The sequence below is a fragment of the Choloepus didactylus genome, chromosome 20 (assembly GCF_015220235.1).
Source record: "Choloepus didactylus isolate mChoDid1 chromosome 20, mChoDid1.pri, whole genome shotgun sequence".
NCBI classification, from domain to species: domain Eukaryota; kingdom Metazoa; phylum Chordata; class Mammalia; order Pilosa; family Megalonychidae; genus Choloepus; species Choloepus didactylus.
Genome location: NC_051326.1, coordinates 15,806,754 through 15,949,317, shown reverse-complemented (window position 1 = coordinate 15,949,317; position 142,564 = coordinate 15,806,754). Strand labels below are relative to the sequence as shown.

The 142,564-nt window shown below is 42.7% G+C and overlaps 5 protein-coding genes and 2 pseudogenes across 14 annotated transcripts; 3 read left to right on the top strand and 4 right to left on the bottom strand.

Moving 5' to 3' along the window:
* Nucleotides 1–8,412: 8,412 nt before the first annotated feature.
* LOC119516414 lies at nt 8,413–9,099 on the top strand (annotated as a pseudogene).
* Nucleotides 9,100–33,209: 24,110 nt separating this feature from the next.
* Nucleotides 33,210–34,140, bottom strand: LOC119516821 (annotated as a pseudogene).
* Nucleotides 34,141–48,567: 14,427 nt separating this feature from the next.
* Nucleotides 48,568–64,344, bottom strand: GCKR (glucokinase regulator). The gene is given in 17 exon segments (XM_037812766.1): nt 48,568–48,596; nt 48,599–48,634; nt 48,637–48,736; nt 49,168–49,352; nt 52,181–52,364; nt 52,799–52,889; nt 53,135–53,235; nt 53,884–53,929; nt 53,931–54,020; nt 55,176–55,280; nt 59,156–59,291; nt 60,819–60,886; nt 61,251–61,315; nt 61,883–61,951; nt 62,127–62,338; nt 62,590–62,659; nt 63,733–64,344. Coding segments are annotated over 17 exon segments (2,199 nt in total).
* On the top strand, nt 64,104–66,977 carry FNDC4 (fibronectin type III domain containing 4). 2 transcript variants are annotated; one of them, XM_037813046.1, is made up of 7 exons: nt 64,107–64,260; nt 64,452–64,596; nt 64,681–64,796; nt 65,048–65,252; nt 65,693–65,782; nt 66,076–66,200; nt 66,375–66,977. In XM_037813046.1, the coding sequence occupies exons 2-7, from the start codon at nt 64,476–64,478 to the stop codon at nt 66,408–66,410; spliced, it is 693 nt and encodes a 230-aa protein (XP_037668974.1). In that variant the 5' UTR covers nt 64,107–64,260; nt 64,452–64,475; the 3' UTR covers nt 66,411–66,977. The 2 variants fall into 2 exon arrangements, with proteins under 2 accessions (XP_037668975.1, XP_037668974.1); XM_037813047.1 differs by lacking the exon at nt 66,076–66,200 and having other exon boundaries at nt 64,104–64,260.
* A 1,748-nt stretch (nt 66,978–68,725) lies between these two features.
* Nucleotides 68,726–107,358, top strand: IFT172 (intraflagellar transport 172). Of its 5 annotated transcripts, none has more exons than XM_037813038.1 (48): nt 68,726–68,905; nt 79,313–79,456; nt 79,907–80,019; nt 80,467–80,506; nt 80,810–80,875; nt 81,078–81,157; nt 81,380–81,467; nt 82,233–82,447; nt 82,599–82,722; nt 83,107–83,202; nt 84,064–84,225; nt 84,572–84,625; nt 84,866–84,969; nt 85,141–85,226; nt 88,454–88,566; nt 89,393–89,560; nt 92,708–92,844; nt 93,096–93,203; nt 94,568–94,637; nt 94,964–95,056; nt 95,615–95,692; nt 95,922–96,170; nt 96,357–96,435; nt 96,634–96,754; nt 96,941–97,085; nt 97,615–97,704; nt 98,274–98,371; nt 98,529–98,664; nt 98,747–98,863; nt 99,234–99,376; nt 100,158–100,251; nt 100,414–100,478; nt 100,670–100,850; nt 101,074–101,183; nt 101,291–101,420; nt 103,167–103,265; nt 103,462–103,571; nt 103,689–103,752; nt 103,872–103,958; nt 104,215–104,331; nt 104,854–104,964; nt 105,133–105,252; nt 105,765–105,860; nt 106,064–106,123; nt 106,210–106,308; nt 106,617–106,770; nt 106,916–107,007; nt 107,209–107,358. In XM_037813038.1, the coding sequence occupies exons 1-48, from the start codon at nt 68,867–68,869 to the stop codon at nt 107,296–107,298; spliced, it is 5,235 nt and encodes a 1,744-aa protein (XP_037668966.1). In that variant the 5' UTR covers nt 68,726–68,866; the 3' UTR covers nt 107,299–107,358. The 5 variants fall into 5 exon arrangements, 3 of the variants coding, with proteins under 3 accessions (XP_037668966.1, XP_037668965.1, XP_037668967.1); XM_037813037.1 differs by having other exon boundaries at nt 94,568–94,652; XM_037813039.1 differs by lacking the exon at nt 104,215–104,331 and having other exon boundaries at nt 94,568–94,652.
* Nucleotides 107,359–107,440: 82 nt separating this feature from the next.
* Nucleotides 107,441–109,027, bottom strand: KRTCAP3 (keratinocyte associated protein 3). Of its 2 annotated transcripts, none has more exons than XM_037813203.1 (7): nt 108,957–109,027; nt 108,622–108,806; nt 108,469–108,528; nt 108,132–108,338; nt 107,893–108,027; nt 107,653–107,765; nt 107,441–107,525 (listed from the first exon to the last, which is right to left on the bottom strand). In XM_037813203.1, the coding sequence occupies exons 1-6, from the start codon at nt 108,982–108,984 to the stop codon at nt 107,658–107,660; spliced, it is 723 nt and encodes a 240-aa protein (XP_037669131.1). In that variant the 5' UTR covers nt 108,985–109,027; the 3' UTR covers nt 107,441–107,525; nt 107,653–107,657. The 2 variants fall into 2 exon arrangements, with proteins under 2 accessions (XP_037669131.1, XP_037669132.1); XM_037813204.1 differs by having other exon boundaries at nt 107,455–107,528.
* A 94-nt stretch (nt 109,028–109,121) lies between these two features.
* On the bottom strand, nt 109,122–119,301 carry NRBP1 (nuclear receptor binding protein 1). 4 transcript variants are annotated; one of them, XM_037813201.1, is made up of 18 exons: nt 119,191–119,301; nt 116,312–116,541; nt 115,975–116,097; nt 115,687–115,788; nt 115,241–115,330; nt 115,052–115,092; nt 114,592–114,686; nt 112,984–113,067; nt 112,734–112,792; nt 112,482–112,580; nt 111,139–111,271; nt 110,846–110,951; nt 110,654–110,704; nt 110,419–110,554; nt 110,211–110,264; nt 110,065–110,128; nt 109,766–109,821; nt 109,578–109,682 (listed from the first exon to the last, which is right to left on the bottom strand). In XM_037813201.1, the coding sequence occupies exons 2-18, from the start codon at nt 116,519–116,521 to the stop codon at nt 109,578–109,580; spliced, it is 1,608 nt and encodes a 535-aa protein (XP_037669129.1). In that variant the 5' UTR covers nt 116,522–116,541; nt 119,191–119,301. The 4 variants fall into 4 exon arrangements, with proteins under 4 accessions (XP_037669127.1, XP_037669130.1, XP_037669129.1 ...); XM_037813200.1 differs by having other exon boundaries at nt 116,312–116,545; nt 119,191–119,300; XM_037813199.1 differs by lacking the exon at nt 119,191–119,301 and having other exon boundaries at nt 109,122–109,682; nt 116,312–116,521.
* Nucleotides 119,302–142,564: the final 23,263 nt, after the last annotated feature.

Here is a 142,564-nt window from a genome sequence, read left to right as displayed (position 1 = left end):
TTTAACACCTTGAAACAGTGGCTCTATTGCAAAAGTCACAGACTTCTCACCTTGCATTTTTGGCTCAAGGTTCAATTCTACAGATTTCACATCTTGTAGCTGTGGCCCTGGGGATACTACCATAGATTTGCTATTTCCAGTCTGTGGCTCTGGTGTTACCTGCATAGATCTCATACCTCCCAAACATTGCCCTGGAGTTAAGGCCACAGGTTCCATATCTTCCAACTGTGACTCAGGGGTCAAGTCCTCAGATTTTAAACCTTGAAGCTTTGAGACTGAGGTCCATTCCACAGGTTTTACATCTCGCACCTCTGGTTCTTGGACCAATTCATAAGATTTCATATATTGTAACTGTGGTCTTCCAGTCTTCTGAGAATGTTTTACACTTGGCAACTGTGGCCCAGGAGTCAACTCCATATATTTTGCATCTGGTATCTGTGGTTCTGATACTAATTTATTAAAAATTTCATCTTCAAACAGCTGCTCTGGAACTGAAGTCTCAGACTTAACCCCTTGCCTCTCTGGTCCAGGGATCAACGATATAGATCTTACTCCTTGCATTTTTGGTCCTGGGATCAACTCAAAAATGTTTACACATTGTAGCTGTGGACCTGTATCTAACTCTGAATATTTCACACCTTGATGTTGAGTTTCTGGGGTCAAATCAGAAAATTTGAAGTCTTGTAGCCATGGCGTTGGGTTAAAGCCCACTTGTTCCATACCTTGAAGCCCTGGAGACATCTTTGTTAATTTGGAATCTTGCAGCCCTAACTCTGGGGTCACCTCCACAGAATTCAAACTATGAAACATTGATTCTTGGATCTGGTCTCCAAATTTGACATCTTGAAGCTTTAGCCCTGGAGTAGACAAAACAAATTTCATATCCTCAACCTGTAGCCTTTGGTTTAACTGCAAAGATGAGTCTGATTCAAATCCTGGAGACTTTACATCTTGTAGCTGTGCACCTGGTATCAACTGCACATATTTGAAACCTTGATCATTTGGTTCTGGAGTTAAATCAGAAAATTTTACATCTTGCAAGCATGGCCCTGGACATAATTCCAGATATTTCACACCTTGAGGTTGTGGTTCTAGAGGCAACTGTACAGATTTAACACTTTGATGCTTTTGTCCTGTGATACAATCTGACAATTTGATTTCTTGCATTGGGGAACCTGGGATCAATTCAACAGGTTTCATACCATGATGTGGGGGACCTGAGATTAAATCTACAGATTTATCTCCTTGGGAAATTGTCCCTGGAGATAACTTTGAAAATCTCACACTTTTCAGCTGTGGCCCTAGGGTCAATCCAGAAGGTTTGACACTTGGCTGCCATGGGCCTAGAGTTAAATCCACGGATTTCTCACTTTGGAGCTGTGCCCTCTTAGTCAATTGTTTCCATATCATACCTTGTAGCACTGGCTCTGGTTTCAGCTTCTCAGAGTCTGCTGCTCTTGTAGTTGACTGTTTGGTTAAACTCATCACAGATTTCATAACTTCTGAATATGGCCCCAGATTTGGATGAACAAACTTCATTCCTTGGAGCTCTGGATCTTGAGTCAACACCTCTGATTTCATTCCTTGCATGTCTAATTTCATACCTTGCATCTCTGATCCAGGCATAAACCCCAGAGATTCGTTTATTGTATGTTGTGACACTGGAATCTCCCCCATGGCTTTTACAAATGGGAGCACAGACTCAGGGGTGCCTTGGAATGGTATTGAGCACATCTCCATAGATTCTGAAGCTTGGCTCCATGACCCTGGAGCAACTCCTAAAGATGACTGTGTCAATTGCATAGATTCTTCCAAATGTTGACTAGTGTCAGAGGTCAACTTTTCTTCTGTTCCTGGAGATCTTTGCCCCGAGATCATCCTAGAAGATTCTGAGGCTTGATGCCATGGGGTAAATCCTTCAGGTTCTGTGGCTTGATGATTTGGTTTTTGGCTCAGCTTTACAGCTTTTACTGCTTGAAGGTATGACCCTGGAATCAGCTCCCCATAGTTCACACTTTGCACCTGTGTCTCAGGAATTAACCTCCTATAATCTTCCAACTGAGGAGTTAAGTCCATAGTTTTCACATCTTCAAGTACTGGGGCTATCTTCTCAGGTCTGATATCTTGTAACCATGGCTTTGGGGCCAACTCCACAGATTTTATATCTTGAAGTAGTGGTCTCTGGGTCACAGTTTTTATACCTTGAAACTCTGGCAGTAGGGTCAAATTAACGTATTCCATATCTTGCAATTGTGAATTGGGAGTCAAATCTGTAGATGTCCTACTTTGCAACTGTGGTGTTGGGGCCAACTCAGCAGATTTTACACTTTGCAGTTGTGGTCCTGGGGTCAAATGGATAGATATCATACCTTGAAGCTGAGACCCTAGGTCTGACTGCACAGATTTACCACTTTGCAACTGTGGTCTGGTTGCCAACTCTTCAGCTTTCCTACTTTGCAGTTGAAGTTTTGGTGCCAATTTTATTGATTTCATAGTTGGGATCAGTTGTCCATGTTTTACCATTTGTGGGATTGAACCTACTGTTAGGTCTACAGATTTCACACTTTGAAACCTTGGTCCCAGGGTCAGGTTCTCAGAGTTTACATTTTGCAATCCTGGGAATAACTTCATAGAATCCATAACCTTGAGCTGTGGCATTTGCTTCACCCCCATATATTTCACATCTGGAAGCAATGATGTAGTAGTAATTACTGCAGATTTTGTGACTTGATGCACTGGCTTTGAACTCATTGCCATAGATTCTGTACTCTGACCTACCGATCCTGGGATTTTCCCTAAAGATTCCATTATTTGATGGTGTGACTGTGTCAGATCTGCAGGTTTCTTCATTTGTAGCCATGTGTCAGAGGTTAAGCCCATGGTTTTTATAACATGATGACTTTTCCTTGGGCTCATCTCTGAATATCCTTGATGAGGAGGTCCTGGGGTTAATATCGCAGATTCTGTACCTTGATGATATGGTCGTGGAATCATGCGCACAGATTCTAGCACTTGAATCCATGATTCAGGAGTCAATTTCAGAGATTCCTTAACTTGAGATATTGGCCTTGGAGTCAAACCCTGAGATTCTACAACTTGTGATTGTGGTGCTGTAATCTTTCTCATGGGTGATCCCAATGATGTTGGGGTCATCTTCGTTGACTGTATGAGTTGATGTGGTGGTCTTGGAATCATCCTTAATGATTCCATGACTTTAGGTGATGGCCTTTGAGATAAACATACAGATTCTACAACTCCAAATGGAGCAGTAGCAGTAGGGGAGCTATAGGAAGAAGTCAGATCATTCAGTTGAGGTGGCCTTGGGGAAGAATTTGCAATTTGAGACTGTGAACCTGGAGTCATATCCCCAGATTCTATAACATGCGGCTGTGCTGGTGGAATTAGCCCCATGAAATCCATGGCTTGTAACAGTGCCACCGGAGTTACTTTTATGTAGTCTATGACCTGGTGCAATGGCCTTGAGATCATTTCCAATGATTCTGTGTTATGATGTACTGGCCCTTGAGTAATCCTTATTGGTTCCATGATTTGACTTTGTGGCCTTGAGGTCATGCCCACTGATTCCATGACTTTATCCTGTGGTCTTGGGGTCATTTTAACAGTTTCCATGACTAAATGCTGTGGCCTTGGACTTGTTTTTTCTGATTTTATGACTTGGTCATCTAACAGTGTATTCATCTTCATAGACTCCATGGCTTGACATTGTGGCCTTGGGGTTATCCCCACTGATTCTATATGTGGATGTGATTTATTAATCACCCCCATGGAATCCATGACTTGAAGCAATGCTACAGGAGTTACTTTCATATCATCTGTGACTTGATTCAGTGGTCTTGAGATCATCCTCTTTGATTCTATAAGTTGATGCTGTGCTCTTGGGATTACCTCCATTGATTCAATGACTTGGTATGGTGGTTTTGAAATTGCACACACTGTTTCCATGGCTTTCATTGGTTCCACAACCTGATTTGGTGGCCGTGGGAACAAACCCACAGGTTCTTTCACTCCTGAATGTGATTCTGGGATCATCCCCATGGAATCCATGACCTGACGCAATGCCAGTGGAGTTACCTTTATACTTTCTGCAACTTGATATGGTAGTCTTGAGGTCAACTCCACATCAGTTACTTGGGTCTTCTGCTGCTGTATCATTTTCTTTGGAAGACTTATGACCCTCTCCTCTATATTAAGCTCTAGCACACGTTTGGGGTCCTTCTGCGGTATAGTGGTTTCCTCTTGAATTACATCAACTCCTAAGTTTCTTGGAGGTGGAGTGCCCATGGATTCACCTAAGGGCCTGGATCCAAGGATTTGGGAGCCATCCTCAGATTGTGTCTGCTCACCCAGGATAAGTGACTGTGAAATTTTTGGTTTTGTCCTATTCAATCCCGATTCTGCTCCAAAGTTCACATGAAGTTGGAATGATGGAAGGTCTGGGGATTTACTGGTAGTATTTTGCTCAGTGCTTTGATGAGTGGGCCTAGATAACTGGGTTTGGGGTTTCTCTGGTTCAGGGACCCTTCCTTGTATCTCAATTAAATAGTTCAACATTGCCCATGATTCCCTCACAGCCGGAGGCACTGTTTGTTCCCGCAAAGTACAAACCTTCCAAGCCATATGCCCCTCTAGCTCCCACCTAGCCAAAGGAGAAAGCTGGATTGGAGCCCACCCTGGGAGCTGTGGTCTCTCCTTGAAAACAGAATTTGGATTTGGCTCATGATCTGATGTCAAATGACTCTTGCTCCTTCTCTTACCCTTTGTTTTCTCCCATTCTTTACAGAAATCTGCATGTTCAGAAACAGAGCTGATAAAAGAGCTTTGGGGTTTTAAGGATGAAGTCGCTGCTAAATTCTGAAAAAGCTTTGACTTCTCAGGCTCTTTTTGCTGAAAAGAAGGCAGAGATGTGCCCTGGTTCTTGATCACAGAAGGTTGCTTTTTGGGGGAAACAGGTAAACTATGGCTCCGGAATTGCCAGGTTGTTCCTTCAGAAAAGACAGGAAAGTAAGACAGACTGGTGTTGTCACAAGGTGGTCCAGAAGACATGCTGTGGTCAGTAGAATTCTTTGCCTTCTTACAGCCACAACTGGGTAGAACAGGCTCCTGAGCCACCAAAACAGAGGAGTTGGAGGAAGAAATCATATCCCGTGGTTCAGGCAAAGACAGTTCCATAAGACTTGATCTAAGAAGTAAAGAGAAAAGGTTCCATTTGCTTTGAAGCAGGAAAAAGTGGAAGGGAAATAAAATGGCCATTTCAAATACAAAATATCTTTGGCCTAAGGGAGAGAGTAAAAACAAAAAACAAAAAAAAACTACAGTTTTTTCTCCTAACATTAATTACTGATGAAAAGAATTCCTCTTCCAGGATAAAGGGAGGCAATTGTTCCCATTCAATCAGCAATGATCCTAAGACCAGTGTTTCTTAAACTTCCTTTGAACTCAGAATTTTCCCCACTGCCCAGACTATTTTACTTTCTCACTCTTTCTCTCCCCATCTCTCTCCTTCCTCTCCCTTTCCCTCTTTCCTTCCCTTCCCTCCTTCCTTCTCTCCTTCACTCCCACCCTCACTCTTAAAATCTCTATCACCTCCAATTCTTGCCCAGAAGCTACTTTCCCCTGACCTCGCACTTTCCAGGTGCTGGAAGATCCGTTGAAGACTCCTGTCCATTGACCAGAGTGCATATTCCTGGGCCAAGCGCACAGAGAGTCCTGAAAATCTGGATACAACAGAGTATGTCAACGTAATTAAAGTGACCTTAAAGTACTAGGAAGGATGAGAGACTTGGAAAGGAGACAGCTATCATTGTGAGGGAAGTAAAGGGAATCTTGTTTATCTTAGTTCCAGCTTTCACAGTTTATCAGTAGGATGTGCAGAAGGGAGAAAGACTAGACACAGTGAAGACAGACTTTACTCACCTTATCATCCTGAGATTTTCTTCCCACTGTGGAGCTAGGATTAGGAGTGAAGAATCTATTAGCATCATTGATTATTGGCATCACCTAGTCCAACCCCCCTCATTTTGGAAATAAGAATATAAAGGTAAAGTCATGCCCAAGATCATAAAGATAATTAGTGGCAGAGCTCAGACTTAACCCAGGTCTCAAGTTTTTTTTTTTACTATACTATACCATGTTCATTATGCAGTGAATATAAACATTAGAAAGAACAGGAATAATCATGGTATTAGAAAGTTGGAGTGGGGGAAACAGAGGTCATGAATCATGAACCATATTTTTTTTCTCTAAAGGAGTGTTGCCAGTATCTTTGGTGAGGAAAAAAAAGGTACTGAAAATTTCCTTACCAAATTCTTGATAGTCTCCTTTTCCATTCCCAAACTTTACAGAGTTTCTTTCTCAATACTTTGGACTTTGTATGAAAGGAAATGAGGAGAGGAAGCATGGACAGTTTATGTCTTTGGAAGTGGAGATACTAGAAAGAATAGGCATATTTCTATTTACACCCTCTTTTTCAGCCTCCCTCCAGCTGCTAATATAAGGCTACAGTCTTAAAGCAGACCCACAGCAGATCTATCGGTAACCTTGGGGAGTTGAAGAATAAAGAATAGGATCTTTCTGACCTTTAATTTTCTGAATCTTTTTCAATTTATGCTGTTCTGAAGTCTAGAGAGACATAAAAAGAAAAAAAATCTGGTTATGTTATAAGCTGGAGACTAATAAAGCACATCTCATATTACAGATATTGATACAGTTGGCATCCATAACCATCTCATTCATTTATTCATGAAGCATGTTGTTCCAGTTTGCTAAAGCTGCTGAAATGCAAAACACCAGAAGTGGATAGGCTTTACAATGGGGGTTTATTAGTTCACAAGTTTATAGATCTAAGGCCATGAAAATGTCCAAATTAAGGCATAAAGAGGAAAGGCCAGTGGCATCCGGGGTTCCTCTGTCACATGGGAAGGCACATGGTGACAGCTGTTAGTCCTTTTTCTCCTGGGTTATGATTTCAAAATGTGTTTCTCCAAAATGTCTCTGGGCTTCTGTCTCTCTCAGCTTCTCTGAGTTTCTATCTTGGTGAGCTCTCTTAAGGACTACAGTAAACTAAGTAAGACTCACCTTGAATGGGCAGGGTCACATCTCCGTGGAAATAATCTAATCAAAAGGTCCCACCCACAATCAGTCTGCTCCCATAAAATTGGATTAAAAGAACATGGCTTTTGTGGGGGTACATAATAGATTCAAACTAGCACACATTGAGTAGGGTGCGGGGACTCAAACATAAATAGAATCCCTTAATTCTAGGAACTTACACTAGTAGGGAAGACAGATATCGAAACAGGTAAGTTACAATACAATGTGGTAAATGCTGTAAATACAATGTGGTAAATGCTGTAAGAGAATTATAAGTGTTAAGAGAATACAGAGTACAGAAAAGGGAAGAACTACTCAAGAAGTTGCCATTTGTACTGGAGTTTGAAGAATCAGCAGAAAAAAATTTTAAGTGAAGAAAGAGCATTCCAGGCAAGTGGGAACATCACTGAGATATCAGCATGTCATGATTGTCAGGTGCAGTTTTGCCAAGTAGTGGGAAATACAGTTGAAAAGGTACATAGAAGCCATCTTATGCCAAACCGTGAAATTTCCCAACTAGTAGTGAACTCCTGGGGTTTTCTCAAATAGGTTTCACATCCTTTAAAGGGAGTAATGACATTTGTTGCAATTACAAATAAATCATTATTTCTTCTCTTTGCAGCAAGACATCAGTCTCTGAGAGCATATCAAAAGAGCCTACACAACAATTGGTGGAAATAGTAGGAATATACTCATGACCCAGTCACTCAGTCAGTTTATCACTTGACTGGATACCCCTAGCTGCTGTAGTACTTTGGACCTTTAGACAGCTTTAAATTGATATTATGCTTAGTCAGATATTATTTGTATCCATATTGGACCATTAGTTAAAAATAAGAAGTAAAAGAAAAATGGATGCTGAAATATCGATTAAATAACCTTGAAAATGATCTTTCTATAAATTTATTTCAAAATGATACACACGTATTACAAACTTTAATAATCTGAAAACAATCCCACTACAAAACACCTGGAAATGCTGATTAAAATAAAACAAACATCTTTCAAATGCAAACTTTAGTGCCTCACAAGAGAATGAGCAAAATCTTCAGGAGCCAAAAATAAAGAGAAAACTGAAAAACAAAGAGTGGAAGGGAGAGTGCGCCCAGTGGTCCCAAGGATCTGTCAGTTGCTTCAACAATGTTCGAACGGAACAGACCCAGGGACTATCTCCCCACCTCTTCAGCCTTGACAACCCTCCAACTGCCTCTCCAATTGCAACATCCAGGACCAATTAACACCATTTATTTTTATTTGTGGATGTGTGTGTGTGTGTGTGTGTGGTTAACACCTCATTGTTGACCAACCGTGAACTCCCAGATCCATTAGAATTATTCCACCGAGGTGGAGGCCTCTGTTAACCTCCTGGTCAACTTGCGTCTGTGGGCCTCCTACACCTACCTCTCTCTGGGCTTCTATTTCAACCATGATAATGTGGCCCTGAAGGGCATGGACCTCTTCTTCTGCGAGTTGGTGAAGGAGAAGCACAAAGGCGCTGCGCATTTCTTGAAGATGCAAAATTAGCGGGACAGCCGTGCCCTCTTCCGGGACAAGCAGAAACCATCCCAAAATGAGTGCAGTAAAACCCTGGATGCCAAGGAACCGCCCTGGTCCTGGAGAAGACCCTGAACCAGGCCCTTTTGGATCTGCATACTTTGGGTTCTGACAACACAGACCCTCATCTCTGGACTTCCTGGAGAACCATTTCCTAGATGCGGAGGTGGAACTCATCAAGAAGGTGGGCGACCACTGAGTAACCTCTGCAGTCTGGCTGGCCTGCAGGCCGGGCTGGGCGAATATATCTGCATTCCCCTGGCATCCAGGCTTCTGCCTGAGCACTTCCCTCCAGCCAGGAGGCCCCTTTGCAGCGCTCTAACAAGCCATGAACCAGCTGTAAACAATAAAGCTTTTGGCAGCAAAGGGGGGGTGGGGAGGAGAGGGAGGGGGAGAAAGAGACAAGGCCCATGTGAGGTGGGTTTTTGGAATTGAAACCCTGGAAAAAAACAAACAGGATCCCCAAAGGGCTACACTAAGTGAAAATGTGGATAGGAAAAAAATTCACCCAACTGGATAAGGAAGCTTGAGCTCTGGGCAGGAAAGAATTTTTTTTTTTAATTATGGTAACATATATACAACAAAAAATTTCCCATTTTAACCAGTTTTAAGCATACAATTCAGTGGCATTACTTATATGCACAATGTTGTGGTAGTCTCACAACCATCCATTACCAAAATTTTCCGTTACTCTAAATAGAAGCTCTACACCCATTAAGCAATAACTCTCCATTACCCACCCCGGTCCCTGGTAACCTGTAATCTACTTTCTATCTTTATATTTTTGCATAATCGAGTTATTTCATATCAGCAAGATCATACAATATTTGTCATTTTGTGTCTGGCTTATTTCGCTCAACATGAGGTCTTCGAGGTTCATCCATGTTGTAACATGTATCAGAACTTCATTCCTTTTTATGGCTGAATAATATTCCATTATATGTATATACCATATATTATTTATCCACTCTTCTGTTGATAAACATTTAAGTTGCTTCCACCTTTTGGCCCTTTTAAATAATGCTGCTCTGAACATTGGAATGGAAATATCTGTTTGAGTCCCTGCTTTCAATGATTTGGGGTATATGCCTAGAAGTGGGATGGCTGGGTCATATGGTAATTCCATGTTTAGCTTTTTGAGGAACTGATGACCTGTTTTCCATAACTGTTGCACCATTTTACATTCCCACGAACAATGTAAGAGTGTTCCAATTCTCTAATTCTCTTCATGATCACCAACACTTGTTATTTCCCATTAAAAGTAACAATAATAATAGCCAGTCTGGTGGACATGAAGTGGTTTCTCATTTTGGTTTTGATTTGTATTTCCCTAATGGCCAATGATGTTGAATATCTTTTTTGTGTGCTTATTGGCCATTCGTATGTCTTCTTTGGAGAAATGTCTTGTCAAGTCCTTTGCCCGTTTTTTTTATTGGGTTGTGGTTGTTTTGTTGTTGAGTTGTAGGAGTTTTTATATGCACTGCATATTAAACCTGTATCGGATTTTCAAATATTTTCTCCCATTCTGTAGGTTGTCTTTTCATTTTCTTGATGATGAATGTCCTTTGATGCACAAAAGTTCTTAATTTTGATGGTCCCATTTATCTATTTTTTGTTCTTGTTTTTCATGTTTTTGGTATAAAGTCTGAGTACCCATTGTCTAATACAAAGTCCTGAAGATATTTCTGTGTTTTCATTTAAGTTTTATAGTTTTAGTTCTTATATTTAGGTCTTTGATCCATTTTGAATTAAGTTTTGTATATGGTGTGAAGTAGGGGACCAACTTCATTCTTTTTTTATCATATTTTTTATTGTAGAATATAACATATATACATAGAAGTGATAACTTTCCATGTGTAATTTAACAAATAAGGAGCAAATTTCAAAGAATGTTATGGGTTACAGTTCCACAGTTTCAGTTATTTCCTTATTGTGAAATATAACATACATACAAAAAGGTGATAACTTTCAAATTACAATTTAATAAGTAGCTATAGAACAAATTTCGAAGGATGCTATGTGTTACAGTTACATCATTTCAGTTCTTTCCTTCTGGATATTCTAATACCCTAGCAATTAAGAAAAAGAAAATTATGTAGAGATTCAGTAGTCATAATTCTTTGTGAAATTCCATCTTCTCTGTTGCTATCCAGTTTTCCCAAAACTGTTTATTGAAGAGTGTGCTGGTTTGAATCTGTTATGTACCCAGTAACAACTATGTTCTTTTAATCCACTCTTGTGGGGGGCGGACCTGTTGTGGGTGGGATCTTTTGATTAGGTTTTTTCCATGGAGATATGACCCACCCCATTTTGGGTGTGACCTTTTGATTACATTATTTCCATGAAGATGTTACCCCGCCCATTCAAGGTGGGTCTTAATTAGTTTACTTCAGTCCTTAAGAGAACTCAGGGAGAGAGAGAGCTCAGAGCCAACACAGACCCAGACACTTGGAGATGCAGACAGACAGACATTTGGAGATGCTAAGCTAAGGGATGAAGCTGAGAGTTTGCCCCAGGGAAGCTAAGTGCAAGCCCACAGATGCTTAAAGAGAAAGCCACTGGAATCAGAAACTGAAGTCAGTGCAACCCAGGAGCAAAGGACCAGCTGACAGAGGTGTTCTTGATGCCTTCAGCCTTTCTTCAGTGAAGCTTAGCAAAGAGAAGCTGAGAGACACATTTGGAGAGAAGCTAAGATATATAATTCAGGGTTTGTCCCAGGAGAAGCTAAGACAGAAAATCCCAGAGACATTTTGGAGAAAGCCATGGAAACCAGAAGCTAAACACAGGAGAGGACCAGCAGACTCTGGCCATGTGCCTTTCCATGTGACAGGAGCCCCAGATGCCATTGCTCTTTCCTCAGAGAAGTTATGTTACTCTTGATGCCTTAATTGGGAATAAACCCCTATTGTAAAAGTCAAACCATTTCTGGCAAATTTCATTTTGACAGCTTTAGCAAACCAGAACAAAGAGATTATTCTTTTCCCATTGAGTGGATTTAGCACCTTTGTCAAAAATCTATTGGCAGGACTCGGGCAAGATGGCAGCATAGAGAGGAGTGGAAGCTAAGTAGTCCCCCTGGAACAACTACAAAAAACCAGAAACAACTAGTAAATAATCCAGAATAACTGCGGGGGGACAAACGAGACCACCCACTCATCATACACCAACCTGAATTGGGAGGAATGCCCGAGAACACAGCATAAAATCTGTAAGTAAAACCTGCGGAACCAGGTCGGGAGACCCCCTCCCCCATAGCCCGAGCTGCAAAGCCTCGTGGTGCCAGAGAGAAGCTCTCTCCCAGCAAGTGAATACAGCTTAGCTGAGCTCCAACTGGGGTTTTAAGTAGCGAGTGTGAACTGCTCACTACAGGTACGCATCCCCAAAAAACAGACAGAGGCTTTGGGTGACGACTGACCTGGGAGAGCTGGAGGGTCACCTTGGACTGGGTCTGAAGGGGACTATCTGTTTGTTTTTTGGCTCAGTGGAGAAAGCCCCAGTCATTTTCAGTTTCCAGGGCTGTGACTCTGGGAAGGGTGGAGACAGCACAAGCAGAGAGCGAGACCATTGAAATGCTAATGACCTCCACCTGAGGGGTCTGTCTTCTCTAGGAGGAAAGGGGTGGGGCCCTTTCCATTCAGAACCAGACCCCAGAGCCTGGGGGAACATGGCCCTACCTCCTCACACCAGTCAAGAATTATAGGCTAACAGGCGTCACCTGCTGGGCAGAAAAGCACAGTGACCTGAGGCATCAAAGGGTGGAACAATTTTCTAAGACACACCCTCAGGGAAACCAGATACTGAATATTTCTTCCCTCTGGGACCTGAGCCTGTTCTGGTCTGGAAAACCTGATTTGGATAACCAAGGAAACCATGCCTAGCCAACAGAAAATTACAACCTACACTAAGAAAAACAAAGTTATGGCCCAGTCAAAGGAACAAACGTACACTTCAACTGAGATACAGGAATTTAAACAACTAATGCTAAATCAGTTCAAAAAGTTTAGAGAAGATATTGCAAAAGAGATAGAGGCTGTAAAGGAAGCACTTGGCATGTATACGGCAGAAATCAAAAGTTCAAAAAAAAAACTAGTAGAATCTATGGAAATGAAAGGCACAACACAAGAGATGAAAGACACAATGGAAACATACAACAGCAGATCTCAAGAGGCAGAAGAAAACACTCAGGAACTGGAGAACAAAACACCTGAAAGTCTACATGCAAAGGAGCAGATGGAGAAAAGAATGAAAAAATATGAGCAACGTCTCCGGGAACTCAAGGATGAAACAAAGTACAATAATGTACGTATCATTGGTGTCCCAGAAGGAGAAGAGAAGGGAAAGGGGGCAGAAGCAATAATAGAGGAAATAATTAATGAAAATTTCCCATCTCTTATGAAAGACATAAAATTACAGATCCAAGAAGTGCAGCGTACTCCAAACAGAAGAGATATGAATAGGCCTACGCCAAGACACTTAATCAGATTATCAAATGTCAAAGACAAAGAGAGAATCCTGAAAGCAGCAAGAGAAAACCGATCCGTTACATACAAAGGAAGCTGAATAAGACTATGTGCAGATCTCTCAGCAGAAACCATGGAGGCAAGAAGGAAGTGGTGTGATATATTTAAGATACTGAAAGAGAAAAACCACCAACCAAGAATCCTGTATCCAGCAAAGCTGTCCTTCAAATATGAGGGAGAGATCAAAATATTTTCTGACAAGCGGACAATGAGAAACTTTGTGAACAAGACACCTGTCCTACAGGAAATACTAAAGGGAGAACTACAGGGTGATAGAAGACAGGAGTGTGTGGTTTGGAACACAATTTTGGGAGATGGTAGCACAACAATGTAAGTACACTGAACAAAGGTAACTGTGAATACGGTTGAGAGAGGAAGGTGGGGAGCATGTGAGACACCACAAGAAAGGAGGAAAGATAAAGACTGGGACTGTGTAACTTGGTGAAATCTAGAGTATTCAACAATTGTGATAAAATGTACAAATATGTTCTTTTACGAGGGAGAACAAGCAAATGTCAACCTTGCAAGGTGTTAAAAATGGGGAGGCATTGGGGGAGGGATGCAATCAGCATAAACTAGAGACTGTAACTAATAGAATCATTGTATTATGCTTCCTTTAATGTAACAAAGGTGATATACCAAGGTGAATGCAGATAAGAGGGGGGGATAGGGGAGGCATGTTAGACACTTGACATTGGTGGTATTGTCTGATTCTTTATTCTACTTTGATTTAAGGTTATTTTTCCTTTTGCTGCTTCCTAGCTGTCATTTTTTTTCCTCTTTCTTTTGCCTCCCTACCTTCTTTGACTCTCCCTCCTGCCTTGTGGAAGAAATGTAGATGCTCTTATATAGATGGCGGTGAAGGTGGTGAACACATAAATGTATGACCATGCAGAAAACCATCGATTATTTACTTGGGATGGAATGTATGGTGAGTGAACAAAACCATATTAAAAAAAAATGGGTTGATGACAAAACCTGGAGGGCAATATACTGAGTGAAATAAGCCAGACACATTAGCACAATTATTGCAGGGTCTCACTGATAGGAACTAATTATAATATGTAAACTCATAGACATGAAATATAAGGTACCAAGATATAGGACGAGGCTTAAGAATGGCGAGTAGTTGCTTAGTATGAGCAGAATGTTCAATTAGGATGAACTTAAATGTTTGAAAATGAACAGGGGTGTTGGTAGCAAGATGTGAGAATAACTAACAGCGCCTAATGGTGTGTGAATGAGGTGGAAAGGGGAAGCTCAGAGTCATATGTCACCAGAAGGAAAGTTGGAAGTCAAAAGATGGGAATGTATAAAACTGAATCCTATGGTGGGCAATATCCATGATCAACTGTACAAATACTAGAAATCACTTCCATGAACCAGAACAAATGTAGGACAATACAATTAGAAGTTAATAATAGAGGGACATATAGGGAAGAACTATATACCTATTACAAAATATATACTACAGTTAGTAGTATTTCAACATTTTTTCATAAACAGTAACAAATATACTATATCAATACTACGAGTCAACAATTGAGGGGGGTTGGTTAGGGATAGGGGAGGATTAGAGTTTCCTTTTCTTTTTTTCTTTTTTCATCTTTCACTTTATTTCTTGTCTGGAGTAATGAAAAGTTTCTAAAAATTGAACAAAAATTAAGTGTGATGGATGCACAGATGTCTGAGGGTACCCAGGGGCAAGTGATTGTACACTTTGGATCTTTGGATAATTGTATGGTATCTGAACAATCTCAATAAAAATGAAAAAAAAATCTATTGGCATAGTTGTATGGGTTTATTTCTGAACAATTTTATTCTATTGGTCTATATATCTGTCCTTGTGTCAGCACCATGCTGCTTTTATTACTGTGGCTTTGTAATAAGTTTTAAAATTGGGAACTGTGAGTCCTCTCAACTTTATTCATCTTTTTTTTTAGATGGTTTGGCTATTTGTCTTTTCATATGCATTTGATGGTTTTTTCTATTTCTGTGAGACTGTTGGAATTTTGATTGGGATTGCATTGAACCTGTAAGTCACCTTGAGAAGTATTGACATCTTAATGTTAACTCTTCCAATCCATGAACATGGAATGTCTTCCCATTTATTTAGGTCTTCTTTAATTTCTTTCAGCAATGATCTGTAGTTTTCCATGTATAATCCTTTAGATCCTCAGTTAAATCTATTCCTAGATATTTGATTCTTTTAGTTGCTATTGTAAATGGAATTCTTTCCTTGATTTCCTTTTCAGATTGTTTATTTCTGGTGCAGAGAAACACCACTGATTTTTATTTGTTGATCTTGTGCACCCATCACTTTGTTGAATTCATTTATTAGCTCTAATAGCTTTCTTGTAGATTCTTCAGGATTTTCCATACATAGGATCATGTCATCTCTGAGTAGGAAACATTTACTTCTTCCTCTCCAATTTGGATGCCTTTTGTTTCTTTTTCTTGCTTAATTGCTCTGGCTTGAAACTTCCAGTACAATGTTGAATAGCAGTGATGAAAAAGTATTTGTTTTCTATTTAATCAATTTATTTGTTTTCTTCTACTCTTGGTGGGTTTAAAATGTTCTTTCTCTAGCTTTTTGAGACTGAAACTTAGATCATTGGTTTCCAGGCTTTTTTTTTTTTTTTTAAAGCATACACTAAGGTGATAATATTCCCTTAAGTATTGCCTTAAATGCATTTCACAGATTTTGACATGTTGTATTTTTGTCATTTAGTTAAATAATTTTCTAATTTACATTGTAACCTGTTTTCAATTGGTCTATTTTGTTAAGTATCCCATATGCACTTGACAAGAATGTATATTCTGCAGCTGGATGTGTAGTGTTCAGTATATGTCATTTAGGCCAACATGTAAGATTATATTGTTCAAGTCTTCTCTATCCTTTCTATGTTTTTCTTCCTTATTTTATTAGATAATGAGAGAAGTGTTAAAATCTCTAACTATATCTTTAGATCTGTCTATTTCTGCTTTGAGTTCTGTTTTGTTGTATTTTTTTTTTCTTTTTCTTTTGAAATCTTTCAAACTTACAGGACAGTTACAAAAATAATGCAAACCCCATACAGAGACTTCCAAAATACTAACCTCCAGATACCCACTAATTTTAACATTTTGCAACATTTGCCATATCTTTCTATCTGCTTACATCTATCTATATATATATCTATTTTTGAATCCATTTTCTGATATATGACTGTTGGTTGTATACATCATGCTCCTTGAACACTTATTACTGCCATATACATATTCCTAAGAATAAGTATTCTCTTATGTAATCACCCTTAACAGCAGTTATCAAGTTCAAGAAATTTAACATTGATATAAAGCTTATAATCTGTATTCCAATTTTTCATATATCCCAATAATGCCCTTTTGAGGCTTTCTCCTCCCTTGTTATATCCCTTTCAGGATCATGTATTGCTTTTAATTGTCATTCTCTCTCTCTCTCTCTCTCTCTTTTTTTTTTTTTTTTTTTTGGCTTTTATAAAGGGGGTTTATTTGGTTACAAAGTTACAGTCTTAAGGCCATAAAGTGTCCTTACCGGCATCAACAATAGGGTACTGTATTAGTTACAGTTCTCTAGGGAAACAGAATAAACAAGAGATATTGAAATAAAAGATTTTATAAAAGTATCTCATGCAACTGTGGGGATGCACGAGTCCAAATTCCATAGGGCAGGCAGCAAACTGGCAACTCCGATGAAGGTGTTCAAAGAACTCCTCAGGCAGTGAACTGGCAACTCTGATGAGAGTATTCGATGAACTCCTCAGGAAACGCTTCGCTGGCTAGCTGAAGAAGTGACGGTCCTCTATCTGTCTCGTTAAAAGTCTTCAACTGATTGCATTCTCTCATTGTGGAAGACACGACCTTCATCGATGTAATCAGTCACAGCTACAGCAAATTGACTGAAGATTTAATAAACCAGCCTTCTGATTTATTAGCCAGCCACAAATGTCCTTGCAGTAAAGGTCAGGCCAGTGCTTGCTTGACTAGGTACCATCACCAGGCCAAGTTGACACATGAACCTAACCATCACTGGTACCTTCACCGAAGGAAGGCCAATCGCGTCTGGAAAACCTCTGTTAGCTGGGAAGTCACGTGGCTGGCATCTGCTGATCCCGGATTGTGTTCCAGCTTCTCTCTCAGCTCCTGTGCATTCTTCAAAATGTTGCTCTTGGAGTGTTTTGTCTTCTCTTAGCTTCTCTGGAGCAAAAGTCTGCTTTCAACAGCCATCTTCAAAATGTGTAAGTTGCAGCTCTCTGTCATTGTCTCTTTAGTTGCTCTTTCTTCTTCTTTCATTGTGGGAACATATATACAACATAAACTTTTCCATCTCATCCCCTCCCAAGCATACTATCCAATGAGATTAATCACATTCACAATGTTGTAGAAACCTCACCACCTTTCATTACTAAAATGTGCTAATCTCCCTCCAAAAAATCCTATACCCATTATACATTAATTCCCACTTCCCCCTGTCCCCTGCCCCCAGCAATCTGTATTCTAATTCCTATCTTTAAGAGCTGGCATATTCTGATATTTTATTTGTAGTTACCATGGGACTGAAATATAACATCCTAAAGCTACAATAATCTCATTTGCTTTGTTACCAACTTAACTTCAATAGCATATGAAAACTATACTCCTATGCTCCTCCATTCCCCACCTTTATGTAGTTATTTACACAAATTACATACACTATGAGTCCAAAATCACTGATTTCTCATTATATTTTATGTGTTTGCATTTTAGATCCTTCAGGAAATAAAAAGTGGAGTTACAAAGCAAAAACATAATAGTACTGGTATTTTTTTTAATCCATATCATTACCCTCATGGGAGATGTTTATTTCTTCATACAGCTTTGATCTTTTGTCTATTTTCCTTCCTTTCAACCTGCAGAACTCTGTTTAGTATCTCTTGTAGGGTGAATCCAGTGGTGACAAATTCTCTCAGCTTTTATTTATCTGGGAATGTCTTTCTCCCTCATTTTTTAAAAATTCAGTTTTATTGAGATATATTCACATACCATGCAATCATCCACAATATATAATTGTGCATAGTACCATCATATAGTTGTGCATTCATCACCACAATCAATTTTTGAACATTTTCCTTACTCCAAAAAAAAAAAAGAATAAAAATAAAAGTAAAAAGAACACCTAAAGTGTTCCATCCCCCCCGTCCCACCCTATTTTTCATTTAATTTTTGTCCCCATTTTTCTATTCACTGTCCATAAACTGGATAAAGGGAGTGTGAGCCACAAGGTTTTCACAATCACACAGTCACATTGTGTAAGCTATATAGTTATACAGTCATCTTCAAGAATCAGCGCTACTGGGTTGCTGTTCGACAGTTTCAGGTATTTCCTTCTAGCTATTCCAAAACACTAAAAACTAAAAAGGTGTATCTATATAGCACATAAGAATGCCCTCCAGAGTGACTTCTCGATTCCATTTGAAAGCTCTCAGCTGCTGAAACTTTATTTTGTTTCTTTTCACATCCCCCTTTTTGTCAGGAAGATTTTCTCAATCCCACAATGCTGGATCCAGGCTCATTGCCAGGAGTCATGTCCTGCGTTGCCAGGGAGATTTAAACCCCTGGGAATCATGTCCCACATAGAGGGGAATGTAGTGAGTTTACCTGCTGAGTGGGCTTAGAGAGAGAGAGGCCACATCTGAGCAACAAAAGAGGTTCTCTGGGGGGTGACTCTTAGGCACGGTGATAAGTAGGCTTAGCCTCTCCTTTGCAGTAACAAGGTTCATAACAGCAAGACCCAAGATCGATTGAGGGTGCAGCCTACTAAATTGGTATTCCTCAATGTTTGTGAGAGTATCTGTAGTAACCCAGGTTTTCTCCCTCATTTTTTTTTTTTAATCATCATTTTATTGAGATATATTCACATACCACGCAGTCATACAAAACAAATTGTACTTTCGATTGTTTACAGTACCATTACATAGTTGTACATTCATCACCTAAATCAATCCCTGACACCTTCATTAGCACACACACAAAAATAACAAGAATAATAATTAGAGTGAAAAAGAGCAATTGAAGTAAAAAAGAACACTAGGTACCTTTGTCTGTTTGTTTGCTTCCCCTACTTTTCTACACATCCATCCATAAACTAGACAAAGTGGAGTTTGGTCCTTATGGCATTCCCAATCCCACTGTCACCCCTCATAAGCTACATTTTTATACAACTGTCTTCGAGATTCATGGGTTCTGGGTTGTAGTTTAATAGTTTCAGGTATCCACCACCAGCTACCCCAATTCTTTAGAACCTAAAAAAGGTTGTCTAAAGTGTGCGTAAGAGTGCCCACCAGAGTGATCTCTCGGCTCGTTTTGGAATCTCTCTGCCACTGAAGCTTATTTCATTTCCTTTCACATCCCCCTTTTGGTCAAGAAGATGTTCTCCATCCCACGATGCCGGGTCTACATTCCTCCCCGGAAGTCATATTCCACGTTGCCAGGGAGATTCACTTCCCTGGGTGTCTGATCCCACGTAGGGGGGAGGGCAGTGATTTCACCTTTCAAGTTGGCTTAGCCAGAGAGAGAGGGCCACATCTGAGCAACAAAGAGGCATTCAGGAGGAGACTCTTAGGCACAAATACAGGGAGGCCTAGCCTCTCCTTTGCAGCAACCGTCTTCCCAAGGGTAAAACTTATGGTAGAGGGCTCAACCCATCAAACCATCTCCCTCATTTTTGAAGACGGTCGTGCCAGACATAGAATTCCTGGCTGCAATTTTTGGCTTTCAGCACTTTAAATATATCACCTCACTGCCTTCTTGCTGCCAAAGTGTCTGATGAGAAATTGGCACTTAATCTTATTGAGATGCCCTTTTATTTAACACATTGCTTCCCTCTTATGGCTTTCGGAATTTTTTCTTTATCTTTGGCATTTGACAGTTTGATTATAATGTGGCACAATGTGGATCTATTTGGGTTTATCCTGTTTGGAGTTCATTGAGCATCTTGGATGTGTATGTTCATGTCTTTTATTAAATTTGGGACATTTTAAGCCATTATTTCTTTGAATATTTTCTCTGCTCCTTTCTTTCATTCTTCTCCTCCTGGGATTCCCACAATGCATATATTGATATGCTTGATGGTGTCCCATATGTTCCTTAGGCTCTGTTCACATTTCTTTATTCTTTCCCCTTTCTGCTCCTCAGACTGATTGATTTCAATTCTCTTATCTTCTAGTTCAAGGATTCTTTCTTCTGCCAGCTCCACTCTGCTATTGAACTCCTTCAAGGTATTTTTAATTTCTGTTACTGTGGTCTTCAGCTCTGTTTGGTTCCTTTTTCCATCTCTCTGTCGATATTCTCTTTGTGTTTATCTATTGTTTACCTGATTTCCTTTAGTTCTTTGTCCATGTTTTCCTTTAGCACTTTGAGCATATTTAGGATCATGTTTTAAAAGTCTTTCTGGTTTAGACAACCCTTTTTAGGTTCTAAAGAATTGGGGTAGCTGGTGGTGGATACCTGAAACTATCAAACTACAACCCAGAACCCATGAATCTCGAAGACAGTTGTATAAAAATGTGGCTTATGAGGGGTGACAATGGGATTGGGAAAGCCATAAGGACCGCACTCCACTTTGTCTAGTTTATGGATGGATGAGTAGAAAAATAGGGGAAGGAAACAAACAGACAAAGGTACCCAGTGTTCTTTTTTACTTCAATTGCTCTTTTTCACTCTAATTATTATTCTTGTTATTTTTGTGTGTGTGCTAATGAAGGTGCCAGGGATTGATTTGGGTGATGAATGTACCACTATGTAATGGTACTGTAAACAATCGAAAGTACGATTTGTTTTGTATGACTGCGTGGTATGTGAATATATCTCAATAAAATGAAGATAAAAAAAAAAAAAAAGTCTTTCTGGAATGACCAGGAGTGACCCTCCTCATTGATAGTTTCTAATGCTTCAATCTTCTCCTTTGCCTGGGCCATCCCTTTCTGTTCCTTTGTATGTTTTGTAACCTTTTGTTGAAACCTGGACATTTTGATATTTTAGTGTGTTATCACTGGAATTTAGACTCTAAGGGCTCTGTTCCTTATGATTGTATCCAGATACTGTTATGACAGAGTTTTTCTTGAGTACCAGGAGCCAACAGAAAAAAAAGAGGGTGAAAAAAAGAAAACATCATTCCTAGTCTCTGCAGATTGACCTGTGTAAGTGCTCTCCTTCAGGGCTTAACCATACAATGGATTGTATGAGAATAGCTCCATCCTTTCTGCATATGCAGCTTGTATTGGGCCTGTGCATGTGGTCCTAGGAATTTTGCCATTTACATGGAAACAAATGTGCCCACTTTTCTAGGAAACAGTTTTCTCATGGTTCTGGAATCCCTTGTCCCAGGCAGCACAGCTTGACTGCTCTCCGACAGTGTTCAATAGTAGAGCTCTGTGAGACACCTTCTACATGCAGGGCAAGTTCTGGGATGGCAAGTCCCTCAGGCCACCACAGACAGATTGGCCCAGACAAACATGCTCTCAGTATGTGCACAAGAGTTACTCTGCTCCTTCCAGTAATTTCAGTGGGACTAGGGATTTGCACTGAGAGTGCTGGTCAGTTCCATGCCAAGTTGGTGAAGGGTGGAGTAGGGGCCAGCCAGGGTGCCATGAAATGCTACTCCTTTTAAATAGTCTTTTTCTTGAAATCAGCACTTGTCCTGTAACTGCTTTCTGGAGCTTTGAGAAAGATATTTCTGCCAATTCCTGCTGGATGTTCAAAGCTTCTTGGGGGGCTAGTGGTTGTATGGAGCCCTGAAGCTTCTCACTCTGCCATCTTGATTGGGGTGAACTGTTTTTGCTTTATGTGTTTTGAGACTATGTTATTAGTTTCTTACTAATTTAGGATTGTTACATCCTCCTGTTGAATTGACCTTTTTCTTATTAGGAAATACCCCTGTTTATTTCTAGAGTTTGCATGCTATGTCCTTTTTACATCCTTCTACTTTCAATCTTTCTTTTCATAATATTAAATTGTGTCTCTTTTAGCAGTATATGGTTGAGTTACTTTTTAAAATCCAGTTTGAAAATATTTGCTTTTTGTTTAACATTATGTTTAATAAAATTACTGATATGTTTGAATTTGAATTTACTATCTTATGATTTTGTTCCTTTTTTTCTGCTTTCTTGTGTTCTTTTGGATAATTCAATTTTTTTTATCCTATTGTTATTTTCTTATTCCTCCTTGGTTAGCTTGTTGGTTATACATTCTTTTTTTCAATCATTACCCCAAAGATTGCAACAGTCTATCTTAAATTAGTACTTTTACCACCTCATTTTTTTCCTTTATCTCCATGCTTACATCTCAGATCATTTTACGTGGCTGGAATCTGCTGGTCCTTCCCTCCCGGGTCTTGTTAATTTCAACTTGTGGTTCCCGTGTCTCCACTCTCAGCTCCTCAGGGGGCTTGTCTCTCTAACCTCTCTCCAAACTTCTCTGGGTGTTTCTCTCTGAGCTCTCTCTGCTTTTTCTGTCCTTTATCCTCTCATAAAGTACTTCAGTAAAGGATTAAGACCCACCTTGAGTTGGGTGGGTCATATCTCAATTGGAACAACCTAATCAAAAGTTCCCACCTACAACAGGTCTGCACCCACAGAAGTGGATTAAAAGAACATGGCCTTTTCTGGGGTACATAACAGCTTCAAACCAGCACACCATCCATGAGGTTTTCATTTCAGTTGTATATTCTTAATTTCTAGAAGTATTATTTGTTCATATCTGCCAGATCACTTTTTATGGTTTTTTGTTCTTTACAAATATATTGAAGCTTGTTTTTTTATTTCTTTAAATATACATGGTTTTTTCTAGTCAAGAACAAATATCTGATATCTTTACAGGTTTGTTTCTGCTTTTTGTTTGTTTGTTTCTTCATGTGTACTTATTTTTTAATATTTAACATTTCTGAAGTTGAAATATGTCTTATACTTGATATTTCATAATTTAATTGGCATGTTTTATTTTTCCTTCTTAGTGGCATGTAAAATAACAGTACATTTTATAATCAATAACATCTTAGATTTGGTGGTATGCAAGATTTTTGGTTATTCTTTGAAGCCTAAGATGAAGTTCTTCCTCAGAGAGTATTTCATTTGCTTTTGACTATAGCTCCATCAAGCCAGGATCATGGCTTGAAGGTTTAGGGGGACCACCCAGAGGATGTGAATTTGAGCTGCAAATGACATATAAATCAGCCTGTAGTTGAACTTACAAGAGACTTCCTTCAGCCCCCTGAACTTTTCAGTGCTGAAGTGACTCCCTTACAGTTTTCTGAGACTAGAGGTGAGTGTCAGATTTGTCATTTTGAGGCTCCAACTGAGTGTGGAAGGGTCTTGTACTGGATTTTTCCCCTTAGGGTTTGTGGTTTTGAGGTTTTGTTTTAAGAAAAATTTCTAGTATTCGTGATGCACTTGGGTACTAAATATACAAGAGGCACTTAGTAGTCATGTGGTCTTAATTTGGCGACCCATTGGTGACAGCCATTCTGGCCCCATGTGTCTTCAGCTCAAGAAACACAAATCAAATCTGTGGCTATTCATCAGGTTTGTTGGCAAGAAGCAGCTGTGTCCAGGCATACATGTCCTTGCATCTCTCCATTAGTGCTTTAGGCCTTGTAACCATACAATTAGTGGGGAAGGCGAATGAATGCAGCAGAGAGAGACAGGATATATGAACATGTATACCTCAGGATTCGGGTAGTATGGATCTTCTATCCCACTTGTATCCTTATCCTAAGTGTGTTAAATTACCTCATCTTTTCCCCTTTACTTCTCACTGGGTATTTTAAAATATAATTAATAAACCACATGATTTGAGCATTTCAATTTGGTCTATGAGTCATTCTGTTCCATGACCTCTGGCATAGTTTGCCTGGTTTTGTATTTGGGTACTACCATTGCATCAAGGTAATTTCCTGCAAAGCATCATATTTAAACTGATAAAGAATATATTTTAAAAATCCATAGTAAACATCATACTTAAATAGTGAATTACTATGATCAGGTCTACTTAACATTGTAATAGAGATTCCACCCAGTGCAATAAGGAAAAAATATATAGTGATTGGAAAAGAAGAAATAAAACTGCCATTATTTTCAGGTGACATAATTGTGTTTGTAGAATATCCAAAATACTATAAAAACCATTATAAGTAAAAATAATTAGGAAAGTCTCTGGATAAAATGTCATTATAATAAAACAGTTATTTTTATGTAACAACAGCAAATAGATAATGAAAAAAATTTAAATGATATCTTTTACAAATATATAAAAAAACAAAATATCCAAGAATAAATCTAACAAAAAGAAGTCCAAGACCTTAACATCAAAAAATTCAAAATATTGAGAGAAATTAGAGAACATCTAAATAAATGGAGGACATATCAAGTTGATGGATTGGAAGACTCAATACTTCAAACATGTCATTTCTTCCCAAAATGATCTATAGATGCAATGTACTTCCAACCAAAATCCCAGCAATTTTTTGTGGCCATTAACAGCTGATTCTATGATTTATATAGTCAAAAAAGGGCCATGAAAAGTAAAGGCAATCATAGAAAAAAAAACAACAAAATTGGAGGACTTAAACTCCAGATTTATCAAGAATTGTTTATAAAAGTACAGTAGCTAAGATCATGTGGTACTGACCCATGGGTAGAAAAAGTACAGAAACTACCTCATGTATGTAGTCACTTGATTTATGACAGTAGTGACACATCAGTACAGTGGGGCGAGGAGATGGTACTGAGGATGATACTGACTGTATAAGGTATTCATATGGGGAAAAAAATCATATCTTGTCTTTGCACTGTTCACAAAAATCAATTCCTGGTAGACTATATATCTAAATGTGATAGGTTAAACAGTAGATATTTTAGAGGAAAATATAGAAGTAGATCATTGTAAACTGGGGGTAGGCCAAGATTTTTAGGACAAAACAAAAAAAGCATTAATCATAAAAGGAAAATGTTACAAATTGGGTCACAGTAAAATTAAGAGTTTCTAATCATCAAAAAAGACCATCAAGGAAGTGAAAAGGGAAGCCATATAGTGAAAGGAGAAGATATTTCAATATATATATTTATCAAAGGATCTGTATTCATAATATATAAAGAACCCCTACAAACCAATAAGAAAAAGGCAGGCAACTCAAAAGAAAATGAGTTCAAAAGACTTGAATAGGCGCTTCACAAAAGAAGCATCCAAATGGCTAATATACCTAAGAGAAAGTACTCGCCTTCATTAGTCATTAGGAAAATTCAAATTAAAACACAGTGCAATACTGCTATGCCCACCAGAAGACCTGGATAAACTGTAAAGTTTATACAGTACTAATGGAAATATAAATTGGTACAACCACTTTGGGAAATAGTGTGGCATATCTATAAAACTGTACATATGCTATGACACAGAAATTCCACTCTAATGTATATACCAAACAGAAATGCATACATATTGTATAAAAATATTCATAGTAGTGCTGTTCATAATAGCAAAAAGTAGAACACAAATTAAATATCCATTATCAGAAATACAGGTAAATAAATTGTAATGAGTTCATACAGTGACATACAGTGCTGTAGAGATAAGAACAAATTATTATCATATGCAATAAAATAGATGAATCTCACAACTATGTTATACATAATAACATGGAAGAATCTAAATATAATATGTTGAGTGAAAGAAGCCAGGCACAAAAGAGTTGATACTGTATGAATCCATTTATATCACTTCAAAACAGGCAAAACCATATCTGTGGTATTAGGATCGTCTTCACCCTTGTGTGTATGTTGGGGGGAGTAGGTGAATGGAAAGGGGTTTCTGAGGTGCTAAACTATTCTATTTCCTGATCTAGGTGCTGTCTACATGACTGTGTTCACTTTGCAAAAATTCATTGTTAAACACTTACAGTTTGTGCATCGTTCTGCATATATGTTGTGCTTCAGTTAAAAAGTTATGCTTAAAATAGTGGAAAAACACAAATGACCAAACATGAGAGGAGAATGGTTAAATAATCTATGGTACATCCATGCAATTTGAGTACTATATAGCTGTTAAAAAAAAAAAAAGCAGGAGGAGGAAGATTTCTATGAACTATTATGAAGTGATTTCCTGGTTAGTGAAAAGAGGAAAATGCAAAACAATATTTATAGGGCGGTGCTACCTTTTGCATAAAAAAGGAATGAAGAAGATATACAAGAATGTGCTTAGTTTTTGCAAAAGGAAACACAGGAAGAATAAACTAATGAGATCAGTGGGAAGAGGATGGAAAGGATGAAGGAATTTAGAGAAAAACAAACTAAAATGGAATAAAAACAGAACCAAATGAACCATACTATATTTCAATAAATAACACAGCCACACTGAAGGGACAGGAGGAAAACAACCAACCTAAGTAACTTTTAAACACAGTGTTTTTATTATATGCACTCAAACTAAAGACAACAAGAATTATAAACAGATATTGAGCCTTAGTTGTTTCTTGCAGTGGTATGGTTTAGTAATTCTGAAACTACTTATAATTTATTCTAGAATTAAGCAAGTAAGTAAATATATTGAGGATAATAGCAATCAGGTTTCTCATTGTTAGAGAAGGTTGTTACAATTATGGAAAGAAGGGAGATAAGAAAGAACCCTGTGGTGTTAGAATGGAATTAGAAGTACCTATATTTGTGTGAACTCAAGGTTATATAACATGCACAATTCCCATCTCTATCCATGAGAGGGCCCAGAAGCAATGACATCCCAATAACAATTAGGACACCCAATGACTATTTCTGGACTGGGACAGGGAAGTATGAGATGAGCCAGAACAGCTTTTAGTGACAGAAAGTAATGAAGTACTCAGATTGATGAAGTGAAAGCATATGCCAGAGTCTAATATCCTTTCATGAGAAAAATACTCCAAAAACTAGGAATAGAGGGAAATTCCTCTCCATGATAAAGGGCATTTTTGAGAAACCCACATCTGACATCAAACTTAATGGTGAAAGACTGAAAGCTTTCTTCCTAAAATCGAGAACAAGTAGCTTCAGGAGGCTAACTATGGGGTTGCCATATGGTTCTGCCACCCCGTTATTGAGTATATACTTGGAAGAATTGAGAGCAGGGACATGAATGGACATTGCACACTGGTGTTTATGGTGGCAATCCAGTATCCTTCATTCTTGAAGACAATCATATAACTATATAGCTTATATGGGATGACCATGTGATTGTGAAAATCTTGTGGCCCACACTCCCTTCATCTGGTGTATAGACAGATAAGTAGAAAAAAGGGGGACAAAAAGTAAATGAATAATGGTGGGGGGGGTATGAAATGTTTTGGGTGTTCTTTTTTACTTTTATTTTTATTTTTATTCTTGTTTTTATTTTTGTTTCTTGCAGTAATGAACATGTTCAAAAAATTGATTGTGATGATGAATGAACAACTATACGATGATACTGTGAACAACTGATTGTACACTTTGGATGATTTTATGGTATGTGCATATATCTCAATAAAATTGCATTTTAAAAAAAGGAACAAGTGGTTTCCACCACTTCTATTCAATATTGTACTGGAAGTTCTAGACAGGAAAAGAAATAAAGAAATCAGGCAAGGGGAAAAAAAGAAAAGAAAAGGCATCCAAATGGGAAAGGAAGAAGTAAAACCATCTCTATATGCATATGATATGATCTTATATATAAAAATCCTAAAGAATCCACAAAAAAATATTAAAACTAGTAAATTAATTGAGCAAAATGGCAGAATACAAAATAACAAAATCTGTTGTATTGCTATATGCTAGCAATTAACAATCTGAAAATAAAATTGAGAAAAGAATAACATTGACATTTAAAAAAAAATAGTAATAAAGTAAGGGCAAGGAGGTACAAGACTTGACCACTGAAAATTACAAAGCATTGTTGAAAGAAATTGAAGAAGATCTAATGTTCATGGATTGGAAGACTTAATATTGTTAAGATGACAGTACCCCCCAGAGTTATCTACAGATTCAGCACAATCCTTTTCAAAATCGCAATGACATTTTTGCGGAAATTGAAAAGCTAATCCTAAAATTCATATGGAAATGCAACAGACCCAAATAGCCAAAACAGTCTTGAAAAAGATGAATAAAGTTGGAGGACACACTCTCCCTGATTTCAGTACTTGCTACAAAGCTGCAGTAATCAAAACAGTGCGGTGCTGGCATAAAGACAGGCATTTAGATCAATGGAATAGAATTTAGAGCCCTGAAATTAACCTCACATTTATGATCAGCTGATTTGTGGCAACAGTGCCCAGACAATTCAGTAGGGAAAGAATAGTTTCTTCAACAAATAGTGATGGAAAAACTGTATATCCATATGCAAAAGAATAGAAGTGGACTCTTACTTAACACCATATACAAAAATTCAAAAATTAACTCAAAGTGCACCAAATATCTAAATGAAAGCACTAAAACTATCAAACTCTTAGACTAAAACACAGGAGTGTATATCTTCAGGACCTTGTATTTGGCAATGGTTATGTTGCACAAGCAACAAAAGAAAAAAAGATAAGTTGGACTTCATCAAAATTAAAAATTTTTGTGTACCCAAAGCACTCTGTAGAGTCAATGCAAACTCAACCAAAATTCCAACAGTATTATTTTCAGAAATGGAAAAGCCAATCATCAAATTCATATGAAAAAGTAAGAGACTTTGACCAGCCAAAACTATCTCAAAAAAGAACAAAGTTGGAGAACTCACACTTCCCAAATTTAAAATTTCTTACAAAGCTGCAGTAATCAAAACTGTGGTGCTGGCACAAGGACAGACATATAGACCAAAGGAATAGAATTAAGAGTTCAGAAATATACCTCGATACCTATGGCCAACTGATTTTTTACAAAGGTGCCAAGTCCACTAAATAGGGAAAGAATAATCTCTTCAATAAATGGTACTGGGAAAACTGGATATCCACATGCAAAAGAATAACATTGGATCCCCACCTCACACCATATACAAAACTTAAATCAAAATGGATCAAAGACCTAAGTATAAGAACTGAAACTATAAAACTCTTAGATGAAAACAAGAGAAATATCTTCAGGATGTTGTGTTAAACAATAAATTATCAGACATTACAACAAAAGCACAAGCAAAAAAAAGAAAAATAAATAGGACCATCAAAATTAAAAACTTTTGTGCATCAAAGGACCTTATCAAGAAATTAAAAGATGACTTACAAAATGGGAAAAAATATTTGGAAACTATATATCTGATATGGGTTTAATATGCAATGTATATAAAGAACTCCTACAATTCAACAATAAAAAGACAAACAACCCAATTAAAAAATGGGCAAAGGGGAGACCAAGAAGAAGGTGGCATAGAGAGGAGTGGAAGTTAGTTAGTCCCCCTGGAACAACTAATAGAAAACCAGGAACAACTGGTAAATTATCTGGAATAACTGCTGGGTGACAACCGTGACTGTCCACAGATCATACACCAACCTGGATTGGGAGGAATGCCTGAGATCACAGCATAAAATCTGTAAGTAAAAACTGCAGACTTGATCCAGGAGCCCCCGCTCCCCATTGCAGCCCAAACTGCAAAACCTCACTGTGGTAGAAAACAGTACTCTCTGAACAAGCGAATATACCTCAGTCCAGCTCCAACAGGGGTTTTAATTAACAAATGTAGACTGCTCAATACAAGCCACAAATCCCCAACAAGTAGACAGAGGCTGTTAGTGATGACTGACCTTAAAGAGACAGAAGAGTTCTCTGTCCCAGAAGGGAAAGCCCAGAAGACCAGGTGCTATCTCTGGCTGACAAGTGAAACTGGGGAGCCATGTACTGGCTCTGAAAGGGAGCTTTCTGTCCCTTTTTCTCTCTCTCAACCTGAGTGGCTCAGAGGAGAGAGCTGCAGCCATTTTCAGTTCGCAGTGCTCTGATGGGACAAAGTAGAGATAGCAGAGTCAGAGAAACCATTCAAATGCAGATGATAACTACCTAGAGGGTGTATTTTCCCTAAGAGGAAGGAGGTGGGGCCCCAGCTCTACTATCCATCTTCCATTCAGAACCAGACCCCAGAGCCTGGGGGGAAACAGTCAAAACAGAAACTAAGGGGGCCACACCTCCTTACACCAGTCAGGAATGACAGGCTGATAGGCACCACCCACTGGACGGGTTAGAAAAAGCATAGCAGCAAGAGGCCTCACAGGGTGTGTCAATCTTCTAAGACATACGTTCAGGGAAACCTGATACTGAATATTTCCCCTTACTGAGACCTGAGCCTGTTCTGGTCTGGGAAAATCTGATTGGGGTAACCAAGGAAAGCAGATGCCTAGACAACAGAAAACTACAACTTACACTAAGGAAAATGAAGATATGGCCCAGTCAAAGGAAAAAGCTTACACTTCAACTGGGATACAGGAATTAAAACAACTAATGCTAAATCAATTCAAAAAGTTTAGGGAAGATACGGCAAAAGAGGTGAAAGGTATGATGAAAACACTGGACAAACATGAGGTAGAAGTCAAAAGTTTGAAAAAACAACTGGCAGACTCTATGGAAATGAAAGGCACAACACAAGAGATGAAAGACACAATGGAGACATATAACAGCAGATCTCAAGAGGCAGAAGAAAACACTCAGGAACTGGAGAATAAGACACCTGAAATCCTACAAACAAAAGAAGAGATAGAGAAAAGAATGGAAAAAAATATGAGCAATGTCTCAGGGGATTAAGTGACAGCATGAAGAGCATGAATGTATGTGTCTTGAGAGTCCCAGAAGGGAAGAGAAGGGAAAAGGGGCAGAACCAATAACAGAGGAAATAATCAATGAAAATTTCCCATCTCTTACGAAAGAAATAAAATTACAGATCCAAGAAGCGCAGCATACCCTGCTAGATCTGAATAGACCTACGCCAAGACACTTAATAATCAGATTATCAAATATCAAAGACAAAGAGAGAATCCTGAAAGCAGCAAGAGAAAAGTGATCCATCACATACAAGGGAAGCTCAATAAGACTATGTGCGGATTTCTCAATAGAAACCATGGAGGCAAGAAGGAAGTGGTGTGATATATTTATGATACTGAAAGAGAAAATCCACCAACCACAAATCCTATATCTGGCAAAACTGTCCTTCAAATATGAAAGACAGTTTAAAATATTCTCTGACAAACAGACAATGACAGAGTTTGTGAACAAGATACCTGCTCTACAGGAAATATTAAGGGAGCACTACAGACAGATAGGAAAAGACAGGAGTGAGAGGTTTGGAACACAGTTTTGGGTGATGGTAGCATAGCAATGTAAGTACACTGAACAAAGATGACTGTGAGTATGGTTGAAAGAGAAAGATTAGGAACATGTGGGACACCAGAAGGAAAAAGAAAAGATAAAGACTGGGACTGTATAATTCAGTGAAACCTAAAATGCTCAACAATTGTGATAAAATGTACAAATACGTTTTTTTTTCTTTTCCTTCTTTTTTCTCTCAAATGGCTTTTTATTAAATAGCAAAGCAGAATGGCAACACAATTTTCAAACATTTGTAAATTAGGTCACCAAAGGGCTGCAAAATGTTTGCAGTAAAACTACTATATATCCATACAGCTAAAGTCATTTATTGAACTTTACTTGCAACAATACAAACATAAGATTCTTATTCCATGATTAAAAGTGGCCCAAATCTAAAACTACAAGCTATATTAGTGGATCTGCCTTCCTATTATAACTAGCATTTTAACATTACTTCTGCAAAATTCCCTTACCAAAAAAAACTCTAGTAAAAAGATGCCCAAAATTCTACAAATCAAGTATTTGGATTTACAGAAAATTCAAGAACGAGTGAGATAAAATACTGAGAAAAATTATCAATTAGTACATATGTAAAACCCTCCTATTTTATTCATTATTCTGATACTAACATACTCTTGAGGTTTTTTGCAAACTTGATCTTCTGGGCACCATAAATAAACCTTAAGAGACTAAACACTTTATACCTGTTCTCTTCCAAATGTGGCTTACATAAAGTTAGTCAGACTTAATCCACTTTCATATATGTTCCCCAAAAGACCTAATCTATGTCAGGGGTGACACAACTCTGGAGTGAAAATATTTGGAGTTGATTGCTGTTTATCAGGTACTTTTTCCATTCTATTTCTGTTTCCTGAGATTTTCTCTTTTAAACACACACACAAACACACACACACACACACACACACACACACACACAGCCAGAGCTCATCTTTTTAGATACCAAGTAGTCGTTTTGTACAGAAGGAAGTTTTGGACAACAAATCTCCCCAATTTGAAAATTCACAGTTTCAAACAATCATCATCATTTTTATAGCCTCCATTTTCAATTTATCAAAGAGGAACTAACAGTCCTAACTTGTTCCTAAATATATCAAATGACAGGTCCTAGCTGAGAAACTTATTTTGGTTAAGTTCAACAATGAGTTCAGGTTATGTTCATAAATGATTAATTGTTTAAATTACTTTTACAAATGTGGAACCAACTGTTTATCCTTAGGAGAAGGGAAATGGGAAGGAAGAGGCAAATGGAAAAGAGGCATAAGACAGTGGGCAGGGTACATAAAGCTGTGCATTCAGTAAATGATTTTGGTCATTTTTTACAACATGGTAGTTATTTTCTTGTATCATCTTTTACAAAGCCTTAATAAAAGACAGTGCTAAACTTATAAATCAAAGCAAATTTGATAAAACACTCATTTTCAAGTTTTCATAAATATATACAATTTTAATTATAAAGTCTCTACTATCAATACATTTATTTACCCGTTTTCACAGACTAAGATAATATGCAAACTCATAGAAGTCTCCAGTTATTTTAGAGCTCTTAATTTTTGCCTAGATCTGCCATTATCTTCATAAATATTCAACAAAGCCACAGACAAAGGTACTGTAACTTTTGGAATCTATTCAAATTTTAAAGAAAAAAAAAGTAGCAGAAATTCCATAACGCAGAAGGGATATCAACCCCTTACTTTCTTTTGCTCTTTGTGTCAGTTGTTTGAAAAACACTAGAAGCTGATGTGCCGGTTTGAATGTACTATGTCCCCCAGAAAAAGCCATATTCCTTGATGCAATCTTGTGGGGCAGACGTTTTAGTGCTGATTAGATTGGAATCCTTTGAGTGTTTCCTTGGAGATGTGCCCCACCCAACTGTGGGTGATGACTCTGATTGGGTAATTTCCATGGAGGTGTTACCCCACCCATTCAGGGTGGGTCTAAATTAAATCACTGGAGCCATATAAATGAGCTGACAAACAGAAGGAACTGAGAGCAGCTGTGAGTGACATTTTGAAGAGGAGCTACAGCCAAGAGGGACGCTTGGAAGAATGCACAGAAGCTGAGAGAGTAGCTGCAATGAGAGACAGTTTGAAGGCAGCCATTGAAAGCAGACTCTTGCTCCAGAGAAGCTAAGAAAGGGCAAACACCCCAAGAGCAACTAAGAGTGTCATTTTTGAGGAACTACAGCCTAGAGAGGAACATTCTAGGAGAAAGCCATTTTGAAACTTTGGAGCAGATGCCAGCCACATGCCTTCCCAGCTAACAGCCATCCTCCAATCAAGGTACCCGATTGTTGATGCATTACCTAGGACACTTTATGGCCTTACAACTGTAACTGTGTAACCAAATAAACCCCCTTTTATAAAAGCCAATCCATTTCCAGTGTTTTGCATTCTGACAGCATTAGCAAACTAGAACAGCTGACATGAGGTTTTCTATATATTGTCCAAGAACTTGGTTTTCTGATTTTAGCTTCAGATTTTCTTCCTTAATGTATCTACTCTTGTTGAGGGATCTTCAAGTGTATGTTGGAGTTCCAACACTTGATTAATAAGTCGTGTTTTTTCCTCCAGTTCCGCCTGATTTTCAGCATCAACAGCATACATGTTAGCATTCATCATCTTGGGTAAAAAAATTGGGGGCCTCAGATACAAAACGCTTGATGAATGGTCTGGTGCTTGAGGTGCCAGGAGAGGGGAGGGGATTCAGAAGAAGACGCCTGAGGCCAGGGCACTTGGACCAGAGGACACCAGCGACTCCTACAAATATGTTTTTACATGAGGGAGAACAAATGAATGTCAATGTTGCAAGAAATTAAAAATAGGATGTTATTGGGGGAAAATTACAATCAATGCAAACTGGAGACTGTAGCTAACAGAAACATTGTATTATGCTTCCTTTAATGTAACAAAGGCAATATACCAAAGCTAAATGCCTGTAAGAAGGGGACATAAGGGAGGGATATGGGTGTCTTGGCATTGGTGATGCTGTCTGACTCTTTACTCTATTTTAGTTTAATTCTATCTTTCCTTTTATTGCTTCCTAGCTGTCATGTGTTTTTTTGTTGTTGTTGTTTTTCTCTTTCTTTTTTCTTTTTCTTTTGTTTCTCTGCCTTCTTTGACTCTTTCTCCTTCTTTGTGGAAAAAATGGAGATGTCCTTATATAGATAGTGGTGATAGCTGTGAATACATAAATACATGAATATACAGGAACTATCAATTGTTTACTTAGGACGGAATGTATGGTGTGTGAACAAAACCGTTTAAAAAAAATGGATTGATGAATAAAACTTGAGGGCACTATGTCAAATGAAATAAGTCAGACACATAAGGACAAATATTGCAGGGTCTCACTGACATGAACTAATTATAATATGTAAACTCATAGACATGAAATGTAAGTTACCAGGATATACAATGAGGCTAAAGAATGGAGAGCGGTTGCTTATTATGAGCAGAATATTCAACTAGGTTGAACTTAAATGTTTGGAAATGGACAGACATGATGGTAGCATGTTGTGAGAATAACTAACAGTGCTGAGTGGTGTGTGAATGTGGTGGAAAGGGGAAGCTCAGAGTCATATATGTCACCAGAAGGAAAGTTGGAGGTTAAAAGATGAGAATGTATAGAACAGTGAATCTTGTGGTGGGCAATGTCCTTGTACAAATATTATAAATCTCTTTCATGAACTAGAACAAATGTATGACACGATAACTAGAAGTTAATAATAGAGGGGCGTATAGGGAAAAAAAACATACCTATTGCAAACTATATACTACTATTTGTAGTATTTTAACATTCTTTCATCAACAATAACAAATGTACTATGCCAATACTATGAGTCAATAATGGAGGGGGTTGGTTATGGGTATGGGAGGATTTGAGTTTCCTTTTTTTGTGTGTCTTTATTTCTTTTCTGGAGTAATGAAAATGTTCTAAAAATTGAAAAAAAATTAATTGTGGTGATGGATGCACAGCTCTATAATGGTACTGTGGGCAATTGATTGTATACTTTGGATCTTTGGATAATAGTATGGTATGTGAACAATCTCAATAAAAAAATAAAATAATGCTAATGGAACATAAAAAAGGACATATAAAAAAATGGAATATAGATTGTAAGCTTTACATCAACATTAAATTTATTGAACTTGGTAATTGCACTAAGGTGATTACATAATTGAATATTCTTTTCATAGGAAATGTACATGGAAATATTATGTGTTTAAGGAACATAATGTGTGCAACATGCTCTCAAATGTTCAGAATATAGCTAGATTAGATAGATAGATGATGGATAGATAGATAGATGATAGAATGATATGGGAAAAGTGGCAAAATATAAAAATTGGTGGATCTGGATATCTGGGGTGTGGGGATATGTTGGAGTTCTTGGTACAGGGTTTGTATTATGTTTGCTACTGACCTGTAAGTTTGAAAATTTTTGAAAATAAAAAGTTAAAGAAATAATAAGCCATTGGGTTTTCAGAATGCAAAATGCAAGAATTCCAGACATTGGGTCATGAAAGCAAAATTTTTGTCTGTTTTTTACATGTTACAATAGACAGTTAAATTTATTCTACATTTCAATAAACATTGGGTCCCCAAACCAACAAGCATGATAACTTTAAAATTTGTTGTCAACATGAGTAAATCTCAAAAACGTTATGCTCAGCAAAACTCATCAAACTGTCCAATGAAGATCTATGCATTTTCCTGTATGTTATTTTACCTTAAGACAAAGCTTCTACTTGCATAAAAATGTAGTAATAAATTTATTATTGAATAATTTATCTTGGCTTTGTTTTTTGTTGCTGCATCCTTCTGAGAAAAAAAAAAAATATTTCCCCTCCCCAAAGAGGGCTTTTTGTTCTTATGGTTTTGGTTCCCTTGATATACCGCAGGAAATTCATTTTTGAGGGGACTGAAAAACAATTGCCAGGAACCTGAGAGACAACTCCCACAGAAGTCCAGCCTTGTGGAGGATTTTAAGCTGAATCATGCCAGAGTGTGTAGTACTTCGGGGTTGAGGAGGGGGAGGCTGGGTCCCTGAAACTGGGCTGCAGGTGTCCTGATGGTGGCCCCAAAGCCTGATGGAATGCAGCCCTCCTGGTGACAAGTCAGATGCAGGGGGTTGAGGGGCCTTAGCGAGGGTCCCTGTGACCAAGCCTGGCCAAGAGGGAGTGAGCCATAATTCGGCACACTGGCCTTCAGGTGACAAAGAAGAAAAGCAGTGGTATATATGCAAGGAATATTATTCAGCTGAAAAGAGAGTGCCTTAAGGACCTGGCCCTCTGCTATTTGGGGCAAACTGTACAAACTTGGGAGTCCTTATGCAACACAAAAGTCCAACCAACAGTGGGCTTTTCTTGCCAACCCAAGTAATGGGTGGCTTCAGTCAGATCATATTTGATGTAGGCACAAAAATTATTTGCTATTTCTTATAATCAAGTATTGTGAAACAGTTCATACCTATTACAATTAATTTAAAGTCAATTAAATGTCACACATTGCTTGTTACATGGGAAATAGTGGACACTTATTTTTTCTCTTACTCTTAGAGATTATATAACAATGAACTTTGGATTTTAAAAAACACATTGTTTTAAAATAAATTATTTTATTTTAAAATTACTTAAAATTACTTAAAATCATAGTACGAAAATGGAACAAAATGTTTTTTTTTAATTCCTAAAGAGGTGACAAATTATATATGACAGTGAAAGAAGTTTGAAAGTCAAAAAGGTTGAGGAAATGCAACCACAGGTAGTGGGGTGCTGAGAGATTTTGTTTTAGTTACCTTTAGCAGAGTGACACAGCCAACTTTGGGAGGTTTTGAGTGTGTTGTGTTTTTGTTTTATAGAAGAAGGCTCTATGCTTCGGACTGGAAAACTTTGAAGGGGACTGTAAATAGTTTAAGAAATGAAGTCCCAGTTAAGACAACAACACTGGATCTGAATTGCAGCATTTGAGAGATGTTTCTGAGAAAAAAAATTGGAAGGACTTTGTGGTCAAATATATCACTAGTTACACCTATCTCCAAGATTTAGAGCCTAGACTGCCAATGCCCGATAGAATTTTCTATGATAATGGAAATATTCTGTATCTCCTTGCCCAATATGATAGCCACTAGTCTCACATAAGCACTTGAAATATAGTTAGTGCAATTGAGGAACTGAATTTTTAATTTTATTTCATTTTAAGTAATTTAAATTTTAATATCCTCATGTGGCTAGTGTCTACCATATTTGACAGCACAGGTCTAGACCGTCAATTTGAGCTGCTTGATGAATAGCTCCGCATAAGTTTTACAAACATTGTAAAATAATGCAATAAGTCAACTTCAGCTTCCTACCTGCACACAACTCCTCCGATCTGATGTTTCCTATGTTGCTTAAAATGTTTTTATTTGCACACCAATGTTCATAGCAGCATTATTCACAATAGTCAAAAGGTGGAAGCAACTTAAGTGTCCATCAACTGATGAATGGATAAATAAACTGTGGTAATATATGCAATGGAATATTATTCAGCCAAAAAGAGAGTGAAGTTCTGATGCATGTGACAACATGGATGAATCTTGAAGACACCATATTGAGTGAACTAAGCCAAATACAAAAGGACAAATATTATATGAGCTCACTGATATAAAATAATTAGAATAAGCAAACGCATAGAATCTAGAATTTAGGTTACCAGGGAATAGGATGGGAGTAGGGAATGGGGAATTAATGCTTACACTATACAGAATTGCTACTTGTGTTGATTGTAAAGTTTTGGTAATGGATAGTGGTGATGGTAGCACGTCATTGTGAATGTAATTAAAAGCCCTGAATTATATATGTGAATGTGGTTAAAAGGAGAAATTTTAGGTTGCATTTTGTTAATAGAAAATTAACAAAAATTAGAAAAATACATAGGCATGTACAATGCAGTGAACCGTGCTGTAAATGATGAACTAAAATTAATAGTACAATAATGAAAATGTTCTTTCATGAATTGTAACAAATGTACCAAACTAATGGAAGGTATTATTTATAGAGTGGTATTTGGGAACTCTGTATTTGATGCATGATTTTTCTGCAAACCCAAACTTCTCTAATTTAGAAAAGGTCACCATCTTGTCAATTACTCGGGATTAAAATTAGAAAATCATTCAGTCGTTTCACAAACACATATAGCGCACTTATTTTATACTAGGCAGTATACAGGGCATCAGAGGTACAAAGATGAACATAGTCCTTGTTAGGGATAGAGGATGATAATGTTGCATCTGAGGCCTAATCAGGGAGGAAAAAATAAAAGACCCAATCCCTTCCTTCTCTCTCCTTCTACATCACTTCCCACATCCAAATTCCCACCCCAGTACTCCCCTCCTCTTTCACATCCCCAGGAGTAGAGGTTTTTGTCTATTCCATTACTGCCGTTTCTACAACGCCTAGAAGCATCTCGTACATGGCAGTGGTGATGGACGATAAATATTGGGGAGTGAATCCAGGTCCTCTGTTCCACCTCACTGCTCCACTTATTTTATTTTCTTCTCTCCCACTTTCCACAAAGCCATTGAAATAGCCTCCTATTGGCTTAGACAAGCCAGAGAACTACCCTGTAAACTTATTGGAGAAATCTAAAGTCATACTATTTAAAAGTGTGGTCCTTGGTCCAACAGCAGTAGCAACACTTGGAAGCTTGTTAGAAATGCAGAATCTCCATCCCTACCCCAACCTGCTGAGTCAGAATCTGCTGTTAAACAAGACCCCAGGTGATCAGTACATACATTGAAATTTGAGAAGCACTGCTCTAAAGCACACGACACTAAGCGATTTTTACCTGGTTTTCAAACCTTTGCCTTCTCTCCATTGCCTAAAGAATAATAATTATACAAAGCCTAGTATAAAGCCTGGCATTCAAAGTCCTCTACAATGTGACTCTACCAACTTCCCAACCCTTTCTCTCACTAAGTCCCTTACACTGCTACGCTTCGTCCAGACCAGTACCCTCATCTGTCCTCAAACACATCCAATACTTTTCTTCCTGTGCTCTTTCCCAATCTATTCCCTCTTTCTTGGAAGTTTCCCACCACCTTCCTCCACCCACCACATCCACCTTCAAATTCCATGCCTTCCTCTGAAGAAAATTCAACCTTGAACTCTCCCAAAAGGCACTGTATAGGTTCCCTTAGTTCAAAATACTCTCTCTACCTCCCATCTCTTGAGCAATATTTATACCTCTAGAATCCCTATCACTTCTCTTTCCTTGGAATTATGTATATACCTGTCTGACTGCCTCCCCCACTTTACCTCGAGTTCCTGGAGGGAGGGTGAGATGGTGTTTTATTTCCCTTCAATGTCTAGTGCACTGCCATATATAAGAGGTGCTCAAAATGTGTTGAAATGAATTGAAGATAAAAGAGTTTATAGTGACCTGTAAGAAAACAGCCATGGAGACTGTATCAGCTCCCCTCTTTCCCCCACCCAATTCTTCCCAAGACCAAGGTGTAAGGTGTAGGACTTTCTATGGCTTCAGCAGTGAGTTTCAGGAGAAGGTTGCATCACATACCTCTGAGTCTGGTTTGGCTGCCTCCTGCTCCCATTCCTGATTCCCAAAAAACAGCACCCAGAGTCCCCAAACAAGGAAACCAAATATTAGTAGAAGGCTGAGAGGTGATGGCAATGGGATGGCCAGCTCCCAAATCGGCGCCATTACTCAATTCCATGCCCCTCTTGGTCAAAGAGTTTTCTTCCTCAAGGCTGTGACTCCAGATGACATCACAATGGACATTACAAGGTAAGACTGACAGAGCCCAGCCCATGTGCATGCTGCTGGAGTCTCCTCTGAACCATGCCCCGAGCACATCTGCTGTCCCTTGCCGCACCTGCTCAAGGGTTCGGCTCTGACAGCCAGAGCTCAGGGAAGAGCTCCTCCAGGACTCCTCTAAGATCCGGCTGGACAACCTGTCATAAAGCAGACAGCATGGAGGCAAGGTTTCAAAGGAGCAGACCTTCCAAGTGGCTTGTTCTGCCCTGCATGCCCTATCTCTGGATCCAGTCACTTCCTGGTTGGTACCGTATGTTCCAAATCAAAAGTTAGAATTCAGGGTCAGGTAAATTTAAGAAAGCTAAGGTATTTTAAATAGGTAGTCCCAGAAAATTGGATATATGTGGCTTCCATAAGTCCCAGGCTTGACGGTTTCCCCGGGTGCTGCTGCACTGAAACAGAGAAGTCACAGAGGAAGGTCAGCTGACCTTAGAGGATCCATCTATGCCCAAATCTATCGCCTCATTTCCCAAGCCTAGAATCTTTATTTTGTCACTGCACCAGAGTTGATCAGAATCTCTAGGGTTAATTCACTTTAAACAGAAATTTGCAAGGAATGGTATAACAAAGATGAATAAAACTGGCCAGGTCATTTTTTTTTTTTCATAGGAAAGCTGATCTGATAATCAAATAACTACTGAATACCAGATACTGTCTTAGAAGAGTAACATGGTCTCTGACCTCATAGAATGTTTAGTCTATTGGAGCAGCCAAAGAAATATTTTTGAGAAGCCCATCAAGATGGAAGTGGTTAAATAATACGGCATATCCATATTATGAAATACTCTGCAGTCATTATGAAGAATGCGCTCTGTTATTCTCTGAACACATTACGTGGTAGGCGCTAGTTATGCACAAACCTGGAGATCTAAGAAAAGATTAGGGCTAGAGGTATAGTTTTGAGTTCTTAAAACATGTATGTACAGTTTGACAAGAACCTTTCTCTATATGTATTTCACAAAAATATATTCTTTGCATCTTAAATGTTTACTCCCCATTATGGTGGAGAGGGTCCTCCATGCTATTTTGTGTAAGTGTAATCTGTTCTTTTTTGTTTCACTGTAATGTATTCCATAACTTATTCATTCATTGTGATACTAATGAACATTTGGCTTGTTTTCAGTATTCATCTATTATAAACAATGCTGTTTAAAACCTCCATGTACCTTGGATCAGAATCACCTAGAGGGCTTGTTAAGACAGATTGCTGGGCCACACCCCTAGAGTTGCTGATTGAGTAGGTTTGGGGAGGGGCTCAGGAATTGGGCATTTTTAATTAAGTTTCCAGGGGCTGATGATGTGGTTGGGACCCAAGGACCACACTTTGAGAATCACTGCTCTAAAGTATCTAACTGGGAGTGGAATTACTAGGTTATAGGGTATGTGTTGAATGCTGACCAGTTTTCTTAAGTGACTGTATCAATTTACACTTCCGCCAGTGGTGAATGACAGTTCCTGTTGGTCCATTTTCTTGCCAACATGTGGTACTGTCAGGCTGTTTAATTTGAGCCAATCAGGTGAGTATGATCATGGTATTTCATTGTGGTTTTAACCTGAATTTCCCTAACTGCTAGTAGGTTAAATGCATTGTCATAACTTAATTGGCCATTTTGCCTTTAAATACATCACTGGATGCCAGTTGCTAAAATTTTATTTAGGATTTTTGCAAGTATTTTCATGAGTGAGGCCAGCCTGTAATCTCCCTCTCTTGTTCTGTCCTTGTCAGGTTTTTGGTATCAAGGTTATGCTAGACTCATGAGTTGAGGCATCTTTCCTCATTTTTTAATTCTCTGAGTTTGTGTAAGGGCAGAACTATTTGCTCCTTTAATGTTTGGTAGAACTAGTCAGCAAAGCTATATAAGTCTGGAGTTCTCTTTGAGTAAGGATTTTTGACTATGGATTCAATTTATTTGAAAGTTATAATACTATTGAGAATTTACATATATTTTTGGTCAGCTTTGGAAAGTTACATTTTCTAGAATATCACAAATTAATACACATTTTCCAATGTACTGAGACAGTTATTCAATACTCTTTTTATTTCTGGTATTTAGTTGTGTCTTCCCTCTTTTTGATTCTCCTTGACCTATCTTGCAAGAGATTCGTCCATTTTATTCTTCTTTTCAAAGATCAAACTTCGACTCTTTACATGTCCATTTTCTATTTCAATAATTTCTGTCTTCGCTTTATTATTTCCTTCTTTTTTTTTTTCTTTAGGATTTATCTTGCTGTTATTTTTCTAACTTCCTGAAATGGGTGCTTAGCTCATTCATTCTCAGTGTTTTCCTCCCCCATATATGCATTTGAGGATGTAAATTTCCTCATAAGCACTACTTTAGCTGCATCTCACAAGTTATGATGTGTAGAATCCTTGTTATTCATCTCCAACTATTTTATTCTCTGATCCAAGGATTATTTAGAAGTTAATCTTTTAATTTCTAGATACATGGAGATTTTCTCATTATCTAGCAAAACTGCATTGTGGTTAGCATACATACTTTAATTTCAATCCTTTGAAATTTGAGATTTTATGTTCTAGTTTGTAGTCAAATTTTTAAAATTCTATGTGTGCTTTAAAATAATGTATATTTCACAGGTCTTAGAAAATAGTGTCTATATATGCCTATTTTGTCAATTTTGCTAAATCTTCTGTATCATTCCTAAGTTTTTGTCTGCTTTTTCCATCAATTACTAAAACAGATGTGTAAAATCTCCAACTATGACTGTGGATTTGTTTATTTCTCCTTTGAGTACTGTGAAGTTTTGCTTTACATATTTTTAATTATTTAAAATAAAAATGTATTCTTGATGGATTCAATCTTTTATCATTATGAAAACCCTATTCATCTCCAGTAATACTTTTTGCCTTAAGTTATTTTGTCTGATATTAATATTGACATTGCAATTTTCTTTTGGTTAGTATTTACATGGTATATTTTTTCCCATCCTTTTATTTTCAACCCTCCTCTACCCATTTGCTTTAAGACTGGATAAAAGATAAAATTCAAATGTATACTATTTGCAAGAGACACATGTAAAACAAATAGATTTTAACTGGAGTATTTATTCTATTTACATTTACTATAATTACTAAAGTATTTGGGTGTGACGGTTAGGTTCATGTGTCAACTTGGCCAGGTGATGGTGTCCAGGTGTCTGGTCAAGCAAGCACTGGCCTAACCGTTACTCCAAGGACATTTGTGGCTGGTTAATAAACCAGAAGGCTGGTTTATTAAATCATCAGTCAGTTGGCTGCAGCTGTGACTGATTACATCAATGAAGGGCGTGTCTTCCACAATGAGAGAATGCAATCAGCTGGATTTAATCCAATCAGTTGAAGACTTTTAAGTGAGACAGATAGAGGACCTTCACTTATTCTTTGGCTAGTCAGCGAAGCATTTCCTGAGGAGTTCATCGGAGTTGCCAGTTCACTGCCTGAGGAGTTCTTCGAACACCTTCATTGGCGTTGCCAGTTTGCTGCCTGCCCTACAGAATTTGGACTCGTGCATCCCCAAAATTGAGTGAGACACTTTTATAAAATCTTGTATTTATAGAAACCTCTTGTTGATTCTATTTCCCTAGAGAACCCTAACTAATACATTGGGTCACAATTTACCCTCTTATTTTGTGCTTTCTAGTTTGTCCAGTTTCTTTTTCACTCTTTGTTGCCTTTTTTTAGATGACTAAGTATTTTTTAGTTCCTCCATTTCCCTTTCACTCTGTTTTTATTCTTTTAGTGTAGGGGTTGGCACCCCATGGCCTATGGGCTAAATCCAGCCTGCTGGCTATTTTTGTAAATAAAGATTTATTGGAACACAGCCACACCATTCGTTTACGCATTGTCTCTTGCTGCGTTCATGCTACAACAGCAGAGTTGAGTATTTACCACAGAGGCCATAGGGCCTGCAAGGCCTAAAATATTTACTATTTGGGCCTTTACCAAAAAAGTTGGACAAACCCATTTTTACCTTTTAAACAAAATGGAATATTATTCAGCCTTAAAAAGGAATGAAGTTCTGATACATGCTATAATGGGTGAATCTTGAAGATATCATGTTGTGTGAAATAAATGAGAAACAAAAAGGACAAATATTGTATGCTCTCATTTATATGAAACAACTGAGATATGCTAATACATAGAGTCAGAAATTAGGATACAGGTTGCCAGGGACGGGTCGGGAATGGGGAGTTAATGTTTAATTGGTACAGACTTTCTGTGTGGGGTGATGGAAAGCTTTGGTACTGGTTAGTGCTGATGGCAGCACAACATTGTGAATGTAATTAACACTACTCAATTGCATACTTGAAAGCAGTTAAAGTGGGAAAGTTTATGTTGTGTGTGTTTCCAGAATAAAAATTTCTTAAAAACCTATAGAACTGTACAACACAGAACATGAACCCTAACGTAAACTATGGACTATAGTTAATAATATAATTACAATATTGTTTTAATTGTTGTAAGCAAGGTATTGCACTAATGCAAAATGTTAATCACAGGGAAAACTGTGGGGGGGTGTTATAGAAACTGTACTTTCTGCCTGATTTTTCTGTAAACCTACAACTGCTCTAATAAAATAAAAATTAAAAGGCAATATGCATACTTGTCAAAGTCTTAAGTTAATCAAAACTTTTATCCTGTTTATGGATAAAACAAGGCCCTTAGAATACTTTAACTCCATTTGTCCCTTCCCACACATATATAATTGTAGTCTAGAATTTTAATTTTATCTTTTTTTAATAAACTTATTTTTGGAATAATTTTAGATTGACAGAAGAGTTGCAAAGCGAGTTCCCATATACCCTTTATCTTACATAACATACATAAATGTACATGGTACATTTGTCAAAACCAAGAGATTAACATCAGTGCACTCACTATTAAACTTCAGGCTTTATTCAGATTTTACCATTTTCCCACTAATTCCCCTTTTCTGATCCAGGATCTAATCCAGGGTCCCACATTGCATTTAGTCATCATGTCTCCTTAAGTTCCACTTGGCTGTGACAGTTTCTCCGTCTTCCCTGGTTTTCCATTACTTTGACAGTTTTGAGGCGTACTGAGCAGGCATTCTGTAAAATGCCTCTAAATTTGGGTTTCTCTGATATTTTCCTTGTGCTTAGATGGGGTTATGGGTTTGGGGAAAGAGCATCACAAATGTGACTTGTCCTTCTCATCATATCAGGGGTACATGATATCAACTAGTGATGTTAATTTTGATTACTTGGTTAAGGTAACCTTGCCAGGTTCCTCCACTGTGAAGTTACTATTTTTTTTCTTCCTATACTCTGTATTTTGGAATTAGGATCCTAAGTCCAGCCCACGTTTGAAGGAGTAAGCCCACACCTGGAGGGGGTATATCCACATAACTTATTTGGAATTCTTCTGTAGGGAAGATTTGTTTTTTTCTCTCCCCCCATTATTTATTTATTCAATCATTTATATCAGTGTGGGCTCATATAAACTTATTTTATACTTTAAGTTACATTCCAATTATACATTATTTATTTTGGTGCTAAAATTGTTCCAGTGTTGGCCATTGGGAGCTCTTTTATGGTGGTTCTTGTGTTCCTTTTGACATGCCCCATCTATTTTTTTGGAGGGGGGGGAGTGTGGGGGTGGGATCACGTCCTTACTTTCTAGGACTCCAAGATGCTCCAGTCTCTTCTTTTTGTCTCTCCCATTCCACAGCATCCCAGCCACTCACAGGTGAACCCAATTCTTCTTTCTTCCAAGATGGAATCATTTTGCGTTGCCTAGATTTACCATTCCTGCAGTACCTGTCCTCTCAGCCCTAGGATTTGACCCACCTGTCCAAACCATGTCTGCAGTTGGATTGGATCTTACATATTTGCTGTGCTTGTAGAGCCCATCCCTGCCACCAGGTGACGGCCCTTCCCTCTCCTATCCAGTCCCAACATCCTCTTTCAGTCTTACTGGCCCATGTAACCTGGCCCCAACCTGTCTAATGCTCAACACCACCTAAATTATGCAAAGAATAACTGAGAACATGAGTTCCACTTTTTAATATATTAAGCTTGAAGTGTGTACAGAGAGCTTCAAGGAGGAGAGACCATGAGTTACGTTTGTTTATACATTAAGCCTTAAGTATGTGAAGTATCCAAATATCTTCTGCACCATTACCTCTTGCTTTTTGATCCAGCCAATGAGGTATGCCAGGGAAGTGTTTCCTTCATCATCCCAAATCCAGTGCAGTCTTTGGCTCAAGAAGACCCATTAATCGGTTCATCATTAAGTATGTCCAGATATTGATAATAGATTACTCTCTAGCTATTGTTGCCCTAGATGTTTGATTTCTTAAAATAATGATAAAGGTTGTCACCATACTATTTGTCTCTGGATAGTCCTAAAAAAAAAAAAATCGCCTCTGAACTTTCTTAGCCCTGCCTAGAGCTCAGGTTACAATTGAATAAGCTGATTCTCCAAACATTCCCAGTTTTTCTTTGAATGTCCCCCCACCCTATTCCAACCTCCTTTCTTGCAAAACTTTCCTTGATTCTTGAGATCTTGATTCTCTGCAATCTCCCAAAATGTTTCAGGCTGTTCTCTCTACTAATTCTACTAGACTCTGCTGTTTTAATCCATCTCAACTCTGCCTGCCTTGTAGTAGAATTGCTCGAATGTGCTTGTGGGCTCCTAGGTGGTAGGGATTGCACCTTAGTCATCTCTGCCTCCCACACAAAGCCAGAGCGTGTCTGGCCTCTAAGGTCCCACAAAGCTAAGCTGAGAGCTAGTCCATCCTGTACATAACACCTGGATATCACATGCAACTATATAAAATGTGTATTCACAATGTCTTTGTATGGTTCAAGTACTTGGCAAATATAAGAACTCTGGCCTTCTAGAGTCTTCCCATATCCAGCTCTGGAGAAATCTGTCCATGCACCATATCCTATCCACATGTGGATCAAGGGGATGTTCTGGGTCCTAGAAAGCTGAGGATCTTCTGCAACTTGACCTGTTCATGTTGCCAAGATGACAGATGTCTAGATGCTTCTCAAGGATAGCAAATAGTGAGTACATGGAAGCAGGGGGCCCTCGTAGGATCCTTTTCCAATGTGCGCTATCCTGAGTTAGAAGAGGTGTTTATGGAGAAAGACTAGAGGATGACACTCAGAAGGCACTACATAGGCGGTGGTTGGAGTAACGGGAGTTTAAGAATCTAAAGCAGCGATGCAAAGATGTAAAACGGAACAGAGCTCAGATAGAGGCTGGAGGCCAACACATGTATAGAGGAAACTTTAAAAAGTTGATTACTCTATCTTCATAAAACCCAGATCTGTTCAGTTCCTTAGCAATCATCCTGGCACCTAAGGGTTCCAGTTGAGCGTCCTCACAGGAGGTTCTGTTCTCAGAGGAGTGTTCCCAAGTGCCTCTTACCTGGATATTTCTCGGGCACAAGGGGGCGCCAGCCCTCCACTATCAGGAGCCAGCTGTCACAGGCACGGAAAAGCCGGCCCGGGTCTGGGGCGAGTGCCGTTGATTTGACAAAACCTGGGACAGCTGACGTCTAAACTGTACAGACTGGGGTTTCTAGTGTTGGTTGGGTCCCACCACCAAAGGTATTCAGTTCCCCCAAAGTGCCTTATGTTCCTCTTCCAAATACTGGGCAGAGGATACAACCCTCACTTCCTGGTCTAACATGTGCATGTTTCATTCTAGTGCTGAGGACCCCATGTGCCTAATTGGGATGGTCCTTCTCAGGATGCCCTGCATCGGGGCCACAACTTCTTCCCTGCAATTTTCTAAACTCTCACCTCTCCTTGCTTGAGTGAGTCTATGTGGGAGTGGAGTATGGGTGTGCACGTGCACACATGCCTACCTGCTGGAGATGGAGACTATAGAGATGTTGGAATAAGGATTGGGTGAGTGGCCTATAAAATGTGGGGTGGGGATGAGGGGGACAAGCAATGAAACAGACCACTCCATCCTGTCCCACCTCTGATCTACTAACTGTGATCTACTGGCTTCGGAAGGTTAACTTTCCAAAACAGGACATTACATTTTATTTCTGAAATCAGAATAAGGCAGGGAAAATGAAGACCACTGGGTCAGGAGTAAGAGCTCCCCAGGGTGGAGAGAATCTTCCTCCCCACCCTGAGCTGCTGGTGCCCCTGGAGCCTGGGCCCCTCCCTCCCACCACTGATAATGCTGGCATGACAAGCCCCCAAGGGATGGGATGAGCCCCCTTCACATGCCCAGAGGCACTGATTCACTGCAGTGCAGGCTCTAGGATCTCAAGGGGTCTGTGCTGCGCCTCCGACCTGGCCCAGGGAGGGGTTCCTGACAGCCCCACAGAAAGACGGCACTGCGTCCAGGTGAGCTGAGCTTACAGAATGGTGCATCCCAGAGAGGAGGCTCTGCAAGGCTGCGGGGATCACCTGTGGGGAAGAGGCAGGGAGCTTGGAAGCCTGCAAAGGCGAGGTCATCTGAGGAAGTTCCCGGCAAGAGCTGGAGCGTTGAGGGTGGGGTCAGAAGCTTCTAGGTAGGATGCAAATATAGGAGAGAGTTATCATGACCAGGAAGTGGTAGAGACGTGGGTCAAGAGCAGAGAGACTCCTTTTCCCTGACCCAAAAAGCTCCTGTTCATCCTTCAAGACCAAGCTCAAAGACCTTTTTTCCCATCTTTCCTGACTCCACTGCAGGGCAGAACTGTGTCCCTGTTAGCACCTTTTTCATATCTCTGTGACTACACTTGTCTCAACCATGTTTCCCCCATGAATGAGGATGCAGTTTCACTAAGCTTTGTAAACCCAGGGCCAAGCAAAGTTCCTGGCACACTGAAAGTACTTATATGTGTTTGTTGAATAACTAGATGTGGGCAGGATATCTGTTCTTTCTCATGTGCAACGATGTAGTTACGACGGGAGATGGGTGCAGCCCAAATATCATTCAACAGTGGCTGAGAGAATTGGATCACTTAGAGGAGTCTCTCAGTGCATTGAGCCTTGGACTGTTCAGAGAACCACTGTGGAAGAAGTGATAAGGTCAGTTGGTCTAAAAGGCCAGGGGAACTGGGAATGTGGTCAAGGGAGGAGGAAGAGCCAGAAGAGCAGGAGGTTGGGATCCCAAAGACTGGCTGTAGAGGCTGTAGAGAATTCGTCGCTGCAGATAATCCCAAATTCACAGTCCACAGGTGTAAAGAGAGATTGGGCTAAAGGGGTTGGTGGTGGCCTTGGTTGGCTGGCTTAAACTGGAGAGTTAATGGCAACTTGGCCAAGTTTGCAGCTATGTCCAATCAATCCCACAGGTTGGGAATCTTAAACTGAACTCACTCTCTTCATTTTCCTCCCCAACCAAATCCATCCTGCACACTGTTGTCAAGGCTGTTCATCGGCAAACGCTGCCGCCATTTTGTCACTACCTTCCCCTGTCTAGCTCAGCACTGTGCAATAGAAATACAATGTGAATCATCTCACACCGATAAGAATGGCTGCCATCAAACAAACAGGAAACTACAAATGCTGGAAAGGATGTGGAGAAACTGGAACTCATTCATTGCTGGTGGGACTCTATAAAGGTACAGTCACTCTGGAAGACAGTTTGGCAGTCTCTCAGAGAACTAGATATTGAATTACCCTATGATCTGGCAATTCCACTTCTTGGTATATACCCAGAAGATTTGAAAGCAGTGACATGAACAGACATTTGTACACTGATGTTCATAGCAGCATTGTTCACAATTGCCAAGAGATGGAAATAAGCCAAGTGTCCTTCAACAGATGAGTGGATAAACAAAATGGGGTATATACAGACAATGGAATACTACGCAGCAGTAAGACCCAACAAGGTCCTGAAACATATGGCAACATGGATGAACCTTGAAGATACAATTCTGAGTGAAATAAGTCAGACACAAAAGGAGAGATATTGTATGTTACCACTTCTGTGAACTATCTGAACAATGTAAAACCAACTTCTTATAATGTAGAATAGTGATAGACAGTAGCTGGTGAGGAGGAATGATAATCCAATATGTTTATATATGTTAATGATGGTAAATTCAAAGGTATAGTAATGGATATGGGTGACGATTATTTGTTAATGGGATTATAAGTATCAGAGCTGTATTAAAGGCGAATAGGATTGAAAGGGATTATTTAAAGGCATGTTTGCCACAGATCAGCACCACAAATATAGATAGGTACTTGCATGATATACTTCTAAGGTATGACACTAGCACAGAGAGTTGACAACAGAAGGGTATATGGGAAAAATCTACATATTGTATACTAGGGACTATAATTAATAGGAATACCACACTAATATTACACAAACACTGGGGACAAATAATTGAGGACTGACAAGAGCTACGAGATGTTTTGGATCATGAGAATTGTTTAAAATGGAGAGTGATGAGGATTCTACAACTGAGTGATGATAAAGTGAGATATGGATGGATTATTGTGGACAGAACATATACTATGTGAATTTAGGAACCCCTTACTTTATAAGTCAAGCCCTCAATCTTGAGGCTTGCTCAGGTGAAACTTATGGTTGTAAAGGGAAGGCTAAGCCCACCTATAATTATGCCTAGGAGTCACCTCCAGAGAACCATTTTTTTTGCTCACATGTGGACTTTATCTTTCTAAGCCTAACTCAGCAAATAAATTCATCACCCTCCCTCCTGACGTAGGACAGGACCCCCAAGATGAATGAGCCTTCCTGGTGATGTGGGACATGATTCCAGGAATGAGCCTGACCCTCGCATCGAGGGATTGAGAGTGCCTTTTTGACCAAAAGGGGGAAAAGAAAGGCAACAAAATAGGGTTTTAGTGGCTGAGAGAATTCAAACAGAGTCGAGAGGCTGTCCTGGAGGTTACTGCTATGCAAGCTTCAGCTAGGTATGCCAAATGACCACAACATGATAAGACCAAGTCAACAGTAGTTCCAAAAACCTTAAAGAATACCCAATCCCTATCTGAGACTCTATGAAAGTTTTACTCACTAAGTTTATTCCTCAGAAACTTAAATCCTCCAGAGAGTTCCTATGCCAGCTAAGTCCCCAAATCCAGAGGCAATAGCCTCTTCAAGAACATCAACTAGATGTGTCCCCTTTGCTCATAATGTCGACACCCCTTTTCAACATGAACAGGTTAGGGTGGTCACTGCCTAGACATCCCTGAAGATCGGGAAAGTGATTAAACTAGAGGAAGGGGTAGCAACAGACGAGAAGGAATTTAACAAAGGATTATGAATACTGAATCTTGATATAATTTTCTTTTTCTCAGTTGCTAGTGTACTAGAATAGCTAGAAGGAAAGAACTGAAATGGTGGAACAGTAACCCAAAGTATCCTTTGAAATTTGTTCTAGAGCTACTTGTTAAATTGTAATTTGAAAGTTATCACCTTTTTGCATATATGTTGTACTTCACAATAAGGAAATAACTAAAACTATGATACTGTAACTCATAACATTTTTGGAAATCTCCTATATAACTATTTGTTAAAGCATATTTTGAAAGATAATACCCTTTTGCAGATATGGTATATTTCACAATAAGGAAATAACTAAGACTGTGGAAATGTAACCCATAATATTCTTTGAAATTTGCTCTCTACTTGTTAAATTGCACTTGGAAAGTTATTGCTTTGATGTATATATATATTATATTCTACAATAAAAAATATGATTTTTTTAAAAAATGAGGTTCAAAGAGGTGAAATGTTTTGCCAAGAAGATAAAGTACATCAATGGAAGAGCCTTGGACTATGGTCAGGTTTTGGGGTGACTTCAGAGCCCTCCATACCCCGTGTGCTGTCCCAAAGCTTCAGGACCTCAAACCCATATTCCCTTCATAGGCTATCTCCCCCCTTATCTCCACCTTCCCCTTTTCTCCCAGCCTCTGGCCACTGGTAATCTTCATAATTTCCCAAGTCCCATCCTCCTTCTCTGACCTGGTTGGCAAGCTGAGCCTTCTGGTTCAACATGTCACTGTGCTCACCAATGAGAAAGCCACAGACATCTTGGAAAACTGAGAAGTTTAAGGGCAGGAAGTGAATGATGGACTTGGGAGGATAGGAAGATTCCAGGCTTGACCAGGGGTGGGGTTCAGGACATAAGGGTTGGCAATAGGGCTGGAAGGAAAGATGGCAAGACATAGGCTTCTCTGGATCCAGGGAGTTGGGGGAGTGGCAGTGGGGTGTGGGGATAAGGAACATTGTACACAGGAGGCCATAGCTAAGTACAGGGGTGGGAATTGAGGGATCAAGGACTGATATGGGGTTCATATGGCAGTGGCCAGAGGCTGGGAGAAAAGGGGAAGGTGGAGATAAGGGGGGAGATAGCCTATGAAGGGAATATGGGTTTGAGGTCCCGAAGCTTTGGGACACTGGACTGAAGTGCCTATTTGGGTAGGGCAGGAGGGACTTTGAGTGAGGAAACCCTATGGGTTGGAAGTAGGGAAGTGCTTGGATAGTGGACCAGTTAGTTGGAATCAGACAAAGCTGTGGCTGCTCTCCACTCCATCCATGAAGGTGATGATGACGAGGGTCTGCCAGCCAACCAGGTATACCCGGCCTTTCTTCTCCGGGTTGAGAATGGGTCAGAGGTCAGGATATGAAAGGAGAGATCACAAAGGAAAGGAGCCAGAGGTCAGAGAAAGATGCACGTAGAAAAGCACAGAGGTAAAACAAAATAAAACAAAAACCTGCCATGACCCTCCAACATGCAGACCCATTATCCTCATCAAAGACACCTTACCCACTCACACATCTCCCCTGCTCTCAGGAAGGTCCCTATCCAGGCCACATCGCCCTCCAAACACATGTCCACACACCTGGTGCTGACTTGTTTCATCAGGGCAGTGATCTTAGGGCTCTGGCAGTAGGTCACCTGGTAAGCCCACTCCAATGCCTGCAGGATTTCCAAGAGCCATCTAGGAGAAAGGCCACCAGCTCCCAGGGAGGGCCCTGTGCCCCCTCAGAAAGCCTGGGTTCCCCCCCTCTGGGGGGAGGCACAATTCCCTTAAAACTAAGTTCTGCTGGTCCCTGGTAGAGATGCAGAGAGTGAGACCAGATCGAGTTCAAGAGGAGCAGAAAGGACTTCAGTGGGCATAAAAGGAAAGAGCAGAGAGAGGAACAAGGGCACCAGGGAACACTGGGAGGAGGACAGGATCTGAGAGTCGATGAGGAGGTAGATGAGCACTGTGGAAGCTAATTTAACTCAAGGCTAGAGACCCTGGTGAGGGAAGTAGGCCCATAATAAGGAGCTCTTCCCTGCAATAGCTGGACCATCCCCAAATCAAAGGACCCTTACAAGCTAGGTTAGCTTTGGATGCCCCAGGCAGGCTCAGGACTAGGTCTGGGACAGATGAGTCCAGGGTTCCCTGGAAACAAAACCAGACTCTGTGTCTGTGGTGGGAACAGTGACGTTCTCCTGCCAGCTCCTGTCCCAGGTGAGGAGTGGCTGGGTCTCAGTTTTGTTGCAACAGCCCAGTTTCTGGCTCTGGATCTGCCATTCCCCCACCCACTCCATCCCGTCCCCTGCCTGACTCTGATGTCTCTCTTGTCCAGATTCTCCCTCCCTCTGAGATGCCACAATGCCTTGGTCCACAGTCTTGTCTGCCAGTAACAGTTTCCCACAGGATATTGGTGGCACTTCCACCTTTCATCCAGGGGAGACGGGGGGGTGGGGGTGGGGGGGTGGCAACTGAGGCCCTTGGGCTGAAGAGATAATGACACCGGGAGGGACTGGGAAAGGAAGAAGGGCCCCGGAGTCCACTAGCTAGTGACCACTGGGCATGGATTCTGGTTAGTGGTTACTGGGCCGATCTCTGGTTAGTGACCACTGGGCATCGGCAGGACTGCTGCCCCACAGTGTGCTTTGAGAAGGAGTGCTGAGATGACGCTTCATCGAGGGAAGACAGGGAAGGAAAGGCCCATCTCTGGTACACTGAGGTCTCTCTGGGGGAGCAGGTCACAGTGATTGAATTGGGTCTCCTGTTAGCCAGGTCAAGGGTTTTTCAGAGAGTCAGTTTCTTTCCAAGAACTTTCTTCCCATCCCCACCACCACCACTTTTTATGGTAGTTTGTCAGTCTAAATATCACATTCACACACTTTGAACAGACAAACAAGGCAGCCATTGTGATGTACAGATATGTAATACAACATACCAAGCAAAGAGATTATGGCCAAAAGAATGAGAAAAAAAACAGTGATAAGAAAAGAATATTAAAGGTAAACATTTGCAGAGAAGAAAGAGAGACGAGCACCTGGGAGATGAAAGAGGGAGCTCTTGTGTTCTCTGGAATTCCTGCTTTCCTGTCTCACAAAAGGAAGATAAAGGAGAATGTCAGGGGGAGGCATTGGCACACATTTGGTAAAGGCCCATGGCCAAAGCAAGGGTAGGGGTAGATGACACTAGTGAGACACATTTCCAATCCAGAGGAGGAAAAAGAAGGCCTACCCCGATTTTGGAGAAGATTGGAAAGGGCAGAAGAATGAGATGGCATTCCTTTTTTATCCCCCCAGCAGACTTTTGAAATTTAAACGTATAAAAGAGACATAATGTGACATAAGGCAATTCACCATTCTATTCAATACTGTCTACATGCAGATGCAAAAGAGCTCCTTTAAACAGAAACGGCCCTAGGCCATTTTAGTATTTAATGGTTACTGATTGGAGAGACAGGATGGGAATGAAAGTAAAACATGTTAAGGTGGAAAAGTAAATGAGAAAATAGGATTTGATTTACGTTTTAGTTGACACACAACACTTCAGGAATTCAGACAATGAGTAACAGAACCTAAAATCAGAGGCCCTAAGGGACTGGCAAGCAATCCCAAGATGCTGGGGGGTGGGTGGGTAGAGACTCTACCCCGATTGCAGATGGGGCGCCAAACTTTCTATTTCCCTTGCGGTTTTCTGCATCTGCCCTGCTTCCTGGCAGAATGTTGACCTCCAGTCTTCAGTGGGGTCCTTTCTGGGGCCCAGAGAGAGGCAGAGGATCTTAAGGAAAGGCCTCAGCTGGGACTCAGGATCTAAAACCACTTGGGAATTGGGGTTAGAGGTCAACAGCTTCATAGGGAGACACACTTTGGCGCTCTTAGGGGCACTTTGTCCCTGAACCCCCAGGTCTGGCGTTCATAAAACATTCAGCAGCTTAAGCCCAGAGCAAAGCCAATCACTCAAGTTTAACATTCCAGCCTGAGCTGGCACCTTCCTGTACCCTGGTTCTTGGACAGGGGCATCTCTGGCAGCCCTGGCTGCGCTTGCCACTCCGTCTGCAGGCCCCTGAGGAATGCCTGTCATCCAAATGTCAAAATTGCCCCGTTGATCCCAAAGTAATTTTGGGCAGAGAATAAAAATATATTTGCAGGGCCCCCCTGAGGAACTGGGGGGAAATGCGGCAGAGTTGGACTTCCTCACCTGGACTGATGCTGATGTTGTCACAGACATTGAGGACTGGCGGTTTGATGTGATGAGTCCTCTATCTTGGGACTTGCCCTTATGAAGCTTGTTACTGCAAGAGAGAGGCTAGATTTGCATATAATTGTGCTTAAGAGGTCGTCCCCCCTCCCCCCCCCCCCCCCCCCCCCCCCCCCCCCCGGTGCCTCTTTGTTGCTCAGATGTGGCCCTCTCTCTCTAGCTAAGCCAACTCAGTGGCTGAACTCACTGTCCTCCCACCTACATGGGACCTGACTCCCAGGGGTGTGAATCTCCCTGGCAACTCAGGATATGACTCCTGGGAATGAATCTGGACCCGCATCATGGGATTGAGAAAATCTTCTTGACCAAAAGGGAGATGCAAAATGAAACGAAATAAAGTTTCAGTGGCTGAGAGATTTCAAATGGAGTCGAGAGGTCACTCTGGTAGACATTCTTATGCACTATATAAATAACACTTCTTAGGTTTTAATGTATTGGAATAGCTAGAATAAATACCTGAAACTATCAAACTCCATCCCAGTAGCCTTGACTCTTGAAAACAATTGTATAACAATGCAGATTACAAGGGGTGACAGTGTGATTGTGAAAACCTTGTGGATCACACTCCCTTTATCCAGTGTATGTATGGATGAGTAGAAAAATGGGGACAAAAACTGAATGAAAAATAGGGTGGGATGGGGGGGATGTTGGGTGTTCTTTTTTACTTTTATTTTTTATTCTTATTCTGATTCTTTCTGATGTAAGGAAAACGTTCAAAAATAGATTGGGGTGATGAATACATGACTATATGATGGTACTGTGAACAGTTGATTGTACAGCATGGATGATTGTGTGGTATGTGAATATATTTCAATAAAACTGAATTTAATTTAAAAAAATTGCCCCCTTGTTTTCAGTTTTAGGGTCAAGCAGAAGCCCTTCCCATTCCTGGAAATATATTCTAGAAATTTCCAAATAGTGAACCCTTTACTACATTAGGAAGGGTTAACAATCCCTAAAAAGGGAACCAAGCTCCAAGGAATGAAGTGTAGCACCTAACAGTTGGCAAACATTCCTTGAATGAATTAATCAGGAACAAAACAGCATGTTAATGAGACAGAACTGCAGGCTTGTAATCTGCTTACGTACAAATCTGTGGAATCCCAAAGAATGAGGATCTTCTGTAGTTGGTCTCAAGGGCTTTGCTACAGGATGATTTGCAAATCCACCCTTTCTGGCAGGATCTCAAAAAGTTATCTGGGTACACAGCATCCCTAACTTCTCCCTTCTCATCGCATTTCTGCAAAGATCCCTTCCCTTCTTAAACCTATTTTTAAATTTTTTCACCTATAGGGAAAACAAATTTCACATGGTTCATACCCATTGTGTACAGTGTTTCCTATAATTTGTCCTCAAACTAATTCTGAAAATTCCCAGACACCTAAGGGCTTTATAAACAAAGCGAGGACCCAGTGTCCATAGTATGTAGTTTTAAAACCAAGATTCCCAAACTTGACTGGTCATCAAAAATCACCTGAAGGGTTTTGTTTTTTACCAACGATCCATTTCTAGGTACCACCCCCACCCTGAGATTCAGATTCGGTATTCTGGAGTGGAGCCCAAAAATCTGTGTTTTTAAAAAGCCTTCCAGACGACTCTGAAGATCAGCCAAGTTTGGGAGTCACTGATGTAAGGGACAACTGGAAGATCTCCACGCCTACATTGTTTGATTCTTCATTTCACTTAGTCACGGTGCGAAATTAGCATCCACTGCTGCAGATACATTTTGGTGAAGGAGAGTTTTCCATTAAAAGAATCAGGGATAAGAGTATCTGAGACTCATTTACACCTTAGTATGAATTATCCTACAAGCCCAAATCTGGGAGTTGAAAAATAACCTCAGAAAGAACTCAGCGTGTCCCGTCTCCAAGACCATCACTAAATACACCAAGCTCTTGGTGAGTAATCAACAAGCCCCTATGGAATACCTCCAGGGATAGGAAGCCCTTGGTGTCACCAGGTGGCCCACTCTGAGAGTTTATTTAGCAAAGTTCCCCAAAACTGGCTGTGTATCAGAATCACCCGGGATGCTTTCAAAAAATAGATATCCTTGGGCCTTACCCCAAACCTACTAAATCAGACCTCTTAGACATGTTGCTAAGAATCTTCTTCCTTCCTTCCTTCCTTCCCTCCCTCTTTCTTTTCTTTTCTTTTCTTTTCTTTTCTCTCTTTCTTTCTTTCTTTCTTTCTTTCTTTCTTTCTTTCTTTCTCTTTCTCTTTCTCTCTCTCTCTCTCTCTCTCTCTCTCTCTCTCTCTCTCTCTCTCTCTCTCTCTCTCTCTCTCTCTCTCTCTCTCTCTTTTTTCTCAACACTCAGGCAGCTCACCCACAGAATCATATTGGTTTAATATTCTGATTTTCTCTGAGACTAGACAAAATAGCCTTTTAGAGTGAGAATAAGGAGGTGACTTGGTGGCACAGGGCTCCCAGGGAAGGGGAGCAGGGTGGGAGATTTCAGTAGCCAGAGGAGAGCAAAGGGGTCCTGCACTGATGAGGCAGAACGGCCACTAAAATAAGGGGGCTGGACAAAGGAGAAAAGGGGGCCACTCGGGACCCACCCCCAATGAAAGTAGAGATCTCTGTGGTTGCATCATTCCTGACCCCATTTATCCCCTTGTCCTCCTCAATCGTTCTTCTAAATGTACACTGTTATGTATATTACGTAGCCTTTGTGAGCTACGTAATATACATAATATATGGGTCCTTTCTGAAATGAGAGAATAATTAAATAAACTCACAAACCAAAAAACCCTCATAAGCTTAGGGACATTCCATATTTACTTTCACATTCTGAGATTTGGTGAACAAGATCATGTTTTAGTTTCCTTGGCTGCACAAGCAAATACCATGCAATGGTTCAGTTTAAATAATGGGAATTTATTAGCTTACAGTTCTGAGGCTAAGGGCATCCCCAAAGACGTTGGCATTCTTAGGCTAGATGCCAGCAGTCCTTGGTCCTGGGCTCCTCAGTCACTTGTCAATGTACATGTCAGCCTCTCCTGGCCTCTCCCTTCTCATCCGGCTCCACTGACCTCCAGCTTCTTGAATTCTGTGGCTCTTTCTCTCTCTGTCTAATTTCATTCTGCTTATGAAGGACTCCAGTAATAGGATTAAGACCCATCATGATTGAGTTGGACTACATTGTAACTGAAATGACCTAATCAAAAAGTCCTACTTACAATGGGTTCAAAACCCACAGGGAAGGATTAAATTTAAGAACATGTTTTTCTGGGGTACATACAGCTCCAAACCACCACGGTCTATATTCATCCTTCCCTCTCCCTTGTGACTGTATACAGGCTGTGACCATGTTCCCTCCCAGCCTCCCCTGGGGTCAGGCCAGTCAGCACCTTGCATTGCAGAAGTCTCACCTGGCCTTACCCACTGGGTTGAAACCAAACAGGACTGGCAAGAAGACAGCTGGGTTATCCATGCAGTAGTGCATCAATCCTGCACCAAAGGGAGCCCGATTTGGGGACAGAGAGGAGGGCATGATGAGGGGGGTTACTCCAGGTAACCCATGTGCCCATGTGCATCAGAATCCCCCAGAATACTTGCTAGAAATGCAGGTTCCTAGGCCGCATTAACCTCTACCAGTTCTTTGAGGAGTAGGGCCCAGGTGCCTATATTTTCCACAAGCTCCCCGAGGAAATCTTATGCACAGTAAAGTTTGAAAACAACTGAGTAAATCATAAGCTCCATGAAGTCAAAGTCCCATTCTCCTTCCGTGCCTTCTTCCACATCCAGCACCTCTGGGATCGAGTCTCTGCTCAGCGAATCCTTAGAATCAGAGAGCTGCAGAGTTGAGAGGAAACTTGGGGTCATCTAGATCTGTGCTTTTCAATCAAATTACCTGGGAATCTTGTTAAAGTGCAGATTTGGACTCAGTGGGGCCTGAGGTTTTGCCTTTCTAACAAGTTCCAGTTGATGCCAACGCTGCTGGCCCATGAACCACACTTTGAGTAGCAAGGGCCTAGTCCAGGAGCCAGCAAACTTTCTCTGCAAAGGCCCAAAGAGTAAATATTTTAGGCTTCTGTGAGCCCTACAATCTCTGTTGCAACTATCCAACCCTACTGTTGTATCCTGAAAGTAGCTGTAGACAAATGTGAACAAATGGGCATGACTGCGTTCTGATAGAACTTTATTTACAAAAACAGGCAGCAGGCTGGATTGGCTGCCAGCATAGCTTGCTGACCTCTGGACTGGTCCATCTCTCTTGGTTGTTGAATAGATTGATACACAGATATTCTATGATGGCATCCCTTCCCCCTCGTCTCACAGTCACACAACTGGGTCAAATGTGAGGCTAAATGCGAAATACCTTCTGCAAATCCTTCCTGTTTTCTGGCACTCACCTCATCAGTCTGTCTTCCACGGTCTTTCATTTCTACCTGCTTGCTCCCTGTAAACTGATCTACTCAACCTGTCTTCACAGTCACAGAGGGTCCCACGGAAATGCCAGTGATGTCACCCTCTTCTTCCCAGCATCCCCCAGGAGCAGAAGACAGGCAAGACAATATCACTCAAGGGGATTCTAGGGTGAAAACCTATCATGTGGGAGTATCAGGGTCAGCACTAGGGTAGGGGATAGGCTTTGGCTGAAACTTTGGGGCTTTTATGTTCCCCTGGGGAAAAGCAGAGGTCCCTGATTTAGTGTCAATGGAAGCCAGACCTTCTTCAGTTCCTCAGTCCTCCCTAGAGGTCAGCCTCAAGTTCAGTGACTGGTTGGCAAGCAAAACCCTACGGTTTTTTAAGGCAGGCTACATCAAGAGAAGAGAATGAAAGGAAAAGTATTGTTGATTGATCACTTGCTATTTTGGGGGCACTGTGGGAAACATTCTGACTGAAAAATGCAAATACCTACCAGGGCCATCAATCGGGCCTCATAAATATGTGAAGTGAGCCAAGGGTAGGGCGATAGGGAATAGTGGGGACCAAGGCAAATTGGATGCATTCTCTGCCTAAAGGCATTCAAATTCAATTTCTAAAAAACACTATTCAAGCCAAATAAAACCAATCTGCCTTACCTGTCACCTCCTGCCATGAGGTAGGTGTAAAGAGGTTTCTGTCCTAGACCTCTCATTAGCTGGTTAAAGGAGACTTATCAGGGAGAAGAGGTGATGACAGTAAAGAAAACATCTTGGAGTGTTTAACTCTTAGAGGGCAGACACTGTATAATTTTCTTAAACCAGTGCTTGATCCAGTACTGCTTGGAATCTGGCATTTAAAGATGTTATTTGGGGGTGACTAATTGAAATGACATGAGATGTAGAGATGCTGGCAACAGATTAGTGGGGGCTTAAATGGGTGCAGAAGAAATGGGACCCCATGATGAGATGTCCCTTTTGGAGGAGACAGAGAGCCAGGCCTGGATCCAGTGAGTGGTCTACTAAGGAGCTTAGCTTTCTGGTCCTGTAGATCACCCCAAGAAGGAGGAGGAAAGGAAACTGGGAATCAGAGCACTCCGACATGAGGAATGCCATCCTGCCAGAGGTGGCCCCTCCACTCAGCACCACCAGCCTCCCATCAGGCTGATGAGGAAGGAAAAATGCCAGGATTGCCAGGGCCCAGCTCAGGTTGGGGAAAGCACCTTCCTTCTTTGTCAGTAAAGGAAGAGGAGTTGGGGGAACTTTGTAGCCTCTCTCTCATTGCAAAAGTGAACAAAACATAAGCAGTGTGGTGTAGCAAAAAGAACGTCAGATTTGATAAAGAAACTTCAGTTTGACTCCCATCTCTGGCTTATCTACTTATTCAAATCCTTATTTATTCCAGAAAGTACTGAAAACAGCTTTGTTATCTAAAGAAAAATAATAAAAGCAGCGTTATCCAGCAATTATTAACTGGGTGTATTGCAGCAAGTTGTTGTGGTTATCCTTTATATGTTTTTGTTTTCTCATCTGAAAACAATGGAGACAATACCAACTGCAAAAGTAGTTGTGAGGGTCGTGGGTGTGAAAGTGCATTGTAAGGATCCAAGAGGGTGGACTGGGAGGAGGAAGGAGAACCGATATCTACAAGAGTAAGAAATGGACCAAGAGAATAGAAAGGAAGAGGGAAAAAGAGACGTTTTAGGCAGGGAACAGACGGAGGATTAGGACCGTTCATACTTCCTGAGCTTTTCCAGCCACTTGTACTATGGTGCTCAGAATGGAATCACTGTACAGTTGCTGTAAGGAACAGGCAAGAATCAGAAGCCAAGGAGGGGAGAACAGTGGATTGGGGGCAGGGGAGGGACTCTCAGGGTTTCCAAAATCAGGGGCCACAGTCCTGGATGGCAAAGGTTGAGGTGGGGTAGGGGTTGACAAGTTTATAGACAGGGTTCATGGATGGCGTGTGGGTGGCCTGGTGTGTGGGTATGGCTTGCCCCTCCTTCTGGAAGACCTCGGCATCACATCGTCCCAGCAGTACAACAGTTTGCTCTGCATCTGCTTTGTCCAGATCCCAGGTCAGTGGGCTTGACTTTATTATTGGCAGGGCTGCCTCATGCCCAGACAAGCAGAAGGAAGCAGGGGCACGAGGATGGAGGCAGGAAGTCAAAACCTCATTCAGGCCAGCTAATCCAGAAGTTGTAGCAGCAGCAGACACTGTGTTTGCACACACACACACACACACACACACACACGCACACACCAAGGACTCAGCCTGCACTTGCTACTCTGGGCTATTGGGGAAAGTAGATCAAGAAAGAAGATGGGAAGGGGGAGAGGAACAGAAACCCAGGGGTGGAGAGAGGTCTTCATGAAAAATGCTACTTGGAACAGTGCAGAAAACTGTGCAGGCACCCCTACTCCCCAAGGCTCATTACTCTTGCCCTTCAGGTACAATGCCCTCTTCTCTGGGGGACGATACCAGGCCCTGCCCCAGACAACAGTGCTCTGGGACCAGGAGGTCTCAGGAGACCAGAGATCAGGGTCCTCGGGGTCAGCAGAAGTCAGAGGACCCAGGCCACAGCTAGATCACATGCTCAGCACATGCAGTCCTGCCCTGCCCTGCTTGTCCCAGTTCCCTCTCTCCTCTCGGAAAGGCAGGCAACAGAAGCTTCGGAGCCCCAGGTGTGCATGCACTGAACTGGATGTTACAAGGAAGCAGTACCACAGAAATAGAAATACTGTAATGAGAGTTAGAAGGCAAAGTGTCTGCCCCAAATACCACATTAACCACCATTCATTTCCACCGAGAAAAACACTTTTCATTACCTTGTTGGACACGTCACCAGTATCTTGTTGGATGTGTCAACACGGAGAAGCACTTATTGGCACCATCATTGTTCAAGTGATGAGTCCAGAAAAGTTAGATAGGTAACTTAAGATCAGAATTGGCACTCACCTAGGTCCTCTCACTCCAGATCCCATGCTCAGCCAAACCACAAAATAACTGACATTTTATTGAATGAATGAAGTAATGGACAAATTGGTGCAAATTAGTACTAATCACTCAGACAGCATTGCTAAGACGCACACAGACCTTTTCCCAACGTGATCTCGTCGGACCCTCTCCACAGTCCTGGGGTTTACAGGTTTGGAACCCGAGGCACAGATTAACCAGTTTCTGCAAAGCCACCCGGTAAGGGGCAGAGCTAAAACAAGAATCAAGATAAATAAATATAAAATAAAACAGGAGATTCGCTCTTCAAATTTCCTCTGGCGCCTAACATAACGCCAGACACATAAGAGATGTTCAATATTTGCGGAATAAACGGAAGAATGAATGAGAGTGGACCGAATCAATATCAGAGTATGAATGGGGAAGGGACTTTTAAAAGCTGACGCACTCTACAAGTAAGGGATTGTGAGAACAATTATTATCTGGATCATTCTACCCCCTCTCCTTTGATCTCCCTCCCCTACGGGAGGGGGAATTCCTCCTCCCATCTGGGTTAATTCCATCGGGGAGGGGGCTCTCCCAGCTGCCGGAGACCCTCGCACCCGCGCTCTCCTCACGCCCCCACCGGCTCCTCGGACTGAGCCGGGACGCAGAAGGGATGGGGACCCGGGAGGCCGCCATTGGGAGGAGCCCCGGGAGCACGGGGTGGGGTGCCGGGGGGAGGGAGTGACGGCGTTGAGAACCCCGGCGGGGCGGGGCGGGCCCGCACATCCCGGCCGGGCTGCGGCGGAGCGAGCGGGGCCGGCTCTGCAGAAGGCGGCGGCGGGCTCGCCGGGACGGTCACCTCCCGCTGCCGGGGCCGGCGGAGAAGCCGCGCTGCCTCCTGCGCCCGGGACCCAGGCCCGCCGCTGGGCCGCGCCGGCAACGCCCCCTGCCCGAGCACTGACCCCGCGGCCCGTCCGAGCTCGGGGGGCCCCGCAGCCCCGCGGCCCGCGCCGCCTCCGCCCTCCGCCCGCAGCTCGGCGGCGTGCTGACCTCCTAGCCGGGCCGGCGCCGGGATGGGGTAGGGCAGCGCCGCGGAGGCGGGCCATGGGCCGCCCTCTGGGCACCGAGCAGCCCCCGGAGGCCTGACCGCCGCGAGGACCGCGGGGAGGTAGGTGTGGGCAGGGCAGAGCCGCGCGCTGGGGGGCGCAGGGTTGCTGCGGGGGCGCGCAGGGCATGGGGGCTGGGGGGGCATGGGGGTGCTGGGGCTGCTGCGGGCCGTGGGGGAGCCGCGGAGAGTTGCTGCTCACCGTGCTTTCCGGACAGTCCTTGACAACCCCGGGCAACTCCTGTCACCTCCAGGAGCCCCGCCTGGATGTGAAGCGGATGCCCCAGGGTCCCCCGGCGGACTTGGTGGGGACCATGGCTTCGCTGATGCCCCTCTCCCCGTATCTCAGCCCCACGGTCCTCCTGCTGGTCAGCTGTGACCTGGGTTTTGTGCGAGCAGGTAAGGAGGGATGGGGGTTGAGGGTCAGCCAGAGCTAGTCTGTGGGTGAAGGCTATTAACCTGTTATCTCCCCGGCACCCACAGACCGGCCTCCATCTCCTGTGAATGTGACGGTCACTCACCTCAGAGCCAACTCGGCCACTGTGTCCTGGGACGTCCCAGAAGGCAACATCGTCATTGGCTACTCCATTTCCCAGCAAGTATGAATCACCCCTCTGCTCCCCCAATCTGTGTCCCTGGATCTCTGAGCATCCCTTCTGTTGAACTCCACCAGGCCCGCAATCTCCCCCTTCCCCAGAGGTGGGGAAATCTGGGAGCTGGTGTTTCCTAGCTCAAGCTGCTCTGTTCACCCCTACTCTCTTGAGGTGCTTGGATGTTCGAGACTCCTGGTTTGAGCCCTGAGGCCTGGGACAGGGGTGAGGCTCTTCTCCCTCCCATTTTCTCCCTGCAGCGGCAGAACGGCCCCGGGCAGCGGGTGATCCGGGAGGTGAACACCACCACTCGGGCCTGTGCTCTCTGGGGCCTGGCTGAAGACAGCGACTACACCGTGCAGGTCAGGAGCATCGGCCTGCGGGGAGAGAGCCCCCCGGGGCCCCGGGTGCACTTCCGAACTCTCAAGGGCTCTGACCGGCTGCCCTCCAACAGCTCGAGCCCAGGTGAGGAGCTCATCTATTCCCTACTCCCCTGAAACTCGGGATCCTCTGGCTTTTTATCCAGACCTTTAGCCTCTTGTTTATTTCCCCCAAGGTGAGCAACAGTCTAGTTTAGAAGTCTAGAAGGATGATTTGAGTCATTGTACTGCCAGGAAAGGAAGGAAAAGCAGGTGGGCAGGGGAACAGCTATAGACAGAGTTGTCTGGGGGAAGGGCTGTAGAGCTTCCTCTTCCCCAGCCTCTGCGTGAGTGAGTGTCCCACCTGCAGCCCTCCAGCGGCTCAGTCTCTAAGCACCCGTCCACTAACTGCTTCCTCCCAGAGAGGCAGCCTGGGATGGGTCTAGCCTGGCTCTAATCCCCAGCATCTCCATCCTTAACCGTCTGCCTAGGCCTCATTCTCTAGCTGCTTCCCAGGAACCCAGAGGCTGTCTCTTTCCTTCTCAGGAGACATCACAGTGGAGGGTCTGGATGGAGAGCAACCGCTGCAGACAGGGGAGGCAGCCATCGTCGTGGTGGTGCTGCTCATGTGGGCTGGTGAGGAAGCAGCCGGCGAGGGGACCAGGGGCTGCGGGAATGGGGGGGTCGTCGGAAGAAAAGGGTGTGAAGGAAACGAGGTTGAGGGGGATTATGGGGTGGGGGAGGTTGGCAGAGAGGGAGAGGAGGCCATTGGGATGCGAAGGAGATATTGAGAGGGTGGATTGTACGTGGTCCCCGGGAATTCAAGGGTTTTCTTCTGGATTTTCTAGAAGCTGTTTGGGTATCCCTCTGCCCTTCAAGGCAGTGATGGGGTCGGATCTAGGCTCAGATTTGTATTGTTGCCATTTCAGCTGTAATTGGGCTATTCTGCCGTCAGTATGACATCATCAAGGACAATGACTCCAACAACAACCCCAAGGAAAAGGGGAAGGGGCCAGAACCGAGTCCTCAGGGAAGGCCAGTAGGGACAAGACAGGTGATGTGGGGGCCAGTGAGGGTGGGAAGAGTAACCAGGCAAAGGGGGAAGACCAAAGAGGGGGCAGGAAAAGAGGGAGCATGGAAGGTCTGGGCTGGATTGTGGCTGGACGAAAAGGTGTGGCACCTATTACCTTCTTGAAATTAGAGACTCAAACCCATTTTTCTTTCACAGAAAAAGTCGCCATCCATCAACACCATTGACGTATGAGTGACAGACACAAACCTGGAAGAGAGCTGCACTAACAACCTGGGGATGGGGGTGGGGTCAGGGAGAGCATAAGGTGGTGACCCACCCAAGACTGAAGGATCCCACAATCTCCCAGAGGGTGATGGCACTTCCACAATCTCAGGCCTGATCCCCATCCTCTTTCCACTGTGAGCAGGGCCAGAAGGTAGGTCTGGTAGCGTCCATGCCCCTGGACCTGGGGAGTGGATATCAGATGGGGTCTCCTCTCATCCACCAGATCCAGGGGAGAGTCATTTGTTCAGCCCTATCCCATTAGGTCCCAAATAAGGGGCCCCATTCCACCTGCATCAGGACTCTCAGCATCCCCAGCTGCCCCCACGTCTTGCCTCAGAGAGGGGTGTTTCTGTGGGCTCCCCCTCTCCCCCAGCAAATGAAAAGAATCATCTGGGCCTGGAGGCAGATGCTGCATTACACTACTCCAATGTCTTCCACGGAGCCTCAGGTGCTCCCCCTCTCACCTGGCAGCCTCTCCAGCTGCTGGTGATCTCACCCCTTGGACATTTTTCCAATAAAGTTTCTTGGACAAACTGGAGCTGACTGTATGGTATACTGTATAGTATGCTGAAGACATTTCCTCACCTCACCTCTCTCCTGACTGTACAAAGGCCCCTCACACCACCAACAGCCTGACAGGAACAGAATCTCATTGTAAGGTGTTTGCTTTGATTCTCCAGGCTGGAAGGGGTAGGTGGAGAGGGGTCAGGGAGAAGGGGTGTAGACAGCTAGAGCCCCAGTTCCTTTTATTTGGTTGGATGGAAGGGGGAGAAGGAAAAGAGACGGATATGACTTCTTTCTGCACAGTGGACACTAAGGTTATGCCCCATGAGAGAACGAGTAGCCTATTTACCTTCGCTGCCCACATCTGCAACCCAGAGCCTCACCATTTACTCTTCTGCCACCTCAGTCGGCCATGGGCAAATGGTCTGAGTGGACTGAGCAGCGTCTCAGGGACTAACTTTCGTCTGTCTGTCTCTCTCTGTTCTGTTAGTCAAGGTCATTAATAATAATTGTGAAGTGTAACTGAGTCAATATTCAGGCTCTGCCACCACATTCAGAGGAAAATTCTTGGAAATAAAACTGAGGGACTGGGAATCCTCTGTCAAAAGAATTATGATTTGGACTCTGCCCCGCTGGAGTCTCCTTGTTTCCTTGAGACTAGGGGCTGTCCTCTATTCCCTCCTAATTCCCAAGGGGTGTTGGGGACAGTGAGGGGAAAATACCTGCTGACATTTCAATCTGTTGTGGAGGGGAAGGCTTCAGACCCCAAATCAGGAAGATTTGGAGTAAATGTGCTGTAGTAAATGACACCATTTACTACACTTTCTGGGGTTTAAGGGCTTTCCCAACTTGGGGTCATTCCAGAGGAGGCTTTTTGAACAACCCTCCTTTTCCGCATCTCTCTCTCTCTGTTACGCTACATAAATTTAGACCAGTAATTCTGAAAGGGACCCTTAGCTACATAATCCAAAGACAAAGCCAATATCTCTCCTACTTAACCAAGCTCCAACCCCAGGTACCCCAGGACTTAACCTTAATCTATCAAGTAAACCAAGCTCTGTTCTGCCCTCTGTTCTGAGTCTAAAGGCAGTGTCTAACCTGCTGTCTCCCAATTTGGAAGTAGGACATCTTACCTCTCCCTGGCCACCAATATCAAAAGACCAATCTCTCAGACTCTGGACTCATCATAATTTCTTTGGATGAGAGTGTCACAGGGTATATAGGAGGCTGGCAGGGAGACAGGGAGCTAGGAGTTGAGAAGGGATATAAGGGATGTTTAACCTTCACTAGCTCTAGGTTGAATCCCACTTCTATTAGCTCGAGCAAATGACCCCTCTAATCCTGAGTTTCCTAATAATATTAGCTCCTTCCAAAGAGGGTTTTGAGCCTAAGTGAGATAATGCCTGTAAAACACTTGGCACAGTACCTGGCAGACACACGGTAAGTATTCACTGTTAGCCTTGTGATCCCGTGCAGGTCGTATACAACCTACTTGAGTTCAGTTCGGTCAACTGTAAAAGGCGTATAATAGCAACCGCCCTGCTTTCCCCCAGGGTTATGGGGATCAAAAGACAACGTCCTTAGCCACACAAAAAAAGCGTACATCAAAAAGCGAGACCACACCTCCAGGACCCAGAGTTTGGGGCCGCCTGTGGGCGTGGCTTGGGCTCAAGGTTGCAGGCAGTGATGGGATTGGTGAACGAGAGGATTCACCGAGCCCTCCCGAGGCCCCGCCCTAGGTGTCACTGCGCTTGCGCACGTTCTGTTTGCCTCGCGAGGAGTCTACGTGATGACCGTACGACGTCTGCTGCGCCCTTGTCGCTTGTGCGTCAGCGGCTGTCGCTGCGGCTGCGTGGCGGGTTGTCCAGGCAACAACGGGAGTTGTCTGTCTGGTGGCATCTGCGAGACAGGTGTTCGTCATGCAGTTGAAGCACCTGAGGACCCTGCTGAGCCCTCAGGTGAGGAGCTGCGTGCCTCTACCTCCTCCCGCCCGCTTTCCGTGCCCAGAAAAGTGGGGGAACTGAAGTTTAATAGTGATGAGCGTCCACTGTGTGCACAGGACTGTACGGATGTAGGGATGCTTCCGACGCTGGGCCGTCGACACACAGTGTGCAGTAGGTGAGATGGACAGCTGACAACTGCAGCTTTCCCTCCATTTCGTTTACCATCAATTGTGTACCAGGCCCCGGCTGGGGCGGTAAGGGACCCCAAAACTACCTAAGTTCTTGTCCCCGCCTTCAAGAGGCTTGTACTAGAGGGTGAGGCGCACGTGTAAACAACGAACATAAATCTATCAAGAATTATTTAAGAGGTACAAGTCCCTAAACAGGAAGTGCAGAAGACTAAACCGTTCATTCTGATGGCCAAAACCTCAGGATGCACAAGAGACTACTAGAAGAGGAACCCTGAAACGTGGTGACAAGAGGCAGGCAAGTTAGGAGACTTGCATTCAAGTCCTACCTCCACTACTGTTTTAAACAAATTTCCTGAGTCTTCTTAGCCCTTATAGGTAATTTCTCTCAGAACTCAAACAGCTTCTTTATTTAGAAAATGGGAATGAAAATAGCAACTGTAAGAGACTCAGGAGAGAATTAAATGAAGTAATAGGCACAAAAGAACTCTGTGAACTGAAAAGTAGTCTGAAAACTGATAGACAAGAGAGAAGGACATTCACAATCAAAAGGACAAAATAAAACAAAGCTAAAAGAATAATAAGTGCCATTACTGAGTGCTTATTATGTACCAGAGCAGCTTAAGAAGTTAGGATTGCAGTCTGTGGAGTTGGATACACATGGGTTTCAGTCTTGGCTCTGCCACTTACAAACTGTATGTAACCTTGGGCAAATTACTTAACTTTTCTATGCTTCAGTTTCCCCAACTGTAAGGGGGGGGGGGGTGTTAATAATAGCATCCACCACAGAGTTCTGAGGTTAAATGAGCTAATGCCTGTCAAGCATTGAGCAAAATGTGTAATCTATGGTGGTAAGTGTTTGTAAAAAGTTAGCTATTATTCTATTTCCAATCTCGTTTAGTCCTCACAACAGTCCTGTGAGGTACATCTTGTAGAGAAAGGAGAATTAATTATGGGGATCAGGAGGGGTTCTCAGAGGATGTGGTATGTGGAAAGTTGAAGGGACTTAGCACAAAAGAGAGATGTACTCGTTGCTCAGTAAGCTGCACCCTGAATTTGTAATTTAAAAACTCCTTTCCCCTAATGGAAAAATTGGAAATGAAATGCCCCTTCAGTCTCTTGAAGTAAGATGATGTCATGATGCAGGAAGGGGCCAAATGCGCAGGACTGGGCAAAGCAATGAGGCAGAATGATCAGCAAAGGTGGCAGGGGAGCCCTTATTCCTCCTCACCTGACGTCATCGGTAGTTGGAGAATGAGAGTGGTGGTGGTCTGGTTATTTTCTGGCTCTGGTTTAAGGAGTTTGATGAAAAGAGGCTTTTTACTTTTGACTCTGGAGTTTAGGTGAGTTAGGAGTCAAGGGAAAAGCAACAATGTTTAAGCCAGAGTTCTAGAGCCTGAGTAATTAGTCAAGCAACTGGAGCAGAAGCTAAATGTTTTTTTATTTCAAGGAGGGCGAGTCTTAGTGGCAGAACCATAGAAGATCAGGGCTGGTGATGGGAAAGGACGGGCATGGCAAGAATAATTCACTGGGAGGGGGTCACTTTGAACTTGGGCTTCTGTAAAGTGGTTATTAGGGGGAAATGGCATTGTTCATCCTAAGTCTCAACTCTGACTATTTTACTCCCCATTCCAGAACTTTCATTATTTCCCCCTTTCCTACCAAAGAAGCCTAAGCCGTGTAGCCTGGCTTCAGAGATCCTTCCTGAGCTGTCCCCTGTCTGTGTTTCCTGCCTTCCCTCACCTATTCTATTATTTACAAGGTAATTTCAACTAAACTAAATTACTGTTTCTTGACCAGAACTTACCTTTGCTCATGCCATTCCTTCCTCCTCAGATGATTTCCCCCACTCAATTGGATCCATTTGTCCAACTTTAATTTTTTTTTTTTTTCAATCACCATTCTACTGAGATATATTCACATACCATGCAGTCACACAAAACAAACCGTACCCTCGATTGTTCACAGCACCACCACACAGCTGCACACCCATCACCCAAATCAATCCCCGACACCCCCACCAGCACACACACAAAAACAACAAGAACAATAATCAGAGTGAAAAAGAGCAATTGAAGCAAAAAAGAACACTGGGTACCCCTGTCTGCCCGCTTGCCCCCCCTACCCTTCTACACATCCATCCACAAACTAGACAAAGTGGAGCCCGGTCCCCATGGCATTCCCAATCCCACCGTCACCCCTCACAAGCCACACCCCTACACAACTGTCTTCGAGATTCATGGGTTCTGGGCTGCAGCTTAACAGCCCCAGGTATCCACCACCAGCCACCCCAACTCTCCAGAACCTAAAAAGGGTTGTCCAAAGTGTGCGCAAGAGTGCCCACCAGAGTGACCTCCCGGCTCGTCCCGGAATCTCTCTGCCACTGAAGCCTACCCCATTTCCCCCGACATCCCCCCCCTGGCCAAGAAGATGCCCCCCATCCCACGACGCCGGGCCCACACTCCTCCCCGGGAGTCACACCCCACGTTGCCAGGGAGACTCACCTCCCTGGGTGTCTGATCCCACGTAGGGGGGAGGGCAGTGATTTCACCTTTCAAGTTGGCTTAGCCAGAGAGAGAGGGCCACATCTGAGCAACAAAGAGGCATTCAGGAGGAGACTCTTAGGCACAAATACAGGGAGGCCTAGCCTCTCCTTTGCAGCAACCGTCTTCCCAAGGGTAAAACCTATGGTAGAGGGCTCAACCCACCAAACCACCAGTCCCCCACGTCCGCGGTCATGCCAGCAACCACGGAGGCGGGGCAGGCGAACACCCCCGCATTCTCCACAGGCTCCTCAAGGGGGCACTACATCTTTTTTTTTTTTTTTCCTTGTTTGTCTTTTTTCTTTTTTTTCTTTTTTTTAACTTTCCCTTCTTTTTTAAATCAACTGTATGAAAAAAAAAGTTAAAAAGAAAACAAACATACAATAAAAGAACATTTCAAAGAGACCATAACAAGGGAGTAAGAAAAAGACAACTAACCTAAGATAACTGCTTAACTTCCAACATGTTCCTACTTTACCCCAAGAAAGTTACATAATATAGCAACATTTCAGTGAACTTGTTCCTACTACATCCATCAGAAATTAACAGACCATAGTCATTTCTGGGCATCCCCAGAATGTTAAATAGCTTATCTGTTCTTCTTGGATTATTGTTCCCCCTTCCTTAATTGCTCTCTACTGCTAGTTCCCCTACATTCTACATTATAAACCATTTGTTTTACATTTTTCAAAGTTCACATTAGTGGTAGCATATAATATTTCTCTTTTTGTGCCTGGCTTATTTCGCTCAGCATTATGTCTTCAAGGTTCATCCATGTTGTCATATGTTTCACCAGATCGTTCCTTCTTACTGCCGCGTAGTATTCCATCGTGTGTATATACCACATTTTATTTATCCACTCATCTGTTGAAGGACATTTGGGTTGTTTCCATCTCTTGGCAATTGTGAATAATGCTGCTATGAACATTGGCGTGCAGATATCTGTTCGTGTCACTGCTTTCCGATCTTCCGGGTATATACCGAGAAGTGCAATCGCTGGATCGAATGGTAGCTCTATATCTAGTTTTCTAAGGAACTGCCAGACTGACTTCCAGAGTGGCTGAACCATTATACAGTCCCACCAACAATGAATAAGAGTTCCAATTTCTCCACATCCCCTCCAGCATTTGTAGTTTCCTGTTTGTTTAATGGCAGCCATTCTAACCGGTGTTAGATGGTATCTCATTGTGGTCTTAATTTGCATCTCTCTAATAGCTAGTGAAGCTGAACATTTTTTCATGTGTTTCTTGGCCATTTGTATTTCCTCTTCAGAGAACTGTCTTTTCATATCTTTTGCCCATTTTATAATTGGGCTGTCTGTACTATTGTCATTGAGTTGTAGGATTTCTTTGTATATGCAAGATATCAGTCTTTTGTCAGATACATGGTTTCCAAAAATTTTTTCCCAAAATTGGCTGCCTCTTTACCTTTTTGAGAAATTCCTTTGAGGTGCAGAAACTTCTAAGCTTGAGGAGTTCCCATTTATCTATTTTCTCTTTTGTTGCTTGTGCTTTGGGTGTAAAGTCTAGGAAGTGGCCTCCTAATACAAGGTCTTGAAGATGTTTTCCTACATTATCTTCTAGGAGTTTTATGGTACTTTCTTTTATATTGAGATCTTTGGTCCATTTTGAGTTAATTTTTGTGTAGGGGGTGAGGTAGGGGTCCTCTTTCATTCTTTTGGATATGGATATCCAACTCTCCCAGCCCCATTTGTTGAAAAGACCATTATGGCTCAGTTTGGTGACTTTGGGGGCCTTATCAAAGATCAGTCGGCCATAGATCTGAGGGTCTATCTCTGAATTCTCAATTCGATTCCATTGATCTATATGTCTATCTTTGTGCCAGTACCATGCTGTTTTGGCAACTGTGGCTTTATAATAAGCTTCAAAGTCCGGGAGTGTAAGTCCTCCCACTTCGTTTTTCTTTTTTAGAGTGTCTTTAGCAATTCGAGGCATCTTCCCTTTCCAAATAAATTTGATAACTAGCTTTTCCAAGTCTGCAAAGTAGGTTGTTGGAATTTTGATTGGGATTGCATTGAATCTGTAGATGAGTTTGGGTAGAATTGACATCTTAATGACATTTAGCCTTCCTATCCATGAACATGGAATATTTTTCCATCTTTTAAGGTCCCCTTCTATTTCTTTTAGTAGAGTTATGTAGTTTTCTTTGTATAGGTCTTTTACATCTTTGGTTAAGTTTATTCCTAGGTACTTGATTTTTTTAGTTGCTATTGAAAATGGTATCTTTTTCTTGAGTGTCTCTTCAGTTTGTTCATTTCTAGCATATAGAAACATTACTGACTTATGTGCATTAATCTTGTATCCCGCTACTTTGCTAAATTTGTTTATTAGCTCTAGTAGGTGTATCGTTGATTTCTCAGGGTTTTCTAGATATAAGATCATATCATCTGCAAACAATGACAGTTTTACTTCTTCTTTTCCAATTTGGATGCCTTTTATTTCTTTGTCTTGCCGGATTGCCCTGGCTAGCACTTCCAGCACAATGTTGAATAACAGTGGTGACGGCGGGCATCCTTGTCTTGTTCCTGATCTTAGAGGGAAGGCTTTCAGTCTCTCACCATTGAGTACTATGCTGGCTGTGGGTTTTTCATATATGCTCTTTATCATGTTGAGGAAGTTTCCTTCAATTCCTACCTTTTGAAGTGTTTTTATCAAAAAGGGATGTTGGATTTTGTCAAATGCTTTTTCAGCATCTATTGAGATGATCAATTGATTTTTCCCTTTCGAGTTTTTAATGTGTTGTAATACATTGATTGTTTTTCTTATGTTGAACCATCCTTGCATGCCTGGAATGAACCCCACTTGGTCATGGTGTATGATTTTTTTAATGTGTCTTTGGATTCGATTTGCAAGTATTTTGTTGAGGATTTTTGCATCTATATTCATTAGGGAGATTGGCCGGTAGTTTTCCTTTTTTGTAGCATCTTTGCCTGGTTTTGGTATTAGATTGATGTTAGCTTCATAAAATGAGTTAGGTAGTGTTCCATTTTTTTCAATGTTTTGAAAGAGTTTGAGTAAGATTGGTGTCAGTTCTTTCTGGAAAGTTTGGTAGAATTCCCCTGTGAAGCCATCTGGCCCTGGGCATTTATTTGTGGGAAGATTTTTGATGACTGATTGGATCTCTTTGCTTGTGATGGGTTGGTTGAGGTCTTCTATTTCTTCTCTGGTCAGTCTAGGTTGTTCATATGTTTCCAGGAAATTGTCCATTTCTTCTACATTATCCAGTTTGTTGCCATACAGTTGTTCATAATATCCTCTTATAATTTTTTTAATTTCTTCAGGATCTGCAGTTATGTCACCTTTTTCATTCATTATTTTGTTGATATGGGTCTTCTCTCTTTTTGATTTTGTCAGTCTAGCTAGGGGCTTGTCAATCTTGTTGATCTTCTCAAAGAACCAACTTTTGGTGATATTTATCCTTTCTATTGTTTTTTTGTTCTCTATGTCATTTATTTCTGCTTTAATCCTTGTTATTTCTTTTCTTGTACTTGGTTTAGGATTGGTTTGCTGTTCATTTTCTAGCTTCTTCAGTTGATCCATTAGTTCTTTGATTTTGGCTCTTTCTTCCTTTTTAATATATGCGTTTAGTGCTATAAATTTCCCCCTTAGCACTGCTTTTGCTGCATCCCATAGGTTTTGGTATGTTGTGTTCTCATTTTCATTCGTCTCTATATATTTAGCAATTTCTCTTGCTATTTCTTCTTTAACCCACTGATTGTTTAGGAGTGTGTTGTTTAACCTCCAGGTATTTGTGAATTTTCTAAGTCTCTGATGGTTATTGACTTCTAATTGTATTCCATTGTGGTCAGAGAATGTGCTTTGAATAATTTCAATCTTTTTAAATTTATTGAGGCTTGTTTTATGTCCCAGCATATGATCTATTCTGGAGAAAGTTCCGTGAGCACTAGAAAAGTATGTGTATCCTGGTGATTTGGGATGTAATGTCCTGTAGATGTCTGTTAAATCTAATTCATTTATCAGATTGTTTAGGTTTTCAATTTCCTTATTGGTCTTCTGTCTGGTTGATCTATCTATAGGAGAGAGTGATGTGTTGAAGTCTCCCACAATTATTGTGGAAACATCAATTGCTTCCTTTAGTTTTGCCAGTGTTTCTCTCATGTATTTTGTGGCACCTTGATTGGGTGCATAGACATTTACGATTGTTATTTCTTCTTGCTGAATTGCCCCTTTTATTAGTATGTAGTGGCCTTCTTTGTCTCTCAAAACATCCCTGCATTTGAAGTCTATTTTATCTGAGATTAATATTGCTACACCTGCTTTCTTTTGGCTGTAGCTTGCATGAAATATTTTTTTCCATCCTTTCACTTTCAGTTTCTTTGTGTCCCTGTGTCTAAGATGAGTCTCTTGTATGCAACATATTGATGGTTCATTTTTTTTGATCCATTCTGCGAATCTATATCTTTTAATTGGGGAGTTTAATCCATTTACATTCAACGTTAAAACCGTGAAGGCATTTCTTGAATCGGCCATCTTATCCTTTGGATTATGTTTGCCATATTTTTCCCTCTCTCTATTAATATCCTTTATTGTACCCATACCGAATCTCTTTAGTACTGAACCTTTCTCCAAGTCTCTCTGTCCTGTCTTTGTTTCTCTGTCTGTAGGGCTTCCTTTAGTATCTCCAGTAGGGCAGGTCTCTTGTTAGCAAATTCTCTCAGCATTTCTTTGTCTGTGAAAAATTTAAGCTCTCCCTCAAATTTGAAGGAGAGCTTTGCTGGATAAAGTATTCTTGGCTGGAAATTCCTCTCACTCAGAATTTTAAATATATCGTGCCACTGCCTTCTCGCCTCCATGGTGGCTGCTGAGTAGTCACTACTTAGTCTTATGCTGTTTCCTTTGTATGTGGTGAATTGCTTTTCTCTTGCTGCTTTCAGAACTTGCTCCTTCTCTTCTATGTTTGACAGTGTGATCAGTATATGTCTCGGAGTGGGTTTTTTTGGATTTATTCTATTTGGAGTTCGCTGAGCATTTATGATTTGTGTATTTATGTTGTTTAGAAGATTTGGGAAGTTTTCCCCAACAATTTCTTTGAATACTCTTCCTAGACCTTTACCCTTTTCTTCCCCTTCTGGGACACCAATGAGTCTTATATTCGGACGTTTCATATTATCTATCATATCCCTGAGGTCCATTTCGAGTTTTTCAATTTTTTTCCCCATTCTTTCTTTTATGCTTTCATTTTCCATTCTGTCATCTTCCAGGTCACTGATTCGTTGTTCAACTTCCTCTAGTCTTGTACTATGAGTGTCCAGAATCTTTTTAATTTGGTCAACAGTTTCTTTAATTTCCATAAGATCATCCATTTTTTTATTTAGTCTTGCAATGTCTTCTTTATGCTCTTCTAGGGTCTTCTTGATTTCCTTCATATCCCGTACTATGGTCTCATTGTTCATCTTTAGTTCTTTGAGTAGCTGCTCTAGGTGCTGTGTCTCTTCTGGTCTTTTGATTTGGGTGCTTGGGCTTGGGTTATCCATATCGTCTGGTTTTTTCATATGCTTTATAATTTTCTGTTGTTTTTGGCCTCGTGGCATTTGCTGAACTTGATAGGGTTCTTTTAGGGTTTGTAGACCAGTTGAAGTCCTTATCTCTAATTTATCAGATCTACAGCTTCGTGGAGTACACTTTCTCTAACTAACCAGCAGGTGGCGTCCACGAGCCACCTGTTCTCCACAAGCCAGATCTCCCCTGCTTAGCCTTTTTGGTGAGTGGGGGAGTGAGTCTTGTGGGGCCCAATTGGTGTACCAAGCTTGCGTGTGTAGTTGGTGTTGCCTGCCCTGTATGTGGGGCGTGTTTCTGGGCAGTCGGGGAGGGGGGGTGGCCCTAACAATCAAATCTCCCTGATGATCCTAGAGTTTTAAAGCTGCTGCAATAGTCTAATCCTTCAGTTCAGTCCTGCCACAGTTTGTCTCTGCCACTGACCCACAAGTCTTTGGTATTGGCGTATGGCTCCTGAGACTTGCAAGTGGGCCCCTCTTCCAGGCTGTGCACCCCGGGTCCTCTGTTGAGGGATGACTGTGCTATGTCACAGGTGAGTGCCGTCCCCCCAGGGCAGTTCTGGGCTGCTGGGCTGTGTTGGGAGGCTCCCAGTCTGCTCAAATGATGTCTGAATGGGGCTCTGTTAATTCACACTGCTCCCCCTTCCCAGCTCTGGGACATTCAGCTGAGGTTTCAGGGAAGGCTAATGTCCACGCCCAGTTTTGTGGTGTGTGCCTGTTATTTGAAGCACTTCCGTCACACTGGGTTGTCTGGGGCAGCTCTGGGCTATGGGGCTGGCGATGGGCAGGAGTGTTTCCTGTCCACCAGGATGGTGGCTGTGAGCGGACACCCCCCTTTTCTTGGGAAGTTGTGTTGTTTAGTGAATTTTCTCAGCCACTGGATTATTGCCTTTTGTCTCAGAGCTCTCTTAGTTCTGCTCTTGACTTGACGTGCCCAAATTTCAATTCTTTGAAGCTTTCTGTATTGAGCTTCTTAGAGTAATTGTTTTAGAAAAAGCAAAAAGGATTTAAAAAAAAAAAACACGGCCCTCCTCAGAGATCTAATGGGTTATTGAAATGCTAATAGACAAAGCAACCAGGGCCATTAAGGAAAGGTGCACAGGGCAGAGAGATCAGCTTTGCTTCGGGATTTGCATATGCGCCTCAAGGCCTGATCTCCGCCCTTCCCCTTTCTGTGTTCACCAGAACTCCAAAAATCCTCTGCTTTATTTTGGAGTTTTTCGTGTTGTTTTTTTTCTATGCCTGTCTCCTCTCTGCTGGGCTGGCTGCTCTCAGAGTCTCTGGTGTCTGGTCTCAGTCTATCTATGGTTGGAGTTTGAATCAGTAGAATGAGTTTCCGATAAGAGCAGCCACTGCAGTTCTCCCTTCTCCTTCCCGGAGCTGACAGCCCCTCCTCCCCCGGGACTGAGCCTGGCAGGGAGGGGCGCGGGTCCCCTGGCCGCAAAAACTTACAGATTTCGCTGATCTCAGCAGTTCCACGTTTTCATGAGTGTTGTATGAAGTATGCCCAAAGACAGATTGCTCTGTGGTGTCCAGTCCACGCAGTTCCTGGCTTTTTACCTACTTTCCTGGAGGAGTAACTAAAACATACAGCTCACCAGTCTGCCATCTTGCCCCGCCTCTCCCCAACTTTAATTTTGATCATTTAAGCATAAAACTATCTCATGCTTCTCCAAATTATTATGTATTTTGTATTTACATCTCTTATGGGACTTTTCCAGTTTTGTACCCTATTATTAGATCCTAAACCCATTAAGGGTAGGGACCATGTTTTGCTCTACATAATCCTCTCAGCCCCTGGCCAAGTGCCTTTCTGGGTAAGGTGTTCAAAAAATATTAGTTGAATGACTGGCTAAAGATTAGAACTTATCAGGCCAATTGGATTTATCTTGGTAGCAGAGCTGGGGTATGAGGGAACAAGATGGCCATCACAGGGACACATTGGTACAGCCGATTTAACAGGTCACCCTTTCGTGTATTTGGGTTTTTGGTCTCTGGAAACACCTTGTTCTCACAGTCTGGGGTCTGATGGTTATGGAACTCACTGTCACAGGAAGAAAATTGGCCAAAGTCGTACCAGATATAACAGAACTAGAAATGTTTCTGGCATTCTAGACCAGCAACTGGGTTTATTTTACTCCCTTTGTCTCTGCAGGATGGGGCTGCAAAGGTGACCTGCATGGCCTGGTCCCAGAACAATGCCAAATTTGCTGTCTGCACGGTAGACCGAGTGGTGTTGCTATATGATGAACATGGGGAGCGGAGAGATAAATTCTCGACCAAACCAGCTGACATGAAGGTGAAGACAATTCTCGTGTGTGTCTTATTTTTTTTCTTTATTAGAGAAGTTGTGGGTTTATAGAACAATCATGCATAAAATACAAGATTCCTGTATACCACTTGATTATTAACACCTTGCATTGGTGTGGGACATCTGTTACTATTGATGAAAGCACATTTTTATAATTGTACTATTGACTATAGTCCATGGTTTAACTTAGGGTGCAGTTTGTGTTGTGCAGTTCCATGGATTTTTTTTTTTTAACCTCACATTTATGTTGACCTGTTGATGGAGTCTCACAAACCTAGAAAACTTCCTGACCTACTTCCTAGCCATAGGCGTAGGAAATGACCCACCCCTCCTTTTATCCATATAAATCTCTCAAGCCCATTTCAGTCACACATGCACCTTTTCTTCTCCTTTTGCTTCCATATTTACTCATTATTGCTTTGTTTTTTTAACCCTTAGTATGGCAGGAAGAGCTATATGGTGAAGGGCATGGCTTTTTCTCCTGATTCCACTAAAATTGCCATAGGACAGACCGACAACATCATCTATGTCTACAAGATTGGAGAAGATTGGTGAGGCTAGAGATTGGGAGATGGGGAGGCCAAGAAAGGGAGGGGAAAGCAAGAGCAGTGCCTCACTGGGGAGGAGGAATAGAGAGGATGGGAAGCTGAGCTCAGGCATGGAAGGCAGAGACTTCCTGGAACCTGTTGTTGTTTCTTCTCCACCTTTTCCTGTCCCATGTGTTGTGCGATCCCATCCCTGGAGGCATCAGTCCAAGGCCAACAAGGAGGCCCTGTGAGATCCTGTGGAGCTCACAGTGATTTTACTTGTTTGTTATTGTTCCAAAGCTACTCAGATGCCCTCCTATGCCTCCTTTCAGGGCTCCTACAGAGTGGTAGGATAAAACTAGTGGGCCTAGGAAGGTATCTTCTCTTTCTTCTTTCCTCCCAGCATTGTTTTTTTGGCAGTCTATTTATGGAAGTGTTTTTCAATCTGCTCTTCCTCCTTTAACTTGGCAGGGGTGACAAGAAAGTCATCTGCAACAAATTCATCCAGACGGTAAAGTTCAGACCAATCCTTGGTAGATTAGGATGAACAAACATGTATCCAGATGTCTGTTGACCCAGGAGTTGCACTTTCTGACATCCAAATCTGACTTTTCCTACTGCAAGGATGGTGCTGCCTGGCTGCTCCTCCTCATCTGCTTCCCCCCTTAGAGCCCAGTGTGTCCCTCTCCCTCCCAATAGGAGCTTGTGGGGGTGCAATGGGGGGATAGTAGCATGTGGTGGGTGGCTCAGGTAGTTATAAATGCTGCTAACCCACACAGATGGCATTATCCTTTTCATTATTTCTTTCATACAGAGTGCTGTTACTTGTCTGCAGTGGCCAGCAGAGTACATCATTGTGTTTGGACTGGCTGAGGGGAAGGTAAAGGAGGGAAGGGAAACCCAGGAGAGGTGGGAGTGGGGGTGATGGTTCTGGAGAGAGCAATATGGCTGATCTCCCTTAGGGGCAAGTCGTATACTGTGGAGAATGCAGGGGAACCAGTGTATTCCCTTTTTCTTTCCTTAGGGCCTAGGTGAAATTGAGAGTAGCATAATCAGTCTTGTGTCCATTCTCCCATTTTCAGGTTCGTTTAGCAAACACTAAAACTAATAAATCATCTACCATCTATGGCACAGATTCTTATGTGGTATCACTGACAACAAAGTGAGTAAGCAAGAGGGATATCATAAGAGCTTGGGAATGTTAGGACAAAAGCTGAGGAAGTCTGGATGGGGGGATCATAGTATGAAAGATGGGGAGGACTGATAGTGGGAACCACAGGTGGGTGGTGTTTGAAGAGAAAGGGGGTATTCCTGGTGAGATAGAACACCCTAACTCTTCCTCATATTTCCCTCCTTTCCTCCGTCCCCCTCTTTCTCTTTTCAGTTGCTCTGGGAAAGGAATTCTCTCTGGCCATGCAGATGGTACTATTGTTAGGTATTTCTTTGATGATGAAGGCTCTGGAGAGTCACAGGTATGATAAAGGATGCTGTGGGATAGGGGATGAGGAAATTCCAAGGGCCCTCCCAGAAGAGGTTGGACAGCTAAGGAATTTTGATTGAGGTGCCAGGGGAGGAGACTAGAGGAATGAGAGCTAAAAGAGAGAGACCGTGGATGGAAGTGGGTTAGACTCAGCAACAGAGATTTGTGTCGAGGGAGTCAGAGCTTAATATTTTTGAGAAGGAGTGGCTCAAGTGACAAAAGGAAATGAAGATTATGAGGTGAATAAAAAATGAAAATTATTCCCACTCATGGAAAAAATATGTTTTTAGAAATTCATAAGTAAAAGAGTTAAACTTTACTCTGGAGAGGGGAAAGAGAGATGGAGGATAAAGAAAACTCATGTTATACTCTGTATTGTATTATTCTCTGTTGTTTGAATCATTTAATTAAATGTAGCTCTCCTGAAAAAGGAGTCATGTGCTAGATGGTGGGCCCAGACAGTGTCGGTTAATGTGTAAGACATCCCCTTTGGGGACTGTCTTAGGTTCACACAAGTATTTTGAGGTTTCCTCTAGAGCACAAGGTCAGTAAATGTATATATGTGTCATGTATATATGTATATGTAAGTGTGAAGCAGACAACTTGTGAAGGCTTCAGGAATTAGGATATGTTGGGTGGGAAAATGGGAGAAGGGTTTCTGCAGGGTAGACCGGTTAGAGTGAGGGTGTGGAAATGAGGAATTGTTGGGGTGCAGGCCTCAGAGTCAGAGTGATTGAAACCTCTACTTCTGTCTTAGGGGAAGTTGGTTAACCATTCATGCCCACCCTATGCCTTGGCTTGGGCAACCAACAGCATCGTGGCTGCAGGCTGTGATCGGAGGATCGTGGCCTATGGCAAGGAAGGCCACGTGCTACAAACTTTTGATTATAGCCGTGACCCTCAGGAGCGAGAGTTCACCACAGCTGCAGCAAGTCCTGGGGGCCAGTCTGTTGTGCTGGGAAGTTATGACAGGTGGGACACCTCAGCTTTCCAATTGCACCTTCTGCCTGCTTACCCTGTGTACATGTTCTTAACCAGAGTAAGCATCTGGATCAGAATCCAACCCATTTTCACTCTTTTGCTCAGTCTCCATCTCTTCTAAAACCTATGTACTTTATTTCAGACTTCGGGTGCTCAACTGGAGCCCACGAAGGAGCATGTGGGAAGAGGCAAAGCCCAAGGAGATTGCCAACTTGTACACCATTACTGCCTTGGCCTGGAAGCGGGATGGCTCACGGCTCTGTGCGGTCTGTGACAAGTAACTCCTTCTGGATTGGGGCTTTTCTCTGAACTAGGAAGAACTCCTGCCTTACCCTGAAGCACTTTCTCCTGACAATACAAACCCTCATCTCTCCCTTTGACCCCAACCTAGAAATACGGGGTTAAAGACAGGAAAGAACAATTCATACATTATTGGAGGCCAGAAAGGATGAAGAGCTGTATAGGCAGGGCTGATTTCTCCCTTATATTCCATCAATATGGGGTGCCCTTCAGTCCTACAATTGTCACTTCTTTCCTTTGATGAAAAAATTACCAGCCCTAGATTCTCGATTCCAGATTTTGGGGGTGTCTCTAGCTGTCCTGCCCATGCCAGTTTCTGTTGACCCTTATGCTGTCACTTTCCCTTCTAGGGCACACTCTGTGGAGGGGTGGAACAGTTTGACTGCTGCCTCCGAAGGAGTATTTACAAGAACAAGTTTGAGTTGACATATGTGGGACCTAGCCAGGTAAGCAGCTGATATCCTGCTGCACTCAATCTTGCTCAGGATCACTCTTTCTTGCGGTACTTCCCTGCCATCCAGCCATAGCCATGGTGTCAAATTTTACCTTCATCCCTCTGGCAGAGCTGTTTTGGGGAACAGATCATGTCAGAGCATCTCCTTGACAACCTTCTTTCTATAGTTCTTCCAGCTTTATTATAAGGAAAGGTTTAAGCAGTAGGCCTAAGGGCTACTGAGATTGCTGCTTAATTCTTCTACTGCCTGTAAGCTGTCACCTGGGGAAGTTGATAAATATGATTAAATGGTGAACTCAGTTGTTTTAGAGCCTCTGAACTCACTGTTTAGAATATTACAAGCTAATTTCTTAATTCCTGAGCCTACTCTTCTCTCTTCTCTGCCTTCATCTTCCCTTTCTTTCCATTTATCATTCACTGCTTCCTTCATTCTTTCATTCTCTCCAGAAACATTCATCCATTCTCTACTCTGTGCCGACACTGTGTGGGCACTGGGAATACAAACATAATTGTCTGTAAGACACCATCCCTTAATTGAGGAGATCATTCTAGGAAAGGAGACAAGCACATCAAAAGATAATGTAGTACACTGTTCTAAGTGTTATCATAAGGATTTGTAAAAACAGCTACAGGAATGTAGAGAGAGTGGTTTTACCCAGCAGAACTTTCAGAATCATACGTATTGTGAGCATCAAAAGAGATAGTGTAGAAAACATTTCATAAATAGTAAAGCCCTATATAAATGTAAGGTGCCATTATTACCAATAATATCCTATATCGGGTGAGGAAACAAGATGTTGGCTGTGGTAGCACCATGGAGGAAGCTAAAGGCTCAGACTTGTTCCTTCCCAAGGTGATTGTGAAGAACCTGTCATCGGGGACCCGAGTGGTACTCAAGTCACACTATGGCTATGAGGTGGAAGAGGTGAAAATCCTGGGAAAGGAACGTTACTTAGTGGCCCACACATCAGACACACTGCTCCTGGGGGACCTGAATACTAATCGGCTTAGTGAGGTACGAACCAAAAATGGAGGGGCAGGCGGCAGCATGGGGCATCTTGAGCTGCGGTTTCTGGGAAGCCAGGATCCCTAGGGGAAGATCTCCACAGGAAGCATTCTGGGGTTGGGGAATGGGACCTGGGAGGTTTAGAATCCTGGAGGAGGAATCACCAGAGTTGAACTGCTTTTTGCCATTTCTCAGAAACACAAGGACCAGGGTAAAATCTAACATAGCACCTCTTGGGGCAATGCCAGAGTCTCCCCCAGCTTTTTGATCTCTCTGCCTCCCATCCTGTCGTTCTTTCAGCACCATCTTGGGTAACTATCTACATTGCTCCTTTATGGCTTCTTCCCCTCTGCAGGTAGCCTGGCAGGGATCTGGTGGCAATGAGAAGTATTTCTTTGAAAATGAGAATGTGAGTAGAGCTTGATTCACCTTCACCATCTGACAAGCCTCCTTTTAGCTCTGTGTCAGAAGGATGGCAACTGGCAAGGGGTTGGGGAGACAGCAGATAAAGAAAAGGGGAGGATGAAATAGCCAGAGGAACAGAACACAGAAAAAAGTGAGAGTCACCTTGAACCAACAGTACACTCCCTCTACTGTTTTTCTCTTTCTTCATGCAACCTTCCTGCCACGGGACCCCTTTCTTCCCTAGGTGTGCATGATCTTCAATGCCGGAGAGCTAACCCTGGTGGAATATGGGAGCAATGATACCCTAGGTTCTGTACGCACTGAATTCATGAACCCCCACCTCATCAGGTAACCCTGCAAGGTGCTCTATATCCTTGCCACCTAAAAGGTGTTTTTGACCCCTAACTACTGTGTCCTCAGGTTAATCTAAAAACCTCTCCCCACCCACTGCTTCAGAGACCCTGATGAACATCCCACTATCAACACCCATTTTGCCTTACCTTGCCCTTCACATTTCAGTGTCCGTATTAATGAGAGGCGGCAGCGAGGAATGGAAGATAATAAGAAATTGGCCTACCTTGTTGATATCAAGACTATTGCTATAGGTGAGTAAAACTCTCTCATAAGTTTAATAACAAAATAGATGTGTATATTGCACTTCCATATCACAGGGCTGGGTTCAGAGGAGAATCCAGAAATCTGAGAGACAACCAGGTAAATATGTAACGCCACTCTTGCATCTGATACATGAAATGTTTCAATCCATGTGTGTGTGTCTATATCAAGATGTCCTGCTATAGATACACAGGTGACTATGTATGCCTACCCCTATAATTTTTCATGTTCTCTAGGCATATATCTTAGGGCTGGCAAAATGTGATGAGTGGAGAAGAACCATTAGCAAATTTATGGATTTTCCTGTTTAAACATCTAGAACTGGAAGGGGCCTTATTTTTTTGTATAACTTGTCATTAGTAACTAATAATGACAAACTTTATTTGCATTTCACAAATGTTCAAATCCATAAATCTTATTTTATATATTGATATTTAATTTTTCATTACAAAATGTTTCAAGTATAGAAAAAAGTATAGAGAATACCATAACAAATTTCTAAATAGTATAATTGTAAGAACAAGGCACTGGAGTCAAACTGCCCCCATTTGTGTACTACCTGTATGACCTTAGGTAAGTTACATAACCTTTCTGTACCTCAATTTCCTCAACCACAAAATGAGAATAAAAATAGCACCTTCCTCATATGAAAAGCACTTAGACTAGTGCCTGGTACATAGTAAGGACTTCATGTTAGTTATTTATAATGCTGTTGTTGATGATGATGTTGATGATATTACTTCTGTACCCATCACCCAGTTCTGTCAAATCCTAACATCCTGTTATATTTACCTCGGATCTCTTACCTCTTCTCTTATTGATGGACATTTAAGTTGTTGGTTTTTCACTGTTACAATGTTCACTTCTCTAACTGAAGTGGAAAAACTGGAGTTGCTGAATCATAGAGGAGGTATCTCTTCAACTTGACAAAATATTTCCAAATTGCTCTCCATAGAGATGTAGCAATTTACATTCCCACCAGCAATTAGGGTTCCCATTATTCCACATCTTCTCCAACACTTGAAATTGCCTGACTTCATAATTTGGCTCAATCTGATGTACGTGAAGTGATATTTCATTTTATTAACTTTTTTTGTTGTTCATTTGTTTATTGGCCATTTGGATTTCTTCTTCTCTGAATTGCCGACTCATCTCTTATCCATTTCAAAAATCAGATTGTCTTTTCCTTTTTGATTTGAAGAAGTTCTTTGTAGGTTCTTTTCATTGCAGCTATCTTGTCCTAGCCTGTCTTTCCTCTTTTCTTAGGTATCTTATTTAAGAACTCCATCATTAATCCTCTTATATTTTCTTTTAACATTTTTAATATTTAACATTTTAAAATTTTACTTTTTCACCCAGAAGTTATTTCTGTGTATGATGTCAGTAGGGGTCTAACTGTGTTTTTTCCCATATGTTTAACCATTTAATGAAAGTCCTTTCTTCACCCACCTATTTGTAATGCCATCTCTATCATAAATCAAATTTCCATTTTACATATGAGTCTGTTCCTTAGATATTTTTACATTTCTTGAATATTATATTTCACATCAGGTTGCTGAATTCAGAAATGTAATTATCTATAATGAAAATAATAATATAAGCCAAGAGACTTAAGACTCCAGTGGCAATAATGGTCTGTGAGACTTTGGATAAATCACCTCACGTCCATTGGGCCTCATTTTCAATGTATGTGAAATAACAGAGCTCTTCTCTTGACCTTTCGGGTCACAAATCCCTTTGGTAATGAAAATCATAGATCCTTTCCCAGAAAAATGAATATGCACACATAATAACTTTGTATATGGTTTCAAGGTGTTCACAGAAATAGAGTCCCTTACAGCCCTAGCATTCTATGACTCTACTTGTCATTGGGGTATTGAAGCATGGTTTTATCTTTACTTTTTAATGAGAAGAAAGTTCTTTTTTTTAATTAGAGAAATTGTGGGTTTATAGAAAACTCATACATTCAAATACAGAGTTCCCATCTACCACCCAATCATTTAACACCTTGCTTAGCGTGGTTTGTTTGTTACAATTGATGAAAGCACATTTTTCTAATTGTACTAATAGCTATAGTCCATCATTCACATTAGGATTCACTGTGTTGAAGAGTCCTATGTTTTGTTTTTCTAAATTTTTATGCTAGTAACTTATATACAACCTAAAATTTTCCCTTTTAACCATACTCACATATATGATTCACTGCTGTTAATTATGTTTACAGTGTGTGAACAGGCTTTGATCAGGGCTCTCCGAAAGCATTCCAGCCGACCTGAGTGGTCAGTTCTAAATGCAGTAGCTTCTTCTATTACCTACACGATTCAGACCACACTAAAATATTCATCCTTTGCACCAGCCAGCCTAATTCTAGTTAGAGGTTCCTCCTATTTTGTCTGTATGCCTTCCCCTTTCTTCACCCTGTGGCACTGTCTATCAGAGCCACTCAAATGTGCAGGTGTCATATGATCCTCAAGGTCATTTCATCCATCAGCTTTCTTTCACTGGCCTGCCTGCCGTCACTGGGGCTCATCCTTGCTGTGCTCTGTGTTGCCCTCCAGAGGATTTTGAGAGTAGTAGAAACCAGTTGCAGAGTACTGATATGCTCTCAGGCAACTCCAGGAATACCAGAGGAATCACATTACTTGCATGGGTCTGGACCTCCTGATTTAACTAGGAAGTTAAACAAAACCTTTACAAGTATGGAAGAGACCCACCGTCTTTAGCAACCTAGCAAAAGTATGTTGTATTGGCTGTTTGCTTTCCCCAGTGACGTACTCTAGAGTGATGCAGCATTTTAAAAGCTCAACATATGGTCATAAGGCCAGACTTTTGCCAGTTACTGCACGCCGCATATAAGATTATGTGGAAACTCTTTTCTTGTAAATAATTTTTACAAACACTCCCCCCTTTCCCCCCCTGCCTGTTCCCCCTTTCCCAGGAACCTCTAATCTGCTTTCTATCTCTGTGAATTTACTATTTCTATTCCTCTAAGTGATGTCATACAATTTTTGTCCTTAGATGTCTTATTTCTCTGAGCATAATGTTTTCAGTGTTCTTCCATGCTGCAGCATGTTTCCTGACTTTGTTTTTTCTTGTGGCCAAGTGATATTCCATTGTGTGTGTATACCACGTTTTGATCGTTCATTCATTTGCTGATGGCCGCTTGGTTTGTTTCCAGCCTCTGGAATCTCTCAACCTCATCTCTTTTATTCTGTAGTGGATCTGATTGGTGGATACAACATTGGCACCATTAGCCATGAGAGTCGTGTGGATTGGCTGGAACTTAATGAGACTGGGCACAAGCTCCTCTTCAGAGACCGGAAACTTCGTGTGAGAAGGGTTACTAGGGCTTTAGCCCTGGGATGGTCCATAGAGGGTGTGGTACAAGCTGCTGTTGGGCGTCATGGGGGTGAGCAAATTGGGCATAATTTCTTGATACTACACCATTAGCATAGCAAAAGGCATAGAAGAATCAGTATTCTTTGTACCTGATTCCATAACTCATCCTATATTATCCTTGAGGATTTTCTATCATGACAGCACCAAAGTCAAGAGGGAAGTTTGAGAGTGGGTTTCTCTCTTACTCTTCACAAGAATGTGCTCTCCTGAGACTTCCTGATCCTGCAGTCCTCCTCCTCCTCATGCCAAGCTGACCTTGGCCCATTCTCAGTTTCCAGTGCTCTTCACCACACTGACCTGGGGTCACTAAGCCGGCTTGAGGCAGCATTCCTCCTGGCCTCTTACTGATTTTTATCTCAGTATAGTACCACCAAAAAGTTCAACCTCAAGAGCAAGGAGACAATCTGGTGACTTTGCATTTCAGTGAAAGTCAAATCCCAAATTTCCAGACCATTTATTTTGTCTGGTTGCCTGTACTTTGGTAATCGAGGGTGATAACTCAGGCCCAGAGTTATTCTAAGAATGGAAGTCTGACCTTCAGCTGACTTAAATTCTTAGGGTATGGATCTGTGCTCTTTCAGGCCTTTCTTATGCCAACTTAGCATAAACTTCAAGAGTTACATGTCAAAAAGCTTTGAAACTCAGCATGTACCTAAGTGGTGGGTTAGCTTACCACATTTCCCTATTAGGAAAATGGTCAAAATGAGAAGACACTCCAACATCTTCTAATTGTGCTTCCTACTTCTTTCTTCCTCAGTTGCACCTGTATGATATTGAAAGCTGCTCTAAGACGATGATCCTCAACTTCTGCTCCTATGTGCAGTGGGTCCCAGGAAGTGACGTGCTGGTAGCACAGAACCGAAACAGCTTGTGTGTGTGGTACAACATTGAAGCTCCTGAGAGGGTCACCATGTCCTCTATCAAGGTACAGTGACACCTGGGGCCCTCAGACATGCTTCAGGCTGATTCAGTAGAGCCCTGAGGAAGCTCAGAAGGTTACTTGGTTTTCCTTGCTCACCAGCCATCATCTCTGTAGTGGAGTTGGCAGGTGATGCTTAGACACCCTTCCCTACAGTGGACTGGCCCCTAGAACCATCTTTGTTCAGATTCTTGACATTGCATTAGACCCTTGGAGTATGGGTCTCTGGTACAGTAAGTAGCTTTGGGAATTCCCCAGGTCTAAGGTGGAGTTCCCTCTGATGGTTCCATCATTTACTTGCCTGCTGATTCTCGGTTTGTTTTGTCCTTTTTTAAACACTATTTTTTCTCTCGTTTGGTTTGGAGGTTATACTTTCTATTTCTGTAGCAGTTATCTTCCCATGCACTTAAATTAACAACATCCAAAACTAATCAGCATCTAACTCTCTCCACACAATATAAGGACCTTAAAAGACTTTAACTTTGCTCACCTCCTCTTTTCCATTGTTGTCCAGTGCTTTAGTTCTGATCTTTTTTTAATTTTGAATTTATTTTGTATTAGAGCAGTTGTAGATTTATAGAAACATCATGCAGGAAGTACAAAGTTCCTCCTCTCACGCAGATTTCCCTATTATTAATATTTTGCGTTAGTGTGGTACCTAGATTACAATTCGGTTCTGACCTTTTTTATCCCCAATGTTAGACATTATTATTTTATACATACATGAATTTGTTTACATTCATCAACCTGGTACAAATTTCTTTGTTTTCCTTTTTTTTTTTGCATTGCTCATATTCCCTCTGGAATTATTTTACTTCTTCTTGAAGACTGTCATTTAAAAGTTTCTTTATTGAAAGTCTGTTGCTGATAAACTCTGTTTTTGTTTACCTGAAAATGTTTTTATTTTGCCTTCATTCTTGAAAGTTACTCACTACCCCATTCTAGATTGAAACTAAGTTTTTCTTAGCCTTTTGAAAATATCATCCCACTGATTGACTTCCACTGTTGTTCTGAGAAGTTTATCAACATCCTTTTCTGAAATGATGATCTGTCTTTTCTCTTTGGTTCCTTTATAAATTTTCTATTTTCCTTAGGTGTTTTGAAGTTTCAGTATAGAGTGTTTAGACGTGATTTCTCTTTATTCTGCTTGATACACATTGTGCTTCCTGTATTTGTGGATACACGTGTTCATCAGTTCTGGAAATTTCTCAGCTATTATCTCTTCGAACATTGCCTCTTCTCTCTCATTTGCTAGTCTCTCCATTGAGACTGTAGTTAGGCATACATTAGATTTCTTGTTCTGTCTTCTTAGGTCTTTTTTTTTTTTTTTTAATTTTTTATTTTGAAATAATTTCAAATGTATGGGACAGTTGCAAAAATAATATAAAATCCATACAGAGAACTCTAACATACCCCCCCATCAAGATACCCAGATCCACCAACTTTTAACATTTTGCTACATTTGCCTTATCATTTTGTCTGTCCACTTCTCTCTCCATCTATCTCCATCCATCCATTCATCCTTCCATCTTTCTATTCATCTATTTATTTTCTAAACATTTGAGAGTAGTTGTATACATCATCATGGTCCTTGAAAGTTAATACTTTATGTATTTTTCTGAAGAACAAGGATATTCACTTAATGTAACCACATTAAGTGCAGTTAACAAGTTATCAAGAAATTTAACATTGATACAAAGCTTACAGTCTGTATTCCAGTTTTTTTTTTCATTTGTCCCCATAATGTCCTTTTGAGCTTTCTTTCACTCCTTGTTATGTCCAGGATCATGTATTGTGTTTCATTGTCCTTATCTCTTTACTTGCCTTTTTTTTTTTTTAACTGTGGAAACATACATACAAAATAAATTTTCCCATCAGAACAATTTTCCCATCACATTCACAATATTGTGCTACCTTCACTACCATCCATCAACCCAAACAGAAACCCTGTACCCATTATGCATTAACGCCCCATGCTCCCTCCCCCCGCCCCTGGTAACCTGTTCTCTACTTTCTGTCTCTGTGAATTTACATATAGCTGTTTCATACAATATCTGTCCCTTTGTATCTGCCTTATTTTACTCAATATCAAGGTTCATCCATATAGTAGCATGTATCAGAATCTCATTCCTTTTTTACAGCAGAGTGAGAGTCCCTTGTGGGGATATACCACATTTTGTTTATCCATTCATCGGTTGATGGACAACTTGGGTTGCTTCCATCTCTTGGCATCGTGAATAAGGCCACTATGAACATCAGTGTGCAAATATCTGTCCAAGTTCCTGCTTTCCATTTTTTTAGTAATATCCCTAGAAGTGGGATTCCCAGCTCATATGGTAATTCTGTACTTTCTGAGGAACTGCTATACTGCTTTCCACAGTGGCTAAACCATTTTACATTCCCACTAACAATGACTGACTGTTCCTATTTCACTACATCTTCTCTATCACTTGTTACTTTCTACTATTTTTCAGTAGTAGCCGTTCATTCTCCTGGGTGTGAAATGGCATCTCATTGTGGTTCTGGTTTGCATTTCACCTGGTGCCTCTTTTTTTCCCTTTATGGAAGAGAGGATCCCAGGTTTGATGAGGGATTCTCAGATTCTGCCTCCTCATCCCTCACCAAGGTTTAGTGTCCTGGCACTGTGTGTGTCTTTGGGGCAGTTCTACCTTTCCCGCTTGCTCTCCTTCCATTGTTTCTTGCTCAGGTTTTAGTTTACTCATCTTTTCTTTTTTCCTTTTATACAGGGGGTAAGGTAGGGTAGGGGTAGGGTGCATTCCTGGCACTTTTTTCAGGTGAGCCCAGCAATGGATTAAAACATATATCCCAGGATCAAGGTGTATTTTCACAAGAGGACCTTTGGGAATACCTGATCTGGGGTACTGCTGGAAGCAGGGCTGGCTGCCACCAGCTGTCACTGTGCCTTCAGGCACCAGTGCTGTCATAGCTGTGAGTGTACTTTAACCCGAGGATGTTGATGCAGATAAGGAAATTTATCTGCTTCCAAGGAACAAACGTTAGGAAAACGAGGGCCACTGTAATACTCTCAGTATGTGAGTGCTAGGGTTGAGTGTGGGTGAGCCTGTTCTCCCATCGATTTGGCGGGAATACTAATCTGGAATTTGGGTGGGGTGGGGGAATGAACTTTTACAGGGTGACGTTGTAGGCCTGGAGCGGGGTGGGGGAAAGACGGAGGTCATGGTGACAGAAGGTGTGACTACAGTTGCCTACACACTGGATGAGGGTCTTATCGAGTTTGGAACAGCCATTGATGACAGCAACTACACCCGGTGAGGGACCATGCTTGTGACCCCTGAGATGGTGGGTGAGTCTGGTTCTGAGAGATCAGGACCTGGGATGGGTTATCAAACTGGCTATATCCAGTTAAGGACCTGGTGATCCAGGGAGGAGGCTGGACAAGAAAGGCCAATAATTGCCTGGCCCTCCCTCTTCCTGCCCCTCCCCCACGCCCCCTCCTCCCGCCACCGTGTTGTCCTGACCTTGGCCTCATTCCCTGTACTTTGCTTCCTTCCCTCTCCAGAGCAACGGCCTTCTTGGAGACTCTGGAAATGACCCCAGAAACAGAGGCAATGTGGAAAACCTTGAGTAAACTGGCGCTAGAGGCAAGGCAGCTACACATTGCTGAGAGGTGAGGTGTTGGACCGTTGGAGGGATGATCAACGCGGGTGTTTTACCTGCGGGCTGCGCCTGCCCAGCGTGCCAGCACTGCGTCCCTTCCCACTACCAACGGTGGGAAGTGTACTGTCCCACCATACAATTCTCCCACATATACTCCCACACCAGGTTATAAGAGTCTATCTTTGATTAATTTTTGCTTACTTATTATAACTAAGTGCTCAGTAAAAGTTGAACGCTTGTACCCTCAGGCCCTGCATTGACAGGTATATTCCGAGTACAGTGTAGGATTGTAATTAATAGGACAGACTTGGGACTCCAGACTCCTTGAGCTCAAATCCTGGCGCCACTTGCTAACTTGTGTACCCTTATAAAGAGGTTATTTAATCTTCCTAAACCATGATTCCCAACTTTCTGTACTCCAAATAGGGATAGTACCACCTTATGGGATGGTAGTGAAGAATGAATGAGAGAATCTGTGCAAAGAGCTTACGATGTTGCAAGTGCTCAAAAAATGTCAACTGCTGCTATTTTAGCTAGGAATCCTCCTGGCGCCCTTTTTCCCCACATCCCCCACATCTAGTCTGTTACTGAGTCCCAAGGATTCTGTCTTCAAAACACATTCTGAATCTGTATATTTGGTCCAGTTCAACTGTCTCCACCCCAAAACAGACCACCTCTATCTCCTGCCTGCACTACTGCAGTAACCTCTTAATTTGTCTCTGATACTCTTCTTGTCCCCCCACAATCCATTCATCACATGCAGGTGGGGTAATTTTTTTGGTAGAGGTAATTTTTAAAACACATCAATCAGGTTATGTCACTTTCTTACTTAAAACCTTCTGGTGTCTTCCATGGTATTTAAATTAAAACGCAAACTCCTTGCCATGGCCTAAGGCCCTACAATATTTGGCCTCTGCTTCTCATATGAATTGCCCATTTATCTCCAGCCTCCCTGGCATCCTTTTGTCCCTTTGAGAGTGCCAGGCCTGTTCTTGCTGTCAGGCCTTCACACTAGCCCTACCCTCTACCTGCAGCGGGTTTTCCCAGCTCTTTCCTGTATCTGGGTATTAGCTCAGATGTCAGCTCCTCAGAGAGGCCTTTCCTGACTACCAATTTCAATAGACCCCTCAAGTCAGTGTCTGTGATAGTGCACTATTGCATTTTATTTTTTCATTCTCTCAAATCATCTCTGTTGGTTTACTGTTTGTCTACTCCTGCTAGAATGTACTTCTCTCCTCTCTGGTTCCCCTTTGGGTCCCTAGCAACAACAGTGCCCAGTACATAATAGATGCTCAGTGTGTATTTGTTGAACCTGTGAATTAATAATAATCCCATAATAATATTACTATTAAGATCACTGTTTCCTTACTCTAGGTGCTTTTCTGCTTTGGGCCATGTAGCAAAAGCTCGATTCCTGCATGAGACCAATGAGATTGCAGATAAGGTGTCTCGGGAATATGCAAGTATTAGCCCCTCTCTCATTCAGTCTCACTGGCTGCAGCTTCTCTCGTTCTCAGCCCCATGACTCCCGGATTTCCAGCCATCCACTGTATCCTCTGCCCTGCCCACCTCCCTTCCACCCTCATGAGGCCATTTGGGAGTTGCTTGCTAATCCTCACAGTTCCTCTGATGTCCCATGATGTTTTCAGCTTCACAGGCCCTTGGTTCTTTAGCATCCACATCCCTGAAGACCTTCCTGTCTCTCAGCCCCCACAGACAGAACAGTTTTGAGGACAGACAGAATGGCTAGAACCTCCTTTCTCCCTGCAGGGTGGAGAGGGAACAGACTTTTATCAGGTCCGAGCACGTCTAGCCATGCTGGAGAAGAACTACAAACTGGCTGAAATGATCTTCTTGGAGCAGGTACCAGGAAATTAAAGACAGGATGGAAGAGGGCAACTGAGGGGGAAGAAAGGGAGGCAAACTCAGGGAGGAAACAGCAGTGGTCCTCCATTCTTCCAAGGGCTGGGGAAGAACTTTTTAAAAGGTTAATACAGTTAATGTCACTTCTTGCTTAATGTCCTTCTCCTATGTTAATCCTTACTTTAGGAAAACTTTCTCCTTTGTGCTTCAAGTACTTCTTTCTGTCATGAACTGTTATCTCCCCCTCTAACTCCAGAGCCTGCCTTTGCTATTGTCGTGCACTGGGGTAAATCCAGGCTTGGTGGGGCCTGAATCTTATACAATTTGGGGATCCCTCTTTAAGAAAATTTTCCTTGGAAGGGGTTTATGCAAGGAAGGGGTCTTGAAGCTTAGGCTTCTTTTAGTTTCACAGTAAATCCACCTCTGCTTGTGTAGTAAGTGAAGGGTAAGGCTTTGAATTCTCACGGGCTCTCATTGCAGCCAGGCTGAGGAGGGCTGGCAGATTTCTGGTCCTCACTCCTTCTTCATGTCCCTTTTCCTCTGCCTGTGTTCCCCTAGAATGCTGTCGAGGAGGCCATGGACATGTACCAGGAGCTACATCGTTGGGATGAGTGCATTGCCGTGGCTGAGGCCAAGGTACTGGTTCAGTCTTCATGATTGCTCAGAGCTCAGTGCCACCAACTTCAGAAACCACTTCTGGTCAAGAAGGCCATAGGAATGGGGAGAGGGGTGGGGCTGGGACCCGATCTGGTAAGGAGTTAGAGTATCGGTGACCTAGGAGGATTTCCACTGGTACACAGGAACTGGAGACGGAAAGGCAGGAAGGAGGACTGGGACCCCTAGTTCTCCCCTGTTGCCTGTCTAGGGGCACCCAGCCCTGGAGAAGCTGCGCCGGGGTTACTACCAGTGGCTGATGGACACGCAGCAGGAGGAGCGGGCAGGCGAACTACAGGAGAGCCAGGGGGATGGACTAGCCGCCATCAGCCTCTACCTCAAAGCTGGGCTCCCTGCCAAAGCTGCTCGGCTCGTGCTGACCCGAGAAGAACTGCTGGCTAACACGGAGCTGGTGGAACACATCACCACAGACCTTATCAAGGGGGAGCTGTATGAAAGGGTATAGCTGAACTTGAACTTCCTGTTCTTGTCCTGTGGCTCCAGCGCTCAGTAGCCCCCTTCTACCCAGAGGTCTCATGGGGCGCAAGGCCTTCCCTGACTGCTGGTATTCCCTTCATCTTGGGGCTGATGATGGATTCTTTGTGTAGTGGGGGTATCCTTGTGGTAATGTGGTGTGTGTTAATAGGCAGGTGATGTCTTTGAGAAGATTCGAAATCCCCAGCGAGCCCTGGAGTGCTACCGTAAAGGCAGCGCATTCATGAAAGGTACTAGCCATGCACAACCCGTCTTTCAGTGTTGTGGACACTTGCCCAGCTCATCTCCAGCACCTCTTTTGGTGCCTCTGTTCAGTTCTCCTCCATTCTTCTACTTCTCGCCCATTTTCTGTGCTTCATTTCCCTGTCCTGTTCTCTGGAGTCCCACCCCTAGAAGTCTGAGCTGAGCTCCAGCTCTCTCTCTGGCAGCGGTGGAGCTGGCTCGGTTGGCGTTCCCAGTGGAGGTGGTGAAACTAGAAGAGGCATGGGGGGACCATTTGGTGCAGCAAAAGCAGCTTGATGCAGCCATTAATCACTACATTGAAGCCAGGTAGGGTGGTCTGAGGAGGCAAAGGAGATTTGGGTGTGAGATGAGAGGTGCTGGGGCAAGTAAGGGCACCAAGGCGTGAAAGGGGAGAATCCCAAAATGTAGAGAGGCATATACTCAAGGGGTCTGTTTGCCTCCATCCGTCTTCCTCTTTCCTTATATGTATTGTGTCTTCCTCAACTGTGCCAGGTGCTCCATTAAGGCAATTGAGGCCGCCCTGGGTGCCCGCCAGTGGAAGAAGGCAATTTATATATTGGATCTACAGGACCGGAACACTGCGTCCAAATACTACCCTCGCGTGGCCCAACACTATGCGTCTCTGCAGGAGTATGAGGTGAGGAAGAGCCCCTTTCTGCAACTGAGGCAGTGCAGTACTGGATGACAAGGAGAGGGACCTAGAACGGGAAGTGGGGCCATCCACCTGGTCATTCTTTCTGGGGCCCAAACAGTATCACCACCCGGAATGGGAAGAAAGCAGTTTTCTCCTATTTCATCCATTGTGGCACTGACTCCCCTCATCCCCCCATTCCAAATATATCAAGTATGTTTCTAGCTCTCTTTCTGTGCCAGCATGAGTGATTCTTCATTTTTAACTCCAGCGTAGTTCCATTAGAGAACTGCCACCTTCACAGAAATGTGAGGCCCTTCTGAATCCCCATTGTATTGTCTTCCTACTGTTTTTGATTGTTCTTGTTTTGAAATGGTAGAAGGCATGAGACCCCTGGCCTCTTACTCCTCTATTAGGATGAGCTAACAATATCCTAGGCTCTACTCCATCCCCACCATGGTTTGTCATTTTTTCCCTACTAGCTGTTTTAATTTTGTTGCTCTGACCTCCTGCATCTACCTCTCATTAACTCCAGATTGCTGAGGAGCTCTACACTAAGGGAGACCGGACAAAAGATGCTATAGACATGTACACACAGGCTGGCCGCTGGGAACAAGCCCACAAGGTAGAGGATGGAGCTGAGGCACTGATGAGAGAGCCCTACCTTTGTGGTTGTGTTGCAACATTCCTGGGTCTCTGATCTCCCTATTTCACTGGGTGCCCTGAGAGCTGAGAAAGAATGCCAGAATGCAGTCCAGGTAACTGTGATCCCCAGCCACAGGGTGAGGAAGGAATGAAGAGAGGCCCTTGTTCCTGAACCTGTGATTCTGAAGGGAGGAGTTACCCTAGGAGCAGGAGAATTGGAATCCCCTTCCTGGAGCTCTGGTCACAGTGATAACCCTGTCCCTGCTCATACACCCCAGAGCCCAGTGGGTGCGGGCAGAGTACGGAAATGGGAGCAGACCCCCCGGCACAGGGCGTCTCCAACCCTCCTGCCCTAGCACAATGCAGTTCTTATTATGCCCTCTGTGGACTTGGAATTCCCTGAAACTGACTAGTCCTGGGGCTGTGACCAAACTCCTGTGGTTGTTGGGAAAGTCCCTTGAAGTCCCGCTTGCCTGGCTGCTCTGCATGTCCCTCCTCTTCCCATGGGGACTGGCCCCTGAGGCCACCCTGGCCCTGTGTGTCCCACAGCTGGCAATGAAGTGCATGAGACCAGAAGACGTGTCAGTGTTGTACATCACCCAGGCACAGGAGATGGAGAAGCAGGGCAAGTACTGTGAGGCCGAAAGGTGAGCTGTGGCCTGAGAGGAAGTGGGGAGGGAGACTTGGCTTCAGGGAAGAAATGAGGGATGGGGACTGGGGATGGGCAGCAACAGGGTCTCTTTGGATGACTCTGGCAGCAGGGATCTGGGTCTAGGAGGCCCTGGGTGTATCTCCCATCCCCAGGCTATATGTGACAGTAGAAGAGCCTGACCTTGCTATCACCATGTTCAAAAAGCACAAGTTATATGACGACATGATCCGCCTGGTCGGAAAGCATCACCCAGATCTGCTCAGCGACACACACCTGCATCTGGGCAAAGTGAGGCCTTCTGTCCCTGCGTATCCCTTCCCCAGCCAGGCTGCAGCTCACCCACTCTCCATCCTGATTCACCTTTCCCCAGGAGCTGGAGGCTGAAGGCCGACTGCAGGAGGCCGAGTATCACTATCTCGAGGCCCAGGAATGGAAGGCGACAGTGAACATGTACCGGTCCAGTGGGCTTTGGGAAGAGGCCTACCGGGTAAGGAGTCCAGGCTACTGGGTAAGGAAATGGGGTTACACCTGTCCCCATTTCCCACTTTCAAGTGCCTGTCTGATTCTAAATGAGCCATGAAAAAAAAAAAGGAATGAAAACCGGAGTCTCTTTTGCCAAAAAAAAAATCCACACCTATATACACAGAATTGAACATACAATTTTAAGGGTTTGTGAACTCTCTGAAACCTATCCTTGGACCTTTAGCAGGTTAAGAGACCCTGAAACTCACCCCACTCACTCTTGGTTTAGAACAGGTACCTGATCCTTGTCAAGGCTTGGGTCAGAAAGCCAGAGATGAGAAGGGAGTGGCTGTGTGCCCCTGCTTCAGAGGATACTGAGTGGCTTTGCTTTACAGGTGGCCAAGGCCTACGGAGGAGCAAATGCTCACAAACACGTGGCCTATCTGTGGGCAAAGAGCCTGGGCGGAGAGGCTGCCGTTAGGCTGCTCAACAAGCTGGGACTCCTGGAAGCTGCTATTGACCATGCTGCCGACAACTGGTGAGGCCCTGAGGCTTCTTTCCACCAGCCCCGTCCCAGCCAGAGCCCTGTGTAGAGAAAGAAAACAGATAGCTAACTGAAAAACATTTCCAAAAGCCAAGACAAGAGTGAGGACATATGGTCAGAAGAGCTCCTTGGGAGGACATGATAGAGGGGCAAGAATAAAATAGTAACTTTGCTTGTGTTCCCTGGGGACTCAGACATTGGTTAATCTTTGGCTGGCCTAAGGAACAGGCTGGAGGGAGAACAGCTTTTAAAGCTAGCATGGCACTAAACCAGTAAGCTACAACTGGGCAATGGAAGGGTGATTCTGTTAAATGCATACTGAGCTTTCCTTAAGCAAATATTTCAGAGGCCAGTAGTAGCAACATTGCATCAGGTCAGATTGTGGAGGCCATCCTGCTTGTCCTCTGAGCAGCTGCCTTTCTACTAATGCGGATGTGGCTCAGGAGGAGGCGAGGGGAGCATCAGGAGCCCCTCTCACCGTGTCCGCTCCCTCCTCACTACCCCCTCAGGCCCATCCTACTTTGCAGTCAGCTGGTCTCACAGGGAGTCCCAAGCTTTTCCAGGCATCTCCTGATCCTCGGCAGTGGGCCGCCTGCCTGTCTTCCTTTATATCCCTCTGTCCCTCTCTCACTTCCCCTCTGGTGACTTTTGTCATTTGTCCCTTTTTCTCCCCTCAGTTCTTACCCTTTCTGTTTTCTCTGACCCTCTTTTTCTCTTCTCCTTTTACAAGAGGAAGCATTGAATAGGAAAATCTTATCTGCGCCTTCCATTTCAGCTCCTTTGAATTTGCTTTTGAACTCTCAAGGCTGGCCCTCAAGCACAAAACCCCTGAGATTCATCTCAGATATGCCATGTACCTGGAGGATGAGGTAAAGAAGTGATCCCTCCCCATTGCCTTGACCCTGACCGCAGAGCCCTCCTAGTCCCTCCACTAGCCTGCCGACGCCAGGTGTTCGCACCTCTTGTCTCCTGGCTACCTCTAATGCCAAGTCTCCTCCCTGTCATGAATGGCTGCCTTTCTCTCCCTATAGGGTAAATTTGAGGAGGCTGAGGCTGAATTCATCAGAGCTGGTAAACCCAAGGAAGCAGTCCTCATGTAAGTTGTCCCATAAATTCCTTATCCCGACCTCCCATTCATTACCCTAGGGTCTTCCATTGACATCTTCACCTCCCTCCAAACCTTGTAACAATAAATCTGAAACCCCTCAGTGACATAGCTATTTGTCTCCCACTGTTTGAGGCCTCAATCCTCTACTCAGCCTCTCCTGTGTACCCATCCGGGGGCAGGTTTGTCCATAACCAGGATTGGGAGGCAGCTCAGCGTGTGGCTGAGGCCCATGACCCTGACAGCGTCGCCGAGGTGCTCGTGGGGCAGGCCCGGGGGGCTTTGGAGGAGAAGGACTTTCAGAAAGCAGAAGGGCTGCTGCTTCGGGCCCAGAGACCAGGCCTAGCTCTCAATTTTTATAAGGTGAGGCACTCTGCTCAGGGCCACGAGGGCAGGGTGAGGGTGTGAGAGCCCACAGGGAGCCATGCTGACCCTGGGACTAAGAAAGAGCCAGGAGCTTAGCGCTGGGGAGGAGGAAGGCAAGACAAGAGAAAGAAGAAAGGTCCGAGTGGGACAGAGTACCCGTGTGGAAGTGAGAAGCTGTCAGACCTGCCTCTGCCTTCCTGATAACTGGAAATCTGAGCAGGAAGCCGGATTATGGAGTGATGCTCTGCGGATCTGCAAGGACTATGTGCCTGGCCAGCTGGAGGCTCTGCAGGAAGAGTATGAGCGGGAGGCTACCAAGAAGGGGGCCAGGTATGACGCCAGGCGACAGGGGCGGGGCTGGGTGGGCAGTGAGGTGTGCGCAGGTAGGCTGCTCGGGCCCTCCTCATTCCTGGTCACCAGTGCTGTCTGCTCCACAGGGGCATGGAGGGACTAGTGGAGCAAGCGCGACAGTGGGAGCAGGCTGGAGAGTACAGCCGTGCAGTCGACTGCTACCTCAAAGTGCATGACTTAGGAAGCAGCAGCCTCGTGGAGAAGTGCTGGATGAAGGTGAGGGCGCCTGGGCCCTTCCTGGCCTTCCTTTTCCCCAAGCTTCATCCGGCTTTACTTCTCAAGCATTCATCTTTTATTCTCCTGGGTCTTTTAGTTCCCACTTTCTTAGCAGGTATCTATTAAGTATCTGCTAGATGCTAGAGCCAGAACCTGTGGAGACTGTGAAAGCAAGGCGAGGCAGAGCCCTGACAGCCAGACGTTGGGGAAGTTGACACGACTTAGTTAATATCATATCTGAGTGAATTCTTAAGTGTGTGATTAAAAGTAGAGTTCAGACAAGGGTGAGATCTCTATGGGCTGCAGGGGTCAGGAAGGCTTTGCAAGGAAGCTGGAAGGGCAATTTCAGACCCAGGAGCAGGGGCTGGACAGAGGCCGTGAAGAAAGAACATGGGCTCCTCTATCCAGCAGCTCCTGAAAGAAGCCTCCAGCAGATGAATCCCTGCCAATCTGTTTCATCAATTCTAAGACACACATGTAATCACATTTTAATATCTCTGAAATTGGGATGCCTGTATAGTTAAAATGGTGTGTCTTAAGAGTCAGTAAAGTATGGTATTAGGAATTTTGATGGGGGTGAGGTGGACCGACCCTCCACATAAAATGGTGCGGTGCCCCTGCAAAACTTCCCGTAAGTTCATGAGGCCTTGTACTGAGTAGCACCCACTGGTGGGAAGGGAGCAGAGGGGCCGGTGACTGGTTATGAGACTTCAGCCGGCAAGGGCTGCCTAAGCATCTGCTGCAGCTTACACTGGAGCATTGTTTCCTGGGGCCTGAGCATGGCTGTGCCCTCTTCCGAATAGTCCCAGGATGGCTTCCTAGATGGGGGCATGTTAAGCTTCAACAGCTTTGGCAGGAAGAGGAAGAGAGGCAAAAAAAAAAGGGTGGCAGGAAGACTGGGGAAGGGGGCAGGTAGCACAGACCAAAGAGAAATTGGATCATGTGGAAATTAAAGTCCAGGAAAGGTGTTAGTCTCACAGTGGAAATAGAGTGAGCGTATGGAACTCTCGAAGAATCACTGAGTTTTTAAGAGTTGGAAGGTATTTCCAACATCATGTAGACCAGTACTGTCCAATAGAAATATAATGCAAGCCACAATGTAAGCCACATGTACTTCTAAATTTTCAAGTAGACCACTACTTTTATGAATGAAGAAACTGAGGTGCAGTAGATTGTTTGTTTTTCTTATTCCTTGGTTTGGATACGGTTTATTAATTTTCTTGGGGGGGGGGTATGGTAGGAACATGTTGGAAGCAAAGTAGTTATCTTAGGTTATTTGTTTTTCTTAATCATTTGTTTTGTTTTTTTATTGTTGGTGATTTGTCTGTTTTAATTTTTTGATAAAGTTAAAAAAAAAAAAAAGAAACCGAGGCTCAGGAAATCCCAACACAAATAGTTGCACAATGCCCAGGACTCCTGTTCTAGGAATTCTTTCTCTAGACTATGGTACCAAGATTCTACTGGTGACAAAGAGAACTTGAGAAACCAGTTTGTCAAAGGTGGGCAAAACCAGACGCCACACAGAGAGAATGTCTGAACAAGTTAGGACAACCTGAAAGGAACAGATAGACCCACTGACAGTCATTCAGAGGAGCTGACAGACCATGAGGAAAGCTTGGCTCAGGTGGGCAGAGGGTAAGGGGAGTGCAGGGAGAAAGTTAACAACTGAAATGGAGCCAGCTGATCAGGCTGAGAGCCCCAGCTGTATTCCTCCTGCCCATTTCCATCTTTTGTTTAACCCCTCAGGCAGCTGAACTCTCCATCAAGTTTCTGCCTCCCCAACGCAGTCTGGAAGTAGTCCGGGCTGTAGGACCCCAGCTAATTGGAATTGGAAAGCACAGCGCAGTAAGTAGAGGGCCAGAACCAAAAAGAAATACATTCCATATACATGAGTGGAATGTGATGCCCAGACCCAGGAAGGTGGATGAAGTGGGCCTCTTGGGGGCTTGGCATGCAGTCCCCGGGAAGCAGAGGGGAGAGTTCCCAGCACTGGGGAGTGGAGGGGAAAGAGGTCTCCAATCTCCATTTGCCCACTGTGCAGGCTGCAGAGCTCTATCTGAACCTGGACCTTGTCAAGGAAGCAATCGATGCTTTCATTGACGGTGAGGAGTGGAACAAGGCCAAGCGTGTGGCCAAGGAGTTAGATCCCCGGTACGCTCCGTGACCCCCTCTCACTTCTGCCTTTTCTTTAAAGGCTGGGAGAAGGCTGTTAGGGAGAGGGTGTGGCATTCCCAGGCCAGGAAGTTAGAGATCTCTGTATTGTCACAGGTATGAAGTCTATGTGGACCAGCATTATAAAGAGTTCCTCAAGAACCAGGGCAAAGTGGACTCGGTGAGACTTGCAGAGTTAACCAGAGGCAGAAAGCAGGGAGAGGCTGAAGATATTCTCCCCCACGCTCCCCCTTTTGCCATCTCTCCCCTCCCGTAACTCTGTTTTCCACCAACTCACAGCTGGTGGGTGTGGATGTCATGGCTGCTTTGGACCTGTATGTGGAGCAGGGCCAGTGGGACAAGTGCATAGAAACAGCTACCAAGCAGGTACTGCTGTTTCTTCTTCCCATTCCCAGCTTTTCTTTACATTTTCCCTTGACTCCCCACATGCCCCAAAGCCCAAAGCTTCCCTACTCGGCAGCAGAGAACTCGGTCTTCACACTCTGAAACTGGGGTCAGAGGCCTAGCTGGGCCTGGCTTGTGTACACCCTAGACAAATCCATGGCCTCAGGTTCCTCCCTACCCTCACTGCCTGGTCTTACTGATCCCAGCCTCCCCATGCTGTTCCTCCATCTCGGGACAGAACTACAAGATTCTGCACAAATATGTGGCCTTGTACGCGACTCACCTGATCCGGGAGGGTGGCTATGCCCAGGCACTTGCTCTCTACGTGCAACACGGAGCCCCTGCTAACCCACAGGTACCGCCTTCCCTGCCCCTCTCGAACCACCCACCCCTCAGGAACTGAATTCTCAAAGGATTCTTTAATTAGAGGACAGCCTGCCCAGAGTCCCTGCACAGCCTCTTCTGAGATGCTCAGCCCTCTTGAGGATAGCCTTTTGGAAGAAACACCCAAGGAGCTCCCTGTGCTCTTAGCTAATAGGCGGAGAACAGATTCAGAGATGAATCCTGCACGTACCTCCAGGGCCTTATTAACTCCCCCCAGAGAATCAACACAACTCAGCTCTTGAGTATTAGCCACTGTGCACTCAGTTCACACGTGTGCCTGCAGGCACAGAACACCAACTGATGGGAAGTGGCTTTTTCCTTCTCCTCTTCTCTTCCTTGAAGATAATCAATACTTTCTCCCTTGTCATTGCCTGGCTCCCCCAAGCACACACATTTACAGCCCTGTCTCTCCGCTCTTTGGCCCACTTCCACTGACTTTTCTCTTCTAGTTGTCTCCTTCACACTCAGACCTCCTTTCCCCTTTGGCCTCCAGAACTTCAACATCTACAAGAGGATCTTCATGGATGTGGTGAGCGCCCCTGGGACCAACAGTGCCGAGGCCTATCACGGCTGGGCCGACCTCCGGGATGTCCTCTTCAACCTGGTGAGGAGGTCGGGTCGACAGCAGAAGCGGCCCCGACCTACCCCGTCCCCGTCTCCTTTCAGGCACATACACCCTTATGCTCTAGTGTGCGTCCCCTTCCTCTGTCCACGTGGCCATCAGCTGACCACTCTGTGGCCCTGAGCCCTCTGACCCCTGCTCTGTCTCTAGTGTGAAAACCTGGTGAAGTCCAGTGAGGCTGACTCTCCATCCCACGAGGAGTTCGAGACGATGCTGCTGATTGCTCACTACTACGCAACTCGCTCTGCAGCCCAGAGCGTCAAACAGCTGGTGAGACCTGGGGGGAGGCCTGCAGGCACCAGACCCATCTTCAGATGATTTTGACTTTGTGCAAATTCAAATTCTGAGTTCTCAAGCTTGGCCTCTGCAGCCTCCTCACTTCTCCCTTAGCTTCTCTTCTATCTAAATAAATCTTTAACCTTCACCACAATGCTTTTTTTCCTGTACTGTTCTGACCTTCTTAGGGCTCTGTGCCCACACAACCTCAGCCTCATGGTGTTTAAATATTCAAATGCCATGATTTCTGCATTCACCTCTCAGAATGTACACACACCTTTGGCTTCCTTTTGAGAGTACTGACAGAACTCTAGACCTGGAAAGAACCTTATCTCGGCTCACTTCTCTTGTACAGGTGAAAAAAATTAAGGCCTAGAGAAGCTTGAGATTCCATTGTTTTTTAGTTCAGTGGCTGCCTTAGTTATCAGCTCCTAACAAACAGAGCTCATTGGTGTGGTAGCTTAATCACCACAGCACCAGGATCATGTTTGAACTTTAATCCGTAGGAAACTGTAGCTGCCAGGCTTTCCGTTTCCCTCTTGCGTCACACCCAGCTGCTACCTGCAGACAAGGCCTTCTATGAAGCAGGCATTGCTGCCAAGGTGAGCTGGAACAAGGAGGGGTGGGGCAGAGAAGACCAGGAAATTAAAAGTTGGAAGGTAGAGAAATTCTGTCTGCTCAGGGAGAGCAAAGCTGAGTGTGGGGCTGATGCCATGAAGGATAGAGTTCTCTTATCTTCCTGGGTTCTTCCCCCTGCAGCCAAGCCCAGCTGCTCACTCCCACTCGCATCTTTTCTCTGCCACAGGCAGTTGGCTGGGAGAACATGGCATTCATCTTCCTCAATCGCTTTTTAGATCTGACTGATGTGAGTTGGGGAAGCTGTGCCCAGAGGTTGGGAGGTTTTGCTTGTCACAAGCTGTGCCTGACTCATGGCTGCCCACTCTGCCACAGGCTATCGAAGAAGGGACTCTGGATGCCCTTGACCACTCTGACTTTCAGGACACGGACATTCCCTTCGAGGTGCCTCTCCCAGCCAAACAGCACATACCGGTAAGGGCACCGTGTTGGAGAATGGGAATGCCTCGCCAGCACGTGAGTGCACTGGGAAAGGAGGACAATTTAGCTGGTCATCCCAACCCTTTGTGCTGCCATCTTTGGAAGCTTCTCAGCCCTCACTAGTTTCTCAGTGGAAGTCGAAGCAGAGTAAAAAGATAAGGCTGTGCTGTGACCCCCCCAGTTCAAGAAAGATCATATATGGCTGAAAGCTGGTGTACACGATGAGGGCTTAGCAAACCTAGAACTCACCCCTCCTAGCCCTGCCCTTCTCCGCGTGAAGCTGCTCGCTTTCTCCTTCCCAGGAGGCTCAGAGAGAAGAGGTTCGAGACTGGGTGCTCACAGTCTCCATGGACCAGCGGCTGGAGCAGGTTCTGCCTCGGGATGAGCGTGGTGCCTACGAGGCCTCACTGGTGGCAGCAAGCACTGGGGTTCGGGCGCTACCCTGCCTCATTACAGGTATAGAACTGACAGCCTGTGGTGGATGGAAGGATCAAGAAACTTTACTGTGATTCAGTAAAGGGTGCAGAAGACAAGCATCCTACTTTCTACTCCCAGGTTGCTCAATTTCTCTCAAATCCAGTTTCTTTTTCTTCCCCCACAGGATACCCCATTCTGAGGAACAAAATTGAATTTAAGAGACCAGGAAAGGCAGCTAACAAGGACAACTGGAATAAGTTCCTTATGGCCATCAAGGTTAGAGAGGGAGACTTGAAGGACGAGGGCAAGGGAGCAGCACTGAGAAAAAAGACCACTAGAAGGGGGTGGGGCTGCCAAGAAGGCAGGTGAGGACCCTGAACCCTGCTCTCCATGATCCTGGGATGGAGCTGATTTTCTTTATGTCAGGAATGTTTTCCTCAGCACCAAGTTCCTCTCCTGTTCTTTGTTTGCTCACAGACCTCCCACAGCCCTGTGTGCCAGGATGTGCTGAAATTCATCAGTCAGTGGTGTGGAGGGCTACCCAGCACCAGCTTTTCCTTCCAGTAACCAGTGGAGCCGAGGGAAGAGTTTGGGCCACTCCCTCAATAAAGTATTGTAAAGAACTGAGAACACTGTATTCTTTAATCAAGATAACCCCAACACCAGCCCATGCCCTTGTCCCCCAAAAAGGAATCCTGAGCAAATGGAAGGAGAGAGAAGTTCCTTTATTACAACTGTTTATATTCCCCTTGTTTAAAGGAAAACGCTTATGAACTGAGACTCTGGAACAGCACCTGCTTGAAGGAGGGGAGAGGCCGGGGTCAGAAGCAGCATAGCAAAGAACTAAATGCAGTTCTAAGAGTAGTTCCCTGCCCCACTCCCTACCCCATCCCTCAGGCCACAGCCCTCATGGTCCATTACCTGTCCTAAGCCCAACTCTTCTGTGAGGCCTGGGTTTCTGGAATTTGATCCAGCAGGTGCTCATTTTCCTGCCTTTTACATCTAGGCAGTTCAAACTCTGTCAGTTCCTCCAGCTGCAGAAAAGGATGGAGTTAGGCCCCCAGAACCTTTTCACTGCAGCCAACCTGAACTGTTTCAGCAGCTCTCCTCCTAAGTTTCTCAGCTAGAGCAGCTAGGACCCCTCCTGTTTATCGTCCCTACCTGTCCCTGTAGCCCTTCCTTCCTGCAGGGCCCGACTCCACATAGAGTGAGTGCAGCCACACAGCAGTAACCAGACAGAGCTGCCTCCACTGCAGACATGACCAAAGAAGGGATCCAAAGAGCCAAGGCTGTATCCTAAGAGGCAAGGGTGAAGGATGGGGACTAAGGGGAGGCAGGGCCGGGGCAGGAGGACCCATGCTTTGTGGACTGCAAAAGGGACAAGAAAAGAACGTGCTCACATAAATTCTTGTGGGGTCAAAAGGGCAGTCAACATGTCCAGGCCCCTGGTCCAGCGGTACCAAAGGATCCAGCAGTCCCGGGTGGCAGTCAGCAATGAGACGGCGGCCACCATTAGCCACGGTCAGGGTCACGGCAAGGAGGAGGCCCAAGGAGCAGGCAGCTGACAAGAGCAAGTTCACCCCTGCGAGTGCCAGCAGGGCCCAGTGCTGGCAGGGCAGAAGGGCAGGGTGAGTTTTCTCTCTTGGAGACTCCTCCCACTTAAAAGATCGCGCAGGGTCAAGCCCCCACTCCCCGACTCCAGCTTCCGCGGGACACGCTCCAGAAGGCCTCTCTCACCAGTCGTGGGCGAAGAAGATTCCTGGACGCCAGAAGGGCCACAAGTCCCACGGCAACGCTCTGCGGAAGACGCCCAGGAGCTGAGCGGCGCTCCTCCGGGCACAGCCCCGCCGCCCGCCCGCCCGCGCGCCGCGCGCCGCGCTCGCTGCTCACCAGCAGCCCCGAGCCCACGGAGATGACATTGGCTGTGGTGTACTCTGGCGTGACGGCGCCGCGGGGGTTGGCCACGTGCCGCAGGACGGTGCCGTGCAGCACAGCCCCCAGCAGCAGGTTCACGTGGCCCACCAGGATGAGCGCCAGGCCCGTGCGCATCAGCCGCCGGGGCCCGCGGGGCGCGTCTGCAAAGCACCCGGGCGAGGCGGGCCTGAGCCGGGGAGCGGGAGGGTGCGGGGCCCGCGCGCAGGGAATGGCCGCCCCCAGGGAACCGTGGGCCGCGCTCGGGGGAGGGGGGGTCTCCGGGAGGCGAGTCTGGAGGGCCCGGAAGTTACCGAATCTGCAGAGGCGGCCGCAGCCCATCGCGTCCCTCGGCGCCGCCGCCGGCAACCACACCTGGGCCCCGCCCCGCGCCGCCCGCCCCGCGCCGCCGACTACCTGCGGGGCCGCCCCCGCGCCCCCTAGAGGGAGAGACGCGCGCACACACACGCACAACACGCTTAGCAAAAAGTAGACTTTTATTACAGCAGCAACTGAGGCGAATCGAATGGCCCCCCCGGGCCACCACCACAGCACCACCCTTCTCTCCCGCCCGGTCCGCCCCGCGGGCTGTAGGACTCGGCTCCCCAGGGCCCTGCGCCTCCTTTCCACACAGGCCGGCGGGGGCGGCGGATCGGTCCCCAGACCCCAGCTGGAGGCCGGCTGCTGAGAAGGCCCAGGCCCGCGTCTGTGCAAAACAAGTAAACAAAGTGCAGAGGGGAGGAAGATAAGGGCAGGGGTAGGAGGATACCTGGGACCAAGGAGCCCCCTGAGCCCTCCTGAATAAGAGAAGAGGAATGGGCTTCGCAGGGTAATACTGACTGGGGGTCGGGGGGGGGGGGGCGGGAGGTCGGGACAGGAGGGCCTTCGCGTCTAGTGACAGCCACAGCTCAGATGGGGGCTCGGCCCGGTAGGCTCTAGGAAGAGACAGTGACAGCGGCTGAGTTGAGGGTGCTGTTCCTGGCAAAATTGAACTTGTTCAGGGTCTCCTCCAGCAGGGAAGTCAGTCGGCTCTGGTCAGCCTGGGGGAGAAGAGCTCAGTGAGACCCGGGCTCCGAGAAGAGAAGGCTCGGAGAGGCCGGGGCGGTCGAGGCAGGAAGCTCACCTCACTAATGAAGCCCAGCTGCACCAGCTCAGCTGCCAACTCCGGGATGTTCTCGTCTGACAGCGAGAGAGACATGGTGAGGACAGGATGGCAGGGAGGCACACAGAGCCCTTAAAATAGCTTAGTCGGGTTACCCTATCTGGAAAAACCGTCAGATCCACCTGCCATTTTTAGGGACTAGGATATCCATTCTTTGTGAGTCCATGTGCTACTGCCTTGTCACCTTCCCCACCCCTGAACACGTCCCTCAGAGATAGGCTCCTGGACTCTCCATCCTCAGAGCGAAAGGACAGACTCACTTGGCATCAAGTCACAGCTCAGGTGCCGGTTCAGTTTGTCCTCCAGCTTCAGCAGAAGTGTCAGCTGGGGGATACGACAGAAAATGAAGCTCATCTTCCCACCCTCTGGCCACCCAGCCCTAGGCAGTCCTGGCCCCGAGCCTTACATGGTGTTTGACTCCCTCCTCCACCGACTCAATGTTGCACTGCATCAGCACCACCTAAGGAGAGAGGACAGAGACCAGCACTAAAGGAGATCCTGCCCTCAGGGCACGGGTGCCAGGAGAAATACATGCCTTCCCTGAAAGGACAGTCTCACTGGAGGTGTCCTCCCTCCTCCCTCACACCATGACCTCAGCCCCCCCAGCCTCCCACCTTGCGGGTTTCCACCTCGGCAGGTTCGGGCGTTGGAGTCTTGACGGAGGGAGGCACCACAGGTGACGTCACCTCCTCTTGCTGTGGCTGCTGGCGGCGAGGCAGCCCAAAGGCCGTCAGGGGGTAGATACCATTTCTGAAGGGAGATGAAGACGGGGCATGTGGGTTCTGCAAATGCCTCAGCACACCCACCCTTCCTTCCTCAAGGAAGCCTATCTTCTTACTCTTTTCTCACCTGACATCTTCAAGGAACTTATCCAATTCCAGAGCTGGTGACTGAGAGTACCTAGAGGAGAAGAGAAAGTGGAAGGAAGGAAACAAGCAAAATAGCAGATTCAACCATGGTCAGAGAAAAGACACTTTACAGAACTTCCAGATGGGACTGACCGATCTGTCCCTCTCAGATCCTTTCAGTTAGTTCACTCACAAAGTCTGAACTGGTTCTCGTCCTGGTCCTGCTGGGATTTCAGCCAGTACAGCACTGGTGTCCATATTTTTGGTGATCTCCTCCAGAGCGTTCTCTGGAATCATGTCTGGAGGATGAGATGGAGAAGGATGTCACAGAGGGACAGTCAGATTAAGATCCCTTAATGTCATAGAAGGCAAAGGGGTCCTGTGGGGTAAAGACTCCCTTTGCAAGTAGAAGGGGAAAGAGAACATGCTGGTGATTGTTACAAGACTCCAAGGAAGAAAATTCCTAGCAGGGCCAAGGGGACTCACGTTGGTGTCCCACAATGCAGTGGGCAGCAAGGAGTTTGAGGGAAGGCACCTCAAACAGTGCCGGGTGAAACAGAAGTTCTCTGGCTGTTGGTCTGCGAGCAGGCTCAGACTGTAGGCACTTTTGAATGAACTCCTAGAAAAGGGAAGCAGGAATTGGAGCAGGCATGCATAAGCACTCCCTCATGTTTCCTCTCCTACCTCTTCAGGTCTCTCATCATCCTCAGCACCAAGCTGTGACCATCCTAGGCATTCAGAGCTCACCGAGTGAACAAACTAATGCATGTATCTGCAAGGGCTTCGAAAACTCTAAGGCACAGTACATGTGAAAGATTTCATTCACTATCTGATTTAAATTATTTTTCTACTCTCCAACCAAAAGCTTGCTTTCTTTACTATTCAAACCTATTTTCTACCTCTGTGCTTTACTGTTTATTAGCTCACTCATTGCCTACCTTCCTCTCCAATCCTCGCCAAATTTAGCATCTCTCTCCCTGAATTTACCTAGTGTGGTAATATTCACCATCTTTTTACTCCTCAAGCCTAGCACCACAATTTCCTTTCATCACTTAATCATTTATTGAATCCACTGGATTCCCTCATGCTTCTTCTAAACTCTCCCATTCTACCCCTTGGGGGTCTGTGACCATTTGCCTGCTTTCCTCCTTTCTGTCTTGGATGTCAACAGGGTCACAACACCCCACCCTAATGCTGAAGTAGAATCTTATACCACACTATCCTCAAGCCTTCCCATTTCTCTTCCTTCTTCTCCTGCTCTCTATTACACTAACCAATGAATTACAAACTCTCCTTCTTGACTGTACTTTCCTGTCAGCCTCTACTGACTTACTCTAATCTACCTACTGATTCACAACCCTTACATCCTTTAAATCTCAGTTCATTATTTCAGGGCACCTCCCCTAACTAAAACTGTATAAAAACAAAGTCCCAGATGAGTGATTTGATTAATTCAAACTGATTGATTTGTTAAAAAAAAAAAAATCAAGATATTATCTGAAAGTACATACCAATTGTCTGGGGTACCATCAAACAAATTACCTCCATTAATTAACACACTAATTAACACACAACCCATGACTCCAACAATACCCATCTTATCCCTCTACCTGTGTGTGTATGTGTGCACATGTGCACAAAAAACATGGTAGGCACCACCTAGGGAAACAGGGAAATTTTATCTGCTTCAATCTAGCCTTTCTTTCACACAGTACCTTAGAGTTTTCAAAGCCCTTGCAGATACATGCATCAGTTTGCTCACTTGCTCTTATAAGTAAAACCTCAAGAAATTTGAAAGCTAACAAGAGAGTGATCCTGAAGACCCTCACCCTCTGCAATGGGTCTTCTAGAAGCTGGATGGCACTGCTGATGGCTTCCTGTGGCACATACGAGGATTCTCCATTGCCCTGAATCTCCAGCACTGCCATCTATAGTGAGCAGAAATAAAAATGAAGATAGAAGCCTAAGAACCTCAGTGATCCCACATTCACTCCCTCAAGACCAGCAGCTTCCTTGTCCTCCTTCCATTTCCCAACCCCATCTTCTAATCTGACCTTTTCCCTCCCTTCTGGTCTCCTCACCTCCAGTGCACACATGCCAAAAGAGTAGATGTCCACTGCCGTTGTCACATTAGTGACTTCTGGGGAAAACAGAGAAGGCTTTTCTTGAATAAGGGGACTAGGAGCAGGAGGGCAGAAATGAAAAAAAAAAAAAAAGAAAATCTTTGCTAGTAGAGGACGAGAAATTTGAGTTATGTCACCCTTTACGCCTCAGGTTATAAGGTGGAGAAACTGGGAATGGGGACAGGGCAGAGGACTTGAGATGTCTCACCTCCATACTCTGGTGCAAAGAAGTGTAGATTCTTCTGCTCTTCCCGACAAGTCTTCACATGGTTGTTGATAGTGTCAGGAGCCACTGGGAGTAGGGGAGATACCCACAATCTGACCACCATTAATGAAGCACAGTCTCACTCCAGAGAGAGGGCCCCAAGGGTCAAACTCTCTTCTGCAGTCTCCCTTCTTACCCTCAACAGGCAAGATCTATCCCCTTGTCTCCATCCTGACCTACAGACCAAACAGGAATACCATCTACCTCCCCTTTCTCAGGCCTGCTGCTTCTCATCTAAGGTCCTTAACTCAGTAGCATGGTAGGCGCCATCCTAAATGAACAGGTACGTGGGGGGTTGGCACTGGGCAAGGAGCAGCAGAGGCTCAAGAAAAACTTCCACTTGTTGCCTGTTCACCTTCCCCAAAGCCCAGGTACATCCAATCCCTGATCATGTTAAAATATCTGGTTTTAGTTCTTCTGTCCACCCTGCAAATAATGTAAAAACATAAGCAGCCCTTCCTATTCTGGGGCAGAGACCTTGGGAAGTTGGATTAAGAAGGATAAGAATATTAAACCACAACAAAGTAGATGGCTTCCTTCTTTCCTCCTCCTTATCCACACTGGCTGAGAGAAACTCAAAAACAGCTCCAGACTGAGCCAATACCTTGAATCAGTTTCACCTTTAATGCACCAAAACTTTTTAGAACCCTGCTCTATACTCTTATTCCTCAACACTGCCTGCCACAGGGCGGAATGAGGAACCAGGGCCGGGCCCAATTTGGACTCACTCGGGTCATAAACAATGACTACAAGTCACAGGGAGTCTGGGAGCACAGTATGATTTGGGGAACCAGCCTGATGGTGAGGGGGGAATACAAGTCCAGGAGGGACGTGGCCAGCCAGAAAGAATCCACAGGAAACAAACAGGTTGTGGAGGGGCAAGCAGGTGGATGGCTGGAAGGGCAGAAGCTAGGCAGGCATAATTAGGCAGGGGAGGCAGGGAAACAGGTCCTGCTCTTCCCACGACTGCATGCACTGGGCAGCCGCAAAGGGGAGCAGAGGGAGCACAAACAGAGCCCCAAGTGGGGCAGAGAGAGCTCTCACCATTAGCAAAAATCCTATGAAAGACTGTTGGGAACAGAGCAGCCCGTAAGCGGGAGGGAGGAAAACAGAGAAAAGTTGTGAGCGATGGAGCAGCCAATCCCCAGACAAATGGACACACAAACAACACACAAACACTGCACACAGGAATGCTGAACACTGCACACAGATACACACCAAATGAAAGCACTCATAGCAGGCACAGCCTGGAACCTCCGTTGGTAGGGTCTGGCCCCAGGAACTCAAATCAGACCTCACAACCATTGTCTTTCCCTTTCCCAACCTCCTACCACTGTCTCTATATTGTCCTATCTTCCTCCAAAAGGGTACAGGATTATTCCCACTCCCTCTCCACTAACTGCCTGGCCTCTAGGACTTACCCCTAGCAAGGTCCTTTCTCTTAGCACCACCTCAGAATTTTACTCTGCAACCTCCTCATTCCTTTCATCTTACCCCTAAGGTTCCCAAATTCCCAAGGCTCCCCGGCCCAGAACCACTCCCTCCCCTCACCAGAGCCAATCTTGATGAGTCCGTTGTGCTGGATGAAGATGGTGTCACAGGTCAGGTTCCCATGGATGATGGGGGGGTCACAGGAGTGCAGGTAGCTGTGGGGGCACTGGGCTGTTAGAGGGGCCACTGGGAAATTAAGGGTGGGGGAACCCAAGGGTTAAGAGAGGGAGGGCCAGGCCTCCTGCTGGTCCCCACAAAGATAATCCCCACACTCTGAATCTCTATTATCCCGATGATTGAAAAAGGTGGGCAAGCACTGGGAGAAAGAGGTAGGAGAGACTGTCATGGTTAGGGCATTAGAAAACCCTTAAAAAGACCCACACAGGCCTAATCTGGACACTCTATTACTCAAAAAAAAAAAAAAAAAAAAAGTGTTGGGAAAGGCAGAAAAGAACAGCAGAGTGGTACCCTGAAAACTGTTTGGAGAAACTCAATAAGAAACTAACCAGGTATTACTCACCTGAGGGCAGAGAGGATTTGTGTGCACCAGCGCTTCCAAGCCTGGAAGAGTTTGGCCCAAGGGTCAGTCAGAGATAAGCCACTCTCTTAACTCCACCATTTTCCTCATCCCTTCCTAATCGGCTTCATTGGTAACACAAACTTTCTTTAAACCCTCAAACAAGCCAAACACTTGGCTCTCTCTCCATACCTTTTCATTCATAGTCTTGTGGTTCTTTTTGGTTTTCTTCAGAAATTGCTTAAGGCTCCCAGATGACATATATTCTGTGATAAAAATGACCTAGGGAGGCAAAGCACACAAATAAGGCCTTAGAGTGGAAACAGTCCCTTATCCGGTGATGTCAACACTAGATATAAATATTAAATTTCAAAGTTTTTGTTTTTAGCATCATTATCTTGGATTTAATAGGACAATGAAAGACTACTGAGCACCAAGAGCTATGGGGAGCCAAAAGCCTTGTCTAAACCCAGACAAAAGGCACAGGTGGTAGTCAAAGCCCTACTCTCATCTCCACAGCAGCTAATTTCAGTTCTGTTTCAAAACTACCTTGTTTTAATCTATAAATGTAAAAGAAACAATAAATGTAGATATTCTCATTCCACTAAGCTCAGGAAATACCAGGAAAGAGTTCTTACCCTGGCCTTGTTCTCTTTAATGTCAGCCCAATACTTGTGAAACTTAACAATGTTGAGATGTTCCAACTGAATCAGATTATCAAACACAGCACGGACTTTTTCCTGGGAGTAAGGGAGACAGTCTGATTATAGGGTTCGGAAATCACTGTAATAATCCTGAAAAGCCCATTACATCCTATTCTCTGTCCCTCCCCAGTAATTATCTAACCCCAACACACTTTCCCCAGTCAGCTTTCCAGTATCAATTCCACTTTAACAAGCAGGGCCCATCCTTTCACCATTACTTACCTCCTGTAGCTTGTAGTTCTTGCGTTCAGAGAACTGTACCTCATTCCACACCACCTCTACACCCTCCTCTGTATCCATGGCCAGGTATGCACTGTCAATACCTGGTACATTCCGCTGATTCACCTGAGAAGAAATTCAAATGAAAGGGAATTAAAGTTAACTCAAAACTCCCTGATTCAATCCATGTGATCATCTTCTACCAGCCCCCAACCTGCTGAAGTTTAGTCTGCCCATTTGAGACTTTTGCCCATATGCCTTTTGTGCCAAACACACACACACACACACAATCTCCTCTCTTAGAATTCAGTTCCCAAGATTGACACTCCCACCACTGTACCTCTTCTCGCCTCTTCTGCCAGCGCCCACAAGGTGACTCTTCCAAGATCTCAGACTCATCTTCACTTTCTTCTTCCTCCTCTGGGGAAGCAGCTGAGGTCGTGGAGGTCACAGGAGGTGACACTGATGTCAGTCCGGGAGCTGACGATGAGGATTCTACCTTTGGGTCTGAGCCACTGCTGAGTACTGTCTGGGACTCCCCCTCCGACATGCTGGAACCAACGCTCAGGCCTAGCTGGGGCAAACATGGAGGAAGAAGGCAGAAAGGGTCAGGGTAAATCTGAAGACTTCATCCTAATAATTTCAACGAGGTGTTCCAAGGAAAAAACACATACCTTCCTTGTTTCCTTTAAATCAATTCAAGATCAGAATTAGTCCTGTCTCAACGTTCAAACATTACTCTCCTACTTTAAATTAGAGAAGGGGAGTTATCCTAGTTGAACACAACCCATGCATGAGTGGCAAACACAAGGTTTATGACAGTGTTTGGTAAGGTCCAAGTGAACACCAAAACAGAGGACCCTACCCTTGTCAGCACACACTCTCCAACAACTCTCAATCCTCTCCTGCCTCTATTTGCCCTGTGCTCAAGAAATAAGCTACATGGGCACATTTGAAACAGTTCACTCCAGACTCTAAAATGTTCCACTCAGCCAACCTTAAGGCTAGACCGGTAGTACCCTTAGCTAATCTATCCAGCTAGAACTAACCCTGGCATTTACTATCAATCCCTCCTACACACATAACAAGCTTGCCAATCCATGGTGAAGCTACCCTTGGGCCAGGTGACTGGCAGTGGTTAGTGACCTCATCCCTGGTGACCTCACCTTCCCTGTGATGTGTGTGGGCAGATGGGTATTGGTTAGCAACATTTTTTTTTCATTCATTCATTCAACAAATGTTTATTAAGCACTTACTTTGGGTGAAGCACTAGGTTAGGTGCTCAAGATACAGTAGGGAACATATTAAATGAGATCCCCATAATCATGGAGCCACACATTCAAGGCTGATCTAAGACTTTAAGCTTCTGGCTTTCATTTGATTCACACGGCTCAAAGACTCCCACGTTTCAGTTCTCTGGAATGGAATACCTCCGACATAGGTATTTCTCTTTCAAGTACAAATAACTCAAGATATCCTTTGTAAGGAAAGTTACTATACAATATAACATTTTTTTCAGGGACACAGGTACTTGAAGAAAAAGAATTTTCAAAAGCTAAATGTCTCCAACTCGTCCAGAGAGTCAAAACAACCATTGAATATATTCCATATCTCTAAGAACAAAGGCTGTGAAGAAGTTGGAACCTGTGTGTGGCTACACTCTCCAGTATGAAAGTGATATTCTAGAAAGCAAAGTTCCTCCTCTGAGTCGGTTCAGAACGCCAGAAGCCTCCAAAATCAACACTGATCTTTTGAAAAGCCCAAATTTCTTTTTAGAACTCTTGGATGTCCATTTCTGCCCACCACTATCTCCAACCCACACTATATTCAACCCAAGTCAGGAGATATTAATTAGATGACACTAGTAAATACAAGGAGCAACAAGGTACTACCGAGAAAACCTGCCAAGATATACTCTTTCCCCGTGTTATTTTCTAGGTCCTTGCCTATCCTAGAGAGATTTCAGTCAGGCAGGAAAGCTACTAAATGCATGCCTTAGTGTGTGTCTACCAGAAATTGCAAGTTAGATATCATTTTCCTTCTCCCCTTGAAAAGGAGCTAAGACAATGAATAAAAGTTTATATGAGTTACTTCCTAGAGAAGCTATGTTCACTGAATGCATCTATAGACTCTAGAAAAGCTAAGTAACATTTCCAGTGGGACTACAGTAAGATATATCAATGGGATTCAAATACAGGAAGCCTGTAGCCAATGGGCTCTAAAGAAACTTCTGGACGCAGGCCACAGACAAATAACTAATACACAGCAGGGCACAAGAGAAGCAAGCCTTCATCAGTCACAGAGACGCCCTTGGAATGTGTTTGTCCCTCCCTCCCCAAACTCCTCTCAGCTGGCAAAATGAGGGCGGCGCCCACAACTTCACCTACCGACAAAGAAACCTTTGCAACACCGGGAATTTTGCCTCACGGTCGCCGAGAGCTTTAAAAGCGGTCGCAGATGGAAAAGCCCACATGTGATGTTTGGCCAGAAGTGGGCACTCTAATAAGCTGCTCAATTTATGCCCCTAAAGGGAACCTCCCCGCCAAGCTAGCCACCCCGGGAGCCAGAGCATGTTCACTTCTGGGCAAAGTTTTTCTCGGAGACATTCCCTGGTTGGAGCGCAGCCCCTCTGCATTTCAGCCCCCCCAGCAACGGCTCGCAGGCCACAGGCCTTTCGGCAGTGCTCACGCAGAGCGGACCGCAGAGGGCCTCCAGAGCCGCAGGTCTGTCCAGTCAGAAATTCGGCAAGCGCGGGGGAAGAATGCCCTTTGCATTTCACACTCCAACAGGTCTGCAAGCCCGGCGTCGCGGAAGCAGCGCCCGCCCGGTGGGGCCCCGACAGCGCCCCGCGGCCAGCTCAGCGCCCGCCCGGCCCGCGGCGCCCGCAGGGCGGAGGCCCCGCCCCCGCGCCCCCGCCGCTCCCACCCCGCCCCTCGGCAGCCCGAGTTCCGAGCGAACGCCGGAGCCCTCCTGGCCCGCGCCGGCAGAATTCTAGGCCCCCGCCGCCGCCGCCGCCGCCGCTCCCGGGGAGCCGGGGAGGGCCGGGAAGGGAGGCTGGGGCCCAGGCGGACCGGCCCGGGCTCCACAGTAAGCAGGCCCGCCTCCGGACACCGGCCTGCGGGCTCCAGCTGTCCCGGGCCTCGGAAGCCGACCCTGCTGTGCGCTCGCCGGCCTCCCACCCGCCCCGCACCCCACCCGTTCGCCGTCCTGGGCGCTCACCTCCCGACTCGGCGCCCCTCGGCCTGCGCTGCAGCTCGGGTTCCGGGGCCCCGGATCACAACGACTCCCTCACAGCTGCGCTCCGCCGCGCAACCGAACTGCGGGCCCCGCCCTCGCGGCGTCCTGACCAACAGAGGGGCGGTGCCACAGCACCGTTAGGTTTCCATTGGCCGAGGCGGCGAGGGTGGGCGGCGCCGCGGGAGACTGCGCGGCTGCGGGATTGTCTCCGGCGGCGTCTGCTCCCCTTGAGCCGGTGAGGCCCGGACCCAGGGTTCGGCCTTTACGGTCCCAACCTGGGCACGTCTCGCTGTCCACTCCCCCGCTCAGTCCAGGTGCACCTGATACTTCTGCTGGTCGGAGGCCTTGCCTCCCTTCTTGAAGTCGCCATGACACTCCCAATCCGACCGAAAGACAAAAGGAGCGAAAGACGTGGCCTCAGTCCGAGAGGAGCGGTCACCCAGCTTCATTATTTGGGGAAGAGACCGTCCCCAGGACGAGTTCTTCAGAAAGCTTTTAAAAAATCACATCGCAGTCACATTGAAAATTGATAATTACGTTTTGTGATTGCATAGCCCTAATATTTGCCAAAACTTTGCAAGAGATTTTCACGATATTATCTCATTTGATCCTCATGTCACTGAAATTATTCATTATATCGCCAGTTGACAAATGCCAAAAACGGATCAGAGGCACAAAACTACCCAAAGTTAATTTGATAGGGGCTAAGTCTAGAGTCTGAAACAGTAAGGTCATCCAAGAAGACTTCCTTGAAAAGGCAACTGGAAAAGAAAAATCGATTGGCTGGGAGGAGGTGGGAAGAATGAATGATAGATTCGAGGTGAGCCCATTGATCTACGGAAATTAAAAGGTGGAGCCTGAAGGATGGAAGATCACTCTGCCATTAGACATGTTTTATGAGGGGGGAAGAAGAAGCAATCATTGGAACTTGGGAATGTCATAATCACCGAATTTCACTGTCCTTAAAAGGGAATCTAAACCTACTCCTTTAAGAGAAAAAAACGGTATCTGGCAGAAGCCCTCATTTTTTATTCACCTCAAAATATTTATTTTTAATACCTTTCATCCATTCCTTGATTCTTTTACCTTTGAAAGAGGGCTCAAGTACCATTTTTAGCAATCTTGATGAAATTTATGAGCCTTCCTTAGAACTAAAACAATGCATTTGCCCATCAAATTTAGCATACAATTTTAGGTAGTTGCCTTAGGATTCGTTGTTCTAATCTCAAAGGAAAAGGGGCTCCTTCTTTCCAGGTTACCCTCTTCTGGGCTATAAAGCTGTGCGTACCTGGCCAGTGGCAAGCATTCACGAAATACCAGTTGATGCTATCATCGTATTTTCCCATTTTTTTCTGCCTGGGACCTTAGCATTATTAACCTTTCCCTTTCAACTACGTCCTTCTTTCAGTTATGCACAGAAGAGGTTTTGGCATCTTCCAGCTCTCATTTTTAACCTCCCATTTGTGTTTAAAATGTTCAAATACTTGCTACCAACTGCCTGCATTTTTATTACCCCATTAATTTTCCTGCTTATAAAAATAGTAAATATATGCTTACTGTAAAAAATCAAAATATTTCACAATATTTAGCACAGAAACAATACCTAATACTTATACAGTAGCTTCTGTGTCAGGCACTGTTGTCATTGCCTTACAACAGATATTAACTCATTTAAGCCTCACCACAATCCTATGAATACTATGAATTAGCAGTTACCAAAGAAAGTGAAAATCTTTTGTAATCCCACTTCCCTGAAACAATTAAGACTTGGAGGTATATTTCTCCATGTTTCTTTTTCTATGAGCATATAATTTTGAAGTAAAACCAATTTTATACTACATAATTTTTTTCAATTTACTGTTTTTACTTTTTTCCTTGGCAGTACATATATAGCACTACTTTAATTTTTTAACATTATCAATGTTTATTAATACCTACCAGAGGGCATTGGAGGTTATTTTCAGTATTTATTATCCTGGATCTTGTAAGAGATAAGAGCTAGATAATATTGGATGTTCCATTGCCATCTCAAACTCAAATTTGCCTGAAGGTTTCCAAAGAGGTCAGAAATCTACCTCAAGAACCAATTTATTGGAAATGGAAGCTAGATGGCTAGGTGGCAGGGTGTGAGGGAGACTTCTTATATGCCCATTTACGTCTTTTGAACTTTGGGTCATATGTATATATTTTCTATTAAAAAATAATTATTTTAAAAAAAGCAATTTGTTAAATGATTGTAGAAAAAAGAAAGGCAATACTTTGAGTCTACCGATTTCTATTTGTCCTAATTCTAAGCTTCCCAAATGACCTGCAGACCCCAAGCTATAGCTTGGATTGTGGTGACCCACTGCACAACTCTATAAATGTATTAAAAATCATTGAATTCTACCCCTACAAGTAACATAAACCTCAATAAAAATGTTAATTATAACTCAGTAAAACTGTCCAGAATCTTTCAAGGGCTTGGTTTCCACAGATCAGGGCAATTGGAAAACCTGTTGGGTTTCTGCCCTAACCTTTCCTTCCTCGATGTGAAATTCACTATCCACACCCTCCAATATGACCATTCCTCTAGGGATGTCTTGTGGACCCTTTCTTCCAAAAGATCCTCCTTTCAATATGAAGACATATTCAAAGGAACAAAAATGCACTTTTATCTCAAGCTGGCGTTCGTATTTCTGTATATTTCTCAAACTAAAAGAAGCCTAGATCCCTTGAAATTCTGAATTGAGGTGCTTGAAAACATAGATTCCCAGGCCCCTCTCTGGACCAACTGAATCGGAATCTCTGGGGGGTGGCGGAGGGCCTCTGTGTGTCTAATGGTCCTCCCAGGTGGTTCTGGTGCAGACAGCCTGCTTGTCATTAGGCTGGAGGGTGGGAAGCTTCACCCCAACCCACACTTTACCCTGTCTAGGAATGACCCCTCGGGGCATTGCCTTATACCTTGGGCCTCTGAGCCTCATTTTTAAAGTTATTTTAAATGGGCGCATAATTTATTTAGCTGTATATCTCAAAGTCCTGTCATAAGAAATTGAGTCAAATTCTAAGTAAATATAATAACTTAATAGGAGCACTGGGAATAAAAAACAGAGTCCATCTAAATTAAGAATTCCCCTGAGTTTATTTTATTTGCACAATTATGTTCAAATTAACTTCATTTACTATTGACCTGGCTCTAGGTTTTATTGGAATAGAGATAATATCAATCTTATTTCACAGGGAGGTTGGGAGTTTAAAATAATTATCAGGTCACTCCACAGCCCTTTATGGGTTAAAAACTGTAATGAAAACCTTTTCAGTTTGTTTTCATATACTTAATTTACCTTTGTTGTAGTTGTAAAGACAACTTTCCTAAATTTAAAATTGTTTCCTGAAAAAAGAAAAAAGATTCAGACTTTAAGGAAAGGCCTTTGAAGGTCCCTTTAAGTACAAGGAATCCAAGACTGCATGTTCTAAAGCCCATAGTTGTACTGCCAAGCCTGAGTCAAAGAATAAAATTCAATTTAATAAAAGAAATATTGATTTAGTGTGGACTATATGCCAGGCACTATGCTGGGCAGTAGGGTAACAAATGAATAAGACAAAGTTCCAGTCCCCAAGGAGCTCATATTTATTTGGGAAGACATCTGTGTAAACAAAGAAAGGTACAATACTTACCAAGTGCAACTACAGAAGTCTGTATAAAGTACATAGGCTGAAGAGAGAAGGGTTTGTTTGACTCCATGGAAGAAAGAGAATCTCAGAAGATGCCTTAGGCTGAATATTGGTCCCCAAAGTTACCCAGTTTAATGTTATCTTATCTGGCAAAAAGAACTGTGCTGAGATGATTAAATTAAGGATCTTAAAATGGGCAGATTATCCTGGATTGTCAGAATGGGCCCAAAATGTAAGCACAGGTGTTCCTGTAAGAGGGAGGCAGAAGGAGATCTGACTATGGAAGAAAAGGAGAAGGAAGGATGGAAGCAAGAGGTTGGAGTGATGTAAGGAAGGGGTCACCAGCTGAGGACTGTAAGTGGCCCCCAGAAGCTAGAAAAAGCAAGGAAACAGTTTGTCCCCTAAAACCTCCAGACAGAACCAGTGCTGCCGACATCATGACTTTGGCCCAGTGGAAGTGATTATAGACATCTGGCTTCCAGAACCATAAGAGAATAAATTTGGGTTGTCTTAAGGCACTGAGTTTGTGGTAATTTGTTGCAGCAGCAGGAAATTAATACAGAGCGTTCCCCAAAGAACAAAGCTGATGTCTGTCCAATGTGGTTTTAAAAGACAAACAGGAATTCAATGAGCACTTAAGGGATGGAAAAATAGTCCAAGGAAGACTGAACTCTACTTCTCTCTGGCTTTGCAATATCAAAGACAAGAACTTGGACCATAAAATTTATGATTTTCACTCCATGTCTTGTGATAGATGCATTGCTCTTTAGCTGTAAGAGTTGAAGTTTTCCGAAGTAGGTGTTATTTTCTTCCCTTTGCCTCATCTCTGTCTTTGCAGCTTGAAATTCAATCTTTATTTGTACAAAGTTTCTTACATCTGAGCAAGAAACGAAGAGACTACCTGGCAAGAACATGCTTAAGAGGGCAAATGAGAAAAGTATAGAGAGAATCTGATAGCAATGCTTGTTTATTACTGGAACAAGCTTAGGTGAGAAGATGACAAAGACCTTTCAAAAAACAAATAAAGGAACTCCTTACCTGGTTGGTTTGGGACTAAGAGACAAAATAATGAAAAAAAGTAAGCTCTAAACTGGATGCAAGTGAAGTGAAGAGAAAATAAGTTAATGCAACACAGAGACACAAGAATATATATATATATATGACATATATATATGAATATGAGATAGAGAAGATAGATTGAGAGCTCTAACCTGTACAGAAGAAAATAAAGGGATGATGCTGAAGCACTATTTAAAAACATAATAGATAAGAATTATTAAGTATTGAAGATGTTTGTCTTCAAATCTAAAAAAGTAAGCATTTAGGACTAAGAAAAGAATCACACATTGATACATATCATAGGGATTTATGCACAATGTCAATGATAAAGAGAAAATTGTAAAAGTTACAGAGATGGGAGAGGGGAAAGCAGATTATCTACAAAAAAAGAAGACAGAAAAAGGCTTCTCTGTCAACCAAAAATTTTATCCCCAGCCAAACTATCATCCAAGAGTGAGAATAAAATGTATTTTGATATACCAGGAACAATTAAGGGATTTAAAAAAAAAATCACGCACACATTCTCACAGAAAGACCTATAAACACAGTTTATAAAACTGCTGAGGAAAGATTACACTTCAGGCCTTGAAGGAATAATAGGGATAAGATTTGGCCTCCTTCCTTAAACATATAGAAAACCAGACAAAATATATGAATGGTTTTCAGACATTGGACAACAGATTGTACAGGACAGTGATTCCTGAGAGGAGGGAAACAAATGAGGTAAACCCTATGAGTATGCCAGCTTACTGCATGGAGAGAATTTTCAGGTCACTTTTTTTTTTTTTTTTTTTTTTAATCATCATTTTATTGAGATATATTCACATACCACACAGTCATACAAAACAAATTGTACTTTCGATTGTTTACAGTACCATTACATAGTTGTACATTCATCACCTAAATCAATCCCTGACACCTTCATTAGCACACACACAAAAATAACAAGAATAATAATTAGAGTGAAAAAGAGCAATTGAAGTAAAAAAGAACACTGGGTACCTTTGTCTGTTTGTTTCCTTCCCCTACTTTTCTACACATCCATCCATAAACTAGACAAAGTGGAGTTTGGTCCTTATGGCATTCCCAATCCCATTGTCACCCCTCATAAGCTACATTTTTATACAACTGTCTTCGAGATTCATGGTTTCTGGGTTGTAGTTTAATAGTTTCAGGTATCCACCACCAGCTACCCCAATTCTTTAGAACCTAAAAAAGGTTGTCTAAAGTGTGCGTAAGAGTGCCCACCAGAGTGATCTCTCGGCTCGTTTTGGAATCTCTCTGCCACTGAAGCTTATTTCATTTCCTTTCACATCCCCCTTTTGGTCAAGAAGATGTTCTCCATCCCACGATGCCGGGTCTACATTCCTCCCCGGGAGTCATATTCCACGTTGCCAGGGAGATTCACTTCCCTGGGTGTCTGATCCCACATAGGGGGGAGGGCAGTGATTTCAGAGGAGGGCAGTGATTTCATCAGGTCACTTTTTACAGAGAGGGAATCCAAACACAACTGACAATCTCACTGCATTGAGAAGACAGTTTGGAGTTCAAGGAATGCAAGGTGGCCAGAATGTGGAAGGTAGAGTACCAGAGAGAATGGAACTGCACACAGAGAAATACAGATTATCTGCAGAAGTGTATGAGCTGAGTACAAGCTGAACATGCATGTGAGGAAACTATCAAGGCTGGAGAAAAGAACCACTGGAAAGGAGTAGGCAGAACAATCTCCCAGAACTCATACAGGTCTGGGAATAATTTATGTTTTCATGAGTAAAAAAGGAAGGCCTCCCAAGGCACAGGGCATTAGGGTCATCAGAAGGGTTTTACCTCAATAGTGGAGCCAAATTTGCCCTACAATAAAGTCTATTCTGACTCTTCCCTAACAAACCTTAAAACTAAGTCTCAAAGGATCAAAGTGTTTCCAAGTAACATAACTGAGTCTCAGAAAAAAGTCCAACAATAACTAAAGGAATCCAAAACATTCTAACACCCAACAATGTAAAATTCACAATGTCTGATTAAAATTACCAGGCATGGAAACAGTGGGAAAATATGAACCATAGCCAGGAGAAAAATTAATCAATAGAAACTGTATTAGTTAGGGTTCTCTAGGGGAACAGAATCAATGAGAGATATCTATGAATATAAGATTTATAAAAGTGTCTCATGCAACTGTGCGTATGCACAAATCCAAATTCCGTAGGGCAGTCAGCAAACTGGCAACTCCAATGAAGATGTTCGATGAACTCCTCAGGAAACGAACTGGCAACTTTGCCAAACTCTTCAGGAAATGCTTTGCTGATCAGCCGAAGAACTGAAGGTCCTCTATCTGTCTCACTTAAAAGTCTTCAACTGATTGGATGAAATCCAGCCAACTGCATTCTCTCATTGTGGAAGACACGCCCTTTGTTGTCATCATGATTTAATAAACCAGCCTGTTGGTTTATTAATTAGCCACAAACGTCCTCACAGCAGTGGTTAGGCCAGTGCTTGCTTGACCAGACAGCTGGGTACTATCACCTGGCCAAGTTGACACATGAACTGAACCATCACAGAAACTGACCCAGAAATTACACAAATGATGGAATTAGTAAACAAGGATGTTAAAGCAGCTATTGCATATTCAATATATTCAGGAAGGTAGAGGAAGGCATGATCATAAGGAAAGAAAAGGAGGATATAAAATAAAGTGCCACAATCTTTGGGGAAAAGCACCACCTTGCTGATGGCTTGATTTTGGACTTCTCCTAGGCTAAAAACCATGAGCAAATAAATTCCCATTGTTTAAGCCAACCCATTGTATGGTATTTGTTTTGCAGGTAGGAAACTACATCAACAAGATTCAAGCTCTACATCCCGAGTCCTAGAAGCTCAAGGGGAGGAATGAGAGAGGGTCTTTGGGGTAGGAGTGAGGATAAGGGAAAAGGCTTGAGGATGCTACCAAGGAGATAAGCACTGAGGCCCAGAGAGCCAGGTCTACAGGAGGCATCAGTCTTAGGCTTTACTCTTTTCTTTTTTTTTTCTTTTTTTCCTCTCCAACCTTTTGCCAGCTCTGAGGCCAAGTTCCAGGTAGTTGATGATTACCTGTCCTATATAACAGCTTTATGCTGTTGCAAGAATCAAATGAAATGATTATACCAAAGTGCCTTGAAAATTGTAAACACACAGTACCAGTACGTTGTTATTATTACATGACTCCAAAATTTTGCTCAGTAATAAAACCTGAAAAACACTAAAAAAAAAAAATAAATAAAGTGCCATATCAAATGTTTACAGATGAAAAATACAATATCAAAATTGAAAATACACTGGATGGGATTGACAGCAGTCAGCTACTACAGAAAAAAAAAATTAGTGAACTTGAAGATATAGCAATAGAAACTACCTAAACTGAAATGCTCAGAGAGAAAAAGAGTGTAAAAAAAAAAAAATTGAACAGAGCATCAGTAATCTGTGGGACAATGTCAAGCAGCATAACATACATATGTTTGGAGTCCCAGAAAAGAGCAGGCAGGACAGAAAAAAATTTTTGAGGAAATAATGGTCAAAGATATTCTAAATATGTGGAAAACCCACAACTCAAGGAATCTCAATGCCCTAAGTAAAAGAAACAAGGAAATCACATCAAGGTACATCATAATAAAATTGCTGAAGACAATAAGAGATGAACAAAAAAATTATAAACATTGCCAGAAGTGATGAAAAGCTACTTGGAGGTGTGAGGGAAGAACTAAGATAAAAGAACTAATGATGAGCATAGAGATTGATAATATATGTTGGCAAGTACAAAAATTGATTGTAAAAATGAGAAATAATTTTTCTGTGTTAAAAAAAAAATTGCCACTTTTTGGTATATACCCTAAAGAATTGAAATCAGGGACCAAAAAATATACTATGTCATAGCAGCATCATTCAGAATAGCCAAAAGCTGAAACAACCCATGTCAATCAACAGATGAATGACATACGTGTGTATGTATACACACACACACACACACACACACACACACACACACACAGAGGAATATTATTTGGCCATAAAAAGGAATGAAGTTCTGATGCATGCTACAACATGGATGAACCTTGAAAACCTGTGGAGTGAAATAAGGCAGACACAAAAGGACAAACATTATATGAAGCCACTTATTTGAAATATCTAGCAGAAGCAAATTCATAGAGACAGCAGATGACAGGTTACCAAAGGCTGGGGAGAGGGACAATGGAAAAGTTTTTGCTTAATGGGTATAAATTAATGTTTTGGGTGATGAAAAAGTTCTGGTAATGGATGGTGGTAATGGTAGACCAACACTGTAAATGTAATTAATGCCACTGAATTGTATGCTTAAAAATGGTTAAAATGGAAAGTTTTATCTTATATATATGTTACCACAATAAAAATAAATTAAAAAGAAAAAAGGTGAAACTAAAACTTCAGATAATCATAACAAGATTGGGGATGATGATTCAGTAGCTTAAACTTGCTGCAGTCTTTTCAAGATGTAGCTACAAATATTTAATAACTCCAGATTTTATAATAAATATTTCTAAGTAAGGGTTACTGTTAAAATGGTAAGGAAGATTACTTTTAATAATAGAAATACTCTCTAAAGCTTCTAGCCAACAGAGGAAAAAGGTAAGAATATAGGAAACTTACTAAATCCAAGATAAGGCAGGACATGAGAAAGAAAAAGAAACAAAGAAAAAAGAATGGCAAAGAGAAAACACAAGATGGTGGCAATAAAATCAAATATATCAGTATTAAAAGCAAATGTTAAGATATTATTCAAAACAAATGTTTAACACATCAAACTCACTTTTAAGGCAGAAAATTTCAGGTTGGATTCTAAAAAAGTCCACCTATATGTAATGTCAGATACATTTAAAATATAATGACTCATGTTGGGCCACAAAACAAGTCTTATTAAATTTAAAAATATTGAAATTATAAAATGGGATGAATTAGAAATCAATAACATTACAAAAACTGGAAAATTCACAGATACATGGAAATTAAACAGTATACTCTCAAACAACCAATGGATCAAAGAACTCACAAGGGAAACTAGAAAATACCTTGAAATGAATGAAAATGAAAACACAACATACCAAAACTTAAGGGATACAGCAAAAACATTGTCAAGAGGGAAATTTATAGAAATAAATGCCTACATTTAAAAGAAGATCTCAGATCAATAACCTAACTGTACACCTTAAGGAACTAGAAGAACAAACTAAACCCAAAGCTAGAAGAAGAAAGAAAATAATAAAGATTAGAGAGGACATAAATGAAATTGACAGTAGAAAAACAACAATAGAGAGAAACTACAAAGATCAAGAAAACTGACAAACCTTTAGCAAGAGTGATTAAGAAAAACAGAAGACTCAAATTACTAAAACCTGAAATGAAAGTGGGGAAATTACTACTAATTTTACAGAAACTAAAAAGGATTATAAGAGAATACTATGAACAATTGTACACCAACAAATTGATAATCTAGATGAAATGGACAAATACCTAGAAACAGGAAGAAGTAGAGAATCTGAAATACACCTATAACAAGTAAGGGGATTGAATTAGTAATTAAAAATCTCCAAAGAAAAGTCCAGGACCAAATGGCTTCACTGGTAAATTCTTCCAAACATTTAAAAAATAATTAATGTTAATACTTAAACTCTTCCAAAAAATGGAAAAGGAAGGAACACTTCCTAATTTGTTCTCTGTGGTCAGTATTGCCCTGATACCGAAGCCAGACAAAGCACTACAAGAAAATAAAACAATATGCCAATATCCCTATGATTATAGATGCAAAATTCCTCAACAAAGTATTAGCAAACCAAATTCAGCAGCTGTTCTAGTTTGCTAAGGCTGCCAGCATGCAAAACACCAGAGATGGATTGGCTTTTATAAAGGGGGTTTATTTGGTTACACAGTTACAGTCTTAAGGCCATAAAGTGTCCATCAGCAATTGGGTACCTTCACTGGAGGATGGCCAATGGTGTCTGGAAAACCCCTTTTAGCCGGGAAAGCACGTGGCTGGCTTCTATTCCAAAGTTCTCATTTTAAAATGGCTTTCTCCCAGGACGTTCCTCTCTAGGCTGCAGTTCCTCAAAAATGTCACTCTTAGTTGCTCTTGGGGTGTTTGTCCTCTCTTAGCTTCTCCAGAGCAGAGTCTGCTTTCAATGGCTGTCTTCAAACTCATCTGCAGCTCCTCTCTCAGCTCCTGGGTGTTCTTCAAACTGTCTCTTTTAACTGTAGCTCCTCTTCAAAATGTCATTCACAGCTGTATTGAGTTCCTTGTGTTTGTCAGCTCATTTATATGGCTCCAGTGATTTAATTTAGACCCACCCTGAATGGGTGGGGTAATACCTCCATGGAAATTATCCAATCAGAGTCATCACCCACAGTTGAGTGGGGCACATCTCCACAGAAACACTCAAAGAATTACAATCTAATCAACACTGATACGTCTGCCACACAAGATTACATCAAAGAAAATGGCATTTTGGGGGACATAATACATTCAAACCAGCACAGCAGCGTATTAAAAGAACTATGCACCATGACTAATTTGGAATTATCTCCAAAATACAAGCGTAGTTTCAACATGTGAAAATCAATGTATTACACCACATCAATCAAATAAAGGGGGGGAAACTTGCATGATCATCTCAATTGATGCAGAAAAAACATTTGACAAAATCCAACATGCTTTCATGATTTAAAAAATATGTAACTAGGAATACTCTACATGATAAAGTCATATCTGAAAAATCCACAGCTAATACTCAACGGTGAAAGACTGAATGTTTTCCCCCTGAGATCAGGAACAAGCCAAGGATGTCTGCTTTCATCACAGAACTGAACAAAACATAGAACTGAAAGTGCTAGCCTGAGCAATTACAAGGACAAAGAAATAAAAGGCATGCAAATTGGAAAGGAAGAAGTAAAATTATCTCTGCAGATGATATAATCTTATATGTAGAAAACCCTAAAGAATCCACATGCACATACACACACACACAAACCTGTTAGAGTTAACAAACTAATTCAGCAAAATTGCAGGATATGAAATCACATGCAAAAATCAATTGATTTCTGTATACTAGCAATGAACAGCACAAAAATGAAATTAAAAAAAATTTCCACTTAAAATAGCATCAAAAATAATAAAGACTAAGTGGGGTTCATTCCAGGCATGCAAGGATGGTTCAACATAAGAAACTCAATCAATGTAATACAACACTTTAACAAATCAAAAGGGAAAAATCAAATGATCATCTCAATAGATGCTGAAAAAGCATTTGACAAAATCCAGCATTCTTTTTTGATATAAACACTTCAAAAGATAGGAATAAAAGGAAATTTCCTCTATATGATAAAGTGCAAATACGAAAAACCCGCAGCCAGCATAGTACTCAATGGTGACAGACTGAAAGCCTTCCCCCTAAGATCGGGAATGAGACAAGGATACCTGCTGTCACCACTGTTATTCAACATTGTGCTAGAAGTGCTAGCCAGAGCAATCCAGCAAGACAAAGAAATAAAAGGCATCCAAATTGGAAAGGAAGAAGTAAAACTGTCATTATTTGCAGATGATATGATCTTATATTTGGAAAACCCTGAGAAATTGACGACACAGCTACTTGAGCTAATAAGCAAATTTAGCAAAGTAGCAGGATACAAGATTAATGCACATAAGTCAGCAATGTTCCTATATACTAGAAATGACCTAATTGAAGAGACACTCAAGAAAAAGATTCCATTCTCAATAGCAACTAAAAAAAATCAAGTTCCTAGGAATAATCTTTTATTTAAGCATAATACAATGATTCTATTAGTTACAGTCTCTAGTTTATGCTGATTGCATCCCTCCCCTAGTGCCTCCCCATTTTTAACACCTTGCAAGGTTGATATTTGTTTGTTCTCCCTCGTAAAAGAACATATTTGTACATTTTATCACAATTGTTGAATACTCTAGATTTCACCAAGTTACACAGTCCCAGTCTTTATCTTTCCTCCTTTCTTGTGGTGTTTCACATGCTCCCCACCTTCCTCTCTCAACCGTATTCATAGTTACCTTTGTTCAGTGTACTTACATTGTTGTGCTACCATTTCCCAAAATTGTGTTCCAAACCACGCACTCCTGTCCTCTATCACCCTGTAGTGCTCCCTTTAGTATTTCCTGTAGGGCAGGTGTCTTGTTCACAAAGTCTCTCATTGTCTGTTCGTCAGAAAATATTTTGAGCTCTCCTTCATATTTGAAGGACAGCTTTGCTGGATATAGGATCCTTGGTTGGTGTTTTTTCTCTTTCAGTATCTTAAATATATCACACCACTTCCTTCTTGCCTCCATGGTTTCTGCTGAGAGATCCGCACATAGTCTTATTAAGCTTCCTTTGTATGTGATGGATTGCTTTTCTCTTGCTGCTTTCAGAATTCTCTCTTTGTCTTTGATGTTTGATAATCTGATTATTAAGTGTCTTGGCGTAGGCCTATTCATATCTCTTCTGTTTGGAGTACACTGAGCTTCTTGGATCTATAATTTTATGTCTTTCATAAGACATGGGAAATTTTCATTAATTATTTCCTCTATTATTGCTTCTGACCCCTTTCCCTTCTCTTCTCCTTCTGGGACACCAATGATACGTACATTATTGTACTTTGTTTCATCCTTGAGTTCCCGGAGACGTTGCTCATATTTTTTCATTCTTTTCTGCATCTGCTCCTTTGCGTGTAGGCTTTCAGGTGTTTTGTTCTCCAGTTCCTGAGTGTTTTCTTCTGCCTCTTGAGATCTGCTGTTTTATGTTTCCATTGTGTCTTTCATCTCTTGTGTTGTGCCTTTCATTTCCATAGATTCTACTAGTTGTTTTTTTGAACTTTTGATTTCTGCCATATACATGCCCAGTGTTTCCTTTACAGCCTCTATCTCTTTTGCAATATCTTCTCTAAACTTTTTGAATTGATTTAGCATTAGTTGTTTAAATTCCTGTATCTCAGTTGAAGTGTACATTTGTTCCTTCAGGCCATAACTTTGGTTTTCTTAGTGTAGGTTGTAATTTTCTGTTGTCTAGGCATGGTTTCCTTGGGTATCCAAATCGGGTTTTCCCAGACCAGAACAGGCTCAGGTCCCAGAGGGAAGAAATATTCAGTATCTGGTTTCCCTGAGGGTGTGTCTTAGAAAATTGTTCCACCCTTTGATGCCTCAGGTCACTGTGCTTTTCTGCCCAGCAGGTGACGCCTGTTAGCCTATAATTCTTGACTGGTGTGAGGAGGTATGGCCATGTTCCCCCAGGCTCTGGGGTCTGGTTCTGAATGGAAAGGGCCTCACCCCTTTCCTCCTAGAGAAGACAGACCCCTCAGGTGGAGGTCATTAGCATTTCAATGGTCTCACTCCCTGCTTGTGCTGTCTCCACCCTTCCCTGAGTCACAGCCCTGGAAACTGAATATGTCTGGGGCTTTCTCCACTGAGCTGAAAAAGAAACAGGTAGTCCCCTTCAGACCCAGTCCAAGGCGACCCTCCGGCTCTCCAAGGTCAGTCATCACCCAAAGCCTCTGTCTGTTTTTTGGGGATGCATACCTGTAGTGAGCAGTTCACACTCGCTACTTAAAACCCCAGTTGGAGCTCAGCTGAGCTATATTCGCTTGCTGGGAGAGAGCTTCTCTCTGGCACCACGAGGCTTTGCAGCTCGGGCTATGGGGGAGGGGGTCTCACGACTTGGTTCCGCAGGTTTTACTTACAGATTTTATGCTGTGTTCTCGGGCATTCCTCCCAATTCAGGTTGGTGTATGATGAGTGGATGGTCTCGTTTGTCCCCCGGCAGTTATTCTGGCTTATTTACTAGTTGTTTCTGTTTTTTTGTAGTTGTTCCAGGGGGACTACTTAGCTTCCACTCCTCTCTATGCTGCCATCTTGCCACTCCCTAGAAATAATCTTAACCAAGGATGTAAAAGATCTATACATAGAAAACTACATAACTTTACTAAAAGAAATAAAAGGGGACCTAAAAAGATGGAAAAATATTCTGTGTTCATGGATAGGAAGGCTAAATATCATTAAGATGTCAATTCTACCCAAACTCAACTACAGATTCAATGCAATTCCAATCAAAATTCCAACAACCTACTTTGAAGACTTGGAAAAGCTAGTTATCAAATTTATTTGGAAGGGAAAGATGCCTCAAATTGCTAAAAACATTCTAGAAAAGAAAAACAAAGCAGGAGGACTTATACTCCCTGACTTTGAAGCTTATTATAAAGCCACAGTAGTCAAAACAGCATGGTACTGGCACAAAGATAGACATGTTGATCAATGGAATAGAATTGAATATTCAGAGATAGACCCCCAGATCTACAGTCAACTGATCTTTGATAAGACCCCCCAAACCACTGAACTGAGATATAACAGTCTATTCCACAAATGGGACTGGGAGAGCTGGATATCCATATCCAAAAGAATGAAAGAGGACCCTACCTCACACCCTACACAAAAATTAACTCAAAATGGATTAAAGACCTCAATATAAGAGACAGTACCATAACACTCCTAGAAGATAATGTAGGGAAACATCTTCAAGACCTTGTATTAGGAGGTCACTTCTTAGAGTTACACCCAAAGCACAAGCAACAAAAGAAAAAATAGATAAACAGGAACTCCTCAAACCTAAAAGCTTCTGTATGTCACAGGAATTTGTCAAAAAGGTGAAGAGGCAGCCAACTCAATGGGAAAAAATATTTGGAAGCCATGTATCTGACAAAAGACTGATATCTTGCATATATAAAGAATTCCTACAACTCAATGACAATCACACAAACAGCCCAATTATAAAATGGACAGAAGATATGAAAAGACATTTGTCTGAAGAGGAAATACAAATGGCCATAAAACACATTAAAAAAAAGTTCAGCTTCACTAGCTATTAGGGAGATGCAAATTAAGACCACAATGAGATATCATCTCACACCAGTTAGACTGGCTGCCATTAAACAAACAGGAAACTACAAATGCTGGAGGGGATGTGGAGAAATTGGAACTCTTATTCATTACAGCCACTCTGGAAGACAGTCTGGCGATTCCTTAGAAAACTAGATATAGAGTTACCCTTTGATCCAGCAATTGCACTTCTCAATATATACCCAGAAGATCTGAAAGCAGTGACACGAACAGATATTTGCACATCAATGTTCATAGCAGCATATTCACAACTGCCAAGAGATGGAAACAACCCAAATGTCCTTAAACAGATGAGTGGATAAACAAAATGTGGTATATACACATGATGGAATACTACACGGCAGTAAGGAACAGGGTTGTGAAACATGACAACATGGATGAAACTTGAAGACATTATGCTGAGTGAAATGAGTCAGGCACAAAAAGAGAGATATTGTATGTTCCCACTAATGTGAACTCTGTGAAAAATGTAAAAGAAATGGTTGATATTGTAGAATGTAGGGGACCCAGTAATAGACAGCAGATAGGGAAGGCGGAAGGATAATCTAATAAGAACAGATAAGTTATGGAGGGTAAACTTAATGTTATAGGAATGCTCAGGAATGACTATGGCAATTTGTTAATTTTTGAGGGGTATGGTAGGAACAAGTTGGCAGCAATGTAGTTATTTTAGGTTACTTGTTTTTCTTATTCCTTTGTTAAGTTATCGTGTGTAAATTTTCTTGGGGTATGGTAGGAAGATGTTGGAAGCAATGTAGTTACTTTAGGTTATTTCTTTTTTCTTAGTCTTTTGTTTTGGTTTTGTTTGAAATGTTTTTTTATTGTTTGTTTTTTAATTTTTTGATAAAGTTAAAAAAATAAAAAATAAAGATTTTTACAAAATAAAAATAAAAATAAAATACCTAGGAATAAATTTAACTGAGGAGGCAAAAGATTTATACACTGAAAACTACAAATCATTGCTGACAGAAATGAAAGAAGACCTACATAAATGGAAAGATGTACAATGTTCATGAATTAGAAGACTTAATATTAAGATGTTAAGATGACAATATTACTCAAAGATATCGGATTCAATGCAATCCCTATCAAAATCTCAGCAATGTTTTCTGCAGAAATAGAAAAACCCATCCTAAGATTCCTATGAGGACTAACACTTCCCAATTTCAAAACTTCCTGCAAAGCTGGAACTCTAAATGTTATGATACAGGCAAAGGGTATAAACCAATGGAATAGCATAGAGAGCTCAGAAATAAACCCTTGCATGTATGGCCAATTGATTTTTTTAAGCTCATTTCTGCTGAAAGCCTTTATTGAAAAATAAGTTTTATCAAACAATAAAGTAAATAGTTTTAGACTTATATCATACTGTAAATGACAGAAATCACTTTAGCAAGTGTTTAGCCTACCCTGTATGTTTTATCCTGGGACTGCTTGACCTCTATTTCCTAAACATATTTCTCATATACCTAATTTATAGTTTTCCACATTTCCCACTGAACCCACTGGCTGCTGGTCTGAAATGCCTTGTGCATCTCAATAGCCTTACCACTATCCAGGGTACAACTGAATGGTTACCAGAGGTAGCACTGACTATTTCTCCAAGATAAAAGGAGTCAGCTGTCCCTAGCTGCTTGTATCAATGCATTTTGTTTTATCAGCAGGCACCCTCCATGCTATTCATGAAAGGGAGGTTGCCAGTTTGTATATTTTCTGTCTCCCAGAAAAAGTCATATTCTTTAATCCAATCTTATGGAATATTTGGATTAGGTTGTTTCCATGGAGATGTGACTCACCCATTTGTAGGTGATAATTTTGATTAGATTATTTCCATGGAGGTGTGGCCCTGCCCATTCAGCATGGGTCTTGATTAGTTTACTGGAGTCCTTTAAAAAGAGCCACACAGGCCCAGACACTAGCTGATGCTGATGCTCAGACATGCTTGGAGATATAGACAGAAGGACGTTTAGGTAAGAGATGAAGCCCAGAGTTTGCCTGGGAGAAACAAAGAGAACACCCCTAGATGCTTAGAGAAACACCCTGGGAGAAAGCCCTTTTGAAACCAGAACCCTGGAGCAGACACCAGCCATGTGCCTTCTCAGCTGACAGAGGTTTTCCAGACGCCATCGATGTTATTCAGTGAAGATAACCTATTGTTAATGCCTTTGTTTGGACACTTTTATGGCCTTTGACTGTAACTTTGTAACCAAATAACCCCCCTTTATTAAAGCCAATCCATTTCTGGTATTTTGCCTAATGGCAGTATTAGCAAACCAGAACAGGAGGTATGAAGTACTCTGAATATGGAAATGGTTAGAAAAAGAGAGATGTGTTATCCCCCACTGGTCATCATTTAGACTGTATCTTGTTTTAAAGTGAAAATTCTGCCTTCTCATTCCCTGACGAGACCATGGCAGAAGCTAGGCATATGAAATGGAAGTCTATCAAGTTCATCCCAATTAAAATAATAAAACATCTGGGACAAATGCTAAACTGGATGCAGGGACAATATACATAAACCAGAACTGTCCTGGGCAAAGTAGGACTTATGGTCACTCTCTGTGTCATGGCTTTAACTACCATTTACTTATGACTGAACTCAATATCTTTACCTCATGTTTTTTGAAACCTGGTTTTCATCTAGCATTTATTCTCTTTCTCAGCACATGAAAACATGCTACAACCTATTGCTCAAATTAACAACAAAAAAACCCAACACATAAATCACCCTAATTTTCCTCACTTCCCATACTCAGTCTGTCAGCACATTTTCTCCATTCTCCTTCCTAAATAGCACATGAATCCACTCACTTCTCTCCATTTCTGTCCTACTTTCTCAGTTTCTATACCAGCATCTCTCACCTGGAGTACATCATAGTCTCATAATTTATATCCCAGGACTACCTATACACCTCTGCAAACTATTCTACACATTATGTCTAAGAAGAGCTCTTAAAAATGCAAATTTAGTCATGTTACTTCCCAGTTTAAAACTTGTCAATGGCTTCTAATTTTTCTTTAAGTCCAAATTCCTGGCCTGTAATGCCCTTCTCAGTCAAATTCTGCTCTTTCTATTCTAATGCCTCACCAGCTCCCCCCTCATTTTCTTCACCCCTGTCTTTCAGTCCCAGAGACATGCTATATTCTCCCTTCCTAGACCATTAATGTGCTATTTTCTCTGCTTACGTCACTTTCTGACCCAGTGCTCTCTTTGCCACCTAACTCCTGCCCATCCATCAAGTCCAATTGATTTTTTTATAATGTATTTTTATTCAGTTTTATTGAGAAATATTCACATACCATACAATTATCCAAAATGTACAAATCAGCTGTTCACAGTACCATCATATAGTTGTGCATTCATCACCCCAATCTATTTTTTGAACATTTTCCTTGTACCAGAAAAAGTGAAAATAAGAATAAAAAAATGAAAGTAAAAAAGAACACGCAAATCATCCCCCCCACCCTATTCTTCATCTAGTTTTTTGTTCCCATTTTTCTACTCATCCATCCATACACTGGATAATAGGGAGTGTGATCCACAAGGCTTTCACAATCACAATGTCACCCCTTGTAAGCTACATTGCTATACAATCATCTTCAAGAGTCAAGGCTACTGGGTTGCAGTTTGATAGTTTCAGTTATTTACTTTTAGCTATTTCAATGCATTAAAACCTAAAATGGGTTATCTATATGGTGCATAAGAATGCCCACCAAAGTGACCTCTCAACTCCATTCGGAATCTCTCAGCCACCGAAACTTTATTTTGTTTCATTTTGCATCCCCCTTTTGGTCAAGAAGGTGTTCTCAATCCCATGATTTTGGGTCCAGATTCATCCCTGGGAGTCATATCCCATGTTGCCAGGGAAATTTACACCCCTGGGTGTCAGATCCCACGAACGGCGGAGGGCAGTGAGTTCACCTGCCGAGTTAAGCCCTTTTTGACTAAACGACCAAGACCATTCAATGGAGGAAAGAGAAAACTAGATATCTATATACAAAAGAATGAACTTGAACCCTTACCTTATTCTATATACACACACATTAAAAAAACTATAAAACTCTTAGAAGAAAATATAGGGGAAAATTTTCATGACTTTGGATGTGGCAATGGTTTCTTAAGTATCACACCAAAAGCACAGGCAACAAAAGAGTAAATAGGTAAATTTGGACATCAGCAAAATTAAAAACTTTTGTACATCAAAGGACTCTTATCAAGAGAGTGAAAATCAACCCAAAGAAAGGGAGAAAATATTTGTAAATCATGTATCTGATAAGGGATTAATATCCAGAACATATAAAGTACTTCTACAACTCAACAACAAAAAAACAAAACATCTAATTAAAGAATGGGCAAAGGACTTGAATGGATATTTCTCCAGAGAAGATATACAGATGGCCTATAAGCACATAAAAAGATGCTCAACATCATTAGCTGTTAGGGAAATGCAATTCAAAACCACAATGAGATACCACTTCATACCCACAAGAATGACTACTATTAAAAGAAAAAAAAAAAGCCAGAAAATAACAAGTGTTGCTGAAGATACAGAGAAGTAGGAACTCTCGTGCATTGTTGGTGGGAATATAAAATGGTGTGCAGCTGCTATGGAAAACAGTTTGGTGGTTCCTCAAAAAGTTAAATGTAGTATTACAATACAACCCATGAATTCCACTTCTAGGGGTATAACCCGAAGAAGTTAGAACAGGGATGCAAATACTTGTATGCCAGCATCATTCATAATAGCCAAAACTGGAACAACCCATGTCAATCAACAGATGAATGGATACAACATGTGGTTACATACATATAATGGAATATTATTTGGTCATAAAAAAGAATGAAGTTCTGATACATGCTACAACATGGATGAACCTTGAAAACACAATGCTAAGTGAAATAAGTCAGACATAAAGGACAGCTATTATATGATTCTCCTTATATAAGGTATCTAGGGACAAAAAGTAGAATAGAGGTCACCAGGGCCTGGGGGAAGTAGGGATTGGGGAGTTATTGCTTAATTGTTTGGGATGATGAAAAAGTTCTGGAAATGGTAGTGACAGTGTGCTGGTTTGAATGTGTTATGTCCCCCAGAAAAAGCCATGTTCTTTGATGCAATCTTGAGGGGCAGACATTTTAGTGCTGATTAGATTGGAATTCTTTGAGTGTTTTCATGGAGATGTGACCCACCCAACTGTAGGTGATCACTCTGATGAGATCATTTCCATGGAGGTGTTAACGCACCCATTCAGAGTGGGTCTAAATTAAATCATTGGAGCCATATAAATGAGCTGGCAAACAGAAGGAGTGCAGTGCAGCTGTGAGTGACATTCTGAAGAGGAGCTAAAGCCAAGGACACCGAAGAATGCACAGAAGCTGAGAAGGTAGCTGCAGATGAGAGACAGTTTGAAGATGGCCGTTGAAAGCAGACTCTTGCTCTGGAGAAGCTAAGAGAGGACAAACACCCCAAGAGCAACTAAGAGTGACATTTTTGAGGAACTGCAGCCTAGAGAGGAACGTTCTGGGAGAAAGCCATTTTAAAACCAGAACTTTGGAGCAGACGCCAGCCACATGCCTTCCCAGCTAACAGAGGTTTTTCAGACACCATTGGCCATCCACCAGTGAAGGTACCCAATTGCTGATGTGTTACCTTGGACACTTTATGGCCTTAAGACTGTAACTTTGTAACCAAATAAACCCCCTTTATAAAAGTTGATCCATCTCTGGTGTTTTGCATTCCGGCAGCATTAGCAAACTAGAACAGACATTTACACAACATTGTGAATGTATTTATTGCCATTGAATTGTATACTTAAAAATGTTAAAATGGTAAATTTAAAGTTATGTATATTTTACCACAATAAAAAATAAAATTAAAAGATTAAAATTAGAAGATTGAGAAAGGGATCAAACGAGAGAGAAGGGTAGCAACAGACAAGATAGGATTTAACATAGGATTATGAATACTGAATCTTTATATATATATATATTTTTTTTTTTTTTTTAGTTTCTAGGGTACTAGAATAGCTAGAAGGAAATAACTGACATGGTGGAACTATAATATATAACATGCTTTGAAATTTGCTTTGTAGCTACTTGTTAAATTGTATTTTGAAGGTTATCACATTTTTCTATATATGCTATACTTCACAAAAAGGAAATACTGAAATTGAGGAAATGAAACCCAAAATATTCTTTGACATTTGCTTCCTATATATGTTTATATATATTTTATACATATATGCTATACATATATATGTTATACATATAAACATATTATATTTCTGTATATATTTCACAATAAAAATGTAAATATATATATATATTTCTATGTAATAACCCAGGTAGGTTAAAAATACAAGGAGTAACGGGTAAGGAGAAGCAGGTCAAAGATGTTAGACATCACTGACAGAAGTCAGGACTGAGACATATCTACAGCAGTGGAGAGGAAGACATTTTGGTGGACACAATAGCAGGATTCCAACTTTTGTTCTTCTTTGGTCCCTAGCAAATTCTAAAGCTCATCTATTACAGATGTGAGGCTATTGGTTACTTTGTCAGCCTCAGTTGTAAGCATTTTGACCCTAGTGATGACTAAAAGCAGCAGCAGGACTTTTTCTAAGTAACACACTATGGTTTTCCTTAGCCAGTCTGTCAGACTCAACCTATGTGTTCTCAGTTCTCAGCAGCCTATATAGCAAAAGAGAGTTCTCTTTCCCAAGGATTTTGGAGAATGCCTAAGGAATGGCTAAGTATGCCATGATCTACTCTGGAAAAATCTCATTTCTTCTAGCTGTCCTTCCTCCAAACCACTGCTACTCTTGAGTTTTGCCATCACTTCCTCCAGGCCTCATTCCAATGACCATAGATCCCCTAGCTTTATTTCTCAAAGTTTGGCTCAGTTCAGGCTGTCAAGTTTAACAAGACCTAGAGGCTACAGATATTAAAAACAAAGAGTGGCCCACAAATACCGCTAGAAGCGGCTATTCTTCAGATTTCTGACGAGGCAAGGCTGGCTCACCCTGTCTCCTTCACCCAACAGAAATCTCCAGGCTATGCTACGTGCATGCTCTTTTCGCAATGTCCCATTCCATTCGTAGCAAAAAAATAAAAAGCAAACAATAAAGGATGAATACTGTTGACTTGCTACTTGTTAAGCTGTAATTTGAAAGCTATCACCTTTTTGTATACATTTCACAATAAGGAAATAACTGAAACTGTGGATCTGTAACCCATATTCTTTGAAATTTGTTCTCTACTTGTTAAATTGCACTTGGAAAGTTATCACTTCTATGTGTACATGTTATCATGCTCCCTCCACTGCTTTTTCCAGAGATCTCATCCAGGTTCATGACCTGCAGGCCTAATTAATATTGTCTTCTCTCATACACTAACTCCAATTCAGTATTTTCAGTATTTGTATATTTACTTGTCACCTTAATTTGAAAACCCTATTTTCTCCCAAAACTAGGTACCAACCCTCATTCCCTCCACCCCATCTTCACAATCATTATTTTCTGTTAATAGCTTCACTAATTTTTGTCATTTAGAGTCAAAACATTGGTGTTATTTTTTTCAGTCAGCAAATACTTAAATATTATTGCACATGTACAAGAATTGTGCTGGGGGTACAATGGTAAGCTCCATGGAATCTCTGCCTTTAGAGTCTATTAGGAAAGGCAGACAAGCAA

Coding starts and splice junctions, on each gene's coding strand:
- KRTCAP3 (XM_037813203.1), bottom strand. CDS start 108,984: ATGGGCTGCGGCCGCCTCTGCAGATTCG. Junction 108,807..108,956: donor CGGCCGCCTCTGCAGATTCG/GTAACTTCCGGG, acceptor GGTGCTTTGCAG/ACGCGCCCCGCGGGCCCCGG. Junction 107,766..107,892: donor AGGAAGGGCTACAGGGACAG/GTAGGGACGATA, acceptor CCTTTTCTGCAG/CTGGAGGAACTGACAGAGTT.
- NRBP1 (XM_037813201.1), bottom strand. CDS start 116,521: ATGTCGGAGGGGGAGTCCCAGACAGTACTCAGCAGTGGCTCAGACCCA. Junction 116,098..116,311: donor GGCAGAAGAGGCGAGAAGAG/GTACAGTGGTGG, acceptor ATTTCTTCTCAG/GTGAATCAGCGGAATGTACC. Junction 115,093..115,240: donor ACAAGACTATGAATGAAAAG/GTATGGAGAGAG, acceptor AAACTCTTCCAG/GCTTGGAAGCGCTGGTGCAC.
- FNDC4 (XM_037813046.1), top strand. CDS start 64,476: ATGCCCCAGGGTCCCCCGGCGGACTTGGTGGGGACCATGGCTTCGCTG. Junction 64,597..64,680: donor CCTGGGTTTTGTGCGAGCAG/GTAAGGAGGGAT, acceptor CGGCACCCACAG/ACCGGCCTCCATCTCCTGTG. Junction 64,797..65,047: donor GCTACTCCATTTCCCAGCAA/GTATGAATCACC, acceptor TTCTCCCTGCAG/CGGCAGAACGGCCCCGGGCA.
- IFT172 (XM_037813037.1), top strand. CDS start 68,867: ATGCAGTTGAAGCACCTGAGGACCCTGCTGAGCCCTCAG. Junction 82,723..83,106: donor ATGGCTCACGGCTCTGTGCG/GTCTGTGACAAG, acceptor TTTCCCTTCTAG/GGCACACTCTGTGGAGGGGT. Junction 98,864..99,233: donor TTTGGGAAGAGGCCTACCGG/GTAAGGAGTCCA, acceptor TTTGCTTTACAG/GTGGCCAAGGCCTACGGAGG.